Here is a 144179-nt window from a genome sequence, read left to right as displayed (position 1 = left end):
GTCTAATTTTGTTGTATCAATGACAATGAAGACAATCCTAATTTCAACTAACAACCAACCAACAGGCTGGTTCAAGAAGAATATGCACTAGCTAACTGAATATCATGTTAGCATGCCAAGTGACTACCAACACACCAAATATATTTTAACCTGTTATTGTGCTAGTGGTAAAAACCCAAATGAAAATACACACTAATCTATCGTTAGGTAACTAACTTACAACACTTTATTGTTTATTAAACAAGCTTACTATCCAACGAAATAATCAAAGATGATCAACTAACTAACTAACTAACTAACTAACTAACTAACTAACTAACTAACTAACTGAATATCACATTGGCATGTCAACCAACTACCAACAAACCAATACATATTCAAAACTTGTAAACATGTTAATGGTAAAAACTAAGAGACCAACTTGCCATGAGTAACTAACTTACAAAACGGATAAGCAACCTTACTAACAGAAAAAAGATGATCAGACTAACTGACTGACTGACTGACTGACTGACTGACTGACTGACTGACTGACTGACTGACTGACTGACTGACTGACTGACTGACTGACTAAACCACAACAAACGAGCAATCACAAACATTACAATTTAAAGAGCATATGCATCTTTTTTTAGTTGTTGTTCTTTGCTTTTGCTTGTTTGTGTTTTAAAGTTTGTTTGTTTTGTTAGATTGAGCTAACAAGCCAATCCTATTTGAACCATAACTCCGATGGAGAACGTAGAAGCTACTTAAGAATATAAAAGCATAATTGGGGCTAATATAAAATATGACTCAGGGGAGCCAGGCACGCCAGTTCAAAGCGGTTTATGTTTAATTGCGGCTATTTATTTACACAAGTCTGTCAGAGAAAGCACAAAGGGCTAAGAGATTACCGTTAGCATGCTAATGAGCGCCGGAGCGCGAAAGTGCAAATAAATGCTAATGAGGGCACAACCATAAACGGTGCTAAATGGTTTTGAACCGTTTGCACATTTTAAAGGCGGGCATCATGGCTCTATACAATCTAGTGAATCCTATGTGCTACTTTCTATACGTTGTACAGTTTTCACCAGAATAGGTCAAGGGAACTAATAAAGCAGCTTAAAAGAATCTGTTGGCTAAGAGTTCACAATATTCTTTTACTGCAATTATACTTCAATTTAAATTAGGTAATATGGTTCTCAATTACGAAAAACCGTTATATTACAAATCATTCTCTTGAAAATTCAAACTTAACTTTCTATCACAAATGTCGAGGCAGTGGAATAGTTAGCCAAGGAAGTACAGAATCACATTTTAGTTCCCATTGATACAGTGCCTTGCAAAAGTATTGCACCCCCTTTTTGATGTATTGTCATATATCAGGCTTCAAAGTTATAGATACAAAACTCAACATTTTTTCTAATAATAAACAAAATGTTGGACACAATCGTGAAAAGAAACCAAATTGATTCAACATTTTAAATTGTGCTAACAGATAAAAAAAAATAATAATTGGCCGTTTTTGAGTTACTTTGTACAACCTACAAGTCTTTTTGGGTAGGTCTAAATATTTGCCCATATTTCCGCCCAAAACAGCTCAAGTTCCTTAAGGTTTGACGGTGATCGTTTGTGTACAGCATTTCTTCATTCTTTCCACAAAAGCTGTGTAGAATTTAGGTCCGGTTTGGCTTGGCCGATCTAATACCTTTAGATTGTTAGTTTCATACCATTCCATTGTAAAACTTGCTTTATGTACCAGCTTGGTAGCCTCAGGGTTGGGCACCCGCCCCAAGAATGGGATATTACAGATTCAAGCCTTGGCCGAGTCATACCTAATACTTACAACTTTAGTATCCATTGCCTCCCTTCTTGGCACAAGGCATTAGGGGATGGAATTGGGGGGTTAGTTACCAAATGACCAGTAAAAACCATGGATTTTTTTTTTTTTTTTTTGCTTTATGTGTTAAGAGTTATGTCCTGACGGAAAGTGAACCTGCACACCATTCTCAGGTCTCTTGCAGACCCGACAGATGTTCTGCCAGAATATCCTGTAATTGGCTCTATCCCAGTTTCTGCTGAATAAAAAGCAACCCAAGAGCATGATGCTACCACCACTATATTTGACAGTAGGGATGGTGTTTTCAGGAGGATGAGCAGTGTTACTTTTATGCTAAATGCAATGCTTTGCATTCATCCCAAAAAGTTTGATTTTGGTCTCGTCTGACCGGAGCACCTAGTTCCACGCATTATTTGTATCTCTCATGTGGCTTCGCGGACCTTTTATGGTATTCTTTCAAAAAGGTATTTTTTCTTGCCTCTTTTCCATAAAGGTAAGATTCATTCGAAGTACATGGAATAGTTGTCTTATGCAAGGATTGTCCCATCTCAGCTGTGTATGCCTGCAGGTCATCCAATGTGATCATGGGAACAGTGCTCCGGTAGATGTGTAAATGTTGAGAAATCTTCTTGTACCCCATTCCAGCTTTGAACTTTTCCACAACTTTATCCTGGACCTGCCTGGTGTGTTCTTTGGTCTTGGTAATGATGTCATAATGCTTCATAATACTGTCTGTTCAGGTGCATTTAAACTGAGACTTAATGTCAAATCGTTGCACAATTTTTGTCATTGCTAGTCATTGAGGTCGACATTGGATCATTCAGAAGTCATCAAGCAACTTCTGGAGTCAGTTGGCATAGCTGAGAGAACACAGGTTCAATATTTTCTCAAGCCTTTCCAGTTTTATTCGTCGTAAATATAAAATGTTGATACGATTTGGTTTCCCTATACGATTGTGTCCCATATGTTGATTCTTCAAAAATAATTTCAGTTGTTTTAGCTATAAGTTTGAAACTTGAAATGTGGCAATGTTGTATACCAAAAACCTCTTGGGGGGGCCAATACTAATGCTAGGCTTTGTACCTCAAGTTTAGCCACACCCACCTTTGCTATTAGTCATCAAAGTCTTGAAAGACAGCTAAATTGGCGAACAGAGTCAATGGTGCACATCTTATTATCTGAAAGGAAATGACATTGTCCTTCTGCAAGTTATTGTGAACATCAAAAAGCAGCTTCATGCTCTGTAATGAATTATTAATTACACACTATGATGACGATCAGCGTGTACATGTCATCTCAAAGAAATGTTCTGATTCCTACCAAGCGTTCGTATCATGTAATTAGACAAAAGTTTTGATGGGGAAAGAAAAAGTTCTGAAAATGCAAAGTGGGTCTGAGTTTACATTAAAAGAACACTAAAAGTCTCCTTTAGCTGCAGTCACCATGTCACCATGTCACTCCACAAAAACATTTGTGCTTCATTAAAAAATGATATTTCCTGTTTAAATTTGTAACAAAAAAAAGACGTTAACTGAACAAAACATTAAAGTCGCCTCAGAATATTTTATTTGTTGACGCCATCTTCCAGCTGAAATCATCATTGCGGCCTCCGTCAAGCTGCTTGTATGGTATGTCACAAAAACTGAGTAGAGCCCTCACATTTCTGCAGAGATTTCATCAAAATGATTAATTGAACTACACTGAAGAAACATCGCTTTGACACAACAAAAGGTAATCAGTGCAAAGCTTGTATAAAGGTGTAAATTAATCCCCCCTTTAAAAAAAACTTCAAAATATAACCATTTGTAGCTAATCTCCTTGTAACAAAAGTGAGTACACCTTGAATAAAAGTTCCTGAAGTTGAGTATTTTGTGTGGCCACCATTGATTTTGCAGAACCACCTTGATCCTTCTGGCCATGGATTTCACCAGAGAGAAACAAATTTCTACTGAAATGCTCTTCTACTCCTCCATGACAACATGACTGAGCTGGGGATAGTCAAGATCTTATGGTTCTCCACCTTCCACTTGAGGATTCCCCCAAGATGTTGTGTTGGATTTAGATCTGGAGACATGCTTGACCAGTCCATCCCCTTTATCCTTTGGCCCCTTTAGAAATGCCTTGGTCATCTTTGAATTGTATTTCCGGTCATTGTCATGCTGTAACATTGTCCTGCGACCCAGTTTCTGGAGAGATGGGATCATTCTCCGCTCAAATATTTCACAGTACATGCTTGAGTTTATGTTTCCCTTTCCCTCGAATAACTCCCCAACTCCAGTTCACACAAGTAGTCCCAAACCATGACATTACCGAAACCATGCTTTGTACACCTCACATGCTTCACACATCTGAGCCGAATAAATTAATCATTGTCTCATCAGACCAGAAGACATTTTTCCAGTAAGCCATGGCCTTTGTTGACAAACTTATTTTCGTTGTTTCAAAGTGATGTTTCTTCAGTGATGTTATAATGAAATCTCTGTAGAAATGGTAGGCGTGTACTCACTTGTGTGACATACTGTACGGTGCGTGCACGTACGTGTCTATCTTAGAAGTGCTTGAATAAACTCTTGTTTTTTCATCTCTTTAGGGATTTGGGTTTGCATCTGGACAGTATATGAAACAATCCTTTTCTTACTTTCACCGTTTTCCCCCTAAAATACAATAAAATCCCAACCACTCGCGTGAAATCACACTCCTCCCCCATTACCCTCCTTTTTTCATCCATCATAACGCGTGGCCTGAACACCGATAATAAAAGTAAGATAAAAGCAGATAGGCGCGGTAAAAAAGGCTCTTTGAACTCAGTTAGGCATTGTAAACACTCACTTAATAGAGGAAATATTTAATTTTAAACTTTTTTAAGGATACGTCCAACCAAGCACCCCACCTTTCAAATCAAAATATCTTAAAGGGACACTGTGTCGTAGTTGACCTCTAAATGTCACGATTACTGATTCGGGGCACCTGCGGTTGCCTTGTGGCGCCAACAGCCCTGAGCGTTGATTGGTTTCCTGACTCCTTTTAAACCCCCGGCTTTCAAGAGGAAGCTGTCATACCGTCCTGCGAACCTACGCTTTTGCTAGGCAAGCTCTGTACCTTCTGACAATCTCCTGCCCTGTTTTATCCTGCCTGTTACCTGTTGCCGACCTGTTTCTGGACCCGTTACCGCCCTTGCTCCCCCGTCCCGGCTATAGATCAGCTTTCCCGCCGCCCACGACTATCCTCGCTCGACACGGAAGTGCCACTTCCGCATTCCTGCAATCAGCTACCCGTGTACGACGATCGTCTGATCGTGGAAGCAAGCACTGCTGTCTCTCTCTCAATAAAACTGAGTTAAAACGAACGCTATTGGGTCCTGTCTCCGTCTTTGGCTTGTGACACTAAAAGTCACTATATTGTGTTGTGCAATTGAAAACGAGTGCTACAAAGAACTAGGAGGAATACAACCTATGGAGACTCAAAGAGGCCAAACTACTCCATTTTATTTTCATTTTTTTGTCCAGCATTATTCAAGGTGTTTAGTTCATGGGAGTATGGGAGTCATCTCCCTCTAGGTGAGGCTCTTTTTATGTAAAATGTAAAAATAAAGTTCCTCAACGTACGATTATTTTGAAAAAAAGAAGCATGCTTATCTGTTCAAGTATTTTGCCTATTGTTCGAATCAATATCGTGTTTTTTTTTAATGAAGAAAGTTTAACTTACCACAAGTGGGCACAAAATCAGTTGTCTACAACATGGCGCCCGCGGGCACCAAGTAGCCCCCAAAGAACACTTGAGCAGCCTGCAGGTTCTAAAAATACAGAGACAGGACATGCATGTGGCACCTAGGCCTTAAGCTCCAGTCTCAATGAATGATTTGTCGTTCGCAAATCAACCTGCTGAATAAGCCGGCTCTTGGAAATGGTGTTTCCCATTTTATTTGTGAGGACCCATGTATAAGAGAGGGGATTTTGGCTATCCCCAACCCCTGCCGAACAACCCGGTTTTCTGTGTCCGATAGCCCCAAACGTCTCTGCCGCTCGGGGAACCGGAAGTGCGGACTGCGTGCAAGGGGGAGGAGAGGGGAGAACACAAAGGGACCCATGCATATGTGCAGGCGCATTAACCCAGTCTTTTGTAATGAAATCTAAGTTAAACAAGACTGTATAAACAGCAACAAAGAAGAACAATGACGGGTGGATAAAAAAAACAAAAAACGATTAGCATTTTGGCTTGAAGTTTTTTTACCAGTGCACAAAATCCCTTAACTTCCTATGGTTTATCTTGGGCAAGTACAGCCTGGCATGGGGGTTTGCTCTCCCACATGAAACTGGTAATACTGGTTTCCATAGTTACCAGCAGCAGGAGTAACCTCCTGATCTGACTCAGATACAGCACCTTCATTATCTGATCACTGTCGTTTTTCGGTGGAAAGCATCATCCTGCCCTTAAGAGATGAGCTGGGTCTCTACATCGACGGGCAGCAGTGTGTGACAATATTGATACTAGATGCTAAATCACTTTCACTGTTTTCAAATCAAAATATGAGTTATTTTTGTTGGCCCACAAAAGTATCATGAATATATGACACGACAGGGCAAACGGCAGCGCAGTGGTTAGCGCGTGTGCGGCACAGTTCTGAGGTCATGAGATCGAACCTTCCTGTGTGGAGTTTGCCTTTTTCTCCCCGTGGTTGCCTGGGTGTCCTCCGGGCACTCCGGTTTTCTCCCACATTCCAAAAACATGCATGTCAGGTTAATTGGACGGTCCGAATTGTCCCTAGGTGTGAATGAGCGAGTGAGTTGTCTGTCCTTGTGTGCCCTGCAATTGGCTGGCAACCAGTTCAGTGTGTCCCCTGCCCACTGCCCGAAGATAGCTAGGATGGGCTCCAGCACCCCCGTGACCCTACTGAGGATAAGCGATGCATATAATGGATGGATATGACACTATATACTCTGTCTACTTGTTTTACGGTACAAAATGAGGATAAGCTACTGCAATGAAGTATATTCGGTAGAAAGGTTAACATTGTTGTGATACCATCAATTTTCCGAGTCTTTTCTCAACGCCCTCCAAAAGGATTGATATGGTGTTGGTGTTCTGTGGCGGGTCACGCATCGTTTGAGGGACTCAGCAGTGTTTGAAAAGGAACAGCTTTCAGCAACAGCTCCAAAGTGAGCCTCTGCCATTCCCCATCTCTGGAGACACGTTGATCTGCAACGTTCAAAGAACATTACTGCTCTGGGCAGCGCTTATAGAAGTTTTTCACGCAACCTGCCCAACGTGTGCTTGGAAATATAATGACAACGACATGCCACTTTTGGAGCCAGTGCTAGCTGGGGTTGTTTGCAATATGGCTTTTGGGGGTCACCTGTGAGAGAAAAATATTTCAAAATACCCTTTTGGTGTACCAGGAAGTATTCATATAATGGAAAGCCATGAACATGCTCACAGAAATCCAATTATGGTCTGACCAGAAATAGTCCGATTAAAACAAGTTATTTTTTTCTGTTTTGGACTACACATGCAATGTATTGCCATTGGAATGGTCTAACTACTAGAGGGCACGACTGCACACACATATTTTCTCCATTTGGGGTGTTTTTCTTATTATTGCTGTAGAGAAAGTTACAGTATTTTCCGCACTTTAAGGCGCACCGGGTTATGGGGCGCACCCCCAAAAAATAGCTTTTGGTCCTATATTTTCCTTACATAAGGCGCAGCGGATTATAAGGCGCTACAATGGGAACATCGACAAAACAGTCAGATAGTTCAGTCAAACTTATTACCCCCTTAACATTCCGAAAGCTTGCAAAGATGCAAATACGTGTCTCAGACATGTACTGAAACATTGTCTGTACGATGTCACCAATCACTCAAATGCATCGTTCCAAATATCATTCGGAAGGTTAAAGTCTTGGGATTCAAGAAATGCCAAACATTTCTTAGTTTCCTTTTTTTTTTTGCTGCTAACTGTGTGGACAGCAAAGTAAAAATTTTATTGTGCAGGGAAACGGGGTTCTTTACTGTGCATATGACAATAAACACTTTGAATTGAATTTAGTTTAAAAATAGACTCATCACAGAAACATCAAGATCGTTCTAAAACAGGATACCGGGAAAATATAAAGCCGCATAGCTCACCTAAGTTCTCTTGAAGCCCTCACGTTCAATAATGATACGTAGCCATGGTCTTCTTACAACCGTGAGTGTAGTAATTCCAGGAGAGTAAAATATTTACAAACACAGAATAGTAAAAAATGTTTTCTCTATGCCGTAGTGCAACCCAACGTGTGATTCACATGCATCTTTTTCGGCCAATTGCAGGCTTTGTTTCACCCCTTTAGCCTATGCGAGCCTGTAAATGATAAAAAGGATCCGCCCCCTTTACCTCCGAATAACTTTAGCCAATAGTGACTGATTCAAATGATGATTGTCACATCAGTTAGGAAATGAAACGCCGGTATATAAATCCCAGCATACACCGCGGACTACTTCGCCTTCGGGGGAAAATCTAGTCGGCGGCTGCTTGCCTTAGTTGCAAGACTTTGCGACTTAATATTGATCCATATATAAGGTGCACTGTATTACAAGGCGCATGGTCAGCTTTTGAAAAAAATAAAGGCTTTTAGGTCCGCTTTATGGTGTGGAAAATACGGTACTTTTAATCATACTCGTTTGGTTCAGAATCGGATTCGGTGGTAACTGTTTATGCCAGAAGATGGTGCTAACAGTTTCCCAAAACAATTAATTCAAAATAGCCTCATATTGTGTCTAGCATTTACCACCCAGGAAGCAATGCTCTAAACATTTTGTATTTTTAGCTTTAAATTATCAATTTTGCAGTTCATTGATTTGGACAATGATTGATGAGTCCAGAAAATAGTATGAATTCACAAAAAAATAATGCACATGGTTTGATTCTAACAATCTACGTTTTTTTTAAATGACAAGTCAAATTGAATCAAACAAAATAATAAAGCACATTGTTGACACAAGCACTCACAATGTTAGCAAGGGGGCAAAGGGATAGAAATTTGTAACAATCAGGAATTATTTTCCTAGCGTGTCAAAATGGAATGTCTGCCCAAAGCACCCAAGACAGTTTGCTGTGAATTATATTCTTGCAGATCTATGGGTCGGACAAAGCATCACAGAGGAAAAAAGTTGGGAGCATAGCGTACAACCCCCTTCGCAGGGAAGGCCGCATGGCCATGGAGAGAGCCAGAGCTTCCTCGCCAAGGGGCCTGCTTTGAATCCCGGCTTTTTTTGTCTGCAAAAGACAATCACTAGTGAGCACCCTTTTCAGAAAAGAGAGCATGAAGGAAAAGGCAGAAAGGCATTCGCGCCTTTCTTTTAAGAGGTGGATAATGTCACGGTCACCAGAGAAGGGTAAGTTCCTATTGATGCTTTTCAAGCTAAAGCTCTTCAATTGGTCAATTATATTTATTGTGATAATTATAATTGTTAATATCAGGTAAAATTTCATGTGGACAGTCAATGAAATAAATCCTTGATCATGAAACGTGACATATGCAAATCATTAATCATTTGATTACATATGAACACTTTAGGGTTTCTAATCTTTATTATACAGCTGGAGAGTCTGGTCACTTTCTGTGAATGAATGTGCTTCTTTTGACGTGTTTTCACAGTCAGTGGTTGGAAAAAGTTTAGGGAAAATGGTTTAGTGGCAGTCCAGTTCCTTGATAGTGCCTAGAAGAACTGAATAAGTAGTGCAGGAATAAATAATACAAGCCCAATCCGGCTAACTTGCTGAAGAAGCCTTTCGCGTATTAGTAGATTTCGCTGGGATATTTTATTTTCTGTCTCGACAGCAAAAATGCCCCTGTAATATCACTCCATATGAAGCCTGGGTCTCAAACTCGCAGCCTGTGTGATGATAGTTTGTGGCCCCCGCCTTAAAATGAAAGTTTAATGTCAGTGCCGTCTGCGCAAGTTTGATATACAGTGTCGATGCTGCCTCTGTGCTAATTTTTTAGGCAGTGCTCCAAATTGGGTATAAGGTAGCCACAATTCTAGTTTTTGCCTACGTTTTTCATATAATACATAACAGGAGCAAAACAGAAGGGTTTGACAGTTCTTTGTTCAATATTTACAAGGTATTTGTGATATTTCAACTTTTTCACCCACTGTTCTTCAAGTATCACGTTGGCCGCGGGAGTTTCCTACAATGTTTGAGGAACAATATTGGGCAGATGCAATTTGCCTTGGTTCTGCGGAAACCACCAATGACAACAACATAAAAGGACAGATCTGTGTTGTAATCCCGCACTATTCTCCACAGTATGGCTGCCCTGGCGCTGTTGCCTAGAAAAATCCAAATTTTACATGACGTAGCCCTCATTCGGGTTTTCTTTACCCGTTGTATTAAAGATGTGCTCGTCTAGGTAATCGCCATCTCAAATGGTCACATGAAAACGCATGACTTAAACAACTTGAAGCGATACAGAAATCGACGTGGCCTAAGACGTCCACGCCCAATCCCCCACTTGTGTGTGCTAGACTTGAAATGTAAGAACCCCCAAATTGCTGACACCACAAAGTAGCACGTTACACTGAATTACTGTATATACTCACATTGAACCCCTAAAACTGCTTAAAAAAGCTACACAACAAAAGAAATATAAAAAAAATGTGCACGCTACCTGTGGAAACCAGTGAACCCTTCATATTTTTGGGCTTGTAAAATTTTAGGAGCTTGCAAACGAACCCAGCAGAGACACACCATATGCATTTTGTCTTCAACCACTCGAAGATTTCCTGCTCCAATTCTGGGTAATGTCCCAGTGTTTTTCTGCAGGTGTTGTCTGTTGCAAATCAGCCCATCCTAGCCATCTCCGGGCAGTGGGCAGGGGACACCCTGACCTGGTTGTTTGGATTTATTTTCATTTTGTTTCTGTCTCATTTTATGTCAGTTTTGCCGGAGATCAAAGAGATCAAATCCAGGAGAGAAAGCTTACCACGTGTTGTGAGTCTAATTTTATTCATATTTAGTTTATTTTGTCTTTTATTAGCATATTTGGTATTGGAGTAATCCAAAAGTAATTGAAAGTAATCCAGTTAAAGTAACCCTACCCAACCCTGCTTATGGAAGATGAGCTTCATGAGTTACGCTACTTCCTCCCCCGTGGTAAAACGTGGACGAAAAACAGCGATCCAACCATTTTCTCAACCGCATCAAGCTTTCTTATCCCACTTTCATTTCAAATGAAAGGGCTAGCCTCTTATTTTCACTTTACACCAACCATATTGAATGGATGCACGAGATATTAAACAATACAAATGTCAAAGTTCTTAGTGCGCTGGAGATACAGTATAAAACTAGGAAGAGGAAGCAGATTTCTTCTTCAGGGTGGATGCCGGGTGACCTCTCGCAGCGCTATTACACGGCGGTATCGGCGGAAAGATGCACTATAGTAATGTCCTGTACTCGGAAAAAAGTGTACAATACAAAATCTAACTTACAGCAATGTCCGGATATTTTTCGACATCCCCAAAAAACGTTTTGTTCATAATTCGAATGCTCGTAAGTAGGGGAGCGTCTGTATATATGGTAAAGAGAATATCAAAATATCATTAGGGAGAAATGACACCTTCTCTTACTCTGCACTTGAGACGGCGCTGTTGCAAATGCATCCAGTTGTATTTGTTTGGTAAACATAAACACGCCCACTCTTCTATATAATATTGTAATCAGTGCTGTGTTAATGGCGGATCAAGGGTTGTATATTATTTCTTAAGTGAAGGACGTATGATCAAAGGACAGAAGACATTGTAAATCGAGACAATATAAATCAGGTTTTGCTTTTAGAGTAACGCATATTGAGAGTATATTTACAAAATGTTATTCAAAACTCATTACAGTACTTGTTCCTGAAAAAAGTCATTAAACTCCACACCGTGGTGGCATCAGCCATCTTCTATAAAGTGGTCTACAAGGGGGCAGCATTTCGATGGCTGACAGGAGAAGACTGGACAGCCTGATCAGGAAGGCCAGCTCTGTCCTGCGATGCCCCTTCGACTCAGTGGAGGTGGTAGGGGAGAGGAGGATGATGGCTAGTGAAGGATTTTATACATTTTACTTTAGTATAAAGGATTTTATACGATTAAATACAAGTTACATTTATCGAGTGCAATGAAGATTTCCACTGAGTGGGCTTCAGGTCACGCTGTTCCAAATGCAGAATGTTTTGGCTAGGGAATTTAGTTAACAGGACTCTGATGAAGGACGGCAGGCATTGTTTTGATAAACGTTCTGCTGTTTTGAGTTTCACTAGACATCGAGGCGAAGGGGTGGACCCTACGTGGGGGCTTTCCTGGCATGCCTATGGGAGGAGCCGGCACACCAGCTTGCGGAAAAAACGTGGGCTGAGAGAAGGAAGCAAAAGGTCGAGAGAGGAGGCTTGACAGAATCTCAAGCGACACTAATTCGGCCGTATATTCGATGGAGTACACTTGGTTAAATTGTTTAAGAAATTAAATCGGTCCCCGTGTGGAAATGCTGGTCTCTCGTTCATTTTTTCATCAAGAAGCAAGCGCGTTGTTAGGTGAATGTAGGTCGTGTTTGGTTAATGGAGTCCGATAACTAATTCGAACAATATGGTAAACGGTACATTTTAATATTAATTCCTAACGCTAGATAGATAGATAGATAGATAGATAGATAGATAGATAGATAGATAGATAGATAGATAGATAGATAGATAGATAGATAGATAGATAGATAGATAGATAGATAGATAGATAGATAGATAGATAGATAGATAGATAGATAGATAGATAGATAGATAGATAGATAGATAGATAGATAGATAGATAGATAGATAGATAGATAGATAGATAGATAGATAGATAGATACTTTATTCATCTCCGTAGGGAAATTGACACAATTTCGCTATGCTGTCATCCATGACTAGGAACATGTCCCACCCCAAGCAGGACACCGTATCTGCTCTGGAGAGCTCCCTCAGTGTGCGAAGGAGCGGTTCCGCAGGTCCTTCCTTCCTGCAGCCGTCAGACTACATAATAAGCACTCCTCTCGATAGACTGCACACCCTCCATGACTTTGCATATTTGCACATTACTGGCCACTTAACTTAAACTATTTTGGACACATGCCATTGGAAATATTCTGGTTTTTATTTTTCCATTATTTATATTTCTCAATATTTGTTTATACTCTTGATATCCTTATCTGTTATTCATTATTCACTGATTTACTGCTGTGACAAAAGAAATTTCCCTATTGTGGGACGAATAAAGGATTATGTTATCTTACCTCTAAACACGTTTCTCTGACACCGCATTTTGTCAACTTCGGACAGAAGAACATAAACTGGTCTTTAGAACAGTAATCACGACATTTCAGAGCACATATGAACCCATTATCAATTGAAGAAGGTGATGAGCACTGTAATGGAAATGCCCGCCGGGGCTTCCTCGTCTGGAGTCACACCGAACATTAGTACAAAACAACTGAGTGAAACCAAATCGAGTGCATTTTGCATGCACGAGAAAAGAAAAACTATTATCACAATCCCAGCCATGTTTATGCTGTTCCAGTAATTATTGCTCATTATGGCAGAGTGGCCTCTGCGGGCAAAGAGAGTGAAACTGTAACACAGCTCATTAGCCACAATAACAGCTTGGAGATTTACTGTTTACTGGCCTTTGCTCTCTGGCAAACGTCGGGACAACGTTGAGTATGTGTGGTTGATAACAGGACACGATGCACTTTTACTTTGTATGTTCAAGAAGGTCATTAGGATTTTCCAGGCAAAAGCGTTCAAAGACAGACTTATTTTATGTAATTCATTAGCATCTGTGTTCATCAAAATTATATTTATTGCGATAACAAGTGATTGGTTTGTCGACATATGAATTTGCTTCTCTAAAGTACTCTTTCTCAACTGGCGGGTGAGGAACCAGGAGTGGGTCGCGAACCCGTTTTCAATGTGTCGCCGGACTTTGCCACAGCAAAACGATGCTAAGAAGAAGAAAATAAAGGATCGATTACACCTGTTCAATGTAGATGGTGAAGGATTTTATACATTGGGCTATAAAGGATCTCATACGATTGATTACAAATTACATTTAATGCATAAGATATTTACTGACTGGGCTGTGGTGCGGGGTCAGGGCACCTGGTGGAAAATGTTGTTTCCAGGAACGGCGGAAACAGGACGTACGGCTGATAAGAAAGTCAACACATCCAGACGCTGGAAAGGCCCTGATGACGTAGAAACGCTCGGTGTTCTTTTGAGTACCCCAGGCATCAGGACTCTTCCACAAGATGGTGAAGCCCAGGTGGCTTCCTTGGCACTCCCATGGGAGGAGTCGTCACGCCATTATGCGGGGAGAAGATGGCCAATAGGAGAAAGCTAAAGGACTTGAGAAAAAGGCTTCCCAGAGACTCCAACGTCACTAATTCGGCCGTTTACAATGGAGTTCACTTAGTTCTTCAGTTAGGGAAATCAAATCTGCCCCCGTGTGAAAATGTGGGCTTCCTGTTCATCTTTTCCCTCAAGAAACGAGTGCGCATAAATTGTTGGGTGAATGTAGGTTGTGTTTGGTTAATGGAGTCGGATAAGCAGATAAGTCCCAAGTAAGCTTTCATTACGGGGAAGGAAGAGTAGAAAACAATGACAACAGAATCAAAAAGGAAATGAAATACAAAATGGTGAATGAGTTTCTGCTATTGAAGGTACATGGTATATGGTTTAAAAGTGTGCTATTTGTATTATTTGATTTTTACCAGTATGTTAATCTTTATCAACTACATAATTAACATTTCATTGATGTTTAGGTACACATTTGATTAATTTTTTGAATTTCTTTTAGTATGTGGCTATACAGTACTTGAATTTCTTTTGGTTTTGCTGGTCTTTCTGACTTCTTGCAGAAAAAAAAAATCCTTTTATTGGAAAAAAATGAGAAGTGGATATTTATTGGGGGTTGCAGCTTGTCATTAGGGTGGGATGGTGGATCCCCCAAGTCAGATTAGTTGAGAACCAGTGCCAAGAAGGTATCTTCTTCCACATTTGTCCTACATATAGTCCCCCTGTGGTCATGTACAGTATATAATACTGAAAGTCTTCATCAGAAACAAATTCCCAGTAAACCTTCAAAGAATCAACACTCTTTTACGATGCTTTTAGGGGCTTGTGCGCGAGGCTCTTCGTGACCTTTTCCATGATGAACCACGCAGGTCTGAAGTTCTGACACGTGGTTCCGTCTGGGGAGCTTTGGCAGAAGATGCAGCGCCGTGCAGTAATGCATGACAGAGACGGGGTGGGAGGGGATTTGTAAAGGCCACGGTGGGTTTTCTGAACATTTAACAAGAGCTGCGGCGCTATGGTGGCCTGGTCTCATGAATCATCGTCTTTCACCCCGATTGCGCACCTTTATTTTCTATAATGTCTTTTTTGCTGGAAGGGAAAAAAACCTTATTTTCGATCACCACTTGGCTTGGATGTCATCAGTTTTCTGAACATTTTATTAGACAATGTTCAGGTCCGTTAGAGATTCACCTTTTTCACATAATAGATCATGTTCAAATGTGCAAACTTTATTTATTAATACAAAGATACTTTTACGGAAACAATTTGCCACCTCATCCTAAAACAGGAGTGTCAAACATGCCCGCCGAAGGTTCTTATCTGGCCAGCAAGTCAACGCTGAGAGAAGCGCAAGAAAAAAAAGGGCTGCAGTTTGAAGTATGTCCACTGGGTTTCGCCAAAGTCAGGCGACACTCACAAAGAACTGATTTTCACTCTCTCACTCTCTCTCTTTTTATTTCGGTCTTTTCCTCCCTCTCTCACTTCTCTTTCTCTCATTTATGTCTCTCTTTTTTACCTATTTCTCTCTCATTTTTCTTTGTCTCTCTTTGTCTCGCTTCCGCTTTCTTTCTCTTCCCTCATTTTCTCTATCTGCTTTTCTCTCTTTGTCTTTGTTTTTTTCTCTCTTCTCTCTCTTTCTACCTTACTCTTTCTATCTATTTTTCTTTCTGCCTCTCTTTCCTTCTCTCTTTCAAATTCTCTTTTCTCTCTTTCTTCTCGGCTCTCTTTTCCTTTTTCTCTTTGATTGTCTCCCTCTATTTTTCATTTTTCTCTCTCTTTTTCTTTTCTTTGTCTTTCCCCCCTCTCTCTTTCTTTCTCTTTGTCTTTCCTTTCCTTTCTTTCTCTCCCTTTTTGTCTCTTTTATCCATATCCCTCTCTCTTTGCTCCCTCTTTCTTTCTTTCTTTCTTTCTTTCTTACTTTCTTTCTTTCTTTCTTTCTCGCTTTCCTTTTCTTTCTCCCTGTAACTATTTCTCTTTTTTCTTTCTTCTCTTTCTCTCTTTCGTTCTCTCTCTCTTTATTTCTCTTGTCTCCCTCATCTTCTTTTTTGTCTCATTCTTTTTCTTCCCTTCTTTCTCTTTAATCTACTAGTCACGCCCCTGTGCTGTTCCCCCCCCTACCATGTAGCCCTGAGCTAAGAGGAGTTTGACACCCCTGTCCCAAAACCTCCTCATCAGAAAACCTTGGGTTGACTTTATCAAAGTATAGACGACCAGCAGGGGAAAAAATTCGAACAAACATCAAGCTGTTCTTCAAAAACCCTTCAAAAGCTTTCCCTAAGAGTCGACTCGACTTGATTGATGTGCCTCTTCGGAGCCGCTTTCCCTGTGAAAGTAAAAGCAGCAAGCCATTTTGCAGCAAAAAGATGCGAGCAGTGCTGTGTTGGCATGACCCAATGAATCATTTTCTTTCATCCTGAAGCGGCAAAATATTCACGCTTTAGCGCATCGTTTTCCCAGCATAAAAACCTTCATGGAAATTTGCAGATACGGGCCCCGATGTCTTATCCGGCCCTTTTAGTCCGGATGCTCAGCCCTGATATTTACACGAGTTCATCTGATCCCTTGCTATAACGCGGTTCGCGTTTCACTGGTTCGCTACTTCACAGCACAGCTACTTCGAGCATTGTGTTCTGCATTTTGATGAGAAAAACTTTTGTGTCAATATCGTAAAGACAGGTGAAATTACTTGCCGTCCGTGCAAACATTTTTGCAATTTCGAGTTTCTTTAAAGCCCACAATCTGACACACCAGAGGATCCCAACCGAAGTTTTACCTGGGGATAGGTGTGTGGTGATTGGACAGTTATCCCCACACATTTGTTGGGTCATTGTCTTTTTCCAATTTGTCTGACATTGTCATCCTGGTTTTCATTGCCACTTTCATATCCACAGAGTAGTTTGCATGGGAAGGATTACTGCATTTATGTAGGCATTCGATCTTGTCTTGTTACCACACCATTTTCAATCACGGTAGCAGGAACGGATGTTACAGTATGGGTGGGGGGAAAAACCTGTCCTGAAAGATGTAAATTAATGCAAAATATAAACAAGTCTTTAGTGTATCTGATGATGAATCTGACTTTGAAGGACATGAAATAAATACATTGCAAATTTTAGGTTGGTATTGTGTTTAGAGTTATCAATCAATGATTTTTGTCATAGCCACATGTATTCAACAATGTTTGTCACTCTCAATGCTTAGTTTGAGCTGAGAACAAGTCAAACCAAATTTTACACGAATTTTGAATCCAAAATCAGGGGTTGCGCATCATACATCGATAAATGCTGATAAATTCCTCCTCACCGCTTCAACCGTTTTAAGCCCTGACTCATCTTCATGCCTGGCTTATAAAGTTGAACATCTACACACAAAAAAGGTTGTGTGGTTATCGATCGGCATTATTGAAATTATGAATCTTCCGTTCATTCCATAAAGAAGGAAGAAAAAACATGAGGATGACAGCAACAAAAAGTTGTATTAATTCATCTTATATTTTCAGACAAAATTGATAAAACTGCCAAACATGCTCTCTAGACAAAAGCTAATTCTCCAGCAAATTTGATTTCACTGTGTGTCATTTGATGATTTAATCAAATGTATGAAATGATAATAGTGCCAAATCCTGTATCCCAAATCAATGCAAATATTCCATTTACAATTTGTCTTCCACCTTCAGTTAAGAGTGTTGAGGCAATTTTTTTCCATGAAATTTGTCCTTAATAACGGTTTCAAAACAATGTGCATGCAAAGTTCTTTTGTAAAAAAGTGTCACAAATTACTGCAAATGATAAGCATATCGTCATATTCACTTTCGGTGTAGACTGCACTGAGCGATAGAGAGAGAGAAGGAATTGCCTTGCGCTGTGTGCAGGGATCCGCCCACCTGTACTGCTCACCCAATCAAAGTCGTTTGCCAGCGTTTTTAGTTATCAGTTTAAATGGTTTCTTATCAAACATCTGCATTAAGTTGCCTCGGCTTTATATGGACCAAAATCGAGATGAAATCACTTGACTTTGGAACGCCACAGAGAGATGTGCAATAGTTACACTTTATTTCGGAGCCATACGTACTCATGAAAAGAGCCATATATGGCTCCCGAACCATAGGTTCCCTACCCCTGGTTTAAATGGTTTAACTCAAATTATTCTCCAGGAACTGCCTGCATACTCTAGCTATATGATGTCAAGCATTGTCATTGACCCGGAGGAAGCCAGATCCTACTGCACCAGCGTAAATTATGATACTTTTTTAAGTGTTTCTTTACTTTTAAAACCATTTAGGATTGTAAATTCATTCACAAGATTTAAAACCCATCAATTTGACATAAATACTACATTCACTTCAAAACACCCCCTTCCTTTTGTTTCCACAGACATTAAGATAAACTAAAATTTTTAAACCACAACTTGGTCCGTGACTCTGTTGATATATAACTGAATATTCGGACGCTAAAATACTCACACTTGCAAAAATGTTAGCCCCCAAGTCTAGAAAACTCAGATGGAAAAAATAAATCTCCAATGATTGAGGGCTGCGTTGGGATCCCTGAGTCGCTCCGTCGGCAAAACTGCAATGTCTTTAAAACGTTATGAGAAGCTTCATTGTAATCATCTTTGACTGGAGCTCACCCGCAACGTCAGCAGACATTAATAATCCGCTTACATTTCAAGCAAAGCACTGCGCAACTTGTCATGCGTTTGGCTCGCATCCTTTTGTTGCTGTCAAGTTGTCTCTGCTGAGCGTCTGACAGGACACGCAGGAATTTTCTCTCTTGCTGTCTTTTCTTCTCAGGCCGGTTTATTAATATTTTTTTTGCTGCTGTTTGAAGTGAGCAAAGTTGTCGGAAATGCGATGAGTTCGAACAGGAGGTGACTTGGGTCTTAATTATCAAGATGATGTTTTAGGGTTTCTCAGGAGCTGTATATCAGTATATACATACAGTATATATATATTTACAGTATATATATATATATATATATATATATATATATATATATATATATATATATATATATATATATACTGTATATGTATACTGATATATATATATTTACAGTATATATATATATATTTATATATATATATATATATATATATATATATATATATATATATATATATATATATATATATATATTTATATTATGTATGGTGTATATACATATCTTCCTCATCCTTGCTCCTCTACCAGAGACCCGGGAGTTTGAGGTTTCTGCACAGTAACTTAGCTGTTCCTAAGAACGGGCTCGCTAGACTGAGATTTCGGATGGTGTTCCTGTGGTCTGTTGTATTTTCTCTTCCAGTTTTGGTGTAACGTGTCCCCCCACTACCACGAGCACACTCTGGCCTTGACTTTCCATATCAGTTCCAGCAGTCCTTTCAACCCCTTGGTATTTCACTTGTTTGTCGTGTTCCCTGTTCCTGATGTTGGCGTCACCTGGGATCGACACATCTATTATCACCACCCTCTTCTGCTCTTTGTCCACCACCACTATGTTGCGTAGTCATGATCTTTGGTGGCCATTTGTTCGATGTATTCTTGAGTTTTCAATGTTTCATCCTGGATCGTGGCATTGATTCGCACTGGCCCTCGGCCTTCCTCTTTACGCTTATTGCATAGCCTCAAGGTGCTAGACTTGGGGTCGAACCATCCATGCGTGCTGAAGGGGTTTCTTGTCTTGATGTTAGCGGCTTCTACCTCCTCTTTTGGCCAGCTTATGGTACCTGAGGGGTATATGACGACTGGCACTGCGTGCATGTTTATGGCTCATATCTTGTTTCTAGAATTCAGCTGGCTTTCAAAGATCTCTCTCTCTCTCTCTCTCTCTCTCTCTCTCTCTCTCTCTCTCTCTCTCTCTCTCTCTCTCTCTCTCTCTCTCTCTCTCTCTCTCTCTCTCTCTCTCTCTGCCTCTATATGAATCACTAACCATAAATTTCCCAAAACATTTATATGTTAATAGCATTGTGAACAGTGACAGCCAGAGAATGTGGACATTAGCTGATTTAAGTCATTTTTCCCTTAGAGAAGAAGAAAGGGGAAAATGTCATAATGGATATGCTAAACCTGGGCAGACACCATGACAAGTTGGACTATCATCTCATTGACCGCCTTCCATTGGAGCGGCCATCCTACCATCCATTCCTGCATTCATTACCGTCCGCTTTACTTTAAATCTTGTGGGCATTTATTTTTTAGTTCTACAATGTTACACGAATAACAAACCATCGGTAAGCAAATGAACACGAGATAGGATATGAAGAGATTACCCCAAAAATGCGCCGCCGAGCAGGTTTTTATCACTTGTCAAATGGGATGTATCGCTTCAACCAAACTTTATGAGTTAAATGTCATAAAGCCTAGTGCTTTCTGAGGTTTGCAGGGAGGCTGAGAAAATATAATTAACCGACGCGAGATAATGTTCCCAAACACGTGGCGTTTGCTGCAGATGGCTGGGCGAGACCCAGATTGACCTATCAATCCAAATTTCAAAGGAGAAGAATTATAAATAGCTTTTAGAATGCAAATGAAAGTCGTTCCTTTTACTTCTTGATGGATGTTTTATCAATTGCATATTTGATAATTGTACATATGATATTGTATCAAAAAAGTTATTCACCCATCTGGTGGATGAAGAATCAGATGAAAAGAAATGAGAAGATAGAAAAGGGGGATTTGGGGATATTTCCTTTTACAATTCATGCGTTTCTTACTTCTCGGCTGGATCACTGTAATGTAATGCCCTCTGGTCTCCCGATGTCTAGCATAAAAATTTTGCAGCCGGTTCAGAATGTGGCAGCGAGACTCTTGCCTAAGACAAAAAGGTTTGAGCATATTACTCCTTTATTAGCTAACCTGCACTACCTCCCAGTCCGCCTATGATGTGACAAATGTTTGCATGGACTTGCAACCTAGTATCTCTCAGATTTGGTTTCACCCTATGTTCCTGCACGGAGCCTCCGCTGCGTGTTCGGAGGAGGGAGCGGGGTTGCCCTTATCGGGAGCGTCGACCCATTCCGGGGTGCGAGGTATTTATTTTCTTTTTTTTGGGACCTCAGGAGCTGCCCCTTAGAGGCGACCGGCTGGCCCCGCTCCTTTGGCACCGGCTGTAGCAGATTTTTGTAATTTGCGTGTGTGCTTCTTAAGGGCGGGTTTTGGGGATTGCCGGTTGCGGATTCATTGCATTACTTTGCATTATTCTGTTCTGTTTGACTTGAGGAAACCTGTACTTGCCCGTTGTGAGTAAAAGCCTGTTTTGTGAGTATTCCTAGTCTGAGTTCCTGTTTGCCTGTAAGCCTGTTTTTGTTTTTGTGCCTGATTGTTGGACGACTTTTATTTCCTTAATAAAAGCAACTGATCGTTAACGCGAATGAGTTCACCCTTCCTGCCTCCTGCCTCCGATCTGGTCCGGTCCCGTGACAGTTTTTTGAAAAAAATAGTAGAGTATATTCTACTATCTGGGCAGCACGGCGGCGCAGTGGTTAGCGCTTGTGCGGCACAGTTCATGTCATGGGAACCTGTCGTGGGTTCAAATCCAGCTCTAGACTTTCTGTGCGGAGTTTGTATGTTCTCCCCGTGCTTGCGTGGGTTTCCTCCGGGCACTCCGGTTTCCTCCCACGTTCCAAAAACATGCATTTCAGGTGAATTGGCCGGTCCAAATTGTCCCTAGGTGTGAATGAGCGAATGTCCCTGTGTGCCCTGGCTGGCAACCAGTTCAGGGTGTTCCCTGCCCACTGCCCGCAGATGGCTGGGATGGGCTCCAGCCAACCCCTGGCTATTGTTTGTTTCATTTTTAATATCAACTATACTGCCCAGTTTTCAGGAAACGTCAAAACCGGTGATCTTGATCTAAAAGGAACCAATTATCCCAGAGTCTGAAGATCAGTCCAACAGCGCAGGGAGTATGTATTGATCAGAGAGGCCCGACTCACTCACCTTGTGTCAAATTTTCAAAACCAGCTGTTTTAGGCGGACATACTTTCCCAGACAAACATGCAATCAGGTACTGAGGAATTCTTCAAAGCATCAAGAAAAAATGCAAAGAACTCTGTTGTAACACATAGCTAACATTTATTTTTGACCAATAAATGGATTTACTAACCATGTGGTTATTTGTTGCGCTTGAATATCCAAGTGGAAAGCTGGCCAAAAAGAAAGGCACGTGTGTATTTTGAGAGCGTTGGAAGGCGTTCGGAGGCAATGAATATTAAAACGTCGCCATCCACTTGGGCGTTAGGCGTTAACACGAGAGAGGCCTTGAAGAATTAATGCAGTTTGTCAGCTAATTTATTCATGTGATTTACAAGCATGGAACATTTCCACTTTCTTTGACATTTTTTACAAAGATTATTGGCACTTTAAAGCCTTTTTTCACCAAAGGACATGTTTCGGTTTTACAGATTATGGTATGGTCGACCACCAGGCAAAAGTAACTATTTACCATTGAACAATCAATGGATTTTGTCAACAGTGCTTTTGATTTACCTAACATTGAGGGGAGGGCAATTGGGTGGAGTTAACCAGTAATCTCAACTTGGTCAATGTTTTTTTGTTTTTTGAATGGGGTTGAGTTATCAAATGCCTTCCAATTAGAATTTAAAGGTTTTGGCTTAGTCTCTGTGAATATTTCCAATGTTAAATTTTTGGGGAATAACTTGCTACTATTCCTATACATCTTTGCATACTACCTACTACCAGACATATTTTTTAGCACATGGAATCTTCAAAGATTTGAGGGCTGTAAGAACCAAATGTTATTTATGTTAATTTTGTGCGTTAAGCTTTCCTATTTATCATGACACAGTAGTTCCCATTTAACATTTAATTACCGTATTTATCCGTGTATAACGCGCACCCCTATTTTTTTAATTATAAATCAGTATACATTTTGTTTTTCCCAGGTAAAACTAAGCAATCTAAGTGACAAACGTTGTTCAATACCTGCGGCATGATTCGATTCATTAATCGACAATGTAAACTATGAGCACATTACCAATATAAAATTAACAATGTGTTTATCAGATGTCCTTCAAAGTCCAATACATCATCAGATACACCAAATAGTTGTTCCCTCTTCGTGTTATTTTGCGTTTATTTATATCTTTCAGGACCACTTTCTGTGTTTTCCATTCTCTAACATTTGTCTTTGTTACCGTGAGTAAAACAAAGTGTGATAATGATATAAAATCTATTTACTTTTTGCATGTAGTCTATACCAGTGGTGGCCCAGTGATGAAGATTGGGTCTGCTCACTGCTACAACACAGCTTTGATTTCCCTTGTGTTAAGCAATATTTTTGATTCTATTTAATTGCCCACAATAATATACTACCGTAAAACCTTGCTATTCACAAATAAATACAGTAGTTTCCCATTAAATTATGTCATCAATTTTGACTTAATCAATCCTAAAGGACAGTTTTTACTCTTCCTCAACAAACCATCGAGTTTTTGCATTGTAAGCTATTGTTGAGGTCAGTAGATCAGTCGTCGTAAACACATATTTTCTATTAACACACATTTGAGTTACAACAAAAGCAATTTGCAACCTCAAACTCTTTCCACTTTTACATAAATACCTAAGTACAGAATCTAAATTGAGTTGTGCCATCTTCACTCTGATCGTAAACTGAATCATTCGAACCGAATTGTGCCTCATTCCACTCAAACCATCCAAGAAACGTATTGAAAACCAAATGTACTTGCCTTTTCTAGAGAGAATTACACCAACCCAGTTCAAGCGCATCAGAGGAGTTTGCGTTTTTTGGTGTTATAGTCAATTCCACAGCTTGTCTTGTTACTTTTTATGCAAGTATTGTATGTTTTGTCTATAGTATACAGTATATATTTTTTGATGATTTGAGTGGGGGGCAAGTACAGCCTGGTGGTTCTTGCCCAAGACTCACCACAGGAAGTTGTCTTATGACCCTGCTGGCCAAGGGATCTGTGCGCCGTGATATATATTTTAAAATATTGCATGGGTTCATATTTTTATTCAAACACCTACAATTTCCAGTTTGACACAATTATTCCCACAGCATGGACAGCTCATGTACATATCATCTGGTTTTAGCATATTATTTTCATTTTGTGTACACACAGTACTGATTCATTGAATATTTCCGCACTTCGGAGGCATTGTCTATTATTAGATTATTCAACTTGAGCATTATTGTATCCCCTGGTTTCTGGATATTCCTTTAATACATCAAGATGACCTCATTTTGTCAAATGACATCCTCAAAGATTTCAGGTTTTTGAGGAGTAATTATTTGTATTTGAGCACATACTGCAGAGTACAACCTCTTGCTTGGAGTGGCACACAGCATTATCTGGTTACCATCAGGTTTTTGGATGAACTCCATTTGTCAAACTGATTCCATACAGTTCTAAGAGAGGTCTTGGCATTGAATTAGTAGTTGACCATTCAGACATTTCGGTTTAATCCCACTTAAAATCCTGTCCAACCGTCTCAAAAAACTTGACATTGAAGGGTCTATAAAACTCCTGAAGCTGTTCAATGACCTCCTGCTCTATTTGTACATGAGTCCTGCCCTTGGACTTCCCTAAGCAGCGAGGCTGTCCGCTGCTTTCTGGCTTCTTCAGACAAGGGAAGCCCTTGGTCCGGTTGAAGTAGAAGTGCTTGTCTGAGATGATCCGCTTGAGTCCCAGGAAGTCCTGAATGCGGCCCATCTCGCCCGCCGGGTCCGTGATGAGCCGCTCGCCGCTCACAAAGTGTATTTGCGAGAGGCGGAAGTAGCGCAGCCAGTTTTCCAGATGCAGGATGTACATACCAATGCGGATGGCGTTCCACGAAGTGTCCACTACTCCTTGGCTCCTGTTTTTAAAGGCCAGCTCTTCAAAGGTGGGGATGTCTGGCTTCTTTGAGAGAGTCTGTGTGTAGTCCGAGATGGCCCGGGTGACAGGGTTACGTACCACAACAATCAGCTTGGTCTGTTGGGACATGCCGGCAATGCGGCGGGGGACCTCCATTGTGACAAAGTAGCTGGGGGTCTTCTCCAGTGTGATCTGACTGTCCAATGTTCGTGGCATTAGGCCCCTTAGGTGGAAAAACAGAGGAAAGTTAGTATCGATACTAGCCACTGTTCAAGTTCAAGTGGTACAGTAGACGTTCACGAAGACAGGAGGGCTACCAAAATTTTTATGTGTTTCTTGTCATAGCACTCAGTTCCTGTCGTGTCTTTGTACAGTGGTTTGAAAACAATAATGTAATTCTCAGAAATGACCTTGAAAAAACGGTGGGTGAAACAATACAAGGGGACAAAACATGAGCATGTACAATATTTCGATGCATTTGATACAAATGTATAGGTTGTGGTTTGAAGAGAATGACACATTTTCTGGGTTGTTTTAAAGGGACAGTGTGTATTATTTGACCACTAAATGTTTCTGTATGCGTCATAGAAGCGAATACAAGTGCTGAAAAGCACACGGAAGAACACTAACTAAGTAGTCTCACAGTGAACGAAACACACCATTTTACTTCTTTTCGTTTTCTCAGCTTTTTGAGGATTTGGGGTACCCACAGCAGCAGGCTGAAAGGCAATTGTGTCAGCTCCTCTAAGTAAGGCTCATGTTTGTAAACTTAATGCAAATTAATAAAATCAATACAAGTGAGTTTGTATGATAGCTGACGTACTTTTGCTTATTGTCAAAATAAATGGATATACTTTTTAATGAATTAAGTGTTTCTTCACCACAAGAAGGAGCTAAATAAAAGACAATGTATATTAACTCAAATTCTAAAAGGGTTATTTCAGGTGGTGTCCAAAACTTTTCAGAAACTAGATCGGATTAGGTGTGAGGGCCAACTATTCAGCTTGGCATTCTTTAAACAGTTTTTAATAAGTTAAGCCTTCATAAAAGGTTTGCAGTGCTTGGCGATCACCGTCAGGCCTGAGTTGCTCGCCTTTGTAGTATTTTCATTTGACTCACAGGGTCTCGTGAAAAAGCACATTGTCACCATGTTTTGTCTGGCTGTGCCTCTTAGTATTATATTGATTAAAAACAGACAGTATCTTGGCAAATTGGGAGGACACAGTTTTTTGGGATTTCAATGAAAGAATACTCCAATTTCCGCTTTCTTTTTTTTACTTAAAGTCGCCATGTCTGAAATGGGGTGGGCTAAAATTCTCACAGAAGCCAAGGATAAGGTGGCCAAAGGGCTACTGCAATCATCGGGTGAAATGCTGTTTTAAAAAAAAAATAAAAATAAAAAAAAAAAAAATATATATATATATATATATATATATATATATATATATATATATATATATATATATATATATATATATATATATATATATATATACACATATATATATATATATATATATATATATATATATATATATATATTTATATATATATATATATATATATATATATATATATATATATATATATATATAAATATATATATATTTTTTTTTATTTTTTATTTTTTTTTTGCACTAATTTATTTTAAACTGTGCCATATATTTTTATTTTTATGATAGGTCAAGGGCCAGTTAAAATTTGATCACGGACCATAACTGGCCCCCGGGCCAGACTTTGGGCATAACTGGGTTATTTGGAACAAAATTACTAAAATTTTGCAGTGTTTCACACAAAAACTCAAATTGTGTCTTTTACCGAAATGTTATGTTAGGATTGTTTTTATAATTAAATCACAGTTTTGGGTTTGTATGAGTTCTAATGTTTCTTTACAGTATGACTTTTTATAACGTGGTTGATTGTTGTTGTTTTTTAAATTAAAAAAAAGGTTAATCAAATATTTTAGTTATTCATTACAGCCCTTTCCATGGACATTTATTATGTGCCATGTAAAAAAAATTCCCATTTGCAAATTGTAATGAGAAGAGCTTACTGCAATTGAAAACGTAAGCTACATTTTACTGCCATTTTACTTTTCAAGTCAAATACAGTAAAAAAACACATTTTTATTTATAGTAACTAAAACAAGAAGTTTGTTTAATAAACCTTTATTGAATTTTTTTTTTTTACCTCACGGGTCTTGATCATTGCAACCCCTGTGAAAAACAAGGGATTGCTGTAAAAAAACGACAGGTTGTAAACATAATGGCATAATGTCCCTGCTTCTAATACCAGAAAGGGTCCAAAAACTGTTTGTCCATTTCTTTCATTGCAACCCCTGTGAAAAACAAGGGATTGCTGTAAAAAAACGACAGGTTGTAAACATAATGGCATAATGTCCCTGCTTCTAATACCAGAAAGGGTCCAAAAACTGTTTGTCCATTTCTTTCATTGCAACCCCTGTGAAAAACAAGGGATTGCTGTAAAAAAACGACAGGTTGTAAACATAATGGCATAATGTCCCTGCTTCTAATACCAGAAAGGGTCCAAAAACTGTTTGTCCATTTCTCAGTGCTCCGCGCTTCAGCGTGTGGATGATTAAAGATGGCATTTGTTCATTATGAGTGTGGGCAGGCTTCGATTAAAAGCTAACCTTTCAAACTCCAGCCATAGGTTACCTCTAAGTCTCACCGCTATTGATCCGTTTTGCTTTATTCATCCCGAGTCGTTGGGGGCCACGGGTCTCAGGGGCCGGAGAGCAAACAATTAATCTTTCGTGATAACGCCGCCTTTTTGCCGGCGAGTCTCGGGTATTTTTCACAGGTTTTATGCATACGTTTGCTGTGACACTTGCAACCGCTGCATGGAACGTATCTGCTGCAAGCTGTCAAAGCACTCACTACATGGCTGACAGTGTGAAAGGTCGCAGATGGCGTGTCTTTAAATAGTACAAGGTTTGACAGGTTACTCAGAAGCACACTAAGTGTGTACTGTGCAGTGTGCATTACTTCATATCATACTCTGACTAGCTAATAAATGAGGTCCGTCGCATGAGTTGTATTCTAATTGAGAACGGAGCTACCCGGATCTGAGTGTCACAGGCAGCTGATTGTATATTCTAGATATCATGGAAGTCACGTGGATCTCCATTCACCTCATTTTCGTTTTAATTTTTTGCCGTTTCCTTGTGGAAAAGGTCATTGATGTCCCCCGTCACGCCCCTCATGAGCCGGCTATTTGACCAAATAAGAGTTGGTTACTCTGCAGGTGCTTTTTTTCCTCTTGAAAATTGACGTGATTAGTCTAAATACATTTTTTTTCCAGGGGTTCTGTTTTGTTGTTTGACTTTTAATTTGTATAGCGCAGTAATCCTTTGCCATATCGCTGTTTTCTTATCGCAGTTTCGCTATTTTGTGGATATTCATCATTGTGTGCTGCAGTCTAATTGGGTAAACAGAAGAAGATGCTTTCTATCTCCAACAAAACTGGACTTCTCCACCTGCTAAACCTGCTCTGGAGCCACATGCTGTCATGATTGCTGATGCGGATTACCTGAGTCTGCTCCGTTGGCGCCAACAGCCTCAGACCCTGATTGGCTGTTGTACTCTTTTCAAACCCCTGCCTTCCTGACAACACTCGTTGGATCGTCTGTGAACCTACGCTACACGCTAGGCAAACCTTTGTGATTCCTGACTCTATCCTGCCCTGTTGTTCTTTCTGATACCCGTTGCCGACCTTTTCCCTGGACCTGTTTATGTTTTTGCTCCTCCGTCCTGGCCATCGACCTGTTTTTCCACGCCCTCGACATTGCCTGCGCTTGACACGGAAGTGCCACTTCCGCGTTCCCAGCGATCTGCTACCCGGGACCGACGATCCCCGGATCGTGGGTGCAAGTCCTTTCCCTCATTCTAGATAAAACTGAGTAAAACGAAAGCATTTGGGTCCCGTCTCCGTTCCTGGTCCGTGACACATGCGGGTCCTTGGTGCACCTTAGGGGCTTCCTGGCGCTTTTTCAAAAATATGACCTAGAAGGTAAATGCCGTATTCCATAATGTCCACATGATGACTGCAAATTATACAACTGTGTAATAAATCAGCTAGATTATTTTGAAACTATAATTTGACAGTATGAAAGTTATTTGTATAAAAAGTGTATAAACTACAGTTACTGTATTTGTTAACAAATACCTGAGCCTGTAAATTGTGTTTGTTCCTTGAGAATTTAATAAATAAAAATCTGACTCAAAAATGATGTGAACAAGCCTGCTCTGGTGCCTATACCATTCTTCTTCCCTCGCGATTAACAGCAGCTGGCATCAGTTTGTATTTGGCGTTGTCATGCGTAGCGTCATTGCCCCCTATGGGTTGTACCCAAGGAGTGCAAGATGTCAGGAGGCTGACGTTTGAATAATTAATGGCCAGGGACTGGAAAACACAAACAATGGCTATAAAGTGGAACAAATCAGTGCAGAATGGGAGAGTTAGCTCTCTCAAGTCATATAGAAGGTAATACGCGGAGATGACTACGACTTTTTGTTACATGCTGCACCTAAATAGGGTGCTATAAAATGATAAAATGTGTATTAGTGCCATGATTACATATCTATTATAGACATTTATTAGCGGCCATGTAAAAGTTAAACTGGTGTTTCCCAGTGGTAAATTGGAATAGGAAGAACTTACCGCAAATAAAAATGTAAGCAACATTTTACTGCCAAGTTTACCCAACACCTATAAGGTGAGAGATTTGTCAAATATACTCATCTAAAAATCATATGTCTTGACACGCAAGATTAAAAATTCTTTATGGAAATCACAGATATACAGTGCATCCGGAAAGTATTCACAGCGCTTCACTTTTTCCACATTTTGTTATGTTACAGCCTCATTCCAAATTGTATTAATTTAATCTCTTATCTCAAAATTCTACAAAAAATACTCCATTATGACAATGTGAAAAAGGTTTTTTTTTTTAACTTTTTTTGAATTTATTAAAAATAGAAAACTAAGAAATCACATTTACATAAGTATTCACAGCCTTTGCTTAATACTTTGTTGATCCACCTTTGGCAGCAAATACAGCATCAAGTCTTTTTGAAAAGGATCCCACAAGTTTAGCACACCTATATTTAGGCAGTTTTGCTCATTCTTCTTTGCAATAAGTCTCAAGCTCAATCAGGTTGGATGGGAGACGTTTGTGCACAGCCATTTTCAGATCGGATTCAAGTCTGGACTATGGCTGGACCACTTCAGGACATTCACAGAGTGGTTCTGAAGCCAATCTTTTGAGATCTTGGCTGTGTGCTTTGGGTCGTTGTCCTGCTGAAAAATAAACCTTCGCCCCAGCCTGAGGTCAAGAGCGCTCTGGAGCAGGTTTTTATCCAGGATATCTCTATATATTGCTGCATTCATTTTTCCTTCTATCCTGACTAGTCTGCCTGTTCCTGCTGCTGAAAAACATCCCCACAGCATGATGCTGCCACCACCATGCTTCAATGTAGGGATGGTATTGGCCTGGTGATGAGCGGTGCCTGGTTTCCTCTAAACATGGCGCCTGGCATTCACACCAAAGAGTTCAATCTTTGTCTCATCAGACCAGAGAATTTTTTTTCTCATGGTCTGAGAGTCATTCAGGTGCTTTTTGGCAAATTCCAGACGGGCTTCCATGTTCCTTTTACTAAGGAGTGGCTTTCGTCTGGCCACTCTACCATACAGGCCTGATTGGTGGATTGCTGCAGAGAAGGTTGTCCTTCTGGAAGGCTCTCCTCTCTCCACAGAGGAACGCTGGAGCTCTGACAGAGTGACCATCGGGTTCTTGGTCACCTCCCTGACTAAGGCCCTTCTTCCCCGATCGCTCAGTTTAGAAGGCCGGCCAGCTCTAGGAAGTGTCCTGGTGGTTACAAATGTCTTCCATTTACGAATAATGGAGGCCACTGTGCTCATTGGGACCTTCAAAGCAGCAGAAATTTTTCTGTATCCTTCCCCAGATTTGTGCCTCAAGACAATCCTGTCTCGCAGGTCTACAGACAGTTCTTTTGACTTCATGCTTGGTGTTTGTGCTCTGACATGCACACTCAACTGTGGGACCTTATATAGACAGGTGTGTGCCTTTCCAAATCATGTCCAATCAACTGAATTTACTGCAGGTGGACTCCGATTAAGCTGTAGAAAGATCTCAAGTATGATCAGTGGAAAAAAGATGCACCTGAGCTCAATTTTGAGATTCATGGCAAAGGCTGTGAATACTTATGTAAATGTGATTTCTTAGTTTTCTATTTTTAATACATTCAAAAAAAGTAAAAAAAAAAACTTTTTCACATTGTCATAATGGAGTATTTTTTGTGGAATTTTGAGATATGAGATTAAATTAATACAATTTGGAATTAGCTGTAACATAACTAAATGTGGAAAAAGTGAAGCGCTGTGAATACTTTCCGGATGCACTGTATTTGTGGCTCTGCAAAATACATGATTCACCGGATTTCTTCTTACAATAGTACTGGAGAAATTGGAAAATTGGCATATAAAGTCCTTATAAAGTGCTCAAATTTGGCTATGTGAAAGATGTACAAATCCTCAATGGAGTTAGTGTCACGTTTGCCATGGCGCCCAATTGGCCCCGCCCGTGTGGTGCCAGCTGCAGCTCGTTGACAGATTTGCTTTCCGCCTATTTAAGCTCAGTGCTCTTACTCTTCCTTTGTCAGTTCGTCAACGAACCTCTGCCCTGCAAGACGTGGGTTTTGACTCGGTCCTGTTTCCTGTTGGTTAGGGTTATTTCCTGTCTGGTATTGTTCCCGTTTATTTTGTCCTGTTTAATATCGGTTTCCAGTTTGGTTCCCGTCTAGTTTGTCCTGTTTATTTTCAATATCCTTTTTTGATTTCAGTCCTGTCTGTCCCGTCCTGTCCGGTATCTGCTCTGGCAATTGGTATCGATCTCGTCGGCCTCTGGCTTCCTATCATTCCACGCCAGACTGCTGCCTTACGTGCATGACTCCCCATCTCCCGTAAAGTAAAACGTTTGTGCGAGAAACGTCACGCATTTGGGTCCTGATCCTGTTCCGGTTCTTGACAGTTAGACCTATTACTGTATTGTTATTGTTACAAATATAACTGACTCAAACTAAGCAATCCAAAAACTCACTAACCAGAGAAAACAGGAAAAGCAAAACTCCAACAGGTACTGAAAATCCAAGGTTTAGTAAAAGCTCCAAATCTTCATCTGCTTATAATGCACCCAAAAAAGCAAACCACACCCCCCCACACACAGACATTGACTTGGCGGTGAATTAAACTTGAAGTCAAGATGCATTAGGAGGCTTGGCGGTGACATTTTAATGAGTCGGAGAAAATGAACCCGAGTGAGGTGAGGACGTGGCGTTCAATATGTTGAAAACAGCAACCGCGCTTGAACGCTGCCGTAATTACATACTTTATACTCACCCGCTTGACTATTTTAATTAGTGCTAAATTATTGAGAGATACCATTACACATGCAGAATTTTCAATAAAATGTCCAATGAGTGAGCCATTAGATGGGACAGTTGTTAATAGAGTCATTATTTTTTCATCATGTATTCTCTATTCAATGTGTAACATGTATCGATCGAGCAACCTATTAGAAAAGACCGCGTTTCCCTGAAACGTATCGGACAGCTCATCAGCTCCAAGATGTAATCACTTCAAATTTGTTAATTCAGTTTGTGTATCAGGTGACGATAAATTGTTAAGAATTTGCCAAAGGTTCTGCATTCTAAGTCCAAATCCACACTTACAGGGTTGGGAGGGTGACTCTAAACATGTAATCGGATAGTTACTAGTTACATACCTGTCAACCTCCACGGCTCCAATCCCTTTACAAATTGTCGTATTTTCCCTAACAAAATACAAAATAATCTTACACCATGTTTTTTTTCCAAACGTGTTCACTTATGTAGTTTAACATGTTATATTGTACATGTGTTTCGTTATATCATATATATTGTTTTGTTGTGAGATCCTGAGTTGCTCGACATGAATGAGGTTTATTATAAAAAAAAGTTCAAAAATTAAGTAGTTTGGACGTTCACTGTAGAAGGAAAAAATACAAGGAAATATAATTAAGTAGAATAATACATTTTCTTATTCAAATTATGAATTCATTTTCTGCATTAAATTATTGTCGGTAATATACTGATTAAAGGGATAACCACAAACCTGTCTTTTTTCATTTTCTCCTTTTATACTTCCTTTTTTTTTTCTTAACTTTTTTATACAACATAATAATTCGTAATATAATGCATCAAAGCAAGTGAGCCGTTTGAGAGCCGGCTCTCTTTAATGAGTTGAGCCGAAAAAGCCGGTTCTCTAAAAAGAGACGGACTTCCTTTCATCCTTACATCAAACCGCTCGCTTCGTTTGCAACGAAAAAAACCATACCGAGATAGAGGCTTCCGCGGCAAACTCGATTGACTTGATTGATTTGCCGTTTTGTGACAGTCGGTGTATACCGGATGGTACCCATAATTGACAAGTTTGCGTTTTCCCGTACAGATTTTCTCGTACGTCGTACACGTCTTAAAATGCATAATAAACGTACTTTGTACGGCAAAACCGTACAGGTTGGCAGGTATGTAAATGAAATGAAATGAAATGATCTGCATTTATATAGCGCTTTTCAAGTCAATGACTTCCCAAAGCGCTTTACAATGTGCTTCACATTTCCCAATAGCGGCCGTGCAGCCGTGTAAGGCGCTAACCTGCTTATTGAGGGTATCAGGGGTTCAGTGTCTTACCCAAGGACACTTCTACATGTAACACGGAGGAGCCGGGATTCGAACTGAGATCTCTTGATCCCAAGACGAGCGCTCTACCTCCTGAGCCGCTACCAGTGTTGGAAATAATGCTGTTATGAATAACGTGACGGCACTATTTTTTTTCAGTAACAGGGTAATTTAGCGATGATTTTTTTGCCATTACAACGCTGTTACTGTTACTGACGGACAAAAGCTGTGAGTTACTTTGGTTGCAGAAGTTGTTTACGTCACATGTTTTCGGATCATGTCACTATATTAGTGACTCCCATATATTCATATAGCGAATACAAATATAGTACTTACTAATGCGCCAAAAGAAAAGGCGAATGAGGGCTGACCTACGCAAAATGTGATCCCTATATTTGACAGCACCCGTCTCGTGTCGATGGCGGACGAAACGTCTCTCTGATAGTAAATGAAGGGACCCGGCTTCTTACCAATAAATAGCTGGTTCTCTCCTAGACCCTTTTCTTCTCTCGTCAGTGGTCAATGTGCGTTTCGGGGATTCTGTGTTGTTAACTTTAAATTTGTTGTGCTTAAAAAGGTTAAAATTGCCTTGTATTTTATCTTATTTTTTTAGCTTCATAAATATTTTTCTGTTTTCTGTTGAAAAATGTAATCAGGAACGTAATTCAAACAACATAATATGCCAGTAATGTAACTTGATTACTTTTGAATAATTTTTGATTACTCCTGTACCAAAATTTACTAATAAAAGACATTACAGACAAAGGATGGATAAATATTGTGGGGGGCAGCATGGCAGCACAGTGGTTAGTGCGTGGGCAGCACAGTTCTGAGGTCATGAGATCGAATCTTCCTGTGTGGAGTTTGCACATTCTCCCCGTGCCTGTGTGGATTTCCTCCGGGCTCTCCAGTTTCCTCCCACATTCCAAAAACATGCATGTCAGGTAAATTCACTGGTTCAAATTGTCCCTTGGTGTGAATGAGCGAGTGAGTTGTCTTTCCCTGGGTGCCCTGCGTCTTGCTGGCAACTGGTTTAGGGTGTCCCCTGCCCACTGGGATGGGCTGCAGCACCCCCGCGAGCCTACTGAGGATAAGCGATGCAGATAATGGAGATATTACGGGATAGAATTACATTTTTTTGTATTCTAATAACGTAACACCCTCAGTATTCCGTTACCCTACAAGCCTGCAAAGTTTAGATCTCTGTGACCTTGAGAATTCCGGCTGATGAAAAACACAACCCGACAAGGTTCTATCCTCTGTCGAGGTACATTATTCTCCTTACCTGTATCAAAATACAGTTGAGTTTTCAATCCTAAGATACATTGCAGAGCGTCTTATCCACTAATCCGGTGCAGATCAAGCAGGCGCTCACCTCGACCCATACAAGCTAAAGCAGAGTTGGTGATGAATTGAACAACTGGAATTCATTTTTATCAGGAATTGCTTGGTTGTAATTTACAAACGAAATTTCCATTTTTCAATGTTCTTGTCTTTTTGTACAATCATGCTGTTACTATTATTTACTTGTTGGATAGATGGATATTACACTTTTCTTAGGTTGTATTTAAAAATGCTTTATCAAGAATCCATTCGGCTTTTGTAAAAATCGTGGTAAAACCAGTTACGACAATATCATTTTATTACAGAGGAAAATAAGAAAATAATGCTAATAGTGAAGAAAAGTTTTCCGGAAAAAGAATTCATTCATTCATTCATTCATTCATTCATTCATTTATTGATGTGCCTTCTTGATGCAGTTATGATAAACCAAACAGCTCAGTTATTTAGAGACTTACCTAACTGTTCTTCCACAATGCTTTCCAATCAAAGAATGGGGAACAACAACAAGGCAAGAATAATACAGTGGAACTTCGGTTTTCGAACGCCTCTCAGTTCGAACAAATCGGTGTTCGACCAGAAATTTCGAGAAATTCTTGCTTCGCTGTTCGGTCAAAAAATCGGAGTTCGAACGCCGGTACGCTAGGGTGCGATGCTTAGCGCCGTACGGGTGTAGATCGTGTAGATTGCCCCCACCCCTCGCGACAAACTGTTATCACATGCGCACTTGCTTCTTTTTGTTTTTGCTTTTAATATAGGTGTAGGAAGTGTTTTAGCCCCTAATTATGCCTCTGAAGAAGGTCGGTGCAAGCAGCAAAGTTGCTACAGGTGAAAAAAGAAAAGTTGTTCGTACAACTATTGCCTTTAAGAAAGACATAATAGCTAAAGCAAGATGGCTGCGCCCTGCTCGGCTGCGGCTACATCGGCTCGCTACAGTTTTTTTACATTTCGGTCATAAAACCCAGTCTTCGACTCAGTTTTTGACAGCAAACAAAGTCAACTCAAACCGCAGATTAATATACGATCGCAGTTTTTTGCTGGATATGCGATCATCTAGAAATCAAGTGCTTGTTGCTACGACCACTCTGGAGTGTTTACTTAGCCTCGGAGTGCTACGTCAACAAGACCCAGCGGCCTACGAAGCAGCAAAGCAGAGTGGCAAGAGAAGGCGGTGTGACCGGAGGAGGAAGCAAGGTTGTCGGGCCGGGCTAACAGCTAGGCTTAAGGCTAAACCCTTCAAAAGGCCTCTCCCATCCATTTTCCTCTCCAACGTTCGCTCTCTGGAAAATAAACTGAACCATTTACAACTGAAAATACATCGAATCGCGATATGACGAACTGCTGCGCTATAATTCTGACGGAGACATGGTTAAACTCATCTATCCCGGCTGACGCTGTTAGCATTGTGGGGCTAGCTGCATTCCGAGCGGCGAACTCACCGGTAAGAACAAGGTGTTGGAACGGATTAAAACGATTTACATTACTTATAATGGGAAAAACGATTTCGGTGATTGAACAAATCGGTTTTCGAACAGGGTTTTGGAACGGATTATGGTCGAGAACCGAGGTTCCACTGTATCTGAAAATCTGATTGGTAAGAGACATCATCGCGGCGATAGACCTACAAGGCCTTCTCTGCTTGTTTTATTAAATAATTCCACATTATTGTCAGCTTCCTTTCATTGCTTTTCCCCTTGCTGCGCTGCTTCCAGATGTATGCTTTCACATGAAAGCCATTTTCACATGTCATCTATTACTTGTTGCCAAGGTCAGAAATCTACCGGGAGGCCTTCACAATCAGAACTGAGGGCCCTGAGACATACAGTGAGGATCAAGCTGTTGTTTAGCCAATCAGATTCAAGGTTGGCAGACACGGGCCTTCAAGATGGCGTAAGGAAACATCAGCGGTTTCACAAACTATGATTGGCTAAGGCGGTGAAAACTGAAGTATCACAACAAAAAGATGAAGAAAAACATCCCTCTGTCTACTACTACAGCATTAGCTTTGATGGCGATAGAAAAGATCTGTAATGTTAAGTCTGAAAGACTTGGACTGATTAAATGGAGACACCGGTAGGCTGAAATTGTTTCTCTATACCTCAAACTGTACTGGAGAAAAGTGAAGTTAACAAAAAAAAGCGGCAACATTGCAACGACTTCTGCAAGACTGAACACAGTAATAAACAGTGCATGTTAAAAGGAACAGCAGTGATGTTATCAAGTTGTCGCTAAAAGACGCAGCATGTTTAAGAGCAGGGAAATCTGCACAGTAGGCAATATATCATAAATGAAAATAATATTAATTTCGTCATATGATTGTATTGAAATATTTTGGTCAACAAAATCACATAAAATGCAACAATATCGTATGGTTTGTTGGGTATGTGCACAGGTATAGAAGACCTTGCTCAGTTTTACCGATTCTGACCTTTGCGCTGTGAAATCCTCCCCCGAAAGAGCAAAAAACAACATGCGACCTCCGAGAAGGTTTCTCCACAGGTACTCTGGGTCAAGAGCGGACCACATAGCGCCTGCCGTTTCTTCATTTAATGAGCGATCGTCGCAAAAGCGACCTCGGTGAGCACCCGCCGACTGTGCCTCTACACGATTCATCCCGCTGCCGCAACGCGCCAGGGAAGCGAGAGGTCTCAGGGTTCATGTCTGCTTTCGTCCTGGGGGGGGATTTCGACATTGTTATGGAGGGAGACGATTCCCATGTCTTTTAATTCATAGTAGCCTGGATGTCCTATTGTGTATTTATACAGTCACAGTGTGCATCTCTGCAGGGATAACAAACGACTCACACCACAACATCATGCCGGCTGGGATTGTTAGCCTGATTAGTACGAACAAAAAGTCAACAGAAGTATTGGGACAGACAAAACAGCAACAAATAGAGGTAAGATCAGGCCAAAAAATCCAGCCCGACCCTACCTGTGGGCATTAAACCCCGAACCAAGTTGAGCCCAACAGATTACCTTCATTTGAGGAATCGAGCCTGAAGCAAACCCAAATTTTCATATTGTAGTTGGGAGGCTTTGGGAGGTGAAATAGGTGTGCCCCTCCGAAAGCATGGACGGGGGTGCCTTGCACGAGAGGAGGAGAGGAATCTTCCACAAAGAAACAAAGAACAATGGGGTGATACCTTTTTTTTTAAGTAAGCAAGAAAAAAGCCCGACCTGAACCTGTACCTTACAATTGAAATTTTGGACCTGAATCGACCTAAATCTCAGGCGAAGCTTTACGCAATAGGACTACTGCTTTTATCCCATTAAAAACACCTACAAATTACAGAATAAATCCACCAGTTTTTCAAATTCAAATAACAGAAAATCTTGACTCGAGACTAGTACTTTAGTCTACATGCAAAGTACTACAGGCCCAAAAAATAATTTAGGAAAATGGATGTTTCTTTTGTGTACATTCATCTAGAGTTACAGTAACTTTAATTTTGAGTGTACAGTAAGTGCTTACAGAGATTCAACAGTCTTTCGATCTCAGACTTAACAACCTCTGTCAGTTGCTCCCCTTATTATTGATTGGAAATCCTTCTTATTAAGCGACGATAATCGTTAAAAAAACACTGCAGAACCTATTAACAGCAAGACAGACTATCTAGAACACTGCAACAGCATTAGCAATATACAAAGACATAGTCGTCTGCTACTAGTGACAGAGACGTTCCGGATTACAGCTGGAATGGGCCAGACAATAAAAAATGTATGAAAATGTTTATATGGCATAACCAATGTAAAATGATTAAAAAAAATACAGGTAAAATGTATAAGTTTGTCAGTATGTGACGCCTCCTTGCAACTGCCCCCTCAACCCCTACCTCCAAATTTTGTTACTGCGATCATTATAAACTCACATTTTATCTTGTTAATATCGTCTTATTTGTTTTATTACAGTGTTTCTTATGTTCAATTGTTTTAGTGATCAGGTAGATGTGTTTTATAGCTGTTCACTTGGTTTGTAGGGAAGACAGGAGCCGACCAATTCATTTTTAATGATTTCATACCCAGAAAATGTTCTCTTTACACGAGCAATTCAAGCTGCGAGCACGATACGGTAACAAATTAAGCTCGTAAGAAGAGGTACCACTGTACACATATCAGTGTGACAATCTTTTGGCCTCACTATATTATGACAATTCAAATTATGGCACAAGCTTTTTAGATAGCACTGTGCCTAAACCGTTTATGAAGTTGGAATGTACAAAGAGCAACTAAAGAAATGAAGAAAATACAACAGTGGGAATGAAGAACTCGGTGTAGCATAGAAAATAAAAGGTCGTCTTTGACACATCACCTTGCCAAGAATCAATGAACTCAATGAATGGCCGTTACATCACCGTGTATCGAACTTCAAACATATACAGTGTCGTCATTCCACTTCATATTTACAAAGTCAATGAGTTTAAACTGCAGGGACATAATTTCACACTGACTGTAGAGAAAAGAACTGTTGCAACTGTTTGGAAGGTTCACATATGAAGGTAATTTAAAACATGGCCTTTTTACACTTAATTGTGTAAGCAAGCCAAAGTAAGAGTTTTGATGGTGAATTAAACTACCCTGCCAAGTGTTGGCCACAAAGTATTGCAAAAAGCAATGAATCAAACCAACAAGCATGAACTTCCAACAATCAGAAACAACTGATTCAAGAACTATCCTTAATGTGATTCCCCTTGGAGTATATTCGTATTGGTTATCTCACCCCACCCTTGATTTAATAAAGCTAATAGCTGTTTAAGCTTGATGAGAATTTCTTTTGTTGGGTGAATAATTGAATCCTGCTGATTTCTACCGATTTGAACAGCTGCTAGTTCGAAAAATTGTGTTTGGTTGCAGGACATTCACCTGTGACCACCCTAAAACAAATAAGCGTTGAGAATGTTCTGCCTTTCCTGGGGTTAACAGTGATTAGCAGTCCCATATTAATATTAAGGGAAGCTCAGGGAGAGAAGCACAGTATCAATCTGGCAATTGCCAGGTTACTATACTTAGACTGATGACATTTCACAAAGACTCTAACCCTAACAAATGGAAAAGCATATAATATTGCATATCACTCAAACTTGTCAAAAAAATGTCCGCCTTTTTACAGAAAAACAGACTTCCTTAGTGTTTTCTGACAAGGTGTCTATTATTTGTGAGTCCATCAAGGTGAACAAATTTCAGTGAAAGTATCATATCATTAGGTAGATATTCATTAATTGACCTTGTGTTTCATAGGAAGTTATTACATTTCTGTTTTCCCAAAGAGTAATACATATCTCTGCCGAGCTCCATTCACAGAAATATGTCTCTTTTTTTAATGATCAGGGATTTTCCATAACATTTTTGTGCATAATATGTGAATTTGTCAGAAATCTGAGAATTTGGGGGGGGAGCTAAACTTGGAAGACAATAGCCACAAAATACGTTGCTCTAAAGACAAATATTCCACAGCAAACATGCAGGTGTATCTTGGAAGAGAAAGAATAAGGTTCAAGGTAAATAAATAAATACACAACCCAAAATAACACACTTTTCACAAAATATGTATAGAAAGAATGGCCTTTGTTTCATTCCAGACAACAACTATTTGTCTTTGAAAGTAATAATAAGGAGGCCTATCAAATATTACGCAGCCCTGCAGCCCCTAAATCAAGGCTGCCCAGTCTCTCGAGATCCTCAACTAAATTGTTAATTTTTGGCTAGGTCTTTAAGGGAAGTGTATGCTTTATTTTCTTGCATTTGCGATGAAATTGGAGTTATGTGGACGCCACCACCAAAAAGCACTGAAGACGCAGGTGTCCTTGAAGACAACAAAAGGTGTTACATTAGCACAGTCACATGTGGCCATTCCAAACACCTCCTCGTACTTTTGGAAACCAACTTGAGAGAGCTGAATTATAACCCATTTGTCCTGAAAAGCCCCAAAACTTGGTGAGTTCTAACATGTAGAGAAAATGTACTCAACTTGACAGTTCTCCTAAAGTATCACTTGCTTCATAAAGACGGGAAAAAAAAGACCAAAAAAGCATCTTCATCGCTTCTCTTTTCACGATATGACAGATAGAATGTCGAGGGCTGCTCCATTATTTAAGTATCACTCTAAAATTAGAGCTCCAAAGACGTATGGTCATGAATCAAATGCAAGACTTTGCCTCTGTGGAGGTTTCAACTCAGAGAGAAAGTGATGTATTCATGTTCAAAGACAAAGAAGAATAGTTTGGGTTTTTTTGCGAGAAAAAAAAAAAAGCTTTGCACACTTGACCTTGAAATGCTCTTTCTTTGACCGGAGGCCCTTTGTAAAAAATAAAAATATTCCTGGATTACAGTGAGGAGGGAAATGGATGACATTTCAGCAATATGACAGTAAAATGAAGCTGCTTTGAGAGCTGTCACATCACTAACCACAGAAGAACAAAAAACGGAATGATCATTACATTAACATATTTGGTGATATTTGTTCGGACTATTTTGTAAATATTCTTCATTTATATACTGCTTTTCAAGTCACTGAAGACCTCCCAAATAGCTTGACAATGTGTTTCACACTGACCCATTCACGCACACACTTACACACCGACAGCCATGCAAATTGCCTACCTGCTTATCGGGGGCATTAATCAGACAGCGTCTTGCCCAAGGACACTTTGACATTTACCACGAAGAAGCCGCGAATCAAACCTGTGACCTCTCTGTCCCAAGACAAGCGCTGTACCTCCAGAGCTAGTGGAAGTGAATCTGATGAAACATCTCATTTAGATCAGGTGGCACATGGTAGGAAAATCCAAATTATTGGGCGGGTGAGGGGGGTGGTATTTAGGGCTGTTGGAGGTCTCCTCTTTGCTTTGCTCCTTGATGCCACCTCGCACGCATACAAGCGCAGCTTGATATTCATGCTGGTTATGATTACGCCCTATACCCAGTTCTTTTGCTCGGGCTCGTCGACCCGCCGCTCGAGCTCCCTGATCCTGATGACCTTCTCTGCGCTCTGGAGGCCAGATGTTTTACCTCCTCGAAAATCCCCAGAAGCAACTCTTGTTGCGCTCTAACTGTCGCCACATCTTTGTACAGCGAGTTGATTGAGATTTTTAGTTAGACCTCTCCCAATACCGGCTTGTATGCTTGGTATTAGCTGTAGCAACCTAGCTTGTGGCACTGGCAAGCAGACTTTCAAGTGCAGGCCAGAGATCGAAGTTGGCCAGGAGATTGACAAAGTTTTTTTTGTTGTTGTTGTTGACTCCGTGCGAAAATAATATTTCAACCTGCAGGCAGATCAGGGTTGGGACGTCCACATCCGTTTTAATCCTAGATGAAAGGGCTGCATGATTAACCGAAATCGAATGGATATCGCGATGTGACTTAGTGCAATAGTGTAACTGCAAACCACTGCGTTTTTTTCAGAGATTCATCGTTCCCATTTGTTATTTGATTGACGGAGTGATTGGCCAAAAAGAATTGTCACGTTTCGTCGTTTTACAGCACCAGCCAATCAGAATCGGGTTTTTAATGGCACTACCAAAATGGCAAGGCAAAGTTTGCAAGACGTGTGTCCACGACTCTGATAGGCTGGCGTAAGGCTGCCATTCAGTCTTGCAGCGCTTGCACAAATGGCCCCCAAAACGAACGCCAAAGCTTGTAACTTTTGTGGCTCGTTGCATTGAAAATCATTCATTCATTCATTAAATCAGACTTCGAGGAAAGTCAGGAAAGCGCAAGGAAAAGTCGACCACTAGCGGGTGCTGCCTGCATTTCATCGCGTTCGGGAATTGACTGAGGCGGCGTCGGAAGGGAAAGCTAACAGCTAGACTAACAACTCTTAAGCCACCGCTGCCGAACATTGCTAGTCACAAACGCCAGATCCATTACCCATGAAACAGACAACTTATAGCTACTACTCGTGGAAAACCGCTACATTTGTGACTCTTGTATTTTAATCATCACAAAGACTTTGCAGAAGTCGCGGTTATCCGAGGCTAGAGTGTACCTAGCCAGCCTCTCTCAAAATTGTTTTCTTAAGGCCCGGTCACACAGCCTTTCACGGGCGTATCGAGGCTGAATCACGGCCAGGAATGTCTGCCCGTGAAGCAGACGCTGTTGGACGCTTTGAGATCGTGATACAGCAGTGCTTTACACGCAGTAAGATATTCACACGCGGTTGGTCGCGCGAAAAAGTTTTGCGCTGCTCAAAAATTTAGACCACGGGTAACCGCGGGCGGCACACGTGGTACACACAAGGTAAAGACGCGGTATGAACGTGCTAGGACTTGCTACGTCCGCGGCCAAGACGTGGTTACACGCGGGTAGGACGCGAAATAATCGCGGGTGGAGCACGGTCATAGCACGTTTGTTCTGCGCCTGTATCGTGGTGTTATCACGTGCATTAGCGTGTGTACCGCGTGTAAGCACGGTCAAACGCGATGCAGCCGCGGTTACCCGCGATACAGTCGCCGGCATCTGTTTCGCGGGCATACCACGGGTAAACAGCGGGTTTAGCCAATTTTGCACATTTTCCACTGCGTCTGCTTCACGGGCAGAAATTTCTGGCCGTGATTCAGCCTCGATACGCCCGTGAAAGGCTGCGTGACCGGGCCTTTACACTGAAAAGAATAGCCCTCCAATTTCATTGTGCGTATTTATTCAATTAATTAATTAAATTCTGTTTTTATTTGTACATTTGTAGTCTATATTTTGTTACAGTCGTATACTCACGGTCTCTAAGTACGTCATCTCAAGTTGTTTGCATGTCAATATGTTTATGTTCTCCCCGAAAAACAAAAGTATCACAGAAAATCCACCTTTCTCTTGAAGTCGAAAATGCAATTTAGACCTGAAAGATCGCAATTGGGTTTTTATCCCCCCAAAAAATTACTTTTTTTGGTCACATTTAGTTCATGAGATATTCTATATGTGTAGGGACATTTTTAAATGCAATAGTAATGTTCGTGATTTGAATAAATAATGAATTCAGAGTTACTTTACATGAAAGAGTAGTTACATATCTTTTTACATACCAGTTACATATAGTCCTATCTAAAAGTACATCAGGCCCTTTGAGCACAGCCATTAAGCTGATGGGGCCTTTGGTGAAAATGAGTTTGACACCCCTGCCTTAGATGTTATCATGTAAAAAAAATGCAGCGACACAGAAGGGAGAGTTCATGTAGGATTCAATATTGATGTTCACGTTGCTTAACCAATGAGGAAGAATGGGGGATGGGGGAACTTGCTGACTGCTCAGCCACTGCAGCTTATTGAAGATTCAGATATATATGCACTACGTATAGAACAGTAATCGCGCTACAGATGCAAACCAATGAGGAAATCACTGCATGATATGATACCTATCTTAGCAGACTGCAACAAAAATGGACTGAATCTAATAAAGAAAAATGAAATCATATATGTCACTGTCATATGAGGAGTACAGATATCTCAAATTGTCCTGTCATGAGCAACATTAATAAATGATATGAACAACAGAGAAAATGCAAAACATTGGAGATACAAGAGCAAATGCATTAAATGAAAAGTGTAAAAGGTATAAACAAGTATGAATAAATATTTTTAGAAAAACTATACTATTTTCAAAGAGGGTGGGTAACCCAGTGTGTTTTTTCTTACTTTTGCTTATCAACTTCAGTAAATTTTCGCCGGTTACGACAAGTCAGTAAAATGTATCGAGTTTTCGAGTTTTTTAAAAAGTCATCTTATTTCATTTCATTTCATTTATGAACAAAATCAATCATAACAATCTGAGGAGAAACAATATGCACTGGCGGCGAGCTTGCTTCCCAGGCCCTTATAAATGAGGTAAAACATTTGGTAGGGACACTGTAATCCAGTACAAAATATTGTATTGTGTTAAATTGTATCAAAAGTATTGGCCTAAGAGAGCTGCAGTGCATAAGGAGCTGTCGAGAACCCGCTTGGGGTGGTGCAAAAGCACTCTGCCGAAACACAGATCAGAAGATTAAACGATGGTATTTCGTCCACAAGTGTTCTGTACACGGAAAGGTCAAGTAGCAAGGCAACAGTATCTAGAACACTAGAGGCAACGATCATGATCAAAGTGGCAAGTGAGGGGTCGGTGTTCCAGTAAACCTAAGCAGCGAAGGCAACAGCGTAAAAGTTCATCTGGCGGTACTTGTGTTCCAGAGCAGCAGGCGGGGAATCGGTATATGGAAAAACAAGGGGCTGACGCGATGGAGCTTGGGACGTGACAAGGAAGACAATGAACTAGCAAGGAACCAAGGAAACTGAGTAGTAATAAAGGGAAGAGAACCAGTTTTGATAGGAAGTAAAACTGTGGAATCAAGTCAAGTGACCACAACTGTGAGGAGAAAAATTGAACCCGGAAGTGACTGGCCAGATTAAGTAAGGTAAGGAGAGAGGGAAAAAAAAAAACAGAAAGACAGAGAGAGAAACCTGCTGCCAAACAAGAACCTCAGCGCAGAATCCTGATAGGACCTTTGAATTGAAGCAAATATGCAACAACAACTCATTAATTCTCTAAATTCTGATTAATAACATGACAGTATATCAGGGGTCGGGAACATTTTTGACCCAAAAAGACGCGATAGCACAATATATTGATTTTTTTTTTAAGTGAGCCACACCATATATTTGAAGACAAAACCGCCAAACGCTCCAGACAAGATCTAATTTTTTAGCAGATTTTATTTACTGCGTGACATTAGATAAAATCTATTAAATAATAATAATAACAGAGCCTGTGTCCCATATCAACATATATACCACTTTAAACTTAAAGATCTCCCTCCTGCAATTACCTTCATTTTTTTATAATTTTTAGTTTCAAAACAAGGTGAAATCAAAGTTGATTTCCAAAAATGTCACAAAATACTGCTAACGAGGATACTTACATATTTACCTTTGGTGCAGACGGTGCTGGGCAGAGAGAAATCTGTTGCGTGTATAGCTCCGCCCACCCCTACCACTCACCCAATCAAATTACCTTGTATGCTTGGATGAGGTTGCTGAATGTTTACTTTTTCTTCCGCGGGCTTGCATCATGAAGTGTCTCATCAGTGAACCTAAATTGAACAATGAGCTTCCAAATAAAGGATTCCTTAACGACGTACAGCCAAAACAGGGTTTGTTGGTGTGACACTTTGACTGTAAACTTTACTGAGGAGGATATCTTTATATACTGGACATCAGCTTAGTTGGCACTGGACTTGATCCTGTGATTAAACGAAATGGGAATTGATGAAATATGTGTGATTTTATCTCCGAGCCATGAACCTATGAAAAGAGCCGCGACTTGCCCGCGAGCCATAGGTTCCTGACCCCTGCTTTATGTTATTTGAAAGGAAAATATTAAAGGCAGATATTGTTATTACTATAAGTCAAGTTTTTATGTTTTTTACGTAATCAAACATATCACGAAAAACTACAAAAGAACGTCATAAGAAAAATCGAAGCGTTGCCTTTTTCACTCCCATGTCCTTAGAAGTCGTTTATGATTTGAATCAAACTTGTGAGCAATTAAAAAAAATTGTTAGTAATTAAAATCCTGACCGGCGTGCACTTTTTTTATGATCCTCGCACGTTATTCGCTTGATTTTGCTGCATTCTGTTGCATCAAGCACGAAGGGCCAAACTGCCAACGCGTGTCTCTGTCGTGCTGCTGCCTCGTCCGATCGCAAATACATCAAACATGAACTAAGAGACTTTAAAGGGCATCTCTTCTCTCATCTAATTCTTTTTTATATATTTAACGGAATGAGCCTGGACCATGCCCAGCCAAGTTACTCCAGTTTAGAAATCTCCTCTAGTTCCTCTGTTCATTCAAAAAGAAAAAAGATAGTTGTATCCAAAATGCTGTGGTGGGCCGTGTATTTCACACCTAGGCCTTTAGTGGTGTGTCGTTTGTCAAATTGTTCTGTATTTTATATAGATATTTTGCCCACCTGTAAATATTTTGGTTTATTTTCCATGTATTTTTCAGGGGTGTCACTGCTGGGTGGTTAACATGCAGCCCCACAGTGCAGAGATCCAGGGTTCAATTCCAGCTACCGCAGCCTCCCCCAGTGGAGTTTTGTATGTTCTCCCCGTGCCTGCACGTGGGTTTTCTCTGGGAACTTCAGTTTTGTCCCACTTTTCGGGTTAATTGGCCGGTCCAAATTGTCCCTGGGAGTGAATGAGCAAGTGAGTTGTCTGTCTCTGTCTGCCCTGCAACTGGCTGGCAACCGGTTCGGGGTGTCCCCTGCCCACTGCCCGGAGATGGCTAGGATAGGCTCTAGCACCCCTTACTAAGGATAAGCAGTGCAGAGAATAGATGGATATTTTTCAGGAATAATGTGTTTTACATAACAAATGTAAAGTGTATTTTTGTAGTTCGTAGTCTATTTGTTGTTGCACCAAAAGTCAACATTTTTAATGAACATTTTACTTTGTGTTTTTCAGGGATTCTGAGTTACTTGACATTAATGTCACTTGGTATAAAAAGTTAAAAGTTTAAATGAGTTCACTCTAGAGTGAAAAAACAAATGCATTGCAATTAAGTAGAGTAAAATATTTTAGACACCACCTAGTTGACGTTTCTTGAGGCCTTTCAGAAGGCCCTCACTTTGTCTACTCAAAATCTGATTGGCTACACCACTTTATCAAACACCGATATTTGTGAAAGCCTCGAGCAGATTACTGAGCCTGGCAACAAGTAATGGCTGAAATGTGATTGCTTGAATGCTTAAATATGACAGTACACATCTAGAAGCAGCGAAACCAGGAGGAAAGTAATAAAAATAAGCTGACAGACAATTTGAAACTATTTAATGATTATTCATGGCCTTGATATAATTATAGCACACGATTCAATAGTTTTTATGCCAGAAGAGAAGAGCTTGCAGGCCTTGACGGCCCACCGCTGCCAACATGTTGACAAACTCACTGTGGCTGGATGTTCTCTGCAAACTACTTCATCTTCTGAATCAAGATGACTTCTTTAAAGACATTAACTTCTGACCATGTTTAAATGTGATTTAACTACTTTGTACGATTATATTTGATTAGTGATCATGATGCTATACATTTATCTGTTAATCTAATTTGAGTGTTATAAAGTAGATCATGTGTATAAAGTTTTTAAGGAGATAGGAACAAGCTTAGTTTAGGCTTTTTTCCCTTCAGTTTTTTTTTAAAATTTGGACTTTTATGTCATGATTACTAACTCTGATCACCTGGAGTAATCAGTTGGCGCCTGGGTGGGCGCCTTCTGATTGGCTGGCACTTCGCTCTTAAGCGCGCTGCACCCAGAGTTCCGTGTCAGAGTGTACATTTGTAACTCTGTGTAACTCTCCTGATTTCCCGTTTGTCTAAGTCTAAGAACTCTGCTTACCTGTTTCTGCCTGCCTCCGATCCGACCTGTTTCCGTCCCACGCTTCGATCTCCTCTACAGCCCCGGTAAACTCGACCTGACCGATCTCCGCACTCCGATTGCCCACTCGATCCGAAGCTATCTCTCCAGTCCATTTTATTCATAACAACCTCACAATGAAGTGATTGTTTTCCCCTCACTCCAAATATGAGCTTTCACGTGTTTACAAATGTTGCTTGTATGTTGCATGTCAGAAGAATAGGCTTAGACTAAATATGTCCGGATACAACTGAAGGCATTTTTGCAGTGGGGACATAAAATCAAATCAAAATCTGGAGGAATCAACCAATTCACTTGAAGCTTGTTTGTAGAGTTTGCCAGACTTTAATCAGTTGTGTCTGTACTATTAACCCAAAGTCCTTTGTGGCACAGGCGAAAAAGAAAAACAAATCAACCGAAAAAAAATGAACCATTTTCAGCAATGCACATAAGAACTAGACCAGGGGTGGCGAACAAGTTTGACACAAAGAGCCGAAATTTTTAATTGTGAGAGTCAAAGAGCCACACCACGCACTGACCTGCCATGACAGACTAGACACTCACAAACACACACAATTAAAAACATATTATTTCCCATAACACACTCCTCTCCTTACAATACAGTATTGTTCTTGTGTTGATTTCAAGGAAAGTGTCCACCCTCAATACACAAAAAAAAACTAAACATGAACAAGCCAAAGAGCCACGGTATATAGAAAATATGATGAGGCAAAGAGCCGCATTCTTATTGGCCAAGAGCCGCATGCGGCTCTAGAGCTACGTGTTGGCCACTCCTGGACTAGACGAGTGGGTTTAACGAACAAGTAATTTAAACATAAAAGGACTCGACCATACCTCTTAATCAGACTATCCGAGGTAGTACACGCAAATTAATGTTTATATTTCTGTGCTAGCCTGCATGGCCTCACGTAAACCAGATATCAGCAATATTCTGATCTGAATTCCACTATTCCCTGCATGTTGGTATGGGAGCTTGAAATCTGCAAAAAAATGCTTTTAATGTTGGGGATTCAGGATTGAAAAGTACTTTAATTTTGTGTGAACTACTTATAAGTGTCACCCTGACCCAAGTGACATGGCCGCTTCCTTGTGTCCGGTTTCATCTGGAGGGAAGAAAGCATGACCAACTTAGGTGCCGAGATGCCTAACTTGTTTGGGTGTTTGGGTATTTGGGTTGGCCATGGTCCAAAAATGTTTGTGTGTGTTTTCTGCTGTTTTTTTCCCTTTTTTATTTTCTTTGTTATTGTTTGTGTTAGTCTTGCTGTCGGTCACCCCCTCTTGAGGGATACGACCAAGGTAGATAGATAGATAGACTTCTAAGTGCTTGTTATTGTTGCCATGTTCCTCAAAAAGTCTGCTTAAAAATGATGCTGACACTTTTCTCTGGTGGTTTCGGATTTATTCCTTCCTCATGATTAACTGCAGCTCGCATTAGTTTGTACAGCATTATCCTGTGAAGTGCCATCGCCCCACACAAGTTGCGCTAAAGTGGACAGGTACATGCTACACCTTAGCAGGACAGCAGGGCCGTTGCTAGCCATTTGGGTGCCCTAAGCACAAACGCTTTGTGGTCTTTTTTTCTTTTTCTCTACAATTTGTCGTATTCTGGTGTTTTAATTTTTGATAAAACTTGATTAAACCACAATCAGACTCAGTTTTGTTCTCCGTTAATTTTTTTTTCCTATTTTTAACACACACACTTGTTTTGGTGAGACTTGCATCTAATAGGCCAATGTGCCGGAGCGGCCGCATCCAATAGGCCAGTTCAACAGATGAGCTGACAAAAAATAATTTGAACCAAGGAGAGTGCGCCCTTTAAAACAGTGCGCCAAATGGGTGTGGAGTAACGGTACAATAATGAGATTTTTTCATTTTAACATTGACTTTTTAAAACAAATTTACGCTCTGGACTCTTTTAATTGGGAATGATGCAAATTAAAACATACCACTGGGAAAAGAGGGGGCACCATGAGACTGGGGATAGGCCAGGGCACAAAGCAGATTCACCCCTTTTTCCTGGAAATTTGGTTTATGCTGCTTTTGTATTGTTTAAACATATTATTCACACTTTTAACATTTTAAACTTTCTTTTTACACAACCCTGATTTCTTTTGGTGCCCTCCTGGGCACTAGATGCCCTACGCAGTGCACATTTTATGCGTTTACAGGGGTACGGCCCTGCAGTGCAGTATGCATGTATTGTGTATTAGTGCCAAGATTACGTTATCAATAATGAAATTTATTATGGGCCATGCAAAAAATTAAGGTATCATTTCACAGTGGTCAATTACAATGGGAAGGACTTCCTGCAACTGAAAATGTAAACTACAAATTACTGTCACTTATTACCCAACACCTATACTGGGAGAGATTTGTCTTGAAAACATATATTCTGGATTTACTAAAGATCTAAAAATATGTCTTGATAAATGCACACGCAAGAGGAAAAATCGTATACTAATGTCGTAAATATATTTGTGGTGCTGCCAAATACATGATTCGCATGAGATTTTTTAACGGTATTGAAGAAATTGGAAATTGGAAAGTGCCTACATTTTGCCATGAAGGAAGTGTACAAACCCTGATGTAAATGTACTGATATTTTGTTTGTTGTTCAGGATAATTGCCAAAGAATTAGATCTGGTCCGAACCGTATCATAATCGAGTGAATCGAATCTTAAACTGTTTTGAATCGAGATTGGAGAGAACGGTTGTCATTGGGGCGGCAGTAACTCAGGTGGTAAAGCGCTCGTCTTGGGATAAAGAGGTCGCAGATTCGATTCCCTCCGTGTTATATGTCGAAGTGTACTCGGGGCAAGACACTGAAAACATCATGCCCCCGATAAGCAAGTAGTTGCCTTGCATGGCTGTTCCTGCTATCTGTGTGTGAGTGTGTTTGTGTGTGTGTGAATGGGTAAGTGTGAAGCACATTGTAAAGTGCTTTGGGAGGTCTTCAGTGACTTGAAAAGCGCTATATAAAAGCAGGACATTTACATAAAGTGAATCGTGTTTTATGAAGTTAAACCGTTTCGGATTATCAAACAATTGTAACGTGAATGAATTGAATCGTAGTAGCGGAGAGTAGATGGAGTAAACAATTTTACTTTTGCCGATATTGAAGTGAAGTTGTACGGTAACTCGTGTTAACTCGAAGGTAATTGCATCCAATCATATTATATATGTGATGGAAACGTATCGTGTCAGTTCAATTGATCCAGAGGTCAAGAATGAAATCAAATTTTCGAAAGAAAAAAATATTGCAGTTGAGAGAATATCAATGGCTGACAGTTTTAGTAATCGATTATGCTGGTCACTCATCAAACAGGGAATGCTGTGAGGGTCTGAAATTAAAGTGTCAATTAAAGTGGATTTGGGTAAAGAACCACAAACGGGCCTTTTGCCCAACGATTCATTTTTGACTGCCAATGGCTGACATGGAGTTCTTTTCCCTATTTTTTAACGGCTGACTTGTTCTTGTTGCACTGTCGGCACGCACGCTTTCCAGCATCGGAGCTAATGAAACATGACGCTCAGAACGTTTGAACGCAGTCCTTTGTACTATGCACGCTCATATTGGTCTGACGTCCTTCATTTGGGTTTGCTCGGCAAGCGACCACAAACAAAAACCTGCAGTGCTTTCAAAACAGGTTTTGATTGCTAGGAGAAGTTGTCGTTGAGCAAAAAGTCAGGATGGAAAAGTGAGGACTGAGTTCATATCATGAAAGATACTCCCACCAAACATTGCAGGGCCTTTCAATTTAAAAGCTTCCACATCATTAGATAATGTGATAGTAATGCTAATAAGGTCGACAACTCTCTCCGACTCCCGACTGATATGCCTCAATTTCACACATAGACTCTTCACTTTCATTGGTTCATCTTGAAAATAAATAATCAGCCATAGTCTGTTACACATTACCGATTCCCTGTTTTACACGAATGCAGCGTAATGCTTGTTGTTGGATTTCAACAAATACAGTGAAAGCTTGATCACATAACTCGATTTTAGCTAATCTGCATCGGCTCCCTGTTAGCTTAAGATGTGATTTTGAGGTTCGGTTTTATGCAAAATCATGCATGGACTTGTTCCCTCATATCTCTCAGTTTTAATTTCCCCCTATGTTCCGGTCCGCAGCCTTCGCTCTAAAAATGCTGGTCGACTAGTGATCCCAAGAGCCAAGAAGAGAACCGCAGGTTCGAGAGCGTTCTTCAATTGGGATGTTGTGGAATGCTCTGCCCCCTGAGATTCGATCTGCAACCTCAGTGGAACTGTTTAAATCTAGGCTCAAAACACACTTCTATTCTATAGCTTATGAATGACCTATAGTTCATGTTGACAATATCGGTACATCATTTGTTTTTGCTACATCCATTGCAGGTTGGTGATCCTGGAAAGGGGATTACCTCAAGTGCGGTCCCTTCTCAAGGTTTCTTCATTTTCCTCGTTGAGGTTTTTTTAGTTTTTCCGTGCCCTTATGTAGGTTTTAGATCAGGGGATGGTGCAGTAATAGTCTGTGGTTCGCAATAATCTGTGGTCTGTGCAGCCCTTTAAAACTCCTTTTGATTAAGGGCGTCACAAATAAACATGACTTTACTTGACTTGAAAATTGTGCCTGAAATTCTGTTTCACGTGACTCTCAGGAGTAAAACCGAAATCTGTCATCAAAGATCAGGTGTGTCTTTTGAAATGTTTGTTGAAAGTCGAAAGAATATTTTCTCTAATAAGTATGAGTTAACAATGCCCACCTGAGTTCAAATGTTTTTTTAATCCACCGCGCCTATCTGCTTTTATCTTACTTTTAGCACCGCTGTTCCGGGACTCTCATGACATTAGGAAGCAGGAGAGGGAGAGGGGTGCAAGGGTAGATAATAATATCATGCTCGTCCCCAGGGTTTTTTTGTTAGTGTAGCCTGAAAATGATAGAAGTAAGAAATGGCTTATTTTAAAATACAGTCCAAATGCCAACCCAAACACCAAAAAAGATGAAAAAGAAGAGGTTATTAGTACTTGAGCAATGAGTTGACCGAGGCTGCGATCATGACTTTAAACTAGGAAATGAGTGCATTGAGTAGCAAAGTTCTAGACAGCCCCTTTAAGGGATGATGCTTGATAGACCAATGCATTTGCTGATTCATTTTTACCACCATTTTCTGTTGATGGACCAACGGAAATCCTACAATTGTTTATGTAAAAAAAAAACTGAAAACTGAAGAAATGTAGTCAATGTCAGAGCTACGTGTTCATCATGGCCATTTCGGAGTCATATAGTATTTTAGAATTTGTTGTTTTTCAATTTCTCCATATTTTTTCAATTTGTTGGTTTGTTATTTCCGCCAATAACAAACCAACAAACAAACACACAAACAGATAAGAAAGCAATATTAAGGTATTGGTTAAGGTATTGTATTATTTCTTCAGTTTGAATGAAGGGCCAACGAATAGGAGTCAAAGGGTTTGCTACTAGGTATTATTGCAGGTTCCAATTTTCTCAAATTCATTTATTTAACTTGCTGGACTTCAGACTACGAGAAAATGATGGGCTCCAAATGGTAAGACCTGAAGTTTGTGAGATTTTAATGCAATAAAGTGCATAACTGATGTAATGGTTATGATTAAAGAGCATTAATATATAAAGTTATGCTTTATTTCTCATCTGCGATTGGCTGGCAACCACTTCAGGGTGTCCCCTGCCCACTGCCCGGAGATGGCTGGGATGGGCTCCATAATAGACAATATTAAGCGATAACAAACCTTGCAAAGACAATGTCGGACCTATTTACTCACAACAAGACAGGCTATTGAATAAAAACGAAAATGTCAGGACCAGCACGGAAACCAAACCCATGTGCGTTACATCTCTCACAAGTTTTATTAAAGGAAAGAGGAAGGGCTGCGCCACGATCCGGAGTTCGATAGGCGCGGGGAGCAGGTCGCTCTGAACGCGGAAGTGTGACTTCCGTGGCGAGCGATGGCGGTGTCGGGAATGGAAAAACGGGTCAGTATTCGGGACAGGAAGCAAAAAGGTGGTCGGGGTCGTAAGCGACTCGTAAGCCAGGAAAGGAGAGTAGACGTGGTCGGAGACAATAAAGGTCGAAAGCCGGGACGGGAGAGTACACATGATCAGGATCAAAAATGGGTCGAAACCAGGGGACAAACAGGAACAAAAAACAGGTTGGAGTCAGGGTCGAAAAAAGGCTTGCCTAGTGTAAACTGAGGTTCGCAGACGGAATGACAACAGGGGACGGATAGGAGTGAGTTTAGATAGGGACAGAGAGCCAATCAGAGTTGGAGGCAGTTGGCACCAAAGGAGCGGGCACAGGTGATTCACATCAGTAATCATGACAGAATATAATTTGTGCAAACAGGTTGATTTTATTTACAGTACATACAACCCCATTTGCAGTAAGGTAAGTGTTTTTTTTGTAAGTATCCGCATATTTTTTACAAAAATAATGCACAAAAATTGTCATACGCAGGCTTGGGGAGTCACAGAATACAAGTGTAGGCGTTACGCAATTAGGATACAAAATGTAATTGGGTTCCATTACATTTACAGAAAACAGATTAAAATTACAAGTTATAAGGATTTGTTTGCAGGACTACAATTGTATTTAAAACTATGTTTGCATATACGTAATGCGCCGGTAGACGAATTGTGTCTATCATAATTTTGATCACTGACACAAGAGAGACAGAGAGATGGGGATTATACCCGGCGTGCATACGCATCATTGTTACATCCATATCTGTTGGTCTGGTTGTACAGTTTTTACGTTTGTCACACTGTTTTGCAGGTAAAGGCACTTTTCGTCTGTATTTTATTTCTCGTTCAATGCAGCACTTCTTTTGTTAAATTGGCGCGAGACTGCAGTATTTTGCAGTTAATTTTTGTTTAAAATCCACTGTACAGCTGCTTTATCAATCTGAACCAAAACAGCACATCTTGTTTGCCATGTGAAAAAGAAATTTTCATTTTGACTAATTAAACTACAGTACGTGTTTAAAATTTGAGCACTTTTTTGTAGGACTACAAGCAACGACCTGACCTTAGTTTCCTCCAATTCTTTTTCAAGGTTACACTGCTCATTTATTTAAACAAAATGTAGTGATTGTATTCATATTATATTTATTTTGTCTTTTGTTAGCATACTTGGTGAATGAAGTAATCAACAAGTAATTGAAAGTAATCAAGTTACATTACTGTAATATTTTGATTTTCAGATGACGTTTCTATATACATTTTCAACAGGTAGTTTCAACAGTAACTGTATCTGGTTACATTTCTAAAGAAACCCTCCCAACCCTGGTTATAGACAATTCGAAATGGTCAAAAAAGTATAAAATACTGGGGAAACGTATAAGTAGAACTGTATTCTTTCATTATTTTATTTCAGTTTAAACCGAGATGACATCAGTTGCGTTTGCAGTACGATTCACTGACCTTCTCCCCAGATTTCTCAAAAGCAGCGTCAAAAGTACGCAAGCAAAAAAAACGTATGGAAATAGTTGGTAAAATGAATGAAAACGTGACTTTATTTTGCCTACCTGTACCAGTCCAGTCCTCGTTCGTAGTTGCGGTCAAAAAAATGAGGCTCGGTTCCGAGCGCCCGCACATCTGGATGGATCCGAATGAACTCCAGCACCGCCCTGGTCCCTCCTTTTTTCACTCCTACTATCAAGACGCCCGGGAGTTTTTTATTCCCATACCTTTGAGCCAAACTTGAGTTTTTGTCCCATCGAGACGGATCTGGAGGAGGAGTGTGTAGTCCGGCGTCGGCGGCAGCAACAGCGCGGAACCCCCGCAGACGGGCGCACTGCTCCGACCGGGCGAGAAGTTTCTTGGCAGCCGCGTTGGGGCTCGGGGGGCATCGGTTCCCCTCGAATGTCCGCCCCGAGTTGAGTGTCGAGCGACTGAAGATGAGCGTGTAGCACAGGTACGTGCACGACAGCGAGACGGTCAGCATGAAGGCGGACGCGAGGAACCGCTGGGCCATGTCTCCATGGGGCTCAAGGTTCTGCTTGGCACTCCATTGGACCTGTCCTCCGATACCTCCTCTTCTTCATCATCACCATTCTCTTACTCCTCCTTGCTATGCAACGGGAATGTGGTCCACTGGAGTGCCTTGGACCGTTACGGGGCGCTCAAAGTCCACCAAAGTCCACCAAAGTCTATCTCGCTTCCACGTCACGAACCCGTTAGCAGTTATTGGTGATGGGCTGTTCGCGAACGAAACGTCTCTATGAGCCGGCGCCTTGAAGTAAACGATGAGGGCCGGCTCTTTTCGAATATCTCTCTCTCTCTCTCTCTCTTCCTCGCTCTCTCTCGCTCTCTCTCTCTCTATCTTTCTCTCGCTTGCTCTCTCTCTTATCTTTAATCTCTCCTCTGGCTTTCTCTTTCCCACTCTCTCATTCACTTTCCATCTTTCTTTCTTTATCTTTCACACTAACTCTCTTTCTTACACTTTCTCCCTTCTCTCTATTTCCACCTTTGGGTCTCTTACGCTTTCTCACTCTTTCTCCCACCTCTCTGTCCATCTCTCTCTCTCTCTCTCTCTCTCTCTATCTATCTTTTTCTCTCTCCCTCCCTTTCTTACTCTCTATTCTCTTCTCTCTCTTGCAGCCCAATTTTTGGTGTTAAGACTGACGTCACTACGGCTCAGTAATTGTAGGGTAGATGAAAAGCAAGATGTGGTCATACACGTGGACTTGTAAATTGCAGGACAACGGAAATAGACTTGAAAACGCATTCAAACATTTTTGGGGACATTTCATATGCTGTGGATTTTATACAGATTGAGTTCCACTTACCAACCAGAAATATTTTCAGAAACAGTGTAATTATGGCTAGGTCGATATTTAACAGTGCTATACATTATTTCGTTTATTTTTAATGACATGATGACCAATAAGAGATAAAGGAAATATTGCCCACTTTAGAAAATATTTTCATTTACTTTTAAAGAGATGCTGCTGATCCAACAGGGCATTGTCAGCACCTTTTTTTTCGAGGCAAGGGAGAGAGTTAGGGTGATTGACGCTAGGAAGTAGATGATTGAAACTTTTCAATTTTGGTCATTTTGCTTTAAAAAAACGTTTAAAATCATCCATCCATCCATCCATTATTTGCACCGCTTATCCTCAGTAGGTTAGCGGGGGTGCTGGAGCCCATCCCAGCTATCTTCAGTCAGTGGGCAGGGGACACCCTAAACTAGTTGCCAGCCAGTTACAGGGCACATAGAGACAGACAACTCACTCGCACATTCACACATAGGGACAATTTGGACCCCCCAATTCACCTGACATGCATCTTTTTGGAATGTGGGAGGAAACGGAATGCCCAGAGGAAACCCACAAAAGCATGGGGAGAACATCCAAACTCTGCACAGGAAGACTGGTAGCTGGATTTGAACCCATGACCTCATAATGTGATGTAAAATAAGATCTTCATTGGTGCTCTAGTAACTTGACAGACGGATAGATAGATAGATAGATAGATTGATTGATTAATTGATTGATTTTCAATTCTAATGACATTTTCAATGACAATGCAACTTTACCATTTCAACCATTTCTACAGCAGAGAGACAGGTTTCTTGCATTTGAAGCAGTTATTAGCGGCTACGGGTAAATCCATCCCCAACACTCCTTAGGTGTTGCTTGCTGAGAATCACACCAGCTGGCAAGTTCTGTCGCTTGCCGACATCCTATTCATTCTCACATATAAGAACTAAAGGTCGGCTTGCAAATGTTGCAAATTGAGTGTAATCCCCCTAAGTAGCGTAAATGTGTCCAAATACTTTGCCTCCATTCTATCGTCTATCAACGTCTACTCGATAAATGTACTAACTCTCCATTTATTAAAAGTGCGTCACCGACTTTATGTCTCAGGATTTTTCTTTTTCGTCATTCATTTTTTAGCGATTCCGAAATGACCATGCCACTCATGATATGCCCTATTGTACTATTTGATAAGGCTGCAACAACTCATCGATTAAATCAATTAAAATCAACTATTAAAAGCGTTGGCGACTAATTTCATCATGGATTCATTGTGTAACATGTCTTTTGAGCCACTAAGCACATTCAACCAATGCAAGTAAGAGTGCGTTACATTTTGTTGCGACGTTGAGGGTTGCAGTCTCACTTTGGTCTGGCAGAGGGCGCTTTCGAGACCGTTTTTATTAAAAAAAGTATCTTATATTTTTTTAGATGTATATTTATTCAACATTGCATCATCACAAACAACATTTGCATTAAACAATCAAACGCTACAAAGTTAGCAATATTCAAGGGGAACAGAAAGTGCTGCTCATATATATAGAAATAAGTCAGAAATTTTTGTAATAAAATTTGGTTTAAGATTAGGTAATTGTGTCATTGTAATCCTGTGCAGTCCTTCGAGACATTTTTGTGATTAAGGGCTATATAATAAATTTGACTTGACTTGACTAAAATAAATAAAGTAAAACGGTAGGTACATGGTAGTGTTGACTCAAGCGGCAGACTCCACACAGTATTATATATCGTTTGCACACACAAGGGCGGCATGGCGGCTGGGTGGTTAGCGCGCAGCCCTACGGTGCAGAAGTTCAGGGTTCAAGTCCAGCTATAAAAGCCTCTCCATGTGGAATTTGCATGTTCTCCCCATGCCTGCGCGGGTTTATGCCGGACACTCAAGGTTCCTCCCACATTCTAAAATAATGCCATCCATCCATTATCTGCACCGCTTATCCTCAGGAGCCTATCCCAGCTATCTTCGGACAGTGGGCAGGGGACACCCTGAATTGGTTGCCAGCCAGTTGCAGGACACACAGAGACGTACAACTCATTCATTCATACCTAGGGACAATTTAGACCGGCCAATTAACATAAAATGCATGTTTTTGGGATGTGGGAAGAAACCGGAGTGCCCGAAGGAAACCCACGCAAGCACGGGGAGAACATGCAAACTCCACACAGGAAGGATCGATCTCAGGACCTCAGAACTGTGCTTACCAATGTGCTGCCGTGCTGCCCTCTAAAATAATGCATTAATGCCAGTCAAAATGGTCCCTAGGTGTGAATGAGCGAGTGACTTGTCTGTCCATGTGTGCCCTGCGACTGGCTGACAACCGGCTCAGTGTGCTCCCTGCTCACTGCCCGAAGATTGCTGGGATGGGCTCTAGCACCCCCGTGACCCTATTGAAGATAAACGTTTTGTATAATGGATGGATGCTGACACCAAAAAATGCTGACTATTTTAGAAAAGTAGGATTACATTTTTGATATGTTTTTGTGGATAAACAATGTTGCTACACCTAGAATGAAACTTATTGCTCTCACTTTAGAGAAAAGGGGGTAGGAAACGATTATCTTACGCATGCTCACTTAGAATCGGTCAAGCTGAAAGTAGAACAAGCCATCTTAATAATACAGCTCCGCAAACCATTTGCAAGCTAGTGGACTTGGCCAAGCTGAAGAGCAATTATGTACATATTGATGAGCGGGTGTTGCTCGAAAGGCACTTGCAGCCTGTCTTCACACTCGCTGCCGTTTTCACGCCGCATCCAAGCGCCTCTTTGTTCCCATCTTGTGCATTTCACGCGTCTTCCAATCGGCGTACGCGGCCCGAATCCATCTTGCGCGTTCGGCGTTTGCCCTGCTTCCAGGGAATAAAGTCCCGCGGCGATTGACAAGAAATCAGTCTTCTTTCAATTTAAATCGATCCTCGATTTAACGAACAATTTTCAAGGATATCGCTAAATCTTCTTGTTCTTGAGCAGATTACAGGAGCTCAGCATGGCTTGTGAGACACAGAGAGCTTACAGCGTTTTTAACTGCGTGCTATGCAAAAAATAAATTGATAAAAAAAAAAAAGATACCCTATATAAGAAATTCTTGTTCCATCTCAAATTCCATGGAGTAAATAATAGGTGTCTGATAAATAACTGAGGTCAACAACAAACTTGTTATCTATGGTTTTACAGCTGATCTTTTATGCCGAATCAAAAAATTGTATTGGTTTTCCTCAGTTAGGTCAGGGTTTTGAGATGTGGCCACATTATGTCTCTGTTATCTTGTTTCTAGCATTCAGCTGGCTTTCAAAGATCTCTCTCTCTCTCTCTCTCTCTTTCTTTTTTTCTCTCTCTCTCTCTCTCTCTCTCTCTCTCTTTCTCTCTCCCTCATTCTCTGTCCCTTTCTCTCTCATTCTTTCTCTCTCTTTTCCACTTTTTATCTATATTTCCACCTCTCTTTCTTTCTCTGCGATTCTCTTTTTCTTTTTCCATCTTACTCTCTCTTGTGCCTTCTCTCTCTCTTATCCCACGTTTTCCATTCCCTGTCCTTCTTTCTATACTTTCCTCTTTCTCCTTCTTTCTCTCTTGCTCTTTTCTCTATATTTCTCTTCTCATATTTCTCTCTTTCTTTCTCTCTTTGTTTCTCCCGTTCTCTCTTTCTTCCTCTACCTCTCGTTATCTCCCTCTCATCATTTTTATTTCTTTATCGTTCTCCCATTCTCTCTCTCCTTATCTCTTTCTATTTCCCCCATTCTCTGTCTCTCTCTCTCTCTCCCTCTCTCTCTGTCTCTCTCTCTCTCTCTCTCTCTCTCTCTCTCTCGCTTTGTCTCACTCTCTCTCTCTCTCTCTCTCTCTCTCTCTCTCTCAACTGCCTCCCTTTATCCCTCTCTTTCGTTATTGCTCGCCCGTTCTCTTTGTCTTTCTCCAAATCATATTGGTTTAACTTGGTCACAGCAAGATTTTACATGAGCATATGTCTGAAGCATTTTAGAAGAAGCGCTGAAGTTGGAACAATGCTGACGTAACAACATAAATATACTGCATATATATATATATATATATATATATATATATATATATCAGGTTATCAGGCATTTATTACAAAAATTAGATTTGTCAAGTCCTGACAGAGTTATTACTCTATTGTGCATTTTGTTCAGAGCAGACCACAGACAGCAAATGCAATCACGGGAATAGTTTAGAGACTGCTTTGTGTGTTAGGTGGGCATAACTGTTTGTGTGCACGGCTGTGATCGGCTGGTGTATGCTGTCAGTCAAACAGTGGGTTGGGCTCACGTTTGGTCACCAAAACAAACTATGGACCATTGTGCCAGATAGCTTTTATGGGCTCGTTACAAATAAATGTATCGATAAAATCAGACTCTCGAGAAAAGTCAGAAGAGCGCAATGAAATGCTGATAACCACCAGGTGCTCCGTGGATTATTAGCGGGTTCAGTAAGGGACTGAGGCGGCATCAGGAGAGAAGGAAATAGAAAAGCCTGCAGGCCTGGACTACTGCTACGGCGACGCTAACAACTTTTTTTAGGCACCCCTGCCAAGCCTGTATCTCATCAACGCCAGATGTATTACCCATGAAATGGGTGTCCTGGAGCTACAATTCGTTGGAAACCGCTACGTTCAATATGGTTATATTTAAATAATTGTGGAGACCTGGCTGAGGTCAAGGTTACCCATGCAGGTGACCAGCTACTCTCTAAATTGTTCTCTGGCACAGAGAGGAGAAGCCCCCCATTTTCAACTGCAATTCTGTGTTCTGTACTGTTTTTGTGGATCTATAGTTGCTATTTTGTTAGAGTCGTATACTCTCAGTCAGTAAGGACGTCATCTAGAGGCAAGTTTGACCCTTGGGGGCTTTTATGATGGTGCAACGCTACATTGGAGATATTAAGGGGGTCCGTTCCTCAATAACCGCGATATTGAAGGAATTACTTTGCCTTTAAAACAAAGCATGTGCCACACAGACTCAAAACGACCAAATGATTACAGTAATGGCAGTATATATCCGTCCAACATTTCCGTGACGGGAAGCTAGAAGTAATAGCTTGATAAATGAACGGCGACGTAAATTAACTTAGAGTTAATTCCTGCAGAGAACATGAGCACGCCGCTTCCCTGAAATCACGCAGCTCGCGGGATTAGTTTGAAACAAAGTCTTTGGATAAGCTGCCTTTAACGCTTTGTTGCATGCAAAATCATATTTGGATGCATTGTGTTGTAATTAACTTATGTTGAAACTCACAAGAAGCAAAACCTTGCGACAAATTATACAAATTTGCATGCAGTAATTCTCTTTGGAGTCTCTCCTGTTATTTGCTGTTAACCGGAAAATGTCGGCCATTTTCATACTCAGACCAAAGCTATACATTTGGTAATTTGGCGCCATCTGTTAGTTGCTGTTTGGCGCAATACAATGTCCACGTGTTTGTGGTCATTTTTTTTGGTTTTAGAACAGGGCTCACCAACTTTTTCTGAACTGGGCACTGCTTTTTCAAACTCATTGGCACGAAGCGCTACCAGTTAAATCTGCATTTCTAAATCGACAATTTATTATGTCATGACTATGTTGTTACTATGTTGTTACCAGGTCATAATAATTCAAAGTTGAGTTGAAATGGGCTTGGTCAACCACTAAAACATCATGCCAGTTTGAAATTAAGTTTTCCTGAAAAATCACAATAACCCAATACTGGTAAATTATTTTTAGAACCTGTCTGCAGGCTACTCAGGGGTTCTTAGGGGTCAACCACATTGGAAACTCCAAGGATAGAACATTTACTTGTTTATGCTGAAAATGACACCTTGTATTATTTGACCACTAGATGCTGCTGTATTGAGGGCTTAAAAGCGAAGGGAAAAATATAAACTAAGGTATAGAAAATAAAAGAGACATTAAGTCACCCTTTTTTTCTCCAGTTTTATTAGCAGTCTTTTACAAGGTTTGGAGGGTACCCTTAACAGCAATATGGCAGACAATCATGTCTGTTCCATCTAGATGAGCCTCATGTTATGTCAAATAAATGCAAATTTCTCTACCTACACAGTTACCAATGTTAATTTAACACAGCAAAATAAGGACCTCAAGTTCACCGAGGTAATGTTAACAATAAAGTAAATGAACACCATCACTGAGTACACTATTAATTCAAGTCAAGTCATTTTTATTTGTATATCCCTTAATCACAATTAGTCTCTAAGGGCTTCACAAGGTATTACATATAAGAAGTTTAGGTTATTACACTTAAATCACTTTTTCTAAAATTAACACTTAAAAGGTAAACCTGTAACATTTTGATTGTTAATAATGCAATGTCTTTATATACGTATGCATTTTCTCATTCATTTATTTTGGTATTTATTTTTAAATGCATTTTATTGGGTATTGTGTTGTGTAATTTGTCAAATATTGTGTTGAGTCATTTATTTCGTCATGTATTTTGTTGTATATTTTATCACAACAAAACAGTATTCAAATGAAGGAGCAGGTCAAACTGGCTGGTCCTTTCACCTAGAGCTGAGATCTTCATCACTGATCAACCAATTGTCAGGACCAGAACCCACTTGCGTTACGTTTCTCTCAGTTTTATTGGAAGAAAGGAAAGGGTTGGCATCACCGCGGGAAGCAGGTCGCTCTGAACGCGGAAGTGAGACTTCCGTGGCGGGCGATGGGGGTGTCGGGAACAGAAAAACGGGTCAGTAGCCGAGACAGGAGAGCAAACACGTGGTCGAAGTCAGAAACAAGTCGTAAGCCAGGAAAGGAAAGTAGACGTGGTCGGGGACAAAAAAGGTTAAAAGCCGGGACAGGAGAGAAGACCTGGTCAGGATCAAAAACGGGTCGAAGCCGAGGGACAGACAGGAGCAAAAAACAGGTTGGAGTCGAGGTCGAAAAAAAAGGCTCGCCTATTGTTAACTGAGGTTCGCTGATGGAATGACAACAGGGGACAGATAGGAGTGAGTTTAGATAGGGACAGAGAGCCAATCAGTCCGAGGCAGTTGGCGCCAAAGGAGCGGGCACAGGTGAAGCATATTGGTAATCATGACACCAATAGGTGAAAAGCTGTGACAAACACTAAAACATAGGTGACAAAGTAATTGACAAAATACAAGATAAAATACTAGACAAAATACTCCACAAAATAGATGATATAATAAAATACTGAATTAAATACCTGACAAAAAACATGGATACCAAAAAAGTACATGACAAATTATACAACAAAATACACAATTATATATGCAACGAAATACATAGATGACCAACTAAATTGTATTTATGTCATATATTAAGGTATTATGTGATTTTTATCTTTTAATTTATTTATATGCCATATGAACTTCTAGGTATTTATGTATTTATACATTTACTTCTACATATAGCAAGATTAGTCCTCCATAGTAAGTCAAATCCTACCTGTAAATATATACGTGTATGTATATATTCTGGTACTGCGGTTAAAATTACCCAATCCGTGTGTCTGTGTGACCTTTTTTTTGCCTGAGCAATCTATTCCAGAGTAATCATGTAGTACCCAAAGAAATGCTGTACATCCACCCCACTAGAGCCAATTTTTCAGAGTATTACCATCAAAAGCTTGCTCAGCATGCTGCCTCTGGAGGTTAGAACACCCAACAAAAGGATGACAATGTGGAACTAATAATAGCAAAGCCAAATGATTCCTGATATTTTGTTCTTCAGCTTCCTCTTCTTGCGTCTGCAACAAGTACAAAAAGTCAAGAATCCCTCAAAGGCCACGGAAACAGCAGGATACCTCGCGACCTCACTGTTAGCTAATTGCTGTTGACATTTAGCCCAAGCTGTTTAAATCAAAAAGCGCTTCTTTTGCATCGCTTACTTTTGTCTCTTCGCAATAGGGGAGATGTGCTGGGCAAAAAGCGTAGCTTGTAGTCTGCTGCTGAGCTTCTCAATGTCTGGTGGGGAAAAAAATATGTCTCTTTGCCTTGACAGCACATTCAAATAGAGCCCCCAGAGTGAAGGTTAAGGCCTCGCACCCATCACAAATCTACAGGTGAAAAGGGTTCTTTGCTCCAACCGGGCTGGACTTCTTAAGTAGCTTTCAAGCTCATTAGCAAGCTTTTAGAGTGACACCACCTTCGCAGGTTATCGACTGAATCTTTGAATTTGGTTTGTGAAGCAGACTAGGATCATGCGGCAAACTCAGAAGCGCAAACTCATCTTGTTGCTGTTGTTTATAACCCGTGAGCAAATCAAGGATCTGAGTATATTTATATCCATTTGATTGTTTGTCTGTTTTTTTTGTGTGTCTGTCCACCCAAGAAAAGGGGAAGGGAGTTCAGATATGACCACAATCTTTAAAAGTCAGGTAGATTACCCTAAATTTGAAGAATGCCAAAAAAGCAGACTCAGCACTTATGGTTTTGTTGACTCGGACTTATCTTCCTCTTTGTTTGTTTTGTGTGTCTGTCCACCAAAGAAAATGGGAAAGCAGTCTATAAATGACCATCATCTTTTAGAGACAGCCAGGTATATTATCCTAGATGTGAAAAATGCCTAAGAAGCTGGCTCCGAACTTTTCTATTGTTGACTAGGCGTATTTTCCCAGATAGACATTCCATTCTCCTAAGCCAGAACGACATTGAATATCAACACCATCTTAAAAAGCATTCAGTTAGATTACCTTATGTATGACCACCATCTTTACAGGCAGTTAGGTAAGTTATCTTAGATGTGAAAATGCCAAAAAGCTTATTCAGCACTTTTGGTTTGCTGACTTAACATTTTTTTCCAGAAAGACTCTCCCCTCGTCCAGGACCTGAACAGTATCCAGTTTCAACAAGATGTTTTGCAAACAGTCAAGATGGTTAACCTATAGGTGGGAAAAGGCAAACTCTACTCAGAAGTTTTGGCTTTGCTGACCCAACATTATTTTCCAGAAAGACATTCCACTCACCCAGTACAGAAATACATTGAATAACAACACCATATTTTACAGACAGTAAGTTAAGTTACCCTAGATGTGAAAACAGCCCAAAAAGCTGACTCTGCAATTTTTGTTTTGCTGACTCAGCAGATTTATCAGAGTGACCTTCTAATCTCTTGTGCCAGAACATGTTTGACCAGAATCATAATATTTTACAAGCAATAAGGTAGGTCACCCTAGAGTTGAATGAACCTGCCGAAAATGGAATTTCCACCCAAAAGTGGTTTCTCTTCTCAACTCTCTAGTTTATGTCTGTCTCTCTTTCAGTAAGAATTGGAATGTAATCTTATATTGAGTATTTGTGTGTGTTTCTACTACTGTTTGGTGTTCAACTGTCCTCTGCTTAAACCTTCTCTACACCTTTGGCTGGGTCAGAAATTGGAACGAAGAGATCCAGGTTAATTGAAGTCCAGTTTGATCTAGTCTGGCCCGCGCATTTCTGCTTAATCGGATGCATGTCTTCCGAGCCGGGATGAAAAGGTGCGGTGATATTTGGGATTAATGCGTGGTCATCCCGTCATCAAATAGACCCCACGATTGATCTCACGATCACGGAACAAACAAAAAGGTGTGGCCCATTGTCTTCTATGGCCACTGCGTGAGCACTACTATTGCGGAAAGCTTGGCACACACATACGTGCCAGGACCAATTAAAATGCATACTCCTTTTAGGGCATTCAGTGGATCAAAGGCCCGGTTCCAGATCAATGCAACAAAGGATTTTTTTTTCCTGTTTTTTTAATTTTCCTCCTTTAGGTCTTTTGTTACATGTTTATACTGGATTGTAAACAATGCTTGTTACATTCTTATCAATGGCCATAAAAACAATTATAATTTTGACTCTACTATTAAGTATTTTTTTTAATTTCTGCTTCAATGATGCTTCATAAAGAACAAACTTCTCTCTCTTTGTTGAGGGATCAGATGTATGAGAGTGTGACATCTGCACAATGTATTACTCTTGTCAAGTACCTCCTTGATAGCATCTTTGCAAGTTTTGCATACCTTTTGGGAATCTCAAAACAGCAATATTATACATATTCATCAAAGTGCTGATGGCATTGAAATAAAACACATGATCTGCCAATACTACATGAATGACTATGAAGCCCGTGGAAATGCTGTAAAACTCTTCACACGATTGACAGTAGAGGTCCTAGATGTATCCGAGAGGCTACTCTTAGTCTAGCTGTTGGCCTGGTCAAGAGCAGACTAGCTGTAAAGAATAAATCACCATAGTAATTGAACTGAGCTAAATTGAACCGGCTTTCATGCAACAGAATTGAGTTTTTTTTCCCATCAAGATCAAAAACATATCCTGTATCCTGGTTTTGTGTACTACTCTCTCGTCTGCATGTGCTTGTTGTTTTGAAGCCTGTCAATGATGTCTGCAATGTACTAGCAAAAGAGATGGTTCCTAGATATTTAATTTGTTGTGTATGCTTTTAAGATGTTGCGTGATAATTAATGATAATCTGCATAACTTGCTAGTTTTTTGCAAGGTTATTCTCTGGAAAATGGATCCATTTTGAAATCGGATGATCTTAGAGCGTTTGATAATGTCATGTCCTGCACAATTGTCATGGCATCCAGCTAGCCCCGCCTCTTGACACCGGCTGAGACGCATTGAACTGATTGTTTGTGGAGTACTTAAACACTCATTTTGGGACTGCCTGTGACCAGACCATTGCTTTACCTTGTTGAAGACCTGTTCATGTATGTTTGATCTGAGTAATGCCTAGTTTGTAATTTTGATTGCCTTTAAACCTGTTTTGTTTTGTGTGTTGGACAACTTTTTTTTCTAAGTAAAGTGACAGATCGTCTACACAAATAAGTTCTGACTTCCTGCTTCCCAGTCCGTTTCTTGAATGAAACGGACTGGGAAGCAGGAATGGTATGGCCATACGATGTGAACTCAGCGAACGATCCCAACACAATTTGGGGAAAGCTGGAGGACGCCGTTTGGCAATCGCCCAGTGAGGTCACCTTTCCTGTCCACTCGAACCACGGCCCGCACGTCGTGGCAATTGCTGTGCCTCGAGTGGGGTTTCCGGAGAGACTTGGCGCCGCGCTGTCCGAGGTCCCCGTCGACACCAACGCCAGCCTGTCCATCCGTCCGCCTGCCTTCCCACCGGTTCTCGAGGTCCGTCCTTCCGCCTGTCTTGACGCCTGTCTTGACGCCTGCCCTTCCACCGGTTTCGAGGTTAGCCCTTCCGCCTGTCTCGACATCCGTCCGTCCGCCTGCCTTCCCGCCGTTCTCGAGGTCCGTCAATCCGCCTGTCTCGACGTCCGCCCATCCACCTGCCTTCCCACCAGTCTCGAGATCCATCCGTTTAACTGTGGCCATGGCAACACACCAAATGTGTATCTAAAATATCAATCTATTATTGTTATGTTTTATAGATGGCCGCTTCACACAGCACAATGACAACACCGCTTGAATGATAATATTATCTTTTGACCAATTGACAGTTTTTGCCTCAGTGGAGCAGCCCTCGAAAAACACTGTCCATGCAAAGCTAGCATAAAAAAGGAAGTGGTGGGTTTTTTGACTGGCCTTTAATCAATTGTTATGCCATTAAAGATGCTGCCCATGAAACAGAATGGCCCCTTTTAAACTTGTTACTTATAATTCAAGATAAAAAGGTTTATGTTGTATAATCATTAAGTAAAAATGACCACAGGCGCTCCTCGACTTCATCCATTCGACTTGCGTATAACTTTTTTTTTGGGATGTCGAAAAATACCCGTACATTGCTGTAGGTTAGATTGTATTTTTGTGTGGACCTTTTTGGCGTACAGGACATTACTGTCGTGCTTTTTTCCACCGCTACCAGCATGTGGCATTGATAGAGGTCACCCAGCATCCACCCCGAAAAAGAAATACGTCTTGCACTTCCTAGTTTGTGTGTAAACATACAGTGCAACGTGTACTGAATCTCCAGCGCTAAGAACTTTGACATTTTTACTGTGTAATATCTCGTGCATCTATTCAATATGGTTGGTGTGAAGTGAAAAGGAGAGGCGAGCCGTTTCTTTTGAAATAAAAGTGGAATACAAAAGCTCGATGCGGTTGAGAAAATGGTTGGATCGCTTTCTTTTGTCCACATTTTACCACAGAGGAGGAAACAGCCTAACTCTTGAAGCTCATCTTCCAAAAGTAAGTTAAACTTAACTCAATTTATCTCTATGTCATGTGGAGACCGGACCAGAACGGAGGCAGGAAGGGAGAACTCAGTTGCGTTGACGATCAGACTTTTCTTTAGCAAAATAAAGTCATCCAAAACTCAGGGACAACACAGAACAAAAACAGACTTTTACTCAAAACGTGAAAACACAGGTTTCCTCCGACTCAAACAAAACAGGACAAGGCAAAACTGAACAGAAAATGTAAATGAACCAGCACCCGCAAAACCCAAAACGCCCCTTAAGAAGCAAACGCGCAAATTAGGCGATCTGCTTCAGCTGGTGCCCAGGCGGCGGGGCCAGCCGGTCGCCACGGCGACCATGCTGGACACTACAGAGCCCCCCTTTAAGGGACAGCTCCTGAGGTCCCAAAAAGAAAAATTATTACCTCGCACCCCGGAATGGTTCGACGCCCTCGATTGGGGCAACCCCGCTCCCTCCTCCGAACACGCAGGAACGGAGAGAGGCAGGCGCCATCGGCGTCAGACGGATCGGACTCGGCGCCGGACGACCGGACTCGGCGCTCGGCAGGGGGGGTCCGGCGGGCAAACTGGACAGGCGAAATCAGACAGGCAGACAGGACAGGCGAAATCAGACAGGCAGACAGGACAGGCGAAATCAGACAGGCAAGACAGGACAGGCAAAATCAGACAGGCAAAACAGGACAGGCAAAATCAGACAGGCAAAACAGGACAGGCGAGATCAGACAGGCAAAATCAGACAGGCGAGTTTAGATGGGCAAAATCAGACAGGCAAAACGGGACAGGCGGAATCAGACAGGCAAAACAAGACAGGCGGAATCAGACAGGCAAAACAAGACAGCCGGAATCAGACTGGCAAAACAGGACAGGCGGAATCAGACAGGCAAAACAGGACAGGCGGAATCAGACAGGCAAAACAGGACAGGCGAAATCAGGCAGGGGAGTCGGACTGGCGAAATCAGGCAGGGGAGTTGGACTGGCAGGCAGGGAGTCAGACTGGCAGGCAGGGGAGTCGGACTGGCAGGCAGGGGAGTCGGACTGGCAGGCAGGGGATTCGGACTGGCAGGCAGGGGAGTCGGACTGGCAGGCAGGGGAGTCGGACTGGCAGGCAGGGGAGTCGGACTGGCCGGCGTCAAATCTTCCCGGGGAAATACCCAAAACCCCCCTCGCACCCGGAACGGGTCGACGCCCTCGATTGGGGCAACCCCGCTCCCTCCTCCAAACACGCAGGAACGGGGAGAGGCAGGCACCATCGGCGTCGGACGGATCTAACTCAGCGCTCGGCAGGGGGGGTCGGACAGGCAGGCACGGGAGTCCGATGGGATCGTCCGCTGAGTTCATTTCTAGGCTGGTTCATTCTGTCAAGTGGAGACCGGACCAGAACGGAGGCAGGAGGCAGGAAGGGAGAACTCACTTGCGTTGACGATCAGACTTTTATTTAGCAAAATAAAGTCGTCCAAAACTGAGGAGCAACACAGAACAAAAACAGGCTTTTACTCAAAACGTGTACAATACAGGTTTCCTCCGACTCAATCAAAACAGGACAGGGCAAAACAGAACAGAAAATGCAAATGAACCAGCACCCGCAAAACCCAAAACCCCCCTTCAGAAGCAAACGCGCAAATTAGGCGATCTGCTTCAGCTGGTGCACAGGGGGTGGGGCCAGCCGTTCGCCACGGCGACCATGCTGGACACCACGCTTTGTAGAGCATATTATTTTATGAAATGTTTATTTTAAGTACGAAACAATACTGGTTACTTATATAAGCCCTCAACATACGTGTATAAACCTAAAACATACACAATATAGCACTGAAGCAACTTACAAACAAATTAAACTTCGGAGCGATCTCGTTCGTAAGTAGGGCAATGTCTGTATACATTTTTTTTCTTGCAACTTATTTGATTATTTAAAAAGGTATGGCTTTTCATGGAAAACACACTATTTTCAAGGTCAGGGTTGGCAACACATGACTCCCTGGCCTTTTTCAAAAACATTTACAAATTGAAAAAGAAGGAGGAAGGAAATATATAACAAACTTAACCCTAACCCTAACCCTAACCCTAACCCTAACCCTAACCCTTACCCTTACCCTAACCCTAACCCTAACCCTAACCCTAACCCTAACCCTAAACCCTAAACCCTAACCCTAACCCTAACCCTAACCCTAACCCTAACCCTAACCCTAACCCTAACCCCCAGAAATGAATTTTTTTTGGGGACCTTGAGAAAGTAATATTGTTTCAAAAACCTAACCCTAACCCCTAACCGTAACCCTAAACCCTAAGTTAGGTCCTAGGAAAACTGTATATATGTCATAAAGTGTAAACACGGTGACCTTAAATATATAGGAGAGACAGGAAATTCTATCAGATGTAGATTAGCACAACACATTTACAACATTAGGAATATTAGACAAAATAATACACATCTTGTTGCCCACTTCATTCAACATGGACTACAGGCTTTAGAAATATGGGGCCTGCAAACAAATAGCAATTGGAATCAAAAGGAAAGACGCAGGGCAGAAAGACACTGGATAGAAAGACTTAACACTCTTTTCCCAGACTAAACGAACGCAGGTGAAAAACGCTCCAGCTTCCTGGATGGCCAGTGCAGAAACTTAGTTTCCCAAGGACCTCCCAACAATTTTTGGGGGGACCTTGAGAAATTAAGATTGCTTCCTAACCTAACCCTAACCCTAACCCTAACCCTAACAAACTAACATTGTCAGATGCTTCAAAAATGTGTAAATTAAAGAGTACATCTCCGTGTGTTAATGAGTAAATATGAGACGAAAACAAAATCAACTTCTTTCCTTGTTTTCCTCTCTCCTAATAGAGCCAGGCGGGGCGCAATTTCACGCTGTACCTAGTCCTAATTTCAACACCGAGGTCACATTGAACGGGTTGGAGCACAGTGCTGTCATAAGTACTTTTTCAGTAACACAGTAGCTGTTTTTATGAAGTCATTTCTGATTTTTGTCAGAATACATTTTGAATGCCACCCAGGCATATTATTTATGTTTTGTTGCTCAGGCCCAAGGAGAGAGAAGAGGACGCTGCTGTGTTTTACCCATGCACTGACTTGTTTGACATGTGCACAGAAATGTAACTTAAACTCCATATAATGATTTAATTTACTTTACTTTACCCTTGCACTCTCTTTATCCACGTTTTATTTCATTGTTGTTGTTTTTTTGAATCCTCCAAATGAAAATGACATCAAAATTTGAATTCTTTGTAGCGTTTCTTTGATTTTATAAAATAAACGAAACAGACTGTAATTTGTAAATATTTTAATGACGTTGAATTTGAGGAGGTATCCTACAATAGAGTATTCACATTTCTCTACAAGATTGAGAGAAAAAAGTTACCAGTCACACCCTCAGCCTTGATGAGAATAAGTGGCACACCAAATGAATAATCGCGCGCTCACTGTTGGGCTTTCACATTCACTGGCACAATCATTTGAAAATCAGAACTCACATTGAGATGCTCAATTTCAAATCACAGAATGTGCCATTTTCACACAGGGACGAATACAAATCTTTTGTTGATGGCGGAATTCATTTTGCAGCAAAGTTCGACTTGCCGCCATCGTGTCGAGCAACAGAAGCCACTTAAAAGAAACACTATGTAATATTTGACCACTGTATTGTGCGGTGCAACAGAAAACAAGTGGAAGAATACAACGACGCTGTGTCAGGCCTTTTATCACTTATACCATTTTAATCCCAAACTAGGATAACCGCAATTACAAGGATTATATCACTCTCCAATACCCCCCCCCCCCCCCCCCCATTCCTGCTTCTCAATGTGTTGCAAGTGCCCAAACAGCTCTGATAAGAGTAAGAAAAAAGCATTAAGGCGCAGAGTGGAAAAATTATAAAGGCAAATTAAATCATTTTTGGCATTGTTAACACATACCTAATTGAGAAAATATTAAACTTTCCAACTTTAAAAACAATGTGGGACCAATTTATATGGTTGGTTGGTTTTATCCCTCAACCACAAGGGTCATTGGGGCACCATACCGTGTGGTGTAGCTTAGGAGAGTACAGCCTGGTGGCACCCATCCTTCTCCAGGTCAATACATGTTCGTACCCGGTCTCGAACCGGGGACCTTAGGCTTGTTAGGCGAATGTGTTGTACTGACAAGAAATGCTGCATTTCTTTCCCCACTAGAAGTTCGTGGCTATGCGACATTTCAGATTTGGTTACAGGAGATAAAATGGAAATGTGCTTGGATAGATCAGGTAAAAAACATGAAACTGTTTAGCGTGTTTGCAGGAGTTAGTGTGTATCATTCGGCACTGTACTACAAATATGCAGTTCTTTGCCGCACCGACTAAGAAAAAAAAAAGAATATCCCAGATGGACAAGCTGAGCGTGCGCATTAATAAACAGAATTGGCCAATGGGTATAGATGCAAGGGTAATATGAAGAAATAATGCTAACTTAACACTTTGAATTGGACTCTTCGCCATCTGACTAAGAAATTTGTAGGGTTTCTGTACTTTTTAAATGGCTTTACATAACCTAAATATCTGCAATATTGTGATTCAAGATTGCCTTTTTTTTTCATTTGCATGAAATGTCCATTACATTTTCTTTGGTGACCTCCGTGTACAGTGTTTATGAAGGAAGTTCAAATTTCCAAAGGAACTCACCACACTATACAAACACATCACTGCCCTCTAGTGGCTGGAGAGAGTATTCGGGTTCCATTTACTTTAAAAAGCATAACGTTTGCTTGAAATGACCTAAAGACTCGCTTTTTTGTCATTAAGATCCTCCCTGACTCACGACCATTTGACTTATGAAAAACGGTAGATACGGAAAAGAAATTCGAGATCTTGAACAATATCCGGCTTCTACTTTTTAGTTTTTGTGTAAACGTGTACTGTATCTCTAGCACGCTAGGAACTTTGACGTTTTTATTGTGTAATATCGCGTGAATCCTTTCAATATGGTTGGTGTAAAGTGTAGAGAAGTGGCAAGCCGTTTCTTTTTAAATGAAAGTGGAATAAGAAAGCTTGATGCGGTTGAGAAAATGGTTGGATCGCTTTTTTCCCCTACTTTCTTCCACAGAGGAGGAAGTAGGCTAACTCTTGAAGCCCATCTTCCACAAGTAAGTTAAACTTCAAGTTATATATCTTCATAGCCCATATTATTTTATGAAATGTTTATTTTTTAGTACAAAACAATACAGGTTACTTATACAAGCCTTAAACATACTTATATAAACCTTAAACATATGAAATATAGCACTGAAGCAACTCTCATTTGTGAGTAGGGCAGCATCTGTATTCAAAAATTTATAGCGGGCTAGATTAAATCATCCAATCCGGCCTGGGGGCTGTTGTTGGACATGCCTGATATGAACGTACCCATTGACTAAAAAGGTAGATAGTTTGTTGAAATTATATTACAAAGCACCTTTTGAAGGGTGACTAATATATCTGACCTGGCTATACTCATCGATTAGACAAATTCTTGCAAATTATTTTTATTGAAATCACCCTGTTGTAGGGGAATCATGGCAAAATGTAAAATGCTACCCCTCTGCACTCAGAGGGCATCAACAAGTCAACTCATTTATTCTGTTAAGGTGTGAGAGCAAGAACAAGAGAGAGAAAAATAGGAAGCCACATGCTGTTGCAAGCCCTCCAAACCCATCATGATGATAGTATTTAATGCTGACCCCCACCTGAACTGCACAATGTCCAGTGTGGATACTCTGCTTAGATGTTTCACCCGAGAGGCAGAAGCAAAGACTCTCATCGAGGGGACGGATTGCGGGGAGGCTCCAACGGCCTATAAATCATTGTTTAATCAGGACGCTCGTCCAGGGTGAAATTCTGCACGCAGAATTCACATTAGTACCGCCATCACACTCATCACTCCTGGCTCCCACCTTTATGTAGCCATTACTTTCTTAAACTTTCTCAGCAAAGCAGTGACTCATGATACGGCCACAGAGGAAGCAAATGAATAACTCCTTACGTCATTTAAGGTTATAGATGCTTTGTACTCTGCGTAGCCTTTTATGCTTGCCCACTAATGACAAACAAGCAGGATTTCTGCCTCACATTTGCGTTGAATGCATTGAATCAGCTTTGCATTCAGTTTTAATAATATGTATGAAACATGTGTCATTGAGGTCAAGTGTCAAATACAGAGACCCCCCGCTACTTTACGCTTCGCTTAGCGCTGTTTCACTGCGTCACGATATTGACTTGAATCGTGTTTATTGTAATTGATATCAAAGTATCATGCATTGTGCTCTTGAGGAATTAGACACATGGGCAGGTTGAGGAGGGCTTTGTGTGTTGGGTCGGAATGACTGTGTGCAAGACTGATAGGGTGGTGTATGCTGTCAGTCAATCAGACGAAAAGGGGGGCGCACAGGTCAAAGACAACTGGCTTTTAGCAGTTCGTTACATCCATCTATTTTCCGCACCGCTTATTCTCAGGAGGGTCGCGAGGGTGCTGGAGCACATCCCAGCTATCCTCTAGCAGTAGGCAGGGGACACCCTGAACTGGTTGCAGCCAGTCGCTGGTCACACAGAGACAGACAACTCACTCGCCTATTCACAGATAAGGACAATTTGGAGAGGCCTATCAACCTGACATGCATGTTTTGGTATGTGGTAGGAAAACGAAAACGGAGTGACCGGAGGAAACACACGCAAGCAAGGGGAGAACATGCAAACTCAGTAAAGGAAGGCTGGTAGCTGGATTTGAACCCATGACGACAGAACTGTGCAGGGGACGCGCTAACCGCTCCGCTGCTGTGCCGCTCTGGCTCATAGTTTTTTCACGGCGTGTTGCGGTTGAATTCATTTCATCCAGCTAGCTTCCCGTTAGCATGTGGGCTAGCCTGGCTGTTTGTTTAACCTTGCGGCCTGTCGTTTGCGGGCTCTTGGTTGTGGAACTGGCCAACTCTGCTGTTGAGGGCTCATGCCACTGCTCCCCCAAAGTGAGGGTTGTTGCTAGGGACTACATCACTGCCCCCTTCCTGCTGCCCATTGGTCAGCGCCGGGTCACTCACTCCCTGGCCTCCATACCGACGCTTCTCCTGGAGGTTGATGCCATCTCCTTGGCAACGTCATCATCTCTATTTTGTGAGGCGGGGCCGTGCTGTGATAACTGATCCCGTTTACACAGGAAAAAGACGAGACAGGAGTCAGGTCTTGCGTCCACAATGGCAGCTGAAAATGTTTGAGGATATGAGCTTAATGCAGCTTTTCATGCAAGAGGGGCGTACGCTCTCTTGTGGTCAAATTTGCGACCTACACTCTTATACTGTTTTTAGAAAATATATCAAATTAGCTCACCTCCCACACCATAAACACACAAAAATATGACATTTGTGACCATACATATGTTTAGGCGTCACAGCTACTGCAGGCCAGAGGTAAGATTGGCCCTAAAAAAATCCAGCCCGACTGGACCCAAGCCTGCGGGAACTAAAGCCAGACTGAGCCCAAGCCCGGCCAATTAACTTGATTTTCTGGAATGAGCCCAAAGTCTACCCGGAATTTATTATTTTGTTTGTGACGACTTGTGATGAGGAGAGGAGATTTTTAACAACAAATTAAAGCCCGTCTTTTTTACCGAAATCTAGGTTAAACGAGACTGTATAAACATGTATGTTTTATATTTACGTGTCTGCAGAGGTTAGATTAACTGACAAAGTTCCATCATTGACGGATTTCTTCAAGAGTTGACGGGAAATTTTTAAGACTGTCGATTATTTTGACGGGTTAATAATTGTGCCATAAACCACAGACGGAGTACATCCCTAACATGGTTATTTGAGAGAGAGAGAGAGAGAGAGAGAGAGAAAGAGAGAGAAAGAGATAGAGAGAGAGAGAGAGAAGCAGAGAGACAAAGAAGAAAAATGATGGGTAAATAATGGACAGAGACGATATAGATTTCTTTGAACAGAGGAGCCAAAGAATAGAATGATTCAATAGTTTTTAAATCATTTTTTTTCCTTTTTCAATAAATACATTTTTGATTAATTTAGTTTAACATCAACACATTGACTTAACGTACATTTTCAAAAATACATATTTTTAAAAAAAAAAGAACGCAAGAGAGAAGCCTGGCCCAACCCCAAAATAATTATTGATATTTAACGCCCAACCCAGCCCAAAATTTGAGTTGGACTCATTTAGTGTCATAACGTATAGACATACTCAGAAGCATTGTCCCTAAGTGCCAAAACATAACAAATATTTTTTTGAGGGTATTATATTAAAAAAATATATATTATTAAGTGTTTGGCACATATGATCAATAACTATCGGGCCTTTAGGAAAGATTTGAGTTAGAAAAAAAAGATTAGAGAAAAGGATAAGCATTGATCAGATCTTTGTCCACACATCAAGGAAGCCCTCACTTCCTTGTGTTGCTTCCTGTATCCAGTGAATGAGACTGTGTAGGCAGCCCATATGGCAAGTAGTTGCAGGAAGCAGTGTGGTGAGAAAAGAAAAAACCTAAGTAAAGACATTAAACACCTCAGTTTCTTTCTAAAAAAAAAAAACAAAGGTTCCTTCGTCATTGTCATGGAAGAAAGGAATGACGATTTGTGTACGTCTGCGATTGCCATGGTGACCGAAATCATGTGCTAATGTCACGTGTTTCTGGGCACTGAAAAAGTCTTGCAAAGTTCAGTGTTCTTCATGTCCATTTTCAGGGTGACTCGGCATGTGGCAGACTGTAATGCAGTGTAGATGACACCCAAAGCCTTATTTGACCTTTGAACCTCTGAAGGAGAGGAAAAACTGTTGAGTTGTTGAAATTCAGTCATAAAACTGTTGCCCATATCATCTCAATAGTAGAAAGAAAAAAAAAATCGTTCCACTATTATAACGTTTCTATGGAACTAAAAATCAAGATGGTGGTGTGCATGGCTCACCAGGTAGTTGTCATATTTCCTTACCTTTCTTTATTTGGCTTACTTTCCCTTTTGGATACATGCCTGGCTATGGCAGCCACTCCAGCAGCTCCCGTGTTATTTTCGATTGTTCTCAGCTCAGGGATGCTGCTGGAAATGTGAATTTCCCTTCGGGGATGAATAAAGTATCTATCTATCTATCTAATATTGCCTAGAGTCGCCAGTAGCTTATTGATCTGGGACTGAGGTTTGATACTAATATTAATAAATACATGTTTTTTTGGTGCAAACATTGGCCCTATTGTGCATCGGAAACAAAATTACCACTACATAACAAAAAACAACAAAATGACTCCAAAACTAAATATCAAACTTAGTGCTAGAAAACATGGACCTGATATTTTTGCTTTCATTCTAAAAAGATAAAAATACTATGGAAATAATTCAAAAATATGATTCAAATAATACTTAAATATAAAAATTCTACAATAGAAAAATACTACAAAAATTAAAATGTGAAAATAAGACAAAAACACGGAAATACTAAAATGACAAAGAATTTACAAAGAAACTTCTAAAGAAATATTACAAAAATACCACTAGTTTAATACTCCAATCCAAAAATACTACTACACAAATAAAACAATTACTACAAACATAGAACAATGGAAATACCTTGAAAATACCTCCAAATGTGGACATAATGTTATTTCGAGTCACACCAAATCCAAACTATTATACAGAAAGGTAGTACTGAAGAAATACAACCACAATGATGCTACAAAATACTACAGATATACAACCAACATAACTATGGAAATACTACAAAAACAGTACAAAGACATGTAAAGTAATGCTACAAAAATACAAAATCATTCGGACTTCTTAAATACAACTTCAGTGACAGTACAAAATTGACTATCAATTTAGATGCTTAAGAGGACCTGGTATATTTTTTGCCCAAATGTGTTTCAATACTAACTTCATGAAACTAATAAAGGGAAAACTTGAAAAGAAATAACACATAAATTTCTGCATGTATATTTATTCATAAATGACATATTAGACGGATCTGGAGGGGATAAAACAATGATTGCTTGATATTTGTCAGGTCCCCTACCTCCATTGCTAAACTACGCCTTTGGTCCAGGGGGCCACAAACACAGATGGCAGCATCCAGACAGACCAGTGGTCAGCAACCGCCAGGCCACAGTCCAGGTCCTGGCAGTGGCTCATTTAGTTCCCAGTTGCTCAGAAATAAAAATATTTTTACCCACCAAAGTAACTCAGTTTGGGTGCACGTTACATAGTACCCTATTTGACACAGACTGCAACAGAAAAAGAACCTGGGTCGCAGTAGTTTCAGTGCCAAGACCTAAACACCAGGGACGTAAACATATAAGCATTCCATGTTCTCAAACTATTTTCAATGGTGCCCTGTTGAATATGAGGGGCCATGATTAAATTTATTGGCAACATAATCCTGGGGTCTCTAAAGGCCGCCGAAACTAGGATCTGTGAGAGATTGAGCCAAATGGGGTTTTCCACAAATACAACGCTGATAAAACATTGCTCTGAAATGGACAATGTTTTAGAATTACACACCAAATTGTGTAGCAAAACCAAAAATAGGCTTAAAGAGTAAAAATTACAGAGACCGAAGGTGAGCAAAAAGAACTTTCCAATTTCTACCCCAGTTCGCAAATGCAGAGTGGGAAACTTTTAAAGAAAATGAAGTGATGAAAAGGTTAATCAAAAAGTAAAGGAAAATTGAGGAATATCAAAAAGCCTGGGTGGAAAGCACTGAATGGCACCTTTAAAACAGTTGATAAACTCACCCCATTTACATTTTTTTTTTTACTCCAACTTTTCCCATTGTAATTTTGTCTCTTTTGCCCCCCAACTTTCTCTTGCTTTTTCTAGTGCACAAGCAGCTAATTGCCCTCACCCTTTTTCTTGCATTTGATAAATATGCAAGTTAAACAATTGGGGTGACTACAATTAAAAAAAATAATTAAAAAAAAAAAGGTTATCAAAGGTCATCTTATAGCACTAAAAATCAATTATGCAGTGTCAGATATTTTAGAAACAGTGTTAGAATGATAAAAGATAGTTTGCAATATCATTCCTGTTTCTCTTCCAGTAGTCTATACATTATTCACCTGAATACTCTTGTTTCAAAAGCATCATTACATAATATTGTAACTAATATTAATTAAATACAATCCTGAGTTATGCAACTTAAAACATTTTAGCTATACCAGAGTTTAAAATTAAGAAGTTAGGCCAAGGACACTAAAATGGAACTAGGTTCATTGTGCAGATACTTGAAAACTAACGAACTTTGAAGGCATACCACCTTTGACTGAAAAGTACCTTGTGTTTTAGAGGGAGGAGGAAAAAAAATAAAAAAAAAAAAATAATCAGTGTAATTTCTTTATTCTAATCCATCATTTTTCCAAGGCCAGGCAGCCCCATCAGACCAAGCACAACAACCACTCTTGCTCTTTACACAAGCGAAGTTTTGAGCTTGGTCATTGCGTCCCATTTTGCCAGGCAAGAAATCCGTCCACAAGCACTCCATCCGGTTGGCGAGACAGCATGGAAAGGAGAAGCAGGATTTGATCTGTGGATTGAAAAAGGGTTTTCACAAGTTCCTAATGACAAATCCACCTTTTCCGTCTTACCGTGCAAGCGCAGCCTTCTCCATACTGTGCCAACAGATTCTTTTGCATGGTAGTCAAGACATCCCATGGCTTGAAGATGTCACAGAGGTTAATGTGCAAAGAGCCATCTGGATGCAGCCGGCCTGCATTTTGAAGATAATTGAAAAAAAAAAAGTTAATGAAAAGCCAATTACTACCATACAAAGCAAGGCTCTCCAAAGTGGTATCCCAAGGACAGCAGAGGTGCCTGCAGACCTTCTGGCTCATTGTGATTTGCAACGACAGGCCATGTATTTCACACCTATGCCTTCAGTGATGTATTATTTGTGGCTCTTGGAAGTGAGCGACAGGAACCAGTTGCACTAGAAATTTCCCTTTGCTTTTGGTTGGAATGCATGTTTTAGAGACTTACATATTAATTGTACTTTTCATTACACAAAAAGTTCTGTGTTTGTATAGTTTATTTGCTGATGCACCAAATTTAAAATTTATAGACATCTTTGTATGAAAAGTTAAATTCAAAAAGGTTAAAAATAGCTGCCAATTTGGTAGAATGAAGATCAGACTTGTGTTGGTTTAGCTAATTGTTATGCTCGAAGGCCGCTGGGCAGATTTGAGCCTAGCAACAAAATGGCCGAAATGTGATGGGTTAAAAGCTTATACACGAGAGCCTTCGTCTGAAAGCAGCACACCCAGGAAAAGAGCAATGAAAGCAACTTGACGGATCTTTTATTTTAAACAAGTATTCATGGACAAAACCTGATCAACACTTGATTCAACTATTTTTAGGTCAGTAGAAAACGTCTTGCAGGCCCAGAAGACCTACAACTGGGGATTTGCTAGTAAAATGAGTTGAGGCTTACCACTTTAGTTAATCTGGTTATCACAAGTTAAAGACAGACTGGGTGCCCCTTCACCATTAACAACAAAATGTAGCCCTCGGCTCGAAAAAACGTTGGAGACCCCTAATATAAAAGAAATCCTGAAGATACACAACTAAATGCATGGCTGCAACCATGACGTAGTCCAATATTACATCCATTAATTGCTCACAAGACGATGCGGTTTCCATACCCATAAGGAGATAAGCAGTGCCCTTCATCAGTGTGACACCACATGCAGCAGAGTTGGGGCCAGTGTAAACAGCAGCAAAATGCTTCTTAACACCCTTAAACGTCTATTGAGGGACAGAAGATTTGATCACCAACACTATTCACAAATCCACATCAATATCTGCAGATCCCATACCTTGATGTGTTCAATATGATACTTTGTAGGTCTACCTTCACCTTGTACGCCAGGAACCACACCAACGACCTTTGCCTTGATGACTGCAAGGTGGAGAAAGCGCTTTAGAGAAAGTCCAATAATACCATTTCAAATAAATACTTGCCAAGAGCAAACAATGACATGCTGCATGGCATATGAGATAGTACTCAAATACAGTCAAGAGATGAATAGATGGGTGAATGTCCAACATACCTACTACATCTGGTTGACAGTACACTTGCTGAGGATGCATCGGGAAACAGCTACAGGCTTGTGCACCTTCGTCCTGAAGCCCCCACAAGCACAGAAGGGCCAGTGGAACCGCTAAAGTTTTCCAGCTCATCCTTCAAAGAATCAATAGGAAGTTGTGCAAAGGAGCTGAAATTCAGGCAGTGCTGCTTTGAGATGACAATCGAGTCTACCTAAATGCAAACTGTCAAGGGCATTTTTGTAGCTTCAGGCTCCACCCACAATTAACCAAAATTGGTTGCACACACTGCTTGATGACTGCTTTCACCTGAAACTCAATCATCAAGAAAATGAGACAGATTCTCAAGAGATTTTATGTCAAAAGAGCCATATGATAAATCTGTCGATGCTTTTTTGGGTTCGTAAGTAATTGAAAACAGAATATCATTCAAGCCAATGCATGGAAATGTTTTCATGTTGTATGTGGTTGCAAAGTTCTTCTCCTGTCCATAAATACCATAAAAAATACTTATTCATATTAAATGATGTTCTACTTGCAGCTGACAAAAAAAGGGGAGACAATGACCAGCAGCTGGTAAAAATAAAATTCGAAAAAAATATTGAAATATAATAAACATTTATCATTGAAATATAATTCTATGGGATCCATCCAGCCATTATTCGGACTGCTTATTCTCAGTAGGGTCGCGGGGGTGCTGAAAAAAAAGCCCCAGTGTGTATTTTTCGACCACTAGATGGCACTGTTGTCTAATGCAAATGAAAACCAGTATCAGAGCAAGCACCAAGTCAGCAGAAAATAACATTGGTATAATAGTTCATGTATTTTTGCCTAGCATCCAACCAATGTTTTGTTTTGTTTTACTGTATTAAAGTTGTTTCATACCACCGGGAGATGCTAAATTTTACACACTGTCTCTTTACACGTAACCCACAGTATAACCAGGAACAGTTTACACCAGAATTCATTATTTAAAAGAATAGACAGCCGGCTCAATACTAATATGCAGTTTTTCATGGATTCTATGTTATTGACTCTATATTTGTTAAACATATAAAAGGTTGAATTGCTTTGTATTTTATTTTGTTTTAGATTTGTAAATATTTGAATCTATTTTTCAAGTGTTTTTCAGGGATGTGTTTTAGAATTCACTTTTTCAAAAACTTTATTTTCTCTTCTTGTATTTCGTAGTTTTTTCATTGTCGAACTTATTGGTTCTTATTTTTTATTTACATTTATTCCAGTTTTATTACTTTAAAATTGCTTAGTATAAAATAAGTTTAAAGTTGGCAGTTCACCAGGGAGTGAAAACATAAGTGCCATTATAATTTAGAAGAATTACAGATTTCAATATTTATATAAATTATATATATATATATATATATATATATATATATATATATATATATATATATATATATATATATATATATGCATACATTTTTTTGCATATAGTATTAAATTATCATTTGTATAATACTGATTTTTATTCTTTATCTTGCTTTTTTTACTTCTATTTTTTTGTCTTTTGTTGTCTTAACTTTTATTTTTCTTAATTTTCTTCTTAGTTTTTCCTACATTTTACTCTTTTTTTCTCCTTAGCTTCTTTTGTTTTTTTCCTCTATTTCCTCTATCTTCCTACTTTCCTTTTCTTGCTCTTTCATTTTATTTGATTTTTTTCCCTGCTTTTTTCTTACTTGATATCCTGTTTTTCCTTTTTGCATTTGATTTTTTGTCTTTTTCAAGCTTTTTACTTATTTCGACTTGCCTTATTTAATTCCTTTTTCTCTCTTGTTTGTATTATTTCATTATTTTGTTCTTTTTTTTCATAGGTTTTTTTCCTGTTTTTTATTTTTTAAGCATTTGCATTCATTTTGTGCATAATGTTACGTAATAATTTGGAAAATGTGGATTAAAGCAACAAACGGCATCTGTAAAGCCGTTTGGGAGTCTGAAAGAGACAGCTCTTTTTAACGAGCCAAGCCAAAAGAGCCGCTTTTTTTTTTTTAAAAGAGACACAATTTTCATAACCACGACAAACGTCAGGGATATGAACACACCATGTGCTGGAGGTCGCAGGAGAGTCCAAGCTAGTGTCCACTGACATACACAATATTGGATGAATGGGATACCATGTGCGTGGCCCAGGCTGCTGTCACTACTACACGCAGTTGTCAAGAATTCCTTCTTTAATGGAAAATGAACCCTTATTTAATAACTCACGGAACGCCCAACATAATCTTCTCAAAGCGATAGCATCCTCAAGGAGAGTAAACAATAACATTCAAATCACACCTCACCAGTCTTCTTTGGGTGGGCAGAGCGTGTCCACGGGTGTGCTGCATTTGGTTCTAAAATTTGGCAGAAGGGCACAACCAGGATAAAAAAAAAAAACGCCTTGTTTTAAGTATCTGCTGAACATTCCTAATCAAATACTTTTCAACTAATTGGCTTCAAAACCATTATTACAAACTTTTTAGGCAGCAAATTTGATAAAATGCATTGAAAAAAAAGCCAAATGAAAACTTGGATTTTGGTGGTGGGGGGGGTGTCATAATTTTGCTTTTCATTGTAATAAAATGTATGAGATAAGTAGTCATTCCACATAGTTTGAAATATTAGCCTTGAGCGCAGTACACTTGAGAATCCCGCAAAGATACTCTAGAGCAGGGGTGGCCAACCCGCGGCTCTCGAGCCGCATGCGGCTCTCGAAGTAGTTTCATGTGGCTCTTTGGGAGCTTTTATAAATTGGTTTAATGCGGCTCTTTCGAAAGCTGTAACACAGGGGTCGGGGACCTATGGGGCGCAAATTTCTCCATCTTGTTCAAAACTTGAATTGGTTATCCTTTTCAGGTATACGCTAAGCCAAACCAAAGCTGAACGAAGTGGGATTACTTCGCAGTATATATATGGCATGTTTTTCACTACAATTTACAGTCAGGGTGTCACACAAAAAAAGGGGGGGAAAAATCGTTTTTGCTGTACAACACTAAAGAATCCTTTATATAAAAGTTCACTAAATAATCTGTGTTCAGTGTTCAGATACTTTTTGATGAATCCACAGAACTGTAAATACGCCAAAACACTGGAAGACAACTTAGTCATTTGATTGGGTAAGTGGGAGGGTGGGTGGAGCTATGCAAAAAGTGCAAGCACTCCCTCCCATCTCTCGCCCCGCTCCGTATGCGGCAAACGTAAGCACACCAGCATCCCTGTTTGCAGAATGTTGTCACGTTTTCACACGATAACTGCTTGCATCTGGTTTTGAAACCAATATGTATGAAAAAAAGGGTCAAAAGGAGTTTAACCGATCTTGAGTAATTGCAAGAAAGAGACAAGTTTAAAGTGGTATGTTTGTTGATTTTGGGACAGGGGCTCTGGCATTATTCTCTTTTCATAATTTTTATCAAATCATCAAAAATAAATGTGCTGAAGACTAAGCTTTTGTCTGGGGCGCAGGTTTAGCAATTTAGTAAATTTGTCTCATAATATATGGTGTGGCTCAAAATAAAATGAATATTTTTTGCTTTTATGGCTCTTTGAGTCAAAAAGGTTCCCGACCCCTGCTGTAACATGACATGCATCAAGAATGTTTAGCCGGCACTGTAATTTGCCTTCCCCACAGCTAGATGACACTCCGACAATGAATGTCTGTTTTAGTGACGTAGAACGAGCGACGAGAAAATATTTGTTTGACAAAATATATTGTAGTCAATTTATGTAAAATTACCTCTTGAAATGGCAGGTAAAAAGGCACAGCCAAACTAAAATATGAAGAAGAATACAGGACGTTTTTGCCAGAATGGGAGAGTTTATATTATTTTATTGAACGTAATGGCAAGCCTATCTGCCTTATACGTAACGCGGCATTAGCACATTTCAAAGCTTCAAATCTTCAGCGTCAATTCACCTCACTCCACCCTAACATCGAACAGGAATTTCCAAAAGGGACTGAACTTAGTAAGAAAAAGTTGTTGACTACGAAAAGCAAAGCAGAAAAACAGTTGCATTTCTTTCAAAAAAATTATGAAACACTCTGAGACCGTAACGCTTACTTCGTATCAGTTAGCGCGGAACATAGCACGGGCTAAAAAGCTATACAACGAAAGAGAATTCATTAAAAATGCGTCATTGACGCCTTTGAAATCTTGGCTCCCGTAGACAACAAACTAAAACAGAGCAAATCAGATGTTCAACTGTCTCGCCACAGTATGGAACGAAGAATATCCGATATTAATGCAGCTGTTGAATAACAGTTGCACACTGACCTGCAAACAAACTAACTGCAAGAGCTACGGATGGAGCGCCAACCATCATCGGATCAATGAACGGGCTTGTGGGACTGTACAAAGCTGATCAAACATTTCCAGACTTTTGGGATTTCCACTGCATCATCCACAGGGAGCAAATCGTGTCTAAATCACTCAAATTTGACAACGTCATGAAACCTGTGATGGAAATCGTCAACTTCATCTGCACACATGCGCTTAACCGGTGGATATTCAGGAATATCATCCCTGAACTGGACCAAGGACTTCCAGGTGACCTGCCGCTGCACTGCACTGTGAGGTGGCTGTCAAAAAGCCAGGTACTATCTCGCTTCTTTGAGCTTTTGGATCCAGTGAAACTGTTCATGGAAGAGAAGGACAAGGACTATCCCAAGCTCTCAGACCTCAAGTCGATAATGGATCTGGAACAGTGCTCACAATGTTAACTGTTGAAAATTATTGATATTATCATGTTGGTGTGGTTATTTTCATCAGATCTAGTCGAGTAGAGATTTGTGTATGCGTGCGTACATGATTAAAAGATGTTTATGTGTATAATGTGGCTTTTTAGTAACAAAGAAAAAAAATAATTAACTCGCCCCCGTTAACAACTATGATGTGGCTCTTTGTAGTAACACAGACCAAAAATTGGCTCTTAGTCGCTGAATGGTTGGCCACCCCTGCTCTAGAGCCTGCATATTTCATCCTGAATTGTTGGATAGATTTTAGCTAAGCAGCAAGTTATGGTGGAAATGTGATTGGTTAAATACATTAATATGAAAGCAGCACAACCATAGAAGCAATAAAGCTGACAATTTGGAATTATCTAACAAATATTGGAAAAGAGAACCACACGTGCAAAGTTTTCCTTTACTTCATGTTGAGGTTTTGAGTTTTTCTTTGCCCTAATCTAATCTAACAATTGTAACACCCCTTCATTTTACACATGAAAATCAATATTTACCAATGTTGTGCATTAGGGAGAATATTACTTGTAGTTTAGTCTTTAAAACCTTATTTTTGTTTATAGCACACACAAAAGTCAATTAGGGTCACTACTGATAATTAAGGTAGATCCTATAGTCAGACTAGTTGAGAAATGTTATGTGCCATCAGAGTTTCCGGTCAAGGTTGGTCAAATATCCATTATGGTTGCAATTGTATTGATTTAAATTTTGGCAGGGCTGTCTTCAGACACAGAGTTTTAAGTTTAACACTTTTAAGACTAAGGTGTTTGAGAGGAGTCTATCCATTTACACCTCCAATTAATGATTACCCATTGAAAATATTTTACAGCAATAGCAGCGCAAAAAAAAAAAAAAAAAAAAAAAAAAAAAAAAAAAAAAAAAAAAAAAAAAAAGAGTCTTAAGACTCACTATACCAATAATTGCAATCTGACGAGTGAAGCCATCATTTTATTATATTTTATTGATCGTGCCAGTGTAAAGCAGGGTGTTCCTTTTCAGACCAGGTAGAACCCCTTGACCAGGCACAACATCCTTTGTGGTTCTTGATGCATGCAAAATTTTTGGCTTGGTCACCAACACCATTCTTGTCTGGTATGAAGTCTGTCCACAGACACTCGATTGGGCTGCTCATGCAGCACGGGAAGGAGAAGCAGGATTTGATCTGGAAGGGGCATTAAAAGGTCAACTTCATTCAAGCAAGTTTGACGTTTTAAAACTGGTTAAAAATGAACACTGACAAACTAAATTTAGAGCTGAAAAATATAAATAAAACGCATTACCGTGCAATCGCAACCTTCTGCATAGCTGGGCAACAGATTCTTCTGGGTGGCAGTCAATGAATCCCAGGGCTCGCAGAAATCACACAGTGAGACATGCAGAGTGCCGTCTGACTGCAGCTTTGCTGTAATTGCAATAGATGTGAGCAAATGTGAAAAAAAAAATTGCAGATAAGCAAAAACAATGTTATACCCATGATTAGATACTCAGTGCCCTTGGTCAGACTGACACCACATGCTGCCGAGCTGGCTCCAGTGTATACTGCCGCAAAAAGTTTCTTAACACCCTTGAAAGTCTGAGAACAAATTAGGCATCTAGAATTGGACACTGCATGTAGATATTTATACTCAAATGGAACAATCTTACCGATATGTGTTGGATGTCATACTTTGTGGGCCAGCTTTTACCTGGTGTGCCAGGAATCACATCAATAACCTTTGCCCTGATGACTGAAATTTGACACATGAATCCATTAATTGGAGGAATAGCAATAGAAATTAGGCAGACCACCACAAAAGCGTTAACCTTAAATTACTTTTAGCTCCAAGACATTAACATAACACAATAGTTCGTCACTGAACACCATAGATTTTTGATAAGACTTACAATATCAGGAGCCTAAACCAAACTAGATACTTGTTACCCCGTTTCAAATATCATTAAAATTGAGACAGTCAACTTACCAAAGATATCAGTTTGACAAAACAACTGTTGTGGATGAATTGGAAAACAGGTGCAGGCTTGCACGCCTTCATTCTGAAACCACCAAAAGCACAGGAGCACCGATGGCAGCAAATAAGTCAAACGGGTCATCTTTCAGGATCACTAACTCAATTACTTAGTGTTCTTAACTTTGGTTTACACAATTTCCAAAGGACAGAACTCTATTGTATCACAATGGTTCGCTGGGACCTTTTGTAGCCACAGGTTCTTCCCGCAATTAAGCAAAATCCTTTTCACATGTTGATTCTTAATTGCTTTCACCTGAGACCTTCAAAATGGCTGCTCAAAGAAGGAGTAAAGTCATTGTCAGTAAAAAGGATTGTTGGACTCAGATAATAGGCCTCAACAAAGAATTATTTTAAATTATTGAGGAGTGAGGGACTTTTTAATAGAATTTTGAGATTTGAAAATGGAATGTGAGGAGGATCTGTAACAATAGAGGGCGATAATGCACTAAAATGAAGATATTAACCACCTTTAAACTCGGCAAAAGAAGAAGTAGCACTTATAAAGTGTGTGAAGTAGTGATGGCAAAATGAAGCTTCAAGATGGATCATTACCCCAATTACACCATTATGAGGACAGAATAATGCAATAAAATAATGGGGTGCGAATCATTCGCTGAATACTTGAATTATATATCCATCCATCCATTATCTGCACCGCTTATTCTCACTAGGGTCGCGGGGGTGCTGGGGCCCATCCCAGCTGTCTTCGGGCAGGGGACACCCTGAACTGGTTGCCAGCCAGTCTCAGGGCACACAGGGACACAGACGACCAACTCGCTCATTCACACCTTGGGAAAATTTGGACTGGCCAATTAACCTGAAATGAATGTTTTTGGAATGTTGGAGGAAAACGGAGTACCCGGAGGAAACCCACGCAAGCACGAGGAGAACATGCAAACTCCACACAAGAGGATCAATCTCATGACTTCAGAACCGTGCCGTACAACATGAATTCTGTGTTATTTTGTCTGTTTGTGCTTATGCATAGAGTGAAAATGTGAAATAAGAAGGTAAAATAGAGTGCTTATTCATATTTAATGTCAGATGTTATTTCCATTGCTTTGAGACTAAGGCAAAGTCAAGGACCCACAGCGTTACTTTGCTTTTATTCGACCTCTGTCAAACCTAGCGAATCATTTTCTGAATCGAACGCGCAGTACACCCACACGCCTCAAATCACGATCCACTCATCTCCAATATTCGGCAAATGCATCGAGAACATCACTAGTATGAAGTGATGCTTAGATGTTATCAGACAAGTTGTTTCAAACATACAATGTTATACGTTTCACACAAGTTGAAACATTACTGAAATACAAACTAATGCGTCACTTGCACTTAGTCCAGAAATATTTGAGTAATGTTGTACCCTTCGAGTCTTACATTTCCTTCTAACTCAGGCTAAGCATGCCATTTAATTTAATAAAATAAGCTGATTAACCTTTCAAAGATTCTGTAGCATTTGAGCGATTTAAAATAGTCAATAGTTATATTTACCTGTTCAAAAGGTTTTAGAAAATAAATTTACACATAAAGATCTTAACACTTAATAGTACACATGTTATATTTAAGCCATATTGCACCATTTGTCAAATTGGTCAACAGTAGGGCCTTCAAGTCTGTTGTAGGAATTTAAGCTTAGTCATATTTGAAAAAAAAAAAAATAATAAAGTTCTGTTTTAGTGTTATTTTCATCAAGCTCTAAACAGTTATAAAATATAGAGTAGTTTATCAGGCTACAGTAAATTCCAATGTTAAAATCAAATTGGCAGAATAGGTTACTTAGATACGACTAATTACAGAATCCCTATAATTTCATTTCAGAATCACTCAAAAAAAAAAAAAACACTAATGCATTTCGGAAATAAATCTGTTTCCTTTACCCAAATTAAGTGTCTAACAATCTCTTAAAACCTTGGGGTGGGGAAGCAGCGGTTGAGATGAGAAAGCAAGAAGGTGATTCATCACAAACATCACTTTAATTCCTTTATTTGGTTATTTACGTCCTAAAGTAGGGTATTTGTTTACAGACCAAGTATCCCCACTACACCAAGAACAGCCATTGCTGCCCTTGACACAAGCATAGTTTTTAGCCTGCTCGCCAGTGCCAATCTTGTCCAAAAGGAAGTCAGTCCACAAGCACTCTGATGGAGCAGTCACGCAGCATGGATAGGAGAAGCAGGTAGTTATCTGCAGAGGAATGAGGACAGGAATTCCAGAAACACTCAATAATTTATAAGTTAACAGCTTCTAAACATTCAGATCTGGTACAGTAGCTATTAGTTAATGTTACAGACTAAAATGGTGTTCATACGGTGCAGTCGCAGCCCTCCCCGTAGCGCTCAATAAGGTTCTTTTGGGCGGTGCTCAAGGAATCCCACGGCTGGTGGAAGTCACACAGGTAAACATAAAGGCATCCGTCCGGCTGCAGTCGGCCTTGATCATCAAAAAAGGCAGAAAAAGAAAAGCATTTAGACAATAGAATAGCTACTAAAGGAGCTATGCCAGCAACATTTAACAGGGTGGGTACAGGTGCCATTTTAGAAAATGGCAAAAACATGGCACTAGTTGCTTCGGATGGCATTACTTCCCTTGAGATTAACTGTAGCTGGCATTGCTTTGTACAAAATTATCCATTGAAGAGTCCAAGCACCTTGATAATCAGTGTGATACTATTGCGTTAAAATAAAATAGGGAGAACTTTCTTCAACTGAAAGCTACATATTACGATCCTTTTTACCAAGTACCTATTGGGGAGTGATGTGTTAATAAGCCCGTTACCCAACGCAAATAACTAAAAATAACGCTTTGCCAAGTGCACTCACAGCTATACATTTGTGGCTCTACAAAATACATGATTCACACTGGCTGTATTAATGGTCATGGAAATTTTGAAGAACCTAATAGTCCTTAAAGCAGGGGTAGGGAACCTATGGCTGGGGAGCCATATATGACTTTACACGAGTACGTATTGCTGCAAAATAAAATGTAACCATTGCACATCTGTGGTGTTCCAAAGTCAAGTGATTTAATCCCGATTTGGGTCCATATAAAGCTGAAGCAACTTAAGGCAGAAGTTAGATAAACCATTTAAACTTATACACACAAAAAAAAAGATAAAAGACTGATTGGGTGAGCAGTACAGGTGGGCGGATCCCTGCACACAGTGCAAGGCACTTTTGTCTTTCGCTCAGTGCAGTCTACACTGAGAGTGAATATGACGATATTCTTATCGTTTGCAGTAATTTGTGACATTTTTACAAAATAACTTTGCATGCACATTGTTTTGAAACCGCTAAGGACAAATTTCAAGGGGAAAAAAAAATTGCCTCACTCTTAACTGAAGGTGGAAGACAAATTGTAAATGGCATTTTTACATTGATTTGGGATGCAGGATTTGGCATTATCATTTCATACGTTTGATTAAATCAAATGATAGTGAAATAAAATGTGCTAAAGAATTAGTTTCTCTAGAGAGCGCATTTGGCACTCGTCTCAATTTTGTCTGAAATCATGCGATGTGGCCCTCTCAATTTGTTTTTAAAACATTTGCCTTTATGGCTCTTTGGGTCAAAAGGGTTCCTGACCCCTGCCTTGAAGTATCAGAATTTGGCCAAAGGGTGGGCATTGAACCCTAATTTACAAGTTAACATCAAGTCTACATTAAATACCAGGCAAATGTTTGGCAAGAAAACGTTTCATTCCCTCATACCCATGAGAAGATATTCAGTCCCTTTGGTCAGAGACACTCCACAGGCAGCAGAGTTTGGTGCAGTGTAGATAGCACCAAAAAGCTTTTTAACGCCCTTGAAGGTCTGGAAAAAAACCGTTTACATCAGCATGTCGCTTAAACTAAATAAAATTGAGAAGACAAATCCTACCTTGATATGGATGATATCATACTTTGTGTTTACATTTCCACCAATGCCTTGCGTGCCAAACACGACGCCAACAACCTTAGCCTTAATAACTACAACAGGGGGGTGGGGGAATTAGGATTACCGAGAGACATCTTTCCAGAATTTGCCGTTCAACTCACCAACAACATCTGGTTGACAATACAGCTGCTGTGGATGCATGGGAAAACAGCTGCAGGCTTGAGTTCCTTCATCTTGGAGCCCAAACAGGCAGAGAAAAGCCATAGACAAAACCACCTCAACCCAGCTCATACTTACAACTTCAGCGCCTCAAGAAGGTAAAAAGTGGTGTTGGGAACTACTAGTGAAGTCTAGGAAGAATTCCAGTCTACTCAAGCTCATGTTGCAGTGGATATTTTCTAGCTCCAGACTCCGCCCACAATCGAGCAATAACAGGTGCGTGCACTGATCGGTGATTGATTTCACCTGGAAATCAAAATCGGTTTCCTAAAATACATCTCATTTAATTCGGACAAGGGTTCTCAAATAGTGGGGCGGGCCCGGCCTTCGCCAAGAGGGGGCGCATGCATGTTTGAACTCGGAACTTTTATTTAGTTCAACTTTTCAAATAATGTGTTGAGTTTATCATTGTATTTTATTTGTTACACTAAAAAGTCAATATTACTTATTGACATTTTGTTGTCTCACGCAGGGATTGTAGTTGATTAGTATAAAGAAGTTCAAAGATGAAATGGGTTAAAAGTTCACTGGAGACTTAAAAAAAGTTTATTGAATCATAAATGTAAAAATATACTTGTATCAGTTCATTGTGTGTATAATATTACATTATTATTTGTAATATACCATTCAAAGAAAGACACCTCCTTTTTTCTTGATGTTTTTCCTCGTTTCTTTTTCTTCATTCTTTTTTTCTTTTTCTTTTTTTAATTCTAGATTTGTAATTTTTTGTTCTTGCTTTTATCTTCATTTGTTCTCCGTTTCCCTTTTCACCCTTTTATTTCTTTTGGTTACATTTTCTCTAGTTTTTAAATTTTCTTTTTCTTTTACTTTTACATGTTTTTTTCACTTTTAGCTTTTTTCATTGCTTGTCCCCTTTTATTTTTTTCCTTTTTACTGTATTTTTCCTTTATTGTTTCTTTTTAATTGTTTTCTTTGGATTATTTTCCACCCTTTTTGAGTTATTTTGTGCATCATTTTACACAATTTCTAAAAAATGTGACAAAAAGTAATTGACAAACACTGAATTCGGGACAGGTGTGTGTATTTCAGAAACCTTCCTTTAGTTTTGAACCATGAACCTGACAAATCATCTGTTTTTATCCTCTGTAGATTTGTTGTGAGTGAATGGGTGGCATGTGGTATTTGTAAGATATATAATAACAATAATAATCGTTAAAGTGACCGCACTTTGTCATTAATATTCTTGTTTGTCATCGAACACAAAATAGAGAAACGATGTGATAACAATTAAGCAACTATGGTTGAAATGTATCCGATTTTCTTGTTCAAATTTTGGATCTTTTGTGTTGCCCGTGCTGCCATCTAGTGTGCTATGACGTCAGCGCATGTTGGCATAAGAAGCGACCGACGAGCTTGAGTTTTTTTTCAAGTCTAATTCAAGTGTGTTGTTTTTAAGTTGCTCATAAAGGGACAGTGTGTAATGTTTAGCGCCACCTAGTGATAGAAAAAAAAACTTTCATTGAAATGATAATACTGTTTTGTAAAATAAGCAAAAATACATGAAGTAAAAATTAAACGTGCTTTTAAAAAAAATACTTGTAGATCATAATCTTTTTATTGTCCGTTTAATTTAAAGCAATCGTTTTATTTTCCATGTCTCATCCACAAGGGATTCAGGCAACTCAAAATTTACTTGAGGGCCGCCGAAGCAAGGGTCTATTTGAGGTTGGGCCAAAATATCAAAAGTGGCAAAATGAATTTGCTTCACCCACCATAAATGTGGTATGAATCCGTAAATTATATTCATAGAATATTTTTTATTGGATTACATAATAACTGTTAGTATAGAGGGCTCAGAGCTCTGTGCTAAAAATAGTAACACGACTTCGTGCCGCCATCTTGGAAGTCTGTCGATTACAAGAGGCGATTGCGAGAGGAGCAAATATTTACTCAGTTTGTCTATGTATTTACTCAACTAGCTTCGTTTGTGTACGGATTTTGTCCATCAACACTATGGAAAACTACGTGGAGAGTTTAGACAAGGAAGCACGTGAGCGGTACGCTGCGAAGTTGCATTTTATTGGAAAATTGGATTCCTACCTAATTAAAATCAAGGACTGGAAGTCTGATCCCGATTTGTTGCCGTGTGTGACTTACATCGAACTTGTCAACTATCTTATTTTCCACCCAAGTCCCTTTCGTGAACTGAAGGATTTTCAAAATTACTTGAATGGTGTCGACAGATGTACATGAAGTACACATGTCCCATAACCTTTTTAAAATTTATTTCTACATCATAAATAATTCAATTTACCTGTCAGAAAGTGGTCAGAACAAACACGAACACAGTCAAGCTTTGGCAAATTCGACCGGTTGATAGCTGCCAGCCACATTCGTCTTCGCCGTTCACTTTTCTCCTGAGCTTCAATCCCCTGATCGTAAACACACTTCGGAAGTCTAAAGAAGCCCTTCCCACCCTTTTCCCCTCGGCTACAACAGCCAACAATAACGCACGTATTCGGCATTACAATGTAGAATCTAACTGGTTCGCTGAACAATAAGAATGAAGTGAAAAGCTTTGTTGACTTCCAAAATGCCCGCAAGCAATGCATTGTGGGTAATCTTAGGACCTCGAAGCACTCTATTGCTAGATCTCCAGGTGTAAGAGTAAGGGTGAGCAGATCGATTCAAACGTAGATACTGAGTGTGTCCTTAGATTAAACCAATACTATTGTCTTGATATCAAAATCGTGATGCTATTTTAACTATCACTATAATAATGTTGTTAGTATTTAAACTTATACATTACATAATAACTTTCGAATTAAAGTACCCCTTTTTTCCATATATAAGGCTCATCAATCTATAAAGCGCATGACATTAAAACAGAGGATAAAAAATATACTTCATAAAACAAAAATATTAGGGAATATGGTTGCACAACTAAAATGAATAGATTCATTCGTAAATGCCGTATGTGGAAGCATTTTTTTATGATTGGCATTGCTGGATTTATTTGCCGTATTTCTGACTCGAAAATTGCACTGCTGGATGTCTGGCAAATTAGGGCTGAACATTTTTTAGTTGTGGATTCGTCGTAGTATTTTAATTTGTATGCTGTTACATCGTATTGTTTACACCATTTGCACGTTGACTTCAGAATATTGTGTAATGGAAAATATATTTGCCATGTTGACTTTGTTATATTTGTATTGTTACATTTCGGCTTTTTGGGTTTTACTTTCTTGACTTGTTCGGAAAGAGTTGTAATAGAAATATTTATTTCTTTATACTGCTTTTTTTGCATTGTAGTTATTTGATTTTTTTTTTTAAAGCATGTGTAGGCTTGTCTCTATCATAATTATAAACTAACTCAAGGGTGTGAGAGGTTAAATTATTCAGTGTTAACGAGATTTTCAAGCAAGTTTTGGTATGTGTATCGATGGATGTTACCCTGTATTTACTTGGATCGAACCAATAGCAAAACCCACTCCTGGTAAAGAGTAAAAAGAACAACATTTGACTCATCTGCGTATTTTATTATTCATATACAAAAGTTTTCTTCTCATCTACATTTTTTGTATCTACGCATTTATCAAGACAAAAATCATACATTTCCGCACAGGAATCATCACATCAACGGGGGTAATGTTATCATCCACACTCAAACAAGGGCTTTCTTTGCATTCACACATATTATAATAATAATCATTAAAAAAAATGATACATAGAGCAACTTTGAACTTCAGTGGGCTAAGTCCTATTCATGACAAGAACTGATACACGTTTTAAGTCATTTTTGGTGTGTATGTGTTCAAGGATTAGTTCCAATTTTGACTTGCAAATAAGATCATCGTTGCACTTATTGCAAATTTAAAGATTTAAAATCTAATACCAAATATAACTTTTTCACATAAACGGTTCCTACACCGTTTTTATGGCCAAATTCAAGCACTTTTCAAGGACTTTCAAAGCCAATTGTCCATTTTTTACCCAATGCAACCCAATTTTGTGCGTGCCTAATAATGAATGTCGTTATTGATACGTAATCCTTGCACTACTACACTTTTTATAGTTCCATGATTAGGTGTAGCATGCACCTGTCCTATTGGGGGCGATGACGGTTAATAGGAGAATACCATACAAACTAATGCCAGCTGCAGTTAATCACAAGGGAAGAACTACAGTGGCAAAGCAAAGCCACCAGAGAGCAGTGTCATCAAATTTTAAGCAGGTTTTTTTCTTGAGAAACACTGCAACAATTTTAAGCATTTATAAGCCATTCAACAAAAAAAATGCAAGCACTTTTAATTCTTGAAAACACAATATCTCAAATCGGGTATCTTCAAGGATTTCAGGCACCTGTATGAACCCTGCATACATGCCTTCAAAATTTAAACCGTCCCATAAAAAGGAATTAGCCCACTCTGGCTCAAATCATTTTTTTTGTTTGTTTCATTTTTACAGATAACGGAAAGTTACAGAGGTACTGCGTGAGGTAAGTGGTCAAGAGAACCGGAGGTTTGCCTTTTTTTTTTTTTTTTTTTGAACGGTGTTGGAGGCATTGTGTGAGAGCACCTGGGTGGACTGGTGGGATGGGAGTTGGGGGCATTGTTACACACACAGCTTGAATGGAGCATCAAATGATATTTCAAATGACTATTGCTGTGGTAAATATATTGCTGGACCCTCAACTCATATACACACCATTGTGCACATCAATCGCTCTGTGTTTAAAAAAAAATCCAAGGGTTTTTTTGTACATTTTTTAAACCCCCCAAAAACATGACCTAACACTGATATTGTATCTTTTTACAGAAATCATAGGATTTAAAATCACCATCTTTGCACAGCACTGCATGTCTAAACTATCACGTCTGAACATCACATCAGCAGGTTATGTTTATTTGGAGGTAATCCTGTGCCCAACAAAAAAAGGGTGGGGTGATTCGCAATAGAATCCAGTTAGACGCGTCTACACGCACTCTTGTGCTAGCTTCACATCACCTGCAAGTATATAGTTAAAGGTATTCCCAAATTCTTAAACAAGCAAAATGTGAGGAAATAGTACATGCTTTTTGCATTATATCTGTAGATTTTCCAAGGTAATGCATTTGAAACACAGCTCGTCTTTGTATTTCTGACGTCACCGGTGGAACTCGAGCAGGCCAGTCGCCATATTGTTTAACATGTTAATTAGTAAAAGAGGTTACAAGTGGTTTGAGCAAAGTTAAGTTAGTTTTTGTGAAGAATGCCTAGGTGTCGCGGGCGGATTCGGTAATGCTACAACAAAGGGCAAGCAGCTAAACAAGGGCTAACTAGCAAAAAAATAAAACACACGGAGAGCTGATAACCGGCGCCCAAAAGCGGTCACAGACTATGCCTGAAAACACGAGGCCAGTCGACCAGAAAAACACAGCCAGGCTAACTGGGAACCAACAGCGACAAATGAGAAGCCGGCCAGGAATAAACAAAAGGACATGGCAAATCCGGCGCTGATGCCAGTACTGCCAGTCAAACAACACACAGGAAGCCAACGAGCTCCAACAGGGAGTAACCCAATAAAGAAAGCGCTTGGCTGCTCTGACGCTAACAGGGAGCTAGCCAGACAAAATTATACCACCCCGCGACACAAGCGGCTAAAAACAAAAAGCCACAATCGCCAACCTCCAACCAGAAATGAGCAAAATGCAACGGTTTCAGAGCTTGCCTCACATGTTGCGTTAACAGAATTCACCATTTTCTTCCTTCAATGACATCACAGCTCTTCAGGAAACAAGCCAGATGGGTCAGATTTTAGACATAATTACTCGAGGACCCCCGCAGGTGGAATATTTTGCAAAATATTTGCATAATTGTGGGGAGGAACAATCTTTGGGAATACCTTTAAAAACAAAATTAGTGTCTGTTTGGATTTATAGAATGGGTGTTTTATTGTCCTGTCAAAAATACATTTATAGACAATACTTGTTTCAAGATGAAATCCATGTAAATTTTTCACTTTACACAAAGAATTTTAGAATGACTCAGTTTGCATTGAAGTCAAGACTGCTGCAGAACCTTTCAGGCTGAAATTTTTTATGGCCAGATTTTGCTTCTAACCCCAATCATTGTAAATTAAATGATAATTTAAAAAAAATCCAAGCCATGGGACTTTATTTGATCAAGCTCAACAATAACTTGGGTTAGGTGCGTCATTTAAGGTGTTGTCGGGTTCAGTAAGACATTGCATGCATAGAAGAGAAAGAATGTTGTCCTTAAAAAGTTAAATATTTTCTCTATTAAGTATGTGTTAACAATGCCAAAACAAGTTCTAAGAGCTTCATTCTCTACTGCTCCTTTTTGCTTTTACCTTACAGAGATGTTCGGGGCAGAAGACTGTAAGTTTAAGGAATCGGGGCTGAAGGGAGTGCTTGTCCCTGACGGTTTTTAAATTTCCATTTGTCAGTTTGGCATGAAATTAGTAAGAAGTAATTAGTAAGTAAGAAAATGCCTGGTCTGGTAGTCTGAACGCCGATCCAACCCTCAGGAACGATAGGAAAAAATTAAGCGTTTATTCGAGTGCGTCTAAGGAATACACGTAATTTCACACACATTATGAATGAGCTGATAGAGGCTGCACAAGCCAGGTTATGGCAGCAGTGAGTAGAAAAAATTCAAGCACCTTTTTTTAAACATGGAGCGGTTAGACAAGTTACAGCAAGGAGCGACCCATTCAACAAATCCGAAAATGCAAACTACAATTTTGCTTTAACTGCTTTCGCAACACTGAAAAAGGAGATGGGGAGAGTGGGGACACATCCTGTAAAAAAATTGTCCAGAGTGTTATCCATTTACAACAATCAGCGTCTTTTTTTATTAATGGGGACAGTGTGACAACTGCTAGACTAACTGAAAAAAAAAAAAGAAACCTGAAAATTTGATTTTTACGTTAAAATATATATATTCAAAGAAAAAATGAATAAAAATCTCAATAGACAAAGAGGCCTGTCCAACAACATTAAAACCATCTGAACTAGAGTATTTTTCTTAAAAATAGAACACGCAATCAAAGACATCTCAAGAACACAAAAAAAGTCCATGTACATGTAGAAAACAAAAAAGCCTGAGGTACTTGTTCAGAACATCTGAGGTCAGTTTCGGAGGAGAGGAAGCAGCTCGAGGGCTCGCCCCTTCATCGTCACCGTAACGCACACAAAACAAAACAAACAAAGGAAAACCAGTTAGCCTCGTGTAACGTCGCTGATGGTTCTCGAGAGGGCGAAGAATACAAATCCTTGAGAGTCCTGGAATAGTCAGAGCAGCATAGAAACGGACATTCAAAAATGTATGGTACTCGTGTTCACGTGACGGCAACGACTGCATGGCCTTGCATCGGCGAGAGACGAAAAAAAGGCAACCGTTTCCTGGTGGGACGTACGTGGAGGACTGAGGTATCTGGGGACACGTCCAAACACAAAAACAGACATGTTTGCTTGTACTCAAGTGTGGCGGCCTGCCCGCGTCTCTCATAAACGTGCGTGCACATCACAAATGGTTCATACCCCGCTATGGATTCGTTGCTAACTTTTGAGGAGATGGGGAGTAATTGTCATTCTTGTGAATCAATCTTCTGTTGGACTTTTGAATTTGTGGGCTGCTCAGTTTTTAAAAGTTGGGCTTCCAGTGCATCTGCATTTGAGTAATAAGGTTAGGTTAATTTTATTAAAGACTTTTTAAAGTTTTTCTTAACTCATTTCAAAGATAAACTTCAGTGTTCCCCCCTGGCTATATGGTGAACCTTTAAATAACAATTTGGCCTTATAACTTTGTGCACCTATTTTATTAAAAAATACCACAGATAATATTAAAAATGTGTAAACACATAAAGTGTAACAGTATAATTCCCTATAAGTTCAATAATTCATCAGATAGATAGATAACATTGCGACCTAAATTGCAAATCATCGTATGCATCGGGATCCAAACCTAAGTAGTGGAAGTGAGACTGCCAACACTCTACCTCTATACTACAAGTAGTAGAAATAACATACAAGGCATTAGACCATATCTCATTATCACCCAATTTTTAGAGCGCTAGGAACACTCACTTGAATAGTGCATTCTGATAGGTTAAACAGTCCTTCCACTCACTTACCAAATACTAGAGAATAGAGAAAGACAAAAATTCTCTCAACAAAACACTATACAAGCTCCTTTTACATACACATGCATATTAAACCGAGAGGTTATTGATGCAGATGTGAATAAGTGGAGGATCGAATGCACTATGCAAATCAGTCTTGTGGCACCATAAAAAGAGTGGGATATGGGGATAAGCTTTATTTTCATTTTGTATGTCATCTGTATCACTGGTTATCTGGTGGTAATGTGTTGGCACTCTCACCCACTACTCAAGTTGGATACCCATCGCATACAATGTATTGTGAGTTTGGTCTGTGGTATATTGCATTACTATGTACCTATACACACAGCAATTCCATTCCAGTGTGCCTCATACCTAAAAAAATACGACAAAAGCCTTTTTTGGGGTGCGCCATATTGCGCGGAAAATACAGGTCCCAGTGTAGTTGAGAACAAGAACATTGAAATGGTCTTACAATAGATGACCTAAAGCTCACAATTGACTCAATATTCCGTTGTTTTTTAGAGATGTGCCATCGGGTTCTTTTTCTTAGATGTTGGGAAACAAAGACATGAACCACCTTTTGCACTAAATCTCTTATATTATCCAAATGATGCATAAAATCGAGTTAGGCTCCTGGATTTCTGTCTTTCTTGGATTTTCCTATTATATAGCAGCTCTGACTAAAGAAATCTAAATTTTTGGAATGCTACTGCCACGTGTAGCCAAACTATAAAACTGCACTCTCTTACATTCTGTGTGCATGCTCGTACAATCCAAGGACCGAGGGTATAGAATACAAACCCAAATCAGGTCAGAAAATATATTGGCCAGAGGCCTGTGAACCTCATAAGTGTCAATTTGTACCAAGATATTTGAGTCCTTAATATTCAAACCAAAAACTACATACTGTGTAGAAAAACGCTATGTTGATAACTAATTATATATATATATATATATATATATATATATATATATATGTAATTTGTTGATTTTTCTTTTCAGTGAAATGTATCTGTGAATATAATCTATACAATTTTAATGCAAATCAATTAGGCAATGTTTTAATTAGAAATACATATGTGGTTTTCAATCCTTTATGTGCAATGTACATTGTGGGGGGAATTTGTCACATGCTTTTATAGTTTTCTTAGCCAAAGAAAATCAGCTATTAGGTAAAAAGTACTTAAAAATTAAAAAGAAATAGCTATGTCTTGTTTAGAATCTGAATTGTGCAATACACGGTTGCATTTGAATTGAAACCATCAGAATTTAGAACCATACCATTCTTTGGCCGGCTCTACTAATAGCCCAGTCTTATGATCATTAAGATGCGTTTAATCTAAAATTTGAGCCGGGATATGACCCATTGTGTGCTTACCTGCACAACCATTCATTCAAATCTATTCACACACATCCAGACACATCATTAGAGATCAGTAACAAGTTACATTGCAACCTCAGACAGCATTTGTCAATGCGGCCGACAATGGCTAAAGGAGTAAAACTACAAATAAAAACAATGAGAACAAATTAAAAAAAAGCATCCTTAAAATGGGAAATCCATCCATAATGACAGCTAGCTTGGCTCTCCCTCTCAAAGAAGAGGGCACATACATACTCACGCACGCACGCACGTACACACACAGAAAAAAAAAGCCTGTTAGATACCTGAGAGGTAGTTCCCCACGGGACCAATATTGTCCCTAAAAAAATCTCCCAACAAGTCCAGCACCCATTTCTTTTAGCTTGATATAACACACTGTGCTCCATTATATAAATTTATATATACCATTTGTTTTCCTTGTCTGTTGGGGGGGAGGTATTCCCATCTTTCAAAAGTAGGGGAACACATATTGAGGACTTTCCTTTAAAAATCAGAGTAGCGTTGACCCCTGAGGAAGAGGAATCCATTTCATTCTAACAGTCTCAAAATCCTCCAGAGGTTTTGAAGCTCAAAAGTTCATTTGACTGGAAAGGGGAGAGGGTGAAAAGTACTTTTCAAACATTATAAAAATGAGGTAATTAACAAAAAAACAAAAACATGAGGTAATAACGACTCGTAGTGTTGCCTGTCGTACAGCTTATATCCCATGTCCAAACTACAGCAGACGGATGTGTTAATAAGATCCAACACTCCAGGAAAAAAACAAAAAATACCGGTATCGGGGATTAAATAGCAGCTGCATGTTATTAAATATTCACCGAGATCTTCTGAGTTTGGGTTTGAAAAATAAAAAGGAAAATGTCAGGAGCACTGCCTGTGTTCAGGTACTGGACTCTTTGGGAGGTAGGTCCTCGTTGGTGAGCGCGGTGACAATAGAGACAGGGCCATCTGAGGTAGTGCCGCTCGTGGTCCGAGAAATTTGACCGATGCGCTCCTCTACGCAGCCGGCCGATAGGCGGGCCTCAGCGTCGTGGTCCCAGCATTCCTCGATGGTCTCGCACAGTTGGCTCAGTCCCTGCAGGGCGGGGGAAGGTAGCACGCGTTGAAAAGTCTATTACATAGAGGCGCAATCATTACTACAGTTTAAAGCCAAGGTGTCACACCAACCGACTCCCGTTTTGGCTGTTCATTCCAAAATAATCCTTTATATGGGAGCTCAATAAACAATTTATGTTTGTTGAGACAATTAATGAAGAAAAGCCACCCAATAAACTAGAATTAACCAAAAGCTCTAGAAAAGCACATAGAGCAAATTGACTGGGTGAGTGGTAAGAATGGGTGGAACTCTACACGGGGAGGGCGCAGCGTCATTTGCACTCAACGTATATACCTTGGTATGCCCGTTTGCAGTATTTTTACAAACGAACTTGTTTGAAACAATTATTTAGGACAAATATGAGTCTCAAAACTTTTAAGTAACTAAGGGGAGGTGACAAATTTGAAGTGGTATACAGAGACCCCTCGCTCATTCGCTCTTCAGTTATTGCTGGTTCACTTCGCAGATTTTTAATTGAATCATCTTTTGATATCAACGTATCGTCTATATATTTTATTTATACATTGTACTTTAATCAATTCTTCAATTTTTTGTTAAAGCAATATCGATTGCAGCCTGGTCATCCTGGAAGGGGGATTATCTCATGTGCGGTCCTTACTAAAGGTTTCTTCATTTTCCTCATGCTGAGATTTTTGAGTTCTCCCCCACCCTCAGGTTCTAGATCTGATGGTGTAATGATAGTCGGTACTTTGAAATAGTCTGGTCTGTACAGCCCTTTGAGACTTCTTGTGATTAAGGGCTATGGAAATAAACATGACTTGACTTGATCAATTGTGGTCAGAGAGAGCAAACAGCAAGTTCCCGCACAGTCAAAGTGTGTGTGATAGGTTGGCGGAACTGCTTGCTAAAACGAATCTGATAGGTATGCTGTCAGTCAAATAGCCGGGGTGGGCATGCGCAGTCTACGTCTTTGAATCAAAACGAACTCGGCGCACTGCCACAGCTACCTTTTAGCAGCTCGTTACATTGAGAAGAAATTCATCAATAAAATCAAACTCTGAGGAAAGTCAGAAAAACACAAAGAAAAGCTGATCACCACCGCATGCTCTATAGATTTTTATCGGGTCCAGAAAATGATATCTATTAGCCATGAAATAAATGACCTGGAGCTAAAATTCATGGGAAACTGCTAAATTTGGAACCTTGCTCAAAACTGAGGACACCCGTTGCTACCGTACAGCCAGCAGGCCGCTCTCTCTAAACAGCTTTATTACTCTGAAAGGAGAAGCCCTCCAAATTGGTTTTACTTTTGTATAATGACAATAAAACCATCCTCTTGACTGCAATTATGTGTTATGTGTTATTATTTGTCGTTATACTTGTTATTTTATTACAGTTGTATAGTTCAAGTGGGTAATGACGACATCTTGAGGTTAATATAACCATTTGCAGGCAACGCTACTATATGCATTTTTGGTGGTCGTCAAGAGTGTCAGACAAGCAGACTTCCTGTCCCACATCTGGCCAGTTTGGATCTTGTCACCTTACTTCTATCACCCACTTAAGTTGGACTTCTCTACATGATAATGGGGTATAAAGCATTTTACTCCACATTTGTAATTCTAAATAATGTCCACATGATATCGACAACAAATTACCTTTGGTAAAAAGGTTTACGTTAGTTGAATATAGCAGATTCTTTTAAATCAGGATTTGGCCGTACTAAAGTTTTTTGTAAAAAATGTTTATCAAATACAGTACTTTCATTTGTTGAACAAATGACTGAGCCAGTAAATTGTGTTTGTTCTATGGTTTTAATGTACAGGTATAATAGAGTATTTAATAAATAAATAAAGTTTTCTACTTCGTGGGCATTGACTATTGTAGTACCTTTTGAGAGCGCAACCCCGGAAAAAAAAAACGAGGGATTAATGTACTTGTGCTACAGATCCTTGCTACATCAACTTCACTCAAAACTATTTTGAAACATTAAGGATTTTTTTTAAAATTCAACTGGTTAGATATCAGACGGCCGCGACTGAGGTCTAAGTTAACGCCAGGATGCCACCCTGGCCAACAGCCTCGCTGAACCGACCGCCACGCTCGAAAACGCCATGAAAAGGCTGAAAACTGACCTCTGCAACAAGTTCAATAAATAGTTCAAGCTCCTCAATGTCAAAATGGAAACTACTCACTGACAGATCAGCGAGACTGGTTTCATCATATCAAGATGACTTTTGTCTCTCCTCGTAGAAATTAAATCAATACCAAAATAAAATAAAAACGCCCAAAAATGAGGTGGGGATGTCAAGGCGAACATAAAATAGACATTTTATGCTAAACATGATCATGCTGATCTAGATTTGACGTATATGATTATATCTCGTGTGGTGACGACATTTGATTTATGTTACTCAAAATGCCTTCTTATTAAAAGTCTGATTATATATGTTAAGGTTGTTAAGGGGAAAGCACCAAGAAGCTAAGCTCCAGCTTTTTCCTGCCTGCCCTATTTTTTGATTCGTCACTTGTTCATCAAAATTGTTGATCCTCGACTTATTTTAACATTGTATACTATGACCAGTAGATAAAAATATAAATGCCAATCTATCAATCAATGAATCTGATATTCTTTCTTCGCCATGCTCAATCATGTTAACAAACTTGAATTCCCTACAAATGTACTCACCGGATGTTTTAGCCAACAGTCTTTAATGATTGGACGCATTTTCTTGTGCACAACCACATCCTGAAGATCCTCCAGTGTGGGATGCTGCCCTATTTCTTCCTCAAACGGCAGAAGGTATTCACCAACGGTGCCTGAGAAGGATACAAGTGTATAAAGAAACGGCTTCCCCCTCTGATTCATCAACTAGGGCATATTCAAGCTGCCTTCATTGTGGACTTACCATCTGTGTCACTGCAGCGGGACACCAGCTCCCACAGCACCAGACCCATTGCGTACATATCAATCCTCAGGAAGGAGTCTCGCTGGAAGTTGATGGCTCCCTCTAGCACCTCAGGAGCCATGTATCGCCTTGTACCTACCTGTTGGTACCAAGTTTTGCACAGATTTCATGTATAAACAATACAAAAGCCATGAGCAACAATGCATGATTCAAATAAAAAAAATAGTCTTATCTGACCAATAAAACCAACAAATGTGAAACATAAATTTAACAGGTACACGAATATATCTGCAATTATATGATTTTTAGAGGGCTCCCCATAATTTTTCCATTCAAATTTAGGGATTGGGTGGTACCGGACCCTGCCAGCCTCGGCCGGGCTGCACTGGCACGATTGCTCGCCCCGTCACCTAATGCCTGCATGCGGAGGCGGGTGACTGCGCGCAAGTAAACTGGAACCAGTGGTGGAGTGGCAGGTTGGCGCGACGGGTAATGGACGTATAACAGGCAACCACGTGACGGATATCCTCGCCCGAATGCTGCCATTATTTCTACCAAGCCCGCCGCCCCCGCCGCAGCGGGTTCAGGCATCAGCTGGGCAACCCCTTCCACTCATTCAACAATACAGCCTGAACCCAGTTAAACTACAAATCACTCAATCACAACGAGTTAAACTCAAACTTTCCCAGTTTTTCCCACAACGACAGCTTTGAGACTGACTGTACCTAAAGCTTCAACGTAATGCTGCAGTTTTAAAATTGCGTAAATCTGGATTTTCTGACCAACACGTTGCCTTAAACCAGGGATGTCAAACTCAATTGCACAAGGGGCCAAAATTCAAAACACACTTAAGGTCGCGGGCCAACCAGGATAAACATTTATCGAACACACTTAAACTTAATGTTTTTGGTACATAAATATGAATAAAAACAGACAAGAATATTAAATTTAAACCTTAAATCACTTATACAGTATTTATTATTTTGCTCTAAATAAAAATAGCTTGTTAAATTATACAACTCAGAACTTAACTTAAACAACCTAATCATTAAAATAACATTCAAATTCCTTTGCTCCTATGTCAATGTATACATTAAAAAAAACTTTGCTCTCCTTAATATATCTCCTGTCAAAAGTAGAAACGAAATGTCGATACATCTGACCCGCCTAGTTTCCTTGAATGTACAGATATAAATAAAAGTTGTATTGTATTATGGCTACGTATAGTATTTTACCATAGTGCCGATAGTGCAAGAGGAGTAGCTAACCAGATGTGCAAAATGGGCAGCCAGGTTAACAAGTCAGGTAAACAGTAACATTAACACTGGAACAATAACGCTGTAAGTACAATAGTGCAGAGAGCAAATGTGCAAGGAGTGGCAAGCTATAAAGAACTGCCAGTAGTGCAAAAAGTCAGATTAGCAGTCGTTTAGATTTAGGTTAACTATATGTTAGATTGACCATGTAACAGTTTAATGGCCAGGGGGACTAGACTACTGCGGAACCTGGTGGTCCTGCACCGCACACTGCAGTACCTCTTCCCAGAGGCTAGCAAAGTGAACAGTCCATGATGGGGTTGAGAGGGGTCCCCGATAATGTTCTTAGCATGGGATAGGCAGCGCTTCTGGCCAATGTCCTGAATGGAGGGAAGTGTAGTCCCGATTATTTTCTCTGCTGTCCTCGTTACCCTCCTCACTCTACCCCAGTCGGTAGCGCTGCAGCCTCCCCACCACACAGAGATACAGCTGGTCAGGATACTCTCTATGGTGCCCCTGTAGAATGCGATGAGGGCAGGTCGGGGCAGGTGGGCTCTCCTCATCCTCCGCAGGAAGTACAGGCGCTGCTGTGCCCTCTTAACCAGTGATGCAGTGTTCACGGACCAGGTGAGTTTGTTTGTAATGTGCACCCCTAGGAACTTGATACTGCTGACAACCTCCACAGCCTTGTTGTTGATGCAAAGTGGGGCATGGTTGGGCTGGTTTTTCCTAAAGTCGACAATGATCTCTTTAGTTTTGTCAACATTCAGGACCAGGCTGTTGTCCCTGCACCACCAACTGCTCCACCTCCTCTCTGTAGGCCAGGTCGTTGTCGTCCCTGATGAGGCCCACCACTGTTGTGTCGTCAGCATACTTCACGATGTGGTTTGTGGCGGACCTAGGGACGCAGTCGTGTGTCATCAAGGTGAACAGCAAGGGGCTCAGGACACAGCCTTGGGGGGAGCCCGTGCTGAGGTAGATGACATCTGAGATGTTCTGGCCTATCCGCACTGATTGGGGTCTGTCACTGAGGAAGTCCAGCAGCCAGTTCCGCAGGGGGGTGTTGAAACCCAGGAGTCTCATTTTGTCTACCAGATGTTGTGGGATGATGGTGTTGAATGCTGAACTGAAGTCCAGGAACAGCATCCGCACATGGGTGTTCTTCTCCTCTAGGTGTGTCAGGCTCAGGTGAAGCGCAGAGGAGATGGCATCCCTGGTGGAGCGGTTTGTCCGGTAGGCAAACTGAAAGGGGTCGAATGAGGAGGGGAGACTGGAGGTGATGTGCTCTTTAACCAGTCTCTCAAAGCACTTCATTATGATAGGAGTCAGTGCAACGGGCCGGTAATCGTTGAATGATAAGATCTGGGGTTTCTTTGGCACTGGGATGATGTTGGCAATTTTGAAGCATGATGGTACTTTGGCTTGGTCTAGCGAGGTGTTGAAAATGTCTGTTAGTACACAAGCCAGCTGATCGGCGCACTCCCTAAGTATCCGCCCCGGAATGTTGTCCGGGCCTGGACCCTTCCTTGTGTTGACCCCTCTCAGGGTCTTCCTCACGTCAGTTGAGTCCAGGTGGAGTGCTCTTTCGTCCTGATTTGGAACCGCTTTCGCTGCAGGGGTGCCGTTTTGTGCCTCGAACCTTCCAAAGAATTTGTTGAGGTCATTCAGAAAGTCCATGCTAGTGTCCTGCACTGGGGCGGTGGTTGGCTTGTATTTGGTGATGGCCTGAATGCCTTTCCACATATCCCTGGTGTTGGTTGTACTGAGGTTAAGCGGACTTGTTGTGAGTAATGGCAACAATTTCAAGCATTTAAAAGCACTACACCCAAAATTCAAGCACTTTTCAATCCTTGAATACACGACGTTCAAATTCAATCATTTTCAAGGATTGTAAGCACCCGTATGGGCCCAGTCTTCTCTGTCCGTACACAAAAAAAAAAGTGTGCTAATTTGGGGGTTGAATAGCATACCACACAATTTAGTAGGCAATGGCATGAACCAGAAAGGGGTTTAACAGAGTAGCTAGCTTGCAGAAAACTCATGTTAATACGGTTTCCTTTCCATGGACCTTATAGTTGTCATTACTCACTGTCAAAGAAATAAAAATGTACCCCCAAACACCAACAACTGCTCACCATAGACTGGCTGTCTACTCGCCAATTTTGTTTTGCATTAGCACATTTCCCATTACGTAAGATTGACCTAACCTACCAGCTGCATCATGAATATTAATTAGCTATGCAGGCATATATTGTACTGTACTATGTTTGAATTATGGAATAGAAGCAACTTTCTTGTGCAAAAAAAAACCTTAATCAAAAGAAAGTGATTTGTCGAGTGCATTACTCAAAAGTGTCCAATAACTGGTGCAGGGTGGATCCCTTTAGCAATAGGGTTGTAGGGGCACCATTTTCTATGGAATGTCTTGGGCAAATACAGACCAGTGGAGCCCATCCCTCTCCAGGCCAACAAATGCTTTCACCCGGTTAAAAATGCCAAATCGTTAAAACATTCAGGTACCTTTCTCTATGAAGTCGATAAGTCCCTTAAAATGTCCATTCTGGTAATTTATTTGTAAATTGAAAATACCAGAAACCAAAAATTTCACATTTCAAAAAAATAATTTCTCTAATATTTTAAAATATACCCAACATTTAGTAAGTTATAAAAAAAAAAAAAATCAAATATGAGAAAATTCATTGACAGGTTTGACCATTTTGGGGGGTAAAAAAAAGACAAAAGTATGACCAAAGATACTTTTCATTTAATTTGAAATAATTTTTACATATTATAACTGCAAAAAAACAATTCCCAAAACTTTTAACCATTAGGTTTTCTTCCTTTTTGGAGAAAAATCAAGATGAGGTAATATCAATTATGAAATAGAGTTGTGTTTATATTACCTGTCCATGAGTGTCTCCTGGAGGTTTACCCGGTTCAAAGCGAACTGCAAGCCCAAAGTCTCCAATGACTGCAGTCAGGTCGTTTCGTAGCATCACATTCTTACTCTTGAAATCCCTGTTGAGAAAGAAACTGTGATCAGCCGACTTATTACAGCTCGTAATCTAGGACCTAATCATTTTGTCTGGACCTGTGGGCAATTGTGGGTTTTGGCTCTTCTCCCTTGCTGCTGGGAATGTCCTCATGGAGATACGCTAAGCCACGGGCCATAGTTTCCGCTATACGGCACAACTCCCCCCATGTCACAGTGTTCCCCTTGAGGTGGTCAGTCAATGAGCCCTGTAAAGAAAAAAATAACACATATGGCCAAGATGAAACTTGATGATAAAAAGGCCACCTCTACAGGCTTTTACCAAAGAGAAATTTATAGTTACTCAAATGGGGACATTTGTTTCCTGTTACATAGTTTAAACCTTAATCTTAGCACGTTTACAATATTGTCACGTATATTGGTGTTATTTATTCATATTCACCAGGGGTCGGGAATCTATGGATCATATGGCTTGGTGACAAAATTACACATGAGAAAATTCCTTCGTAGTCATCAGAATTTAGTAAGTTAAATACCTGGGTTAATGAGTGCATAGCCGAAAGCTACCGTATTTTCCGCACTATAAGGCGCACCTAAAAGTCTTAATTTTTTTCAAAAGCTGACCATGTGCCTTATAATACAGTGCGTCTTATTTATGGATCAACATTAAATCACAAGGTCTCGCAACTTACGCAACAGCCGCCGACTCGATTTCCCCCCGAACGTGGAGTAGTCCGCGGTGTATGCTGGGATTTATATACCGGCGTTTCATTGGCTAACCAATGTGTCAATCATCATTTGAATCGATCACTATTGGCTAAAGTTATTTGGAGCCTCGGATAGGCTTGAGGGCCGAAACAAACCCTGCAATTGGCCGAAAAAGATGTGTCAATCATCCGTTAAATCGATCACTATTGGCTGAAGTTATTCGGAGCCTCGGATTTGCTAGAGCGCCAAAACAAACCCTGCAATTGGCCGAAAAAGATGCATCAATCATCCGTTGAATCATTCGTTATTGGCTGAAGTTATTCAGAGCCTCGGATTGGCTAGAGGGCCAAAACAAACCCTGCAATTGGCCGAAAAAGATGCATCAATCATCCGTTGAATCATTCGTTATTGGCTGAAGTTATTCAGAGCCTCGGATTGGCTAGAGGGCCAAAACAAACCCTGCAATTGGCCGAAAAAGATGTGTCAATCATTCGTTAAATCGATCGCTATTGGCTGAAGTTATTCGGAGCCTCGGATTGGCTAGATGGCCAAAACAAACCCTGCAATCGGCCGAGTTTAGCAATGGCGTAGCAAGCTTAGCAAGCTTGCTAAAGTACACCATAAAGAAACATGTTTTATTAGTCTGTATTTGCAAATAATTTACTCTCCTGGATTTACTTCACTCACGGTTGTAAGAAGACCATGATTGCGTATTATTATTGAACGTGAGAACTTAGGTGAGCTATGCGGCTTTATATTTTCCCGGTATCTTGTTTTAGAATGATCTTGATGTTGCTGTGATGAGTTGAGTGAACTAAACTCAATTCCAAGTGTTTATTGTCATATGCACAGTAAAGTTGCGAGCGAAAAAGAAAATAGAAACTAAGGAATGTTTGGCATTTCTTGAATCCCAAGACTTTAACCTTCCGAATGATATTTGAAATGATGCATTTGAGTGACATCGTACGGACAACGCATCCGCACGTGTCTACGACACGTATTTGCTTCTTTGCAAGCTTTGGGAATGTTAAGGGGGTAATCGGTTGGACTGAATCATCTGACTGTTTTGTCGACGTTCCCATTGTAGCCTTATAATCCGGTGCGCCTTATCTATGGAAGATATAGGACCAAAAACTATTTTTTGGGGGTGCGCCCTATAACCCGGTGCGCCCTATAGTGCGGAAAATACGGTACTCTAACTCTGAAACAGTTCGGTCTAGTATATAAAGGGGCACAGTTTTACCTAGAGTTTACATTTAAGGTGTCACACCAACATACACTGTTTTGGCTGTACATCGCTAAAGAAACCTTTATATGAAGCTAATTAAATGATTTATGTTCACTTTATGCTAAAAACCTACACAACAAACTGTAAATATCCATAAACACTAGCCAAGCACAAAGAACAACTTAATTGGGTGAGTGGTAGTGGTGGGCAGAGCTATGCTACACAGCACACATGCTCCCACTGCATTGAAAGCAAATGCTTCCATAAACCTTTCGTTTGTAGTTTTTTTTGTGACATATTTATAAGAGAACTCGGCTTACACCTTGTTTTGAAATCATTTTTTATCAAAAGATGAATGTCAAAATGAGCCTCAATGATCTAAAGTAACTGTAGGGGGAAGACAAGTCTTAAGTGTTTGTTGATATGGGACACGGAGTCTGGCATTATTATTTCACAAACTTTAATCAAATCATTTAACTTCACACATAAAAAATAAAATGTTCTGTAAAAATTAGCTTTTGTCTGGAAAGCAGGTTTGGCTGTTTTGCTGAATTTTGTTTTAAAATATATGGTATGGCTCAATAAACATATATGGTATAGCTCCTTGGGTCCAAAAGGTTCCTGACCCCTGATATACACATACAGTATCTTACACATAATTGAGTACCATATTTTCCGAACTATAAGATGCTCCAGATTATAAGGCACGTACCCAAAAATTGTCTTCTGTTATATATTTTTCATACATAAGGCTCACTAGAACAGTGTTTTTCAACCTTTTTTGAGCCAGGGCATGTTTTTTACATTGGTGTGCCCCAAAATCTTTCCAGTTACCAAATATTTTACAAAATGACTCTGAACAGTATGTTTAATTACAATATAATTTATAATACCCCCAGTATTTACAGCACAGACACATGACAATGACACCATATTTGCTGAAAATGATTCATACATTTTTTTTATAAAATTTTAAATTTTAAAAAATGACATTGGATCAGGGCAGCAGAGCGGCGCAGTGGTTAGCGCTTGTGCGGCACAGTTCATGTCATGGGAACCTGTCGTGGGTTCAAATCCAGCTCCAGACTTCCTGTGCGGAGTTTGTATGTTCTCCCCGTGCTTGCGTGGGTTTTCTCCCACGTTCCAAAAACATGCATTTCAGGTGAATTGGCCGGTCCGAATTGCCCTAGGTGTGAATGAGCGAATGAGTTGTCTGTCCCTGTGTGCCCTGCGATTGGCTGGCAACCGGATATCGGTATTGCCTTTTTTATTAATCAAATCGGCCGATTACATATATTTAAAACTGGGTAAGAGGAGCAAGTGAGAGCTTTGCTTTGAAGCAGTTATTCTCTCACTTGATCCTTCTAATGTGTTCACATTTTTAAGACTTGCGAAAATTGGAATTGAGACATTTTAATGCCAACTAAGGCCTTATTTTTGAAATCATGAATTAAATGCCTTTGAAGACTTTTCAAGGATCCCTGGAGAAAGCGTTAAAAGTATATATAGTTCATTGGAGCAGGTTCCGGTGGAGAGTAACACATTAGTACTTAACCTAAAATCAAATCGTCGTTCGAACGTATGTGTTTGTGGATAAGAGTAAGCATACAAAGTACGCCAAAATGAAAGGTTGAGTGATTAGTGGTTAACATTGGTTGGTCTATCCGGCTCTAAAACAGGATTACCCACATTTTTCAATTCACCCACTCCATTGAAATTTCCATGCCCTTTTTAAAAGGAAATTTTATTCATATTGGGTTGTACGGACATTTTTGTTCATCTTGAAAAAAGAAAAAAAAAAAGTTATGTAAGTTTAATCGTATTGGGCCTGAAAAATCCATATCAGTCAATGTGCCTTATAATCTGGAAAATACAGCACTTACGATGAAATATTTTATTATTTTTAAAAAATTCACTGATTCGGAACACATTTTCTATGTATTATCTTGGGTTTTGTTCCCTTTTATACGATTATTTCACTTTGCGATTCCCCAAAAGACTTAAATGTCGTGTCCCGGCGGTCTAATGTATATCACCAGGGAATTTTCTCATGACAGGAGTTTTTGGATTGCATTAGAAAAGTATGACAATTCGCCCCCACCCGTAAAATCTGTATTATTCTTCAGCATAAGGAAAAAAAAAACAAAAAACAATCTTTAATATATACTTTCCACAAATAAAACAGTGGTCTCAATAAAAGCAGTGGCACCCCTTTGCAAAAGTAAATAAAAGGCCCGGGCAAATATTGGAAAACACAGGCCAGGCTAACATTGCAACATTGGCGCCTATAGCCTACAATAAATAGACTGAATTCTCACTCTCTCGTGGAACTCTGTGATGAGCCACAGTTCTGTCTCGAGGTTGCTCCCATGCTTCTCAGCACCTATATAGCAAAGGATATTCTCGTGCCGGATGCCGGGTGTCAGGAAGATGTCCCGTTCGTTTTGCCATGACTGCTTATCCTATGCAACAATAACGGAGGAATGGCAACTTTTAGACCATATTTAAGATTAATTCGGAGTATAAGGCATACAAGCTCTGACTCACCTGTACAGGGAAGATCTTGACTGCCACATAGTCGCTCATGAGCTGAGCTTTCCAAACGCAACCAAAGCGACCCCTGGCCTTAATTTCCAGCAGCTGCAGGGGTTTCAGGCCCACCAGGGGGGATGGAGGGGTGGGTCCAGGATCCTGATCAACAAGCAAACATTGTTTCATAGTATCTGAATAGCAAACATTGGATATCTTTAACCTTATAACTAGAATAGGGAACAATATCAGCTGCAGCAGCATTTGAAATCTATAACTAAAACAGTAGCGGTCCCTGAATCACACCTAGGCATTCAGGGATGGCCTTTGGTGATGTTTAGTTCGCGAACGAACCGTCTCTTGGAAGTGAACGACAGGTGCCAGCTCCCCAATAAACAAGAGCCCTTCGAGACACTTTTTTTCTCTTGTGATCAGTCAATATGCATGTTTGTTTTTCAGGGATTCTGTGTTGACTTTACATTTGTTGACTATAAAAACAATTCGAATTGCTTTGTATTTTCCCTTTTTTTTAATTTGTAAATAATTTAGTTCCCGTTTCCTGTGTTTTTCAGGGATAATGTTTTACATAGAAAATGTAAAGTTTACTCTTGTATTTCATAGTTTATTTGCTGTTGCACTGAAAAGTCAATCATTTTTAGAGCTTCTGAGTTGCTTGACATTCAAGTTGCTTAATATGGAAAAAGTTCAAAGTTTTAACGACTTAAAAGTAAAAATAAATATTATTATAATTTAGTAGAATAATTATTTTTAGACTTTAGTGATCTCCTAGCTGACGTTTCCCGAGGCCTTCCAGAAGGCCCTCACTTTGCCAACTCGAAATCTGATTGGCTAAACCAACAGCTTTATTAAAGCTGTATGTTTCAAGGCCTGCAAAGCTCATTCTGAAAGCCTCACGTCAGAATTTTGTGTGTGGCAACAAATAACGGCTGAAATGCAAGTGGTTAAAAGCTTAAATATAAAAGCACACATCTGGGAGCAGCACGACCAGGGGGAACGCAATTAGGGAACCTGACAGAAAAATTAGAATTATTCAATCAGTATTCATGGACAATAAATAAGTAGGATCATGTGATTCAGATATGTTTAGGCCAGCAGAGAAGGTCGTGAAGGCCCCGACAGCCCACCACTGAACTAAATTAACCCTCTTGTAAATGTTTGGACTAGCACTTTTGAACTTGATTCAAAATATTATTAGTGTCTTCTCAAAAAATAAAAACATTTTTTTTTAAACTTACATTTCGTATTGATCATTATCTAATTTACGTTTCTCAGCTCAGTCTATTGAAATATTCCATCTGATTTGTGCCTTGTCCCTTTCCAGGTGATAATACCATTATTGGATATTGCTTCATTGCAAATCTCTATGGATTCTCTTGCCACAGAGCCAAAATTATAATTGAATTTACACCCCCAACTTCTCAGAATTCCTGTGAGGTAAAAATGAGAAACAATGTGATTTTCATTGCCTGACTACCCCCATTATCCCACTGAGTGTATATATAATGGAATTCATCACCCGTCTCACCTCACTCAGGTCCACATGACCATAAGGGGGCTTGCGGTGACGGTACATCCACAGGGCCAAGATGATTGCCAGCGAAAGCACGCAGAGTGGCAGTAGGGAGTAGACAAGCACATTTAGCATGGATGGCACTCGAGACGGAGGGCGGATTTTGACTGTTTGGAAGAAGCACAATTAATAATTATCAACATTACAAATATGGAAACCAATCAATGCTGTATTATAAACGGATTTATAACAAAAAGTCACAATTACAGTTAATGTTCCTAACATATTGATTGTCTCAAGGTCGTACTTATCACTTTTCTTGGTCATGTTTTGAACCACAATATAAAGGTGACTAAGTTTGCCCAAACCTGCTATCCAGCTCCACCCATAGAATAAATAAAAAAGACTGCAAACACTTTCAAGAGGACAAGTAGCGGAGAGTATTTTAATAATAATAATAATAATAATTTCCTTTGTATTGTCATTCTTTGTAACAATGTACACAGAACGAAATGTCGATACACCTGACCCGTTGTAGCGAGCCGATGCAGCCGCAGCCAACAGAGGGCGCCGCCATTTTAATGTCCCACGCAGTGTTGGGAGTAAAACGTTACAAAGGAACGCGTTCATGGAACGCAATTACTTTTCTCTGTAAGAACTGCAAAGCTTTATTGATAACATTTTGTAACTAAATTACAACATGGTGTGTTATTCCACATCTTTCTTTAAAAACAAATAATGTTTCACAACGTTTACTGCATTATGGCAGCTCCTTTGCTCATGAAGTCACATGCAACCCATCATCCACCAGCAACATAATGCTGAATACAACAAATGAACAAAGCTGGGTTCTTTATATATACCTACAAAATACAACTGAATAGTTACCGTAGCGCTTTCTGAAACACAGAGTATGAGGACACGAAATTTCTCCCCTACTAATATTCCATTAGTCTTATATACTCGCATCATCCAAACCGTATTTACAATTCTCATCTCATCTCCTCATCTCATTAGCTGCACCGCTTATCCTCAGTAGTGTCGCGGGGGTGCTGGAAGCCATCCCAGCTATCTTCGGGGAGTGGACAAGGGACACCCTGAATTGGTTGCCAGCCAGTAGCAGGGCACACAGCAACAGACAACTCACTCGCATCCTTATTTACACTTAGGGACAATTTGGAGAGGCCGATTAACCTGACATGCATGTTTTTTGGAATGTGGGAGGAAGCCGGAGTGCCCGGAGGAAACCCACGCAAGCACGGGGATAGCATGCAAACTCCACACAGGAAGGTTCGATCTCATGACCTAGAAACTGTGCCGCACACACGCTAAGCACTGCGCTGCCGTGCTGCCCTTCATTACCCTCAAATGAAGATGAAATATTCGAATGGTTTGAAGACAAAAGACAAAGTGGATAAGGAGTGTCTCAGCTGTTAGTTTGCAGGCTCAAGATTACACACCTCTAGAAATATGAAAGCTTCACCACCCCCACACAATTACTTTTTAGGTAGAGTAACTAGGACCTGTAACTAATTACCGTATTTTCCGCACTATAAGGCGCACCTAAAAGTCTTAATTTTTTTCAAAAGCTGACCGTGCGCCTTATAATACAGTGCGCCTTATATATGGCTCAATATTAAACCGCAAGGTCTCGCAACTTACGCAACAGCCGCCGACTCGATTTCCCCCCGAACGTGAAGTAGTCCGCGGTGTATGCTGGGATTCATATACCGGCGTTTCATTGGCTAACCAATGCGTCAATCATCATTTGAATCGATCGCTATTGGCTAAAGTTATTCGGAGCCTCGGATAGGCTAGAGGGCCGAAACAAACCCTGCAATTGGCCGAAAAAGATGTGTCAATCATCCGTTAAATCGATCGCTATTGGCTGAAGTTATTCGGAGCCTCGGATAGGCTAGAGGGCCGAAACAAACCCTGCAATTGGCCGAAAAAGATGACTGAATAGCAAGCTTGCTAAACTACGCCATAAAGAAACATGTTTCATTAGTCTGTATTTGTAAATTTTTACTCTCCTGGATTTACTACACTCAAGGTTGTAAGAAGACCATGATTGCGTATCATTATTGAACGTGAGAACTTAGGTGAGCTATGCGGCTTTATATTTTCCCGGTATCTTGTTTAAGAACGATCTTGATGTTGCTGTGATGAGTTGAGTTGAGTGAATTAAACTCAATTCCAAGTGTTTATTGTCATATGCACAGTAAAGTTGCGAGCGAAAAAGAAAATAGAAACTAAGGAATGGTTGGCATTTCTTAAACCCCAAGACTTTAACCTTCCGAATAATATTTGAAATGATGCATTTGAGTGACATCGTACGGACATCGCATCCGCACGTGACTACGACACGTATTTGCTTCTTTGCAAGCTTTGGGAATGTTAAGGGGGTAATCAGTTGGACTGAATCATCTGACTGTTTTGTGGACGTTCCCATTGTAGTGCCTTATAATCCGGTGCGCCTTATCTATGGAAGATATAGGACCAAAAACTATTTTTTGGGGGTGCGCCCTATAACCCGGTGCGCCCTATAGTGCGGAAAATACGGTACTTTTTTGAGTAAAGTTCCCTTGTTCACTGGTCCCCAGGGCAAATTTTTCTCGTCGGGAATTGGCCTCCCAGGTTCCCTTGCTGCAGTTCTGATTCCTTTGAATCCTCCCACAGGTAATAGGCTTATAGTGAAGACCAGACCAACAGGAGTTCGCTTGTGAGCCAGATCTGTATGTCTGGCTTTAGGTGACACGGAAGACCCAAGAGATTCCAAGTTTTCCTAAATGGTCCGATAACCATGATTTATCCGGTCCTTTATCAGGTTTTTGTCAAACGTGGCCCTGCCAGTAACTTTAAAAATTGTACCTACTCAGATTATGGCCCCAGGATACTCCCACCATGTCTGTCAGACTTTCAGAATTAAGTAGCATGTCAATGCACACATTTATATCTAATACATAAAGAGCAAGGACTTGACGGTGTGTGTTTGTGCACATAAAAATATAAATACAGACATAAGGACACACACAAGGAAAAAGGTATTTCGTTTCCCCGCCCACCTGAGAAGTATTTCCTATGTAGCTAGAGATCGCAAAGATGTATATATTTGTAGACATATAGAATTGATGTAGAACATGCCCTTCCCGTTAATGTGAGTTCTATTACTGCTAAATTTATCCCTTACCTCGGTTGCCAATGCCGATCAAGTCGGGGAGGTGGGTGAAGCGCTCGTTGCAGTAGTTGCCCTCGCAGCAGCAGAAAAAGACCTGAGGGTTCTCGTCCATGGAGACACACTCTTGCCTGAAGCCATGGGATGACACACACCAATAAAAACACATGTATTAGTGGCGGCAAAGAGTATAGGGGAACTATTTTTATTGACGGAAAATGCACATTGGAGAAAGATTTTTTCATGAGGAGTCACGGAACAACTTCTTCTGTGGAAAATGAATGTTGATTTGAACAATTACCAGCAAATTTTGAATTAGTCTGGTTCAAAAGAAAAGCAATGTGACCTTTGCAATGCAGTATCTTCTCATGCGACCTAAACAGATTGTGACACTTGTATGAGAGACAAAAGCAGAATATATACTCACAATTTGTTGTCAAATGTTACATGATTAGTAAGCAGTCAAATCCACATAATTGGTATTTTTCCACAAATAAAGCCGGTGTAGCATGTGCGAATCGAAGCCAGTGTTTGAAATTATTAGTTTTTTTCTAGGTACCTAAAAAAACTTGTGTATGTTTTTGCCACTGTAAAATGCCCTTAATTGCATTACTGACATTAATTATACTAACAAGGTGCAGGTATTCAAGTCCATACCACAAAAGTGTGCTGCCGCAAGATGGGTTTAGCCACAGAACGGCTTTAAACACAGCTGTTTCCACTCAACTGGCAGGTAAATGTTTAACCATTAAGGATGTTATTCAGAACTCTTTATCATTGTGAAATCATCAATCTATCACAATTTGAGATAGGCTGAAAAAAAATTAGGTGATCAAAACTCTCCCTCAGCATTTTCCCCAATACATTATCCCTTTTGATTAAGGATTACATTGGTTCAACAAAACAGGCAAATTGAGACGGCCTGGACAGGGAAAGGCTGCAAGCCACTGAACACTTTGGTGCACACCCGTCCATTAAATCTTGGCATGTGTTAGTAACAACCCCTGTCTAATTCAGACCTGACCCCAATATTCTCAAAACGAGATTACAAAAACAGCATTCATGTGGCATATTATCACACTACAATTACACAGGTAACAATAATGTGCGTTTAAAGGGGTGTGGTTAAATATGTGGCTCGCAGACTCAGCCAACAGCCTCTCTACTATGGACTGCTGCCAGCAGACTGTAAAATTCAAACTTTGCCAATGAATGAAAAGTAATCATTATCTTTTGTTGTGTAGTGACATAAAAGTCAACTGTAATACAGTATTTTATTTACTAACCGTTTTACACAGACTTCGCCCTAAATTCAATAGTTTACCCTGGCTAATAGGACTGAGTTGTTTTTCTTGTTGTTTTTGTTACTAAAAAAACTGTTCTTTTACAGCTATTAAGATAAGTCATATAGCTGAGGCCCCTAATCACTGTTTGAAGTTTTATAGAACGGCAATATAGGAAAAGATTCATAAAAAGACTGGAAAAAAAAATAAAAAATAAGAATTCACAACCTTTGCTCATACTTTGAGGAATCACCTTTGACAGAAGTTATGGCCTCAAGTCTTTTTGAAAACGATGCCACAAGCTTGGCAGACATATCATAGGGCAGTATTGCCCATTCCTGTTTGCAGCACCACTCAAGCTCCATCAAGTTGCAAAAGAAGCATCAGTGCACAGCCATTTTCAGATATTCCCAGAGTGGGGCTGCACGATTAACAGAAATCTAAGCGATATTTCGATGTGACGTTGTGTGATTGTGTAAACACAAGACACTGCGATTTCACCAAGGATTCATAGTTCCATGTTTGTGTTTCCAAATTGCAGGACCATCAAAAGAAATCTGGTGTGAATCATGTATTTTCCAGGGCCACAAATACATCTGCAATACACATATGTGATTTTAAATCTTGAGTGTGCATTTATCAAGACAAATGATGTTGAGATTTTGAGTTAACCACAGATATATATTTGAGACAAATCTCTCTTTATATAGGTGTTGGGTAGCTTATATTTTCGGTTGCAGGAAGTTCTTCCCATTACAGTTTGACACTGGGAAAGGTGAATTTAATTTTTTGCATGGCCCATAATTGATACATAATCCCTGCATTAATAACACATTTTATAGTGCCCTGTTTAGGTGTAGCATGCACCTGTTCTCTTGGGCGCGATACATAGGGGGCAATGACACTTGATAGAACAATGCCATACAAACTAATACTAGCTGCCATTATTAACGAGGGAACCGTAAATGCAATAGAAAAGCTAAGCCACCAGAGAGCACTGTCGGCGCCAATTTTAAGCAGACTTGTTGAGGAAAATGGCAAGAATTTGAAGCAATTACAAACACTTCTCCCAAAAATGAAGCACTTTTAATCCTTAATACCACAACATTAGAATTCGAGCATTTTTAAGGATTTCGAGCACCTGTTCAAACCCAGTCTATAGGTGGTAACATTTTACACCCTGGTCCCACCTTATACACAGATGCCATCTACTTGCTCACCTATCATAGCAGTTGAAGTCGTCCAGCCAGCAGCCTTTTTTTACCAATTTGATGGTCCCTGAGGAGTTGAGCCAGGAGGCATAGCAATGCAGTCGCTTGTCCTTGTCTTTGTCCTTGTCGTCACAGCGCTCAAAGCCGCTCTGGTTGGTCTTCTCGGCGCGCCAGTTGTCATTGTAAAAGACACACTCACGTGTCTCCGCCTCACCCACGCTGTAACCTGTGATATATATCAGACCAAACAGTAATCAATCCCACATTGTCATAAGGAAGAATGGATGGATGATGCAGGGATCATTTAAGGTGCTATAGCTTTGGAGCACAGCCAAGTTTGGGAGTTCCTTGGGGGCTCGGTAAGTTATTGCCGAATAATCCACCATGCTTACATGAGCTTTTTAGACTTTTAATTAGTCATAAACCAAAACATAGTATAGACCCACCAGCAAAGTATGAGATAAGCAAATTACAAGGGATTAACCCCACGGGTACAGGCTTCACATCATCCTGTCTGTACCAAACATTTACCCATGTCTTTCCAGTTGAGACAGTGAAAACACCCCAGGAGAAAGATGACATTTTGAAATAAAATAGAAACACCCATTACTGAATGATTTAACAAATTGTCAATATGTCATAGTTTAGACTGCACAATCAATCTCTGATTTAGAAGGCTATACCACAAAAAGAAAAATAACCCCAATTAGTTAAGAACCTAACTGAAAAAAAAAACACATTACAAGTAATCAACCAACCAGTCGTAAATTACATTAAACGAAAATCAAAATAAATTACAACATATGTTGTTGAGACTGAATTAAGTTACTCAGTGTAGCGGTAGATTGCTGTGTGAGAGTGAGATGCTGAGATGCCAACTGGTACACGCTACGGTGCCAGACATAGTGGAAAAATGTGCACTTGCTTGAAAAAATTAGCATCGGCTGGCCGCGCTGGCAAGTTGGGGTGGACTGAGGTAAGATAAGCAGTAAAATGTTACAAGTTTTGAATCCACCACTCTCAATCAACCTGCTCCATAACTGAGCAGTTGAACACCCTGTAGCTGTATTTGCTTTGTCCTCTTCAGGACTTACCTTTGCGAATTTGAGTGAATATTATTAGGAATAAAATAGTGGGGAAGTTGGAGTGGCTCTTCAGTGCCCGCTAGTATTGTGTGAAATTTTGGTCTCGCATAAAACTGTGTCATCATTCACAAACATTAGATATAAAAACATTCTGATGACGCTGATAAGATTAGGTGGCACAGTGGATAATGGCTAGCACATGTGCTTTATAGTTCACAAGTTTCCAGTTTAATTCACACACCATTCAGCGTGTACAATGACAAAACGATTATGAAAGCATTTTTTTCAATATTCTTTCTCTTCAATGAGATTTAAACACCTGTAGTTTTAAACAAATGTGTATTTGCAACAAACAGAAACAATTATTAAATTATTTTTCACTACTTTATGCAAACTTAAAAGTCAGTCATAGGTCAGTCAAACCTTATTAACGTTTAGACGGCTCACATTTGATGATAATACGCAACCTTGGTCTACTTACATCCCTGAGTGTTGTAAATTCAACCGTGTAAAATAATGACATACCTCAAAACAAGCGATAATGGTGACGATGAACGCAAGCCCTATACTTACCGTTTACAAATAAAAAGACAAGCAAAAATATTTTTTAGGCCGTAGACTAACCTGACTTGTGATTCACATTTTTTTCAGCCAATTCCAGGCTTTGTTTTACCCCGCCTTAGCCTACACAAGCATGTAAATGCTAAAAAAGACAAGACTCCTTTAGCTCGAATGACTTTAGACTATAGTGACCGATTCAAATGATGATTGACACCTTGGTTAGGAAATTAAACACTTGTTTGTGTATCCCAAAATGCACTGCGGACTACTTCTATGGAGGAAAATCATGGTTGCGAGACCAATTGTGACTCAATATTGATCCATATATGAGGCGCATCATATTATAAGGCGCATGATCAGCTTTTTAAAAAAATAAAAATGGGCTCTTAGGTGTGCCTCATAATGCGGAAAATACGGTAAATATTTTTGAGACAAATATCTCCCCATAGAAGTGATGGGTAAATCACGGTAATATGTAGCTTACATTTTCAGTATGTTCTTACAGTTAGAATTTACCCCTGAGAAACGCTACCTTAAATTATTGCATAACCTATATTAATGTTCACAATTGATACGTAATCCTTGCACTAATAGAAATTTCATAGTGCCTGTTTAGGTGTATCATACACCTGTATTCTTGGGCGTGACTCTAAAGGGGTTATTACACTTCACAGGAAAACGCCAAACAAATTCATGCCAGCTGCCGTTAATCACTGGGGAAGAAGTTTCCAAAGAGCACTGTCGGCTTAATTTTTGAGCAGACTTGTTGCGAAATATGACATCGATTTCAAGCATTTACAGGCACTTCTTACAGAATTCAAGCACTTTTCAATCCTTAAAAACACAACATCAAGAAGCAAGTATTTACAAGGATTTCAAGCACCGTACGAACCCTGATCATAGCTCACACGCTCTTTGACAAAGCTGGCATGTTTCTAGTTGATATTTGGTAACTGGCAAGGCATTATATACCGTCTGGCCGTTCCTTGAACGCTTTTGAGATATTTATATTTTAGCACAACAATGATGGCATATGATGTCTCTTTTGTCCAGTTGAGTTCTGCCTTACTGTTTTCTATGTTATTTTCCATGTTTTAATAATTGTGCCAGACATCAGAAGTAATTGGAAGTTTAGAAATTCTTTCAGTTTAATTCACGTTAGAATCGCGATGCATACAGGAATCAGAAATTTACCCCACTTCTAGTAAAGAGTTATTGTGTGGATGGTTGTCTGTCTGTGTGAGCTCAAGCACAACTCTAGGGAGAATAAGAATTTGGGCAACAAATGAATGAATATTAAACCGTTTTATGGACAAATCGGTGCCCTTGTAAGCTGCACAAAATCCTTGAATATAAAAATTGAACAAAAAAACAATGATATTTCCTACACAAAATCATGACGTTTTGCAATAGACCTGTGATATTCACGCATATTTGTCTGTAAAAAACTTCTTTTTTATCCCAGTGTCACATTATTATTTCCTTGTGAGAAAAATTTTGGAAAGGTTTTTCACTAATGACTGATGTAAATACACACATTCTTTTTAATGACCAAATAAATAAACAGATAAAAATAAGTGACTGACAGGCATTCACTTTGTAGAGCTCAACACCTGGGTGCAATGTTTTGACTTGGAAACTTTCCTACCACTGTTATTTTTGCTATGAACAGTTTTGATGGAAACAGAGCCAGACTAATTCACTGGGTGCTATTCATCAGGCACTTTACTTTACCCTTTACATTGTCTTTTTAAATAGTTTTATCTGGCAGCAAGACACGTGGTCTTGTGAAATGCTAAAAACACATTTGTACTCGTTAAAAAGTGGAACATAAATTGCTGCAAACAAATGTGACAGTAATGGCACCAAATGACTGCTCAACTCTTTTAAGCATGTCAAGGAAAATAATTTGTCTTCATGTTTGGCTGCAAGAAATAATTAACACTTTGGAAGGAAAAAAGAAGAGAAAACTATGTGGGGAGCACTCCAACTCGGCACACTTGCCAACCAGGTCCTAATGAAGAATTTGGATAAGATCTTTTGTAGAACAAAGTGAAATAGTACAAGGTGGTCTGCACCATTTGGCTGAGGGTCAGCACTGATCTGTTCAGATCACTGTCGATGGTTTGGGACATCGTGATCCTAGGATCGCTTTTAGAAAAATGTCAATTTTATGTAAATATCAAGCAAACAGCGGTAAGAAGCAACATCCGAAACGTTGTGTGTCTTTTAAACCACAAGTGCAGAGGCAATTTACCTATGGCTAAGCCCCGCCCTGAAAAGCAATGAGCCAATTACAGTGCGCGTAGCAGACTCAATGGACTCGGCCTAATTTTCATTTTTTCCTGTTGTTTTTTGTCACTATTGCATGTTTGAAATTACACTCACTCCTCCCATGAATGCGAAATAAAAATTACATTGTTTTAAATGAATTTCATACATCACACAACTCTGTGTGAAAAATCTTATTAGTCAGCTGATTTATCGCAACAATTGTTTAATGGAATGAGTCAATCTTTTTTCCCCAAATGTCGTAACCACCCACTTCAATGGTGAAAAAAATGTCAAGCTGTCAACGTGAGCTGTAGTAACCAAATAACTTTTATTTCTGTTTTTTGTGCTGTTAAAACAACTGTGTGATTAATTATCCGATACCTTTAATACAAATGTATATTGTTAAAACGGATCTTAAAATATGAAAAGTGTTTGCAATAAAAGCAGTCTAAAAATATTCAAATTTAGGACAGGCAGGTTTAAAAAGATCGGTGATCTATGATCAGCGTAAAGCCGGTGTGTCAAACCTACGGCCTGCGGGCAGAACCAGGCCCACTGAATGGTTTAATCCACCCTGCAAAAAAATTCCAAGTATGTTGAAAAAAAAAAGCGAGTTCCTAGGTTATTTCAATCAAATACTCTCACCGGCAGTGTTGAGTTTGGATGGCATGGTGAGTTGATTCAGGTGTGAAACTGCATACACTCAACTGATAAAATAAACCAGTTAACGCATTCGATGCCAAAAATAAAAAACTTGTTGCCCCGTTGTTTGTGAATAAAAGCCAACTTTTTGACATTATATATTATTTCAGACTTTATTTTTAAGCATAAAGAACAATCAGGCTCCAGAATATATGTATATAAAAAAACAAAATTGTTGGAAACAAAGTTGTACTGTTTGTAGGTAGGTAAATGGTCTGCATTTATATAGCGCTTTTCAATATAATGAAGATGAGAGGTCTTCATTGACTTGAAAGGTGCTTTACAATGTGCTTCACACTTACCCAATCAAACACTGATGGCAGTGTCAGCCATGCAAGGCAACTACTTGCTTAACGGGGCATTAGGGATTCAGTGTCTTGCCCACTTCGACATACAGCCGGGAATCAAACCAGCGACCTTTTGATTCCAAGACGAGTGCTTTACCTCCCGAGCCACTGCCAACCCATAGTACTCATCGTTTTATTTAGAAAAGATCCTTTGTCATCTGTGATTATAATATGTAGGGTGGATTACTAATGTAGGCTGTATGATAACGAATAATACTGAAAAACAAATCTAAAAATATGGAGTTTACACTCTTTTACTGATCTGGCATGAGAAAGGAAAGTCCGGATCTAGGGCTCCACAGCCAAACGGAGTTTGGCGTCCCTGGTTTAGGGGGACAGTATGTATTTTTTTGCAAACGAAAGTGTTAGAAAGCAAAAGTAACCAACAAAAAAACAGACTCAAAGTACCCAAACTGCACCATTCTGCTACTTGTTTTTGCCCAGCCTTTCACGAGATTTGGTGTTTTTGAAAGCCCGCAGCAGCAAGATGGTGGACAACTATAACAGCTCCCTCAAAGTGAGGCTCATGTTGTGTAAAATATAGACAAGTTTCTCGACCTATAAGGATTTAAAAATGATGGTTTATTCATGCACCATTTTTTTCTTATTATTAAAATCAATGTTAAATAATACACACTGTCTCTCACCAGAGACTGATGCAATTCAACACAACACGATAAAAATAGTGGCGGTAGATTGCTGTGTGAGAGTGAGATGCTGAGGGCAGCACGGCGGCGCAGTGGTTAGCGCTTGTGCGGCACAGTTCATGTCATGGGAACCTGTCGTGGGTTCAAATCCAGCTCCAGACTTTCTGTGCGGAGTTTGTATGTTCTCCCCGTGCTTGCGTGGGTTTCCTCCGGGCACTCCGGTTTCCTCCCACATTCCAAAGACATGCATTTCAGGTGAATTGGCCCGTCCAAATTGTCCCTAGGTGTGAATGAGCGAATGAGTTGTCTGTCCCTGTGTGCCCTGCGATTGGCTGGCAACCAGTTCAGGGTGTCCCCTGCCCACTGCCCGATGATTGCTGGGATGGGCTCCAGCCCCCCCGCGACCCTACTGAGGATAAGCGGTACGGCTAATGAGATGAGATGAGATGAGACGATAAAAATATGTTTAGCATTAATGCCTAACTGAGCGGAACGTTGCTGTTAAAAACTAAAAAGCTTTGTTATCCTCTCAAAAACGTTTCTGTCTCTTTAAATTCCATTGAAGTCTAGCCCCCTCCCTACACACTCGCATTCATTTATGTCCAGCAGCAAACAATTTAAGCAATATTTGAAAAGGTTAGATTTGAACGAGGGATATTTTAAAGGGAGAAAAAGACACGACGATTGCTGTTCATGCAAGAGTACTTTTACTACATGAATCCCATTCACTCCCCCCTCCTTCTGTCACTTAAGTCAGGCTTTAACCCACAACAACATGGATTCAGGAGGAAGCGGCTTACGATAACATTAATCTACAAACCGTATAAGAACTAAAATGGCTGGGTGGCACAGACGCATACATTTAAGGAGGGGGGCAGCTGTGTAGACATTTTATTGTCATTCTGAACGAGAGGGAGAGAGGTGGGGGTTTGCGGGGAGGCCGTATGTTCCAAAATAATAAAGAAGGTCAGAGAGCAAGCTCACGTCGTGGAGTCACATTATTGAAAGCGGTGGGGGAGGACAAAAATACCCCGAACCCCCTTGTGCAATTTCACTTTTTTTTAGGTCTGCCAATCTATTGTCTGACACGGTGCATCGATTTTGCTTTTAAGTTCCAGCTTTTTAAACGCGGCGTTTTTGTTGTTGTTGCGTCAGAGTGTTATGGAGCAGATAAGGTTTCAGGATGGAGCTGCAGCTGCTGCTTTCTATTCCTGCACCGGGCTCACAAAAGGCATCGAACGCAACAGTTTTAGCACGTAGCGCCTTTTGGAAGAAAACAACACTTTCGAATATTTCATTTAACGCGCATTCGTTACTTAAACATTTGAGTGGTTGGAAAAACGAACAAATATCAAATGTAATTTTCCATAGGAAATGATAGGGTAGATTATAGTTGAAATAACACGAAGGTGACAATGGTGTGTGGTGGAAGCTAGCCCCTAGCGGCCGCTTACCTGCGCATAAAGTTCCCAGCAGTAGTGTATAAGTCAGCCACGAGAAAGACATGTTCCTTCTTTCAAAAGCACCACCACGAAGGTTTGGCTTCCGTCACACACATCCACACCTCGGCCTCGTCGGAGTCCAACCGACCGCAGGCCCCCTTTCCGGCTAAAGCCTTCCGCGGCTCCTAAGCTCCGCCGCCACACCACCGCCGAGAAGAATAGACGAAGGTGGTTTATCCGTCGGGCCGCCGACCGGCTCCTTCAGTCCCGCATGGCTACAAAAACGGGAGGGAAAAGACGAAATGAGCGTTTCTCGTTTTGTTTTCCGATTGCGGTTGGTGGCGCTGCGTCGCGAGGTCGTCCGGGGTTTACGTGCATGTTAAATGTGTGTCCAAAATGGCTTCGAATTGAGGAGCGGGTGGGGGGCTGCGAGCTGGGAAACCCGGATGTGTAAACACAAAGGGGGGAATTCAAGAAGCCACAGCCGAAGTGACCTCATCTTCACTCGCTAAATTCGCCGCCGTGTTACACCTGTCTGAGCGAATTTGGAATATTGACATTTTTCTAAAGGGGGATGTATATTCCGACGACGTCTAAAGGAGAGATTGGAGTATGGAAGCCCCCCCCAAAGGATTAACGTATTTTAAGCACTTAATTCTCCCTCGTTGTCCTCGGATTACTGGGGGGGAAATTGCGTAATTTCCGTCTAGATTCTTTTTTTTTTAATCATAAACTCGTTTTAACCCAGTGGTCGACTACCATCGCGCTGAACAGAAAGTGAAAAGAAGCATTTTTTTTGCCCGCTTGTAGGTTTGGAATTTTTCCTCAACCACTGGCGGGCCGTGCATTTCCACTTATGCCTTCTTTAGTCTGCATAAATCCAACCATTAATGACTTATACGATTAAATACAAGTTACATTTATCGAGTGCAATGAAGATTTTCACTAAGTGAGCTTCAGGTCACGCTGTTCCAAATTCGGAATGTTTTGGCTGGGGAATTTTGATAACAGGACTCTGACGAAGGACGCCAGGCATTGTTTTGATAAGCGCTGTGCTGTTATGAGTTTTTCAGACATTGAAGCGAGGGGGTGGACCCCACGTGGGGGTTTCCTAGCACGCCCATGGGAGGTGCCGGCACACCAGCTTGTGGAAAAAACGTGGGCAGAGGAAGAAAGGAAGATTGAGAGAGAAGGCTTGACAAAGACTCGAGCGACACTAATTCGGCTAATTCGATGGAGTTCTCTTAGTTAGATTATTTAAGGAAAATAAATCTGCAGACAACTCACTCGCCCATTCACACCTAGGGGACAATTTGAACCGGCCAATTAACCTGACATGCATGTTTGTGGAATGTGGGAGGAAACGTGAGTGCCCGGAGTAAACCTACGCAAGCACGGGTAGAACATGCAAACTCCACACAGGAAGGTTCGATCTCGTGACTTCAGAACTGTGCCACGGACGTGCTACCCATTTAGCTGCCGTACTGCTGACAGAAGCATACATATTAGCTAATCATAGTTTATCCTCAATATACTTGTCCGTCCCCCAAGAGAATGTTCTATCGTGTGGCCCGAATTCAAAATGATTTTGACACCCCTGTGATAGAAAGTGTAAGAAGACTGAGTGTCAGTGAATTGTGAGTGTTTGCTATCAATGCCTTCTATGGACCAAAAGTTTCCTACTACTTGTGCTAGCTAGTAGATTGTTAGATGATAATAATAGTAATTATATATTTTTTCAAAAACGCCACTGGACTTGGTCACCAGCCCAGATGATGACAATGGAACAGAAGGAGGAACATGGTCCGAATTCAAAGTAGCTGCAAAGTGTGTGCATGCGTGTGTTTCCTGCCTATTGGAAACCCATATCCCTCTAGTTCAGGCATGTCCAAAATCCAGCCCGGGAGCCGGTTACGTCCAGAGATCAAATATTCACTGGCCCCGCCGCCCCTGTCATAAAATCAATCATATGTTGCCCTCCGGTAATGTTTATGAAATGAAATGAAATGAAATAAAATGAAATGAAATGATCTGCATTTATATAGCGCTTTTCAAGTCAATGACTTCCCAAAGCGCTTTACATTGTGCTTCACATTTCCCAATAGCGGCCGTGATCTGTGCAGCCATGTAAGGCGCTAACCTGCTTATTGGGGGTAATTGGGGGTTCAATGTCTTACCCAAGGACACTTCGACATGTAACACGGACAAGCCGGGATTCGAACTGGGATCCCTTAATCCTAAGACGATCGCTCTACCTCCTGAGCTACTGCCGCCGCCGTTTACTGCAGTTAAAAACAAATGTGTTCCAAAAAAATAAATTAACCGTTTGACCAGATGATGGCAGTAGCCATTTAGCCACCTGTCCCTTTGGCTTTCTGTGAGAATTGAAGCCCATCCCATTTCCAACATGGCGACTGTAAAACACAAAAGGAAAGTGGGAATTGGAGTATTTTTCACAGAAAACCGAAACAAATGTGTCTCTCTAATTTCCCAAGAGACTTTGGCTGTTTTCAAAGAACATAATGTCATCGAGCACTTCCAGAAGAAATATGTCGACGACAAAAAGCTAACTGGAAACAAACGCGGTGAAAAGGTGAAGCAACCGGAAGCTGTTTTAACAGCTCAGCAGCGATTTCTTTTATGAGACGCTGCGAGTCAAATGAAAATGCTACAAAGGCAAGCTACGAGGCCTGGCTGATTAGTTGGCCCTCACATATTTTCAGCTTAACAAATCTGTCCCGCTTTCTAAAAAATTTGGACACCCCTGCTTTAGTTAGTCTGTAGTGATGAGTTTCATCTCTTTCAGCTCGGATCACTGAAAAAAAACGGCTCTTTCTTGTCATTTTTATTCTTTTTTTTCTTGACGTGTAATGTTACCAATTATTATGTAATGTTATGCATTAAAAAGGGGTGGGGGGCTGAAAAAAAGAGAGACAAAAAGAAAAAGTGAAATAAAAGAAGAAAAAAATGAAATCTAAGAAGAAAAAAGAGAGGAAAAGAAGAGAAAAAGTGTGAAAGGGTAAGAATGAAGGAAAAACATGAAAAAATAAGTAAAAGGCTAGGAAAGAGGAAACAAGAAAGAAAAGAGAAAACCAAAAAGAGTGCCACAGAGCATAGTATAGCAGCAAGATGACAAACATAGCAGTGACCTCTAGGTAAGTATAACATTATGTGAAATAAATACACATTTGTATATATATGTGTGTGTGTGTGTGTGAAAATTAACATTGGTATGATCATTCTCGTATTTTTGCCTCATATTCAAATCAATGTTTTTGTTGTTGTTGTTATTTACTGAATGACAGGCACTAAATATTACACACTATCCCTTTAAACTTTGAACCTTTTCATACTAAGTAACTTTAAAATCAAGACACGGATAGAGCATTCGCTCTGAAAATGCTGGTCTACTAGTTATCCCAAGAGCCAAGGTTGAAACAGCAGGTTCGAGAGCGTTCTCTATTCTCGCCCTGGTGCTGTGGAATGCTCAGCCAACTGATTCGATCTGCAACCTGAGTGGAACTGTTTAAATCTAGGCTTAATACACACTTCTATTCTATAGCATATAAATAACTTATATTTTATGTTGACAATATCTGTTTATTATTTGTTATTGCAACATCCATTGCAGCCTGGCCATCTTGGAAGGGGGGATTACCTCATGTGCAGTCCCTTTTCAAGGTTTCTTCATTTAACTTTTTGAGTATTTCCTTGCCCTCATGTAGGTTTTAGATCAGGGGATGGTGTAATAATAGTTTGTAGTTTGCAATGGTCTGTTCAACCCTTTGAAACTCCTTGTGATTAAGGGCGTCACTAATAAACATGACTTGACTTGACATGGAATCTTTGCGTATCACAACAAAATGTCACCAACCAATAAAGTATGAAACGTAAAAATAGATTTGACAGTTTTCTTTCTTTTAAAAAAAAATTAAAAAGCTAATTGCAAAACACATTAGGGCCTATCCCTGAGAAGGAAAGGGAAAAATAATTTAAAATATTTACAAATCTAAATCTAATTAAAAAAATATATATACATTTTGATTTCAACCTTTTAAATCAACAACGCAGAATCCATAGAAGGGAGTCAACTGTCTATTGTTTTTATTAATGGAGCCTGGCGTACGCTGTTGCAGGGTGTGCAATTGGTTGCGTTTCACGTGCATTAATGCTGCGCAAATAAAAATTCCTGGGTAATAATAGTTGTGTATTTTAAATAACCACCTCCCTACTACCCACCCTGGAGACGTATGTCTGGTGATGGGCCTGCTTGTGTTATAATCAAAATATATCTGATTCTTTGGGTAAATCCAGTCCTATTTGTCGGTCGCCAGATGTAAATCCAAGCAGGTTGCCTGACGTCAGATCGTTTAAACTGGCAAAACATGTCAGAACAGGAGCACATAGATTTGTTCAGTTGTTTAAGGCTCATATTCGTCCAATGATATTTCCACAAGAGCCACGATAAATGCTGGACCGTTGTCGGATTTACCTTTAATTGCTGCAATTCTAAATTATAGACTGTAGATGGCAGCATTTTATGGAGTACTGTATGTTTTTTAAACCTGCTTCAATTTTCACAAACTCAAAATCAAAGATTTTGGAAATCTGTATCACAGTTTCATTGACACCACCTTTAAACTGAGACGAATCTGCGGTTATTATCAAAGAAAATGGTTTTGAATATTTTATATTTCAAAAGTTATAAAAAACAATGGCCAGAGCCTGGGTGTAACCAACCAGCCCATTTTCGGGGGTGCTCAAGCAAATTCAATCGGAGCACCCCTCAAAATTGTAGCATTTTAAAAGCAACAAAAAACTTGGTGTGGGCAAACACTCTTGGTAACCACAAAAACTCCCAAAAATGGACATTACACAATCCAGATGGAATCCACCACAGTCAGGTCAACTACATCATGATTCCACAACGGTACAAAAGTGGAATCAAGACAACAAGCACATATCCAGGAGCCAATGTGGGAAGCGATTACGACGTGGTCATGATGAACTTCCGCGTTTGCAATCCAGAAAGTCAAGAAGTCCTGGATGCCATGGATGAAGTTTGACCTTGAGCGACTGAAAGACCTACAGGTGGTCGAGAGCTTCCAGGTCTTTAGCGGTGGGAGGTTTGCTCCTTTGCTCGCCTTGGACAAAGATGTTGAAAACCCTACCACCAAGTTCTCGGAGATGAGGATTGAAGCAGCAAAATAGAATTGAAGGAAAGCATCAGAAGAAGATAAAGCCAAGGGTTACAAACAAAATTCTCCAACAGTGCAAGACAAGGTGAGAACCAAAAAAGAAAAGAAACAGCCCCGGAGGACCATCCAAGTATAAAGCAGCCAACAAGAAAATTAGAAAAAGCTTGAGAGAAGAAAGCAGAAATACCTGTAGATCGAAAACCAATGCTCGGAGTTAGAAGAGTGCCTCAACAAGAACAATTCAAAGAAAGCCTTTCAAATAGTAAAATACCTCACACGAAAAAACAGGTAAAAGTCAGCAGCATGGAACTAAGCTAACGAAAGAAAAAGAACCAGAGATTATGTCCAGGATAGTTCAGACCCCAGCCGCACTTGCCAGCTTTAAACCCATCAAAGAACATAGCATTGAAATGAAAGATTAGACTCATGCAAGCACAACTTCTTCCTGGCTACAGAAAACCTCTAGGCATCAGCTACTTAGCCCGTGTGACAAACAGAACGGTGCACAACACCATCAGAGAGCACATTGGACCCTACCAAGAACTGTCGTCAACTGTGCGCGGACGGAAACTTCAGTGGTATGGTCACGTCACAAGATCATCAGGACCGACCGAGTTAATTCTCCAGGGCACAGTCCGGGGGGACAGGAGAAGAGCAAAACTGAGAACGAACTGGGCAGACAACATTAAGGAATGGACTGATGCCAACTTTGCCACAACCCAAGGACAGGGACAGTCAACAGTAGAGAAAGCTTTCCAAAGTTGCGTCCTCACTGGTGTTTCGACGACCCATGCGGTTAAGGGATCCGGAAACCGTGATCTGTGAAAACAAAACAAAAATGCCAACGACACACTTCTGTCCGTTTGATTCGTAGCACCGCTCTCGCCCCCTTCCTCGCTCTGTCGCTCAGCTAGTGTCACTTGCGACATATTGGCGGAGTCTTTGGAAACTCCTGTATTACAGTGACAATATGTTATACTAAAACAACTAAAACTATGCAAAGTGTTGAATAAAATTTGTCTGTATGTGTATTTTTAGTCTAATAGATAAAAATTAATTAAACTGGGTATAGTGTAGTTACTGTATAGTGTTTCTGCTAACCACAAAGTGTAATGTGATGTTCACAAATGGGAAGTGACGATCTTGAACAGTGTTGAATGATCGTAAAAAACTTTAAATGAGAAAAATAAAATATATACATCCAAAATGTATTTTTAGTTTACTAGAAAAATATTCAGGTTAGAATATATAAAGAATGAATCTTTAAAAAACATTCAACTCAGCATAAAGTCCATGTTTCAACCTTGTAAGGTATTTTGTTTTGCAATCCTGTGTCATGCATTTGAGTCAAAGTGATATAATTCAGAAAAAAACTAGCCAAAGGGCATGTGTTTTGTAACTTCCTGTAGACGCACCAAAAGTTTTTATGTTTGTGCGCATGCGTTTATGCCAGTTTTGTGGGTGGGGTAGGCAGGATCGGACAAATAAAGGTGAGTTTGTTACTCATGTCCAGCCAGGAAATGATTCACATCATGATTTTATTTGCCACATAGCCTACAATGAAATATATGATGCATGTCTGTGCACATTGTTTGGAACCCAGATAAATGGTTGCAAAATTCAGTACGATAGCGTGTTTTTGCAATCGCTAGATTTAACTCACATCTATCCTGGTACTTATTGTTGCGCTTAACATTAGGAACAATGACATTGCGACAGTAAAATACAAAAAAACGGTAAGTGTTGGGATGTAGGGAGGAGCTGGGAGTGGCAGGGTAAGCTGTCAGATTTTGGCCATGAATTCATCCTTCATTCCTTTCCAGCATGTTGGGACTCATTCCCAGCCTCCCATCCCACTGCACTTCTCCCCCGGAAAACAATTCTCATTCGAATGTTCTGAAGTTGGACAAAACACCTTGAAATGTACAACAAATCCGCATCCCATATGCTTTATTCAGTGTATTTGAACATGAACATGGAATTATCCAGAAAATATATAACTATATAACAGGTTGTTAAATTAATTATGTTTTTACATTGAATGATTCTGTCACGATATATCTCGCACATTCTCTGATCACAAATGTTCATACGTGGGAGTGAAACTAAAGCTGTGATTTATCACACTTACCTGAGATTCTGCTGAGGAGTAGCTCAGGAATTCCTGGATTCTACCTTAACCTCAGAACACGATGAGTTTACCTTTGAGACTTGTGCGTGCAGATCGGTCTCATTACACATGCATAAAATACATGTGCCGAGTGTGATTCATTCAGTCAGTCGTCTTGACTGAACAGACAGGATTTAAGCACCTGCGGGACAGTAAGGCAAGCCATCATTTTTAAGGGAACATTCATTTTACTGGGGCAAGTAGCTACTGGTTAATTAAAGGAGCCTCTATAAGAAGCAAATCACTATTGTAAGTTTAAAACCCGCATTGTCTCCCTGTCCGTTTAAGATGTGATCTTAAGGTTCTGATGGTATTATACAAAATCATGCATGGACGTGCTCCCCCATATCTTTCAGATTTAATTTCCCCCTATGTTCCGGTCCGGAGCCTTCTCTTTGAAAATGCTGGTTTGCTAGTGATCCCAAGAGCCAAGAAGTGAACCGTAGGTTCAAGAGTGTTCTCCATTCGGGCCCCGTTGCTCTGGAATGCTCTTCCCCCTGAGATTCGATCTGCAACCTCAGTGAAACTGTTTAAATCTAGGCTTAAAACACACTTATATTATGTAGCTTATGAATGGCCTATATTTAATGTTGATGATGTCTGTTTAGTGTTTGTTGATGCCCATGCAACATCCATTGCAGCCTGGTCATCCTGGAAGGGGGATTACCTCATGTACGGACCCTTCTCAGGGTTTCTTAATTTCCTCATGCTGAGGTCTTGAGTTTTTTCTTACCCTCTTGCAGGTTTTAGATCAGGGGACCGTGTAACAATACAATATAGTGTGTACAGCCCTTTCACACTACCTGCGATTAAGGGCTATACAAATAAACATGACTTGATTACTTTGGTGACTTGAACTGTGAGTAAACAAACTTAAAGACTGTCCTCTACTTAAAGGCACCGTTGAGAAGTGAGGGTGTTCATCTTCCTAATAAAGGTGAATTCAATAGCTGCACTATTTCAATATATGATAGCAATCAAGGACGGTTCACACTTAACTTTTCTATTCACTTCCATTCAATGGGATATTGATTTTAATGGCTGGTTTGAAAAGAAAAAAAATCTGTTTGGTTAAAATAAAATCTTCACAGGCAAATAATTTCTCTCATTTCAAACATAGTTTTATTTGAAGATTTTAAGTGGTGCCTCTATGACCCTACAGTCAAGCGTTCTGTGAAACATGAACTGTGAACTATTTTTTTTTAAATACTAATCTCATTGTTAAAAAAATAATTACATTATTGCCAATGAAAGTAAAGACAATTCTAGTTTGAATTCTAAATCTAATCCTAATTGTTGTTTTACTTAAGATAATAACTTGAACATTTTCAAAATATCTCATATGGGAGATGTATTTGTATTCATTTTAAATATTTTTTTCCTTTCATTGATAAAACAAAGAACATATTACTTAATAAGAGAAAAAATACCTCTGACTAGAAAAAATAAAATTGAAAAATGATTTTTTTCTTGTGTAGGTAATTAATTGTTCGGTCGATTGATTAATTGATAGATCGATTGATTGATTAATTATCATTGCTGGAAAAATGTTTTTATGTGTCAAAATGTAAATTTATATTTCTGATATTAACATTATTCCCTTACACAGTACTGAGAAAGTATGCATATTGCAGGGAACTATTGAAAAAACTGAAGTGGTCAGCAATTAGAATAACCTTGTGTTGTAATCTTTAGTTTGAGAAAAACTTGAGTAAACTTTTGGCATCTAAGGGCTGCCAATGAAGCTTTGTTCACAAATCACAAATTTTATTACGCTAAGGCTACAATTCATCATGTTGGCTGTTTCTTTGGCTGAGTTTGGAAAATTGTACAATACTGCGTAACACTCAATACATGTGCTAAAATGCTAGTATTGGTCAGGGGAAAACTGTGGGAAATATAAACCTATAGGGAAAAAATAAAAAGGAAAATAAAAAAACTTGCTGGATACAGTAAAAGAGCTATTTCAGAGTGGAGGAACTGTCATCCGTACCATTCACTGAACCTTTCTGTCAGTATTTTTAACAGACAGCAACAAATCTCAAAACAAAATTTACAGAGTAAGTTGCTTTGACCATCACCATACTTACTTACTCTAGTTCGATACCAGGGCTCTCACTTTGAATAAAGCTAAAGTTTAGGAATGTATTCGTGTGTAAAAATAGGTTAAGTCTGTAAACTGAAGTCACAGGACTACTGTAATGAAGTCAAAGGAGACCTTGTCTGGCAATTATAGGCCAGAAAACCTATTTTATTTTCTCTCTTTCTCGCTTCGTATACTTTTGCGTTTTTCCTCAGTCAATCAATGATGAGTTGGATCAAAGCTTGCCTTTTTTTGCATCAACGACTTAGCAGCTAACATAAACATAGAGTTCCAATAATAATGGGGGTAATACAGTAGTGACGCAATGCCATCCAGCCAAAGCGGTCTACAAACAGGATCAAACTGACCTTTTGCATGTTGTTGGGTAAAACTGGTTTTTCTGCTGTAATAAAACACCTTCCATTTAAAGATGCATGTGAAAAATAAGCTTGAGACATGGTAATTAATTATTACCTCATACAAATACATGTGTTCTTCTTTTTTACAAATTCATTTTGATTGTCAATGATTTTATAAAGTGAAACTAGCCTTTGGAAGAACTTGGAAGTGGTGAGAGGATACAGTTGCAGTTTTATAGAGAGGGCTCATACAGTAATTAGCACCACAAATAGGTTCTAGAACATGATTTTCATCTAGTGGGTTGGGACCCAATAGTGGGTCACAGGCCCTTTTTCAGTGGGTCGAGGGTCTTTGCCTTAGCAAAATAATGCTAAGGGAAAAAAAGTGAAGGTCAATAACTTCATTCCGTTTTTAATATTGGACAGTTCAATGCTATTACATCATTGCCGCTGTCAGCCAATTGTGTTGCTGTTCTTTGATTCCTCACCTTTTAGGGCTGATCGTTTCTCTGTAACCTTGAATATATAATATAAACAGGGCTTTTGGATGGGATAGAATTCTCTTATTGGAAAGACCCTCACCCAGTCTCCCCTGCAAGTTCAAAATATATTGATGTCTTCACCCATTAATTTGAGTGTCAACTAAAGTTTAATCTTAACAGTGAATAGCACTAGTAGATGGTGATATTGCCCTGCGAATAAGAGTAGTTGCTCGCCAAGTCCCACCACAGAAAAGACTGGTAAAGTTTGTTTACATACGATGGGCATGGCTAAACGCGTTACTGCGAATAATAAAAAGGACAAAAAAACGTGAGTTTGTTCTGTGCAGCGAGGTGCTGTCACATGGGTCCGTCAAAACTGAAGTGGCAATTAAAAACAAAACGCCACTTTCTTAAAGATAAACCTGTACTTCAGAGTGCGACTTTAAGAACTAAGGGCTTTAAAAAAATTGTTTTGCTTCTTCATGCTCGATGCATATTTTTACTTTGAGAAGTGGAATTGCTTTTATTATTTGGATTGGGGCTTGTAATTAGGTTAGGACTGTAGGTTCTAAACCAGACTGTCAGGGACCCACTTGGGGTGATGTGGAAGTACAACACAGAAACACAGATCAGTGCCGTAATAGAAGTCTTTTTTGGACAGGGTTCAGTACACAGGGATTTTGGGGCAACAGTATCTAGATCATCAGAGGCAGAACTTGGTGCAAGAGGCAGGCAAGGGGTCCGTGAACCAAAAAACTCGCTTCGGCAAAGGCGTCAGTCCAAGGCATTGTCAGGCGGTACTCAGGAAAGGAGGTAAGGGTTCGGTACACTGGGAAAAACAACAAGGCTGTGACAAGAGAGTTTATGAAATGACAGGATAGGCAATGGATTAGCACCCAGCCAAGAAAGCCATGTGTTTAAATTCTGAAGAGGGAGAGGTATGATTGGAAAGTAATATGGACAAGTGACACCAGGTGTGGGGTACAAATTAGAGCCAGGAGGTTAGTGACCAAAAAAGGTAAGGGGCAAGCGAGAGGGAGAGAGAGAGAGCAAGAGGAGAAAACAATCCTGAGAGCAGGATTATGACACAGACCAGTTGATAACCACAGATCTAGAAAAAAAGATAATTTCACAAGCCATTTGGAGGAATTGGGGGGAGGCTGTTTGGTTTACGTGATTACCACCATGCATATTCTTACAAGTCCCTTGCAAAAAATGTTGTAAATGTGCATTTGTCTCACCATTTGGCCTTTTGAATTTCAATCAGTCCTACCTCATATGGACTGAACGAGTTTTCTCTGGCTGCAGGGCAGTCTGGTCTGCTTTGTCTGGCTGTCAGCTTTAGGTTACGGACTATTCAGATGAGCTGGGGGTGTGATGGTGTGCAGGGGCATATCTGTTCGTCTATATCATGGATCATCAACTCCTTTGAAACTGAGAGTCACAATGATTGTTTGAAAATGAGACAGTAGAAGTGCTTTGAGAAGTATGTAGAAAATCATATGTTTGACATGTATCTTTCTTAAGATTTTAGGGCAAACTGAAACAAGTTCAACAGCATCGCATGGTAAATGTTGATTTTGAAAAAAAGAGCAATCTTCGTGTTTGAACAACCATAAAGAAACTTTTACTCGTAAAGTGATTTTTTTAGTAGTTGACTGGGTCTATTCAACCATACCTCTATTTGAGATGGACTCACACAAAGTTCAAACTTGTGCTTTAGTGTGATGAGTCTACCGTTTAAAGCAGTTTACAGCTTAGACATTATATTCTCACTCAAACTGTGCTTTGGGCAAGCTTCAGAAATACATTTATATGCATCTTTTCCACCATCGCGTTTCATAACTGCTGAGAACTTAGCTTTAAAAAAAACAAAAACGTTGTAACACCAAAGTCAACACACCCCTATTACAGCCTTTTCACAAAATGAGAAAATATTTAAAGGAGCGGTGGAGAATTTGTAAGTTTTTCACCCTGCAACCTCAGTCGGCTCGTTCGTGATGCATGTGCCAGCACGTGCATTTCTTAGGTGCGCTTGAATAAACTTAGTTTTCTTATATATTTCTTGAGGTTTGGGTTGGCGTTTGGCCTCTACTTGAAGCAGGCCTTTTCTCTCTTTCACAGTTTAAAAGCTGCACTTATAAATAGAAACACCCACTCCCTGTCCCAGCGGTACGCGCAAGACATCACTCTCCAGCACCCCACCCCCTATTCTTCCTACATAATGTGTTCTGCCCCCGAACAGCTTTGCTCAAAGCAGCAGATAACTGCGGTGAGTAAAAAAAGCTTAGGGGATCTTGGACCATTGTTGGGCATTGTTTGCAGATACTTAACAGATAAAATATTTAATTTTCAACTTTTTTAAGGATACCTCAAATAACACACCTTACTTTTAAAAATCCTAAAAATGACTTTTTATAGTTTAAACTTAAGATGTGTTTTTCATGCATTCCATTGAAAATAGATGTTGTATGGTGTTTATGTCAAAATTTTTAGCAGCTTCCCAGCTTTATTGGAATGAAATGAATCTGTTTGAAGTTACATAACCAGACACATTGAGCAAAGAGAGCTACATTGCAGCAGTTTTTAAAGATATTTGACTCAGTAAAATGGACTATTGAAGTGAACCAGTTATCAGTCACTCAAGGCTGTGTATTTGTACAGTACCATGAAAACCCACATACACTTTACACGTCTGTGTTTGTTGAGACACTCCCTCCCTTCCACCCAATTGTTCATTCCAGAGTGCACATGAAACTCAAGATTTAAGGACAGACATTAGGCTCGGATTCAGGCTAGTTGATTTGACCGAATTATTCCGTGTATTAGTCCAAAATTAGCTGTAAACTGACGGTGTCAAAGACAGGGGCCCATAAGAATTTAGATCAAGAAGTAGAACTTTGGTTGTCAATGTTCACCTGAAAATCCCTCCCCATGAAGTGATATAGTCATGTTCATTTTGCACGACAATGTAAAACAGTTTGTTTCTACTATAAGCCAATTTGGGTCGGATTGGACCTATCCATTATCTGAGTTTACTTAAATCAGCTTTCTTGCTTATTTGACACCAAGTAACGTAAAAAAAATATATAAATTATTAAAAGATTAATTCTGATTCAGGCATTTATCAACACATATTTGTTTTGTACAAAAAATAACAAGATATGGATTGTTTGTAGCAAAGGTTCCCAAACTTTTGCAGGCTGGCGCCACCTTGGCTCCCAAGTGTATTACTTGCGACATTTTTAGCTAGAGTCACCGCATGGGTTATTTCTTTGAGCCTTTATGAACTTTTTTCATATGGCGTGAATGGCGCAAATGTTGCATTGACGGAGGCTTGTTTACCTCTCAGTCCACTTGTAGATGCACCTTCTTCGTCTTTTACTTGTAATCCTTTTTGACATGCCGTGATAATTTTTAAGGTGCTAGTACAAATGACTTGTGTTTCCTCTGGACCTTGCGACTACGCGAAAGTAAGTTCTGCAACGGGCGTTTTCTTCAGATCCACATCTTCTTCAAAACCAAAATCGGTCCAAACAAGTGATGTACCGCCCCTCGTTCCCTTCTCGTTTGTTGACTCTGGGACTATGTTTACGAAGTCCGCATTGACACTCAATAAGTTCACACAGTCGGTTTGGCAAAGTGTGGTACGTGCAAAGTTTGAATCGTGTTTATTGGCTTGTGCTATTATTAAAACTTGCCCCTGATTGGTTGACGCTTTGAAAACTCGAACAGTAATAATTGTGGTTGCCCCCCCTACCGCCCCCTTACCGCTCTCTTCTTCCTTATCGCCCCCCCAGGGGGGCGGTAGCGCCCACTGTGGGAACCACTGGTTTATAGTAACCCATCACCGCAAAATTAAAAGTGGGGTGCATCGTTTGAGGTGAAGTAGAACATCTCATCTCATCTCATTAGCTGCACCGCTTATCTTCATTAGGGTTGAGGGGGTGCTGGAGCCCATCCTAGCAATCATCGGGCAGGGGACACCCTGAACTGGTTGCCAGCCAATCGCAGAACATATTCTCCTTTAAATATGCATTAACAATGGCCAACTGATTTCAAAAAGCTTTTATGCTTTTCTTCCCCTGTGTTTATCTGCTTTTATCTCACTTTTAGCTAAGCTATGTGGGCCTGATTCAATCCCACAGATGGAATATATGACAGA

General features: G+C 40.1%; 5 protein-coding genes across 6 annotated transcripts; all 5 read right to left on the bottom strand.

Moving 5' to 3' along the window:
* Positions 1-22294: 22294 nt before the first annotated feature.
* On the bottom strand, positions 22295-56694 carry hs3st2 (heparan sulfate (glucosamine) 3-O-sulfotransferase 2). The gene is made up of 2 exons (XM_088329860.1): positions 56043-56694; positions 22295-25221 (listed from the first exon to the last, which is right to left on the bottom strand). The coding sequence occupies exons 1-2, from the start codon at positions 56489-56491 to the stop codon at positions 24603-24605; spliced, it is 1068 nt and encodes a 355-aa protein (XP_088185986.1). The 5' UTR covers positions 56492-56694; the 3' UTR covers positions 22295-24602.
* Positions 56695-80751: 24057 nt separating this feature from the next.
* On the bottom strand, positions 80752-82695 carry LOC148373878 (metalloproteinase inhibitor 2-like). Its single transcript, XM_088329851.1, has 5 exons — positions 82477-82695; positions 82243-82325; positions 82069-82171; positions 81016-81137; positions 80752-80954 (listed from the first exon to the last, which is right to left on the bottom strand). Exons 1-5 carry the CDS (start codon positions 82604-82606, stop codon positions 80766-80768), a joined length of 627 nt encoding a protein of 208 aa, XP_088185977.1. The 5' UTR covers positions 82607-82695; the 3' UTR covers positions 80752-80765.
* Positions 82696-88149: 5454 nt separating this feature from the next.
* On the bottom strand, positions 88150-89397 carry LOC148373877 (metalloproteinase inhibitor 2-like). The gene is made up of 5 exons (XM_088329839.1): positions 89168-89397; positions 88851-88933; positions 88677-88779; positions 88487-88608; positions 88150-88368 (listed from the first exon to the last, which is right to left on the bottom strand). The coding sequence occupies exons 1-5, from the start codon at positions 89295-89297 to the stop codon at positions 88165-88167; spliced, it is 642 nt and encodes a 213-aa protein (XP_088185965.1). The 5' UTR covers positions 89298-89397; the 3' UTR covers positions 88150-88164.
* A 1791-nt stretch (positions 89398-91188) lies between these two features.
* LOC148373876 (metalloproteinase inhibitor 2-like) lies at positions 91189-93493 on the bottom strand. The gene is made up of 5 exons (XM_088329845.1): positions 93255-93493; positions 93097-93185; positions 92928-93030; positions 91530-91651; positions 91189-91405 (listed from the first exon to the last, which is right to left on the bottom strand). The coding sequence occupies exons 1-5, from the start codon at positions 93382-93384 to the stop codon at positions 91211-91213; spliced, it is 639 nt and encodes a 212-aa protein (XP_088185971.1). The 5' UTR covers positions 93385-93493; the 3' UTR covers positions 91189-91210.
* Positions 93494-96791: 3298 nt separating this feature from the next.
* On the bottom strand, positions 96792-130378 carry LOC148373875 (activin receptor type-2B-like). Of its 2 annotated transcripts, XR_015849869.1 has the most exons (12): positions 129735-130378; positions 122674-122890; positions 120186-120301; positions 117011-117162; positions 115483-115626; positions 115254-115397; positions 111099-111247; positions 110911-111025; positions 106752-106890; positions 106532-106662; positions 103070-103860; positions 96792-100710 (listed from the first exon to the last, which is right to left on the bottom strand). XR_015849869.1 is itself a non-coding variant. In XM_088329829.1 (11 exons), exons 1-11 carry the CDS (start codon positions 129784-129786, stop codon positions 103666-103668), a joined length of 1554 nt encoding a protein of 517 aa, XP_088185955.1. In that variant the 5' UTR covers positions 129787-130378; the 3' UTR covers positions 96792-103665. The 2 variants fall into 2 exon arrangements, 1 of the variants encoding a protein (XP_088185955.1); XM_088329829.1 differs by having other exon boundaries at positions 96792-103860.
* Positions 130379-144179: the final 13801 nt, after the last annotated feature.

The sequence above is a fragment of the Urocampus carinirostris genome, chromosome 1 (assembly GCF_059441175.1).
Source record: "Urocampus carinirostris isolate Australia breed hairy pipefish chromosome 1, RoL_Ucar_1.0, whole genome shotgun sequence".
Classification (NCBI taxonomy): Eukaryota; Metazoa; Chordata; class Actinopteri; order Syngnathiformes; family Syngnathidae; genus Urocampus; species Urocampus carinirostris.
The sequence above is the reverse complement of the archived record's forward strand: the minus strand, read 5'-3'. Positions and strand labels throughout refer to the sequence as shown.

Bases quoted from the DNA above. Each gene is read 5' to 3' on its own strand.
- hs3st2 (XM_088329860.1), bottom strand. From the start codon at position 56,491: ATGGCCCAGCGGTTCCTCGCGTCCGCCTTCATGCTGACCGTCTCGCTG. The intron at 25,222-56,042 runs GTAGGCAAAATA...TTTCCACCTAAG, and splicing joins CGAGGACTGGACTGGTACAG to GGGCCTAATGCCACGAACAT.
- LOC148373878 (XM_088329851.1), bottom strand. From the start codon at position 82,606: ATGAGCTGGAAAACTTTAGCGGTTCCACTGGCCCTTCTGTGCTTGTGG. The intron at 82,326-82,476 runs GTATGTTGGACA...TCCACCTTGCAG, and splicing joins CTGTCAACCAGATGTAGTAG to TCATCAAGGCAAAGGTCGTT. The intron at 81,138-82,068 runs GTATGGAAACCG...TTCAAAATGCAG, and splicing joins CACTGCTTATCTCCTTATGG to GCCGGCTGCATCCAGATGGC.
- LOC148373877 (XM_088329839.1), bottom strand. From the start codon at position 89,297: ATGACCCGTTTGACTTATTTGCTGCCATCGGTGCTCCTGTGCTTTTGG. The intron at 88,780-88,850 runs GTAAGATTGTTC...ATTTGTTCTCAG, and splicing joins ATGACATCCAACACATATCG to ACTTTCAAGGGTGTTAAGAA. The intron at 88,369-88,486 runs GTAATGCGTTTT...TGCCCCTTCCAG, and splicing joins CAGAAGGTTGCGATTGCACG to ATCAAATCCTGCTTCTCCTT.
- LOC148373876 (XM_088329845.1), bottom strand. From the start codon at position 93,384: ATGAGCTGGGTTGAGGTGGTTTTGTCTATGGCTTTTCTCTGCCTGTTT. The intron at 91,652-92,927 runs GTATGAGGGAAT...TTGATGATCAAG, and splicing joins GACTGAATATCTTCTCATGG to GCCGACTGCAGCCGGACGGA. The intron at 91,406-91,529 runs GTATGAACACCA...ATTCCTCTGCAG, and splicing joins GGGAGGGCTGCGACTGCACC to ATAACTACCTGCTTCTCCTA.
- LOC148373875 (XM_088329829.1), bottom strand. From the start codon at position 129,786: ATGTCTTTCTCGTGGCTGACTTATACACTACTGCTGGGAACTTTATGC. The intron at 115,398-115,482 runs GTGAGTCAGAGC...ATTGTTGCATAG, and splicing joins TCAAGATCTTCCCTGTACAG to GATAAGCAGTCATGGCAAAA. The intron at 106,891-110,910 runs GTAATATAAACA...TGGTACCAACAG, and splicing joins CAGGAGACACTCATGGACAG to GTAGGTACAAGGCGATACAT.